This window comes from Vulpes lagopus, chromosome 20 (genome assembly GCF_018345385.1).
Source record: "Vulpes lagopus strain Blue_001 chromosome 20, ASM1834538v1, whole genome shotgun sequence".
NCBI classification, from domain to species: Eukaryota; Metazoa; Chordata; class Mammalia; order Carnivora; family Canidae; genus Vulpes; species Vulpes lagopus.
In genome coordinates, this window is record NC_054843.1 from 3,109,726 (window position 1) to 3,249,827 (window position 140,102).

Consider the following 140,102-nt stretch of genomic DNA (forward strand, 5'->3'; position numbering starts at 1 on the left):
ACCAATAGCAGCCCTCCCGGGAGATGAGGTTACGGGTCTTCTTCACCTTTTTCTTTATACTTCACTGCGTTTTACCAATTTTGCCAAAAGCACTTAGTAATGTTTACTAACCTGAGCCTTAACTTGGGGCCAGGCTCTGTGCTGGGCCGCGGGGCCAAGGCCCTGGGTCACGTGGGGACACAGAAGCACAAGTCACAAGTGCGCCAGGAGTGCAGCAGAAGCAGAGGGAAGGGGACGTACCAGGGGCTCGAAGCACGTAGGAAAGCATCCCCCTAGGGGGTTACATCGGGTGAGGTGTGCAAGGAGAACTGTGCACCAGGTAGAGAAACCGAGAGTCACGTTTCAGAAAGACAATGGCATTCGCTGAGCTAGGACGGTGTCCTGAGGAAAAATGATCTAAGTAATTATATATGGTTAACGTAGGGGAAGAATAAGACATGGGGAAAAGTGCTCATCCTCACAAACGATCCGGGAAATACAAAGCAAAGGCACCACGAGATGCTGTTTGCCCATTGAATTAGACAAGAAAAACAACTTACAGCAGGCGAGAGATTGGGGGCATCAGTCACTCGGCTGGAGAGCGGCGTGGGCCGGCCATCCTAGGGGGCAACACGGGGAAGCACACATTTAGTCTCCCTGCTTCTCCTGCTGGCCCAGTAACCCTCCACCCCCACGAGGCTGAGTGCTGCACAGTGGATGTGAGGTGGGGACAGAGCTCTTTGCACTCAGGTGTGCCCAGTGATGCTGGTCATCCCTTCATTCGCTTCTTGGTTTCGGGGAGCGGGCTCACGGGTGTTCATCGTGGGTCTCTGCTGCGTCACAGACACAGGGGAACATGCATTTCTGTGCAGATCCAGCGCTATGGGGTCAAGGATTTAAAACCCCGAGGTAAGTGTACATGTTCCATTTCTACAGCATGTGGCTTTTCCAGAGCAGCTCATTCTCGTGAACTCATTTGATCCTTATGACTTTTCTGCAAGGTGCACAGGGCGAGCCTTACCCTGGGAAACGTCACTCGGCTGGCAGGCTCCTGCCCTGCAGCTGCCTCAGAGAACCTGATGCGTCCTCAGGCGCTGGAAGGTGCAGGCCCTTGTACTGCTTGGGAGGCATCTCCCTCCACCACTACCGACCCTGCAAGGTCTTCTGTACCAGCAGGAGATCCAGCCTCACATCCCCACTAGTAGGGAAGAACGACGTCCCATCTAGAGTAAGGGAGCCACAGGGGATCAGGATTTAGGTATTTTTAATAGTGTGGACTAATGCTGACTTTGTCCCAAACGGGTCTGTAAATTTTTCTCATTTCCTCAGAGTCCCTAGTATACAACCCAGGGGTTCAGCACACGGTCAGTGACAACTACTTAACCCGGGTATTCACAGAACCTCCGGAAAATCCAATCTGACTTAAGAAGAATAAAGAAAGGAAGACCCTAAAGCAGATGAAAAAGGAATTAAAAAATGGACACGCTTGGGATCCCTGGGTGGCGCAGCGGTTTGGCGCCTGCCTTTGGCCCAGGGCGCGATCCTGGAGACCCGGGATCGAATCCCGCATCGGGCTCCCGGTGCATGGAGCCTGCTTCTCCCTCTGCCTGTGTCTCTGCCTCTCTCTCTCTCGGTGACTATCATAAATAAATAAAAATTAAAAAAAAAAAAATGGACACGCTCTACTCTTTTGTCTTTCCCAAGCGTCGCCTAAAATCACTGTGCTGCGGCAAAGTGATCCGTGGTGTGCAACGTGAGCAGCGTGTGTTGACCGGACGCTTCCTCTGTGCGGTGCGGGGAGGGGCTGCAGGCTCTCCCCTTGAGCTGCCCGGCTGCGGGCCAACATCAAACGGAGCCGCCGGATTCCCAGGCACCCAGTCCCCGCGGGGCCGACTGCCACTGGCCTCCCCGCCTGGCTGGTTGTGCCATAGTACAGGACGGTTTCACGTCCGGGGCGGACGAGGACTGGTGGCATCCTCCCGTGTACCTCCCGTGCACCTTGCATGCAGCTCGCGTCCACCTCCTGTGCAGCTCGCGTCCATCTCGCGTGCACCTCGTGTCCACCTCTCGTGCACCTCACATGCACCTCGTGTCCACCTCACGTGCACCTCGCGTCCACCTGCCGTGCACCTCGCATCCACCTCCCGTCCACCTGCCGTGCACCTCGCATCCACCTCCCGTCCACCTCGCATGTACCTCGCATCCACCTCCCATGCACCTCGCGTCCCCCTCTGATGCACTTCGCGGCCACCTCACGTCCACCTGCCGTGCACCTCGCATCCACCTCCTGTGCACCTCACATCCACCTCGCATCCACCTCGCGTGCACCTGGCGTACACCTCCCGTCCACCTCGCGTGCACCTCCCGTCCACCTCGCGTGCACCCCCCGTGTACCTGGCGTACACCCCCCGTGCACCTGGCGTACACCTCCTGTGCACCTCCTGTGCACCTCGCATCCACCTCCCGTCTACCTCCTGTGCACGTCGCATGTACCTCGCGTCCACCTCCCATGCACTTTGCGTCCACCTCGCGTCCACCTCACGTGCACCTCCCGTCAACCTCTCATGCACCTCCCGTCCACCTCCCGTGCACCTCGCATCCACCTCCCGTCCACCTCCTGTGCACCTCACGTCCACCTCCCGTCCACCTCGTGTGCACCTCGCATCCACCTCCCTTGCACCTCGCATACACCTCCCGTCCACCTTCCATCCACCTCGCATGCACCTTGCGTCCACCTCCTGTCCACCTCGCGTGCACCTCGCATGCACCTCCCGTCCACCTCCCGTGCACCTCGCGTCCACCTCACGTCCACCTCCCGTCCACCTCGTGTGCACCTCGCATCCACCTCCCGCCCACCTTGCGTACACCTCCCGTCCACCTCACGTCCATCTTCCATCCACCTCGCATGCACCTTGCGTCCACCTCCCGTCCACCTCGAGTGCACCTTGCATGCACCTGGCATACACCTCGTGTCCACCTTCCATGCACCTTGCGTCCACCTCCCGTGCACCTCCCATGCACCTCCCATCCACCTCTCATGCACCTCGCGCCCACCTTCAGTGCATCTCACATGCACCTCATGTCCACCTCCTGTGCACCTCGTGTCCACCTCCCGTGCACCTCGTGTCCACCTCCCGTGCACCTCGCGTTCACCTCCTGTGCACCTCGTGTCCACCTTCTGTCCACCTCGCGTGCACCTCCTGTGCACCTGGCGTACACCTCCCGTGCACCTCCTGTGCACCTCGCATGTACCTCGCGTCCACCTCCCATGCACCTCGCGTCCACCTCCCATGCACTTTGCGTCCATGTCGCGTCCACCTCCCGTGCACCTCCCGTCAACCTCTCATGCACCTCCCATCCACCTCCCGTCCACCTCCTGTCCACCTCCCATGCACTTCGTGTCCACCTCCCGCCCACCTTGAGTGCACCTCGCATGCACCTGGTGTACACCTCCCATCCACCTCGCGTGCACCTCGTGTCCACCTCCCGTGCACCTCGCATGCACCTCGCATGCACCTCGGGTTCACCTCCCGTCCACCTCCCATGCACCTCGCGTCCACCTCGCATCCACCTTCCGTCCAACTCCCGTGCACCTTGTGTCCACCTCCCATCCACCTCGAGTGCACCTGGCGTACACCTTCCGTCCACCTCGCGTCAACCTCCCGTGCACTTTGCGTCTACTTTGCGTGCACCTGCCATGCACCTCGCGTCCACCTCGCGCGCACCTCCCGTCCACCTCCCGTTCACCTCAGGTCCACCTCCCGTGCACCTCGCGTGCACCTCGCATGCACCTCCTGTCCACCTCCCGTGCACCTCCCGCGCACCTCCCGCGCACCTCCCGTCCACCTCGAGTCCACTGCCCGTGCACATTGCGTCCACCTCCTGTGCACCTCCCGTGCACCTCGCGTCCACCTCCCGTGCACCTCGCGTCCACCTCCTGTCCAGCTCCCGTGCCCCCCCGCCCCCCGTGCACCTCCCGTCCACCGCAGGACAGGCGTGTGCGTGGCCGGCGACTTCCTGTGTTGGCCGCCTCGAGCGCGGGAGGCGCAGCTTCACACTGGTCCCGCGCAGGCTGCCCGCCCGCGTCCGTGGCGCCGAGCAGCCCGAGTCTTCACCGCACGGACGTTCACAAGCGGCCGCCTGGCCGAAGCACGTCTGCAGCCGGAGCGCCTTCAGGAAACCCGGCGACTGAAGGGGCGGAGGATCCCTGAGTCCACAGCGCCCCCGAGGCCTGGCGGAAGGCGCACCGGGGAGCGGCCCCGGCGAGGGCTCCACCGCCGTCCGCACGCCGCAGCCCCGCGGGGCGGCCCCTCTCCCTCCACCGTAAACACGCGCCCTCGGATCCCGGGGAGGAAAGCCGCCCGGAGCCAGCCCGCCCGGCCCGCAGCGCCCGCCGCCCTCACAGCTCCACCCAAGGAGGCCGCAGCGCTGCCTCGAAGCGTCCACCCGCTCGGCCCCCTGCACGTGCGGCGGCGCCGGCGCTCGCGTCCCTCACCCGCTGCTGAGCCGAGCCGTCGCCGTCGCCATCGCCGCCGCCCCAACGAGGCACATCAGGCCCCGGCGCCCTCTCCGGGGCTCCCCAGGGACAGGCCGCTGGTCGCCATGGCAACTGCCACCCCCCAGCCCCCTGCGGCAGGCGGTCAGGGAGGGGGGCAGTGGGGGCAGGCCCGCCCCCCCCCCCAGCCATCCCGAGCTGCAGCCCGGCCCGGGCTCCCTCCACTCAGCCTCCTTCTCGCAGGAGGGCGGCGGGTCTCCGTCACTCACACTCGGGGAAGGCGCGACGATAGGTTCTTTCTGGGGACACGAACCGGCGGAACCGTAGGCCCCCGCCCGCGCTCACCCGACGCCCCGCTGCCTCGGTGCTCCCGCCTTCTCCGAGGGCTGCCTCTGCGCAGGCGTGCCCTGGGGGCGGATGGGAAATCCCTCCTGGGGGCGGATGGGAAGGGCCGCTGGGCGTGATGGGAGGGCTCGCTGGTGGATGATGGGAGAGCTCCCTGGTGGATTATGGGAGGGCTCACTGGTGGATGATGGGAGGGCTCGCTGGGGGTGATGGGAAGGCTCATTGGGGGTGATGGGAAGGGCTCACTGGGGGTGATGGGAGGGCTCGCTGGGGGTGATGGGAAGGACTCGCTGGGGGTGATGGGAAGGGCTCGCTGGGGGTGATGGGAAGGGCCCGCTGGGCATGATGGGAGACCTTGCAGGTGAATGATGGGCATCGTGTCCCTCTAGAGGCCCTTGGGGGTGAAGAGGGTTTCCTCCCTCTTCGCGGGGAAGAAAAGCCTTTGTGGTCGAGGGGAGGGCGCCGACGCTTGGCCCCTCAAGCCTCCAAGGAGAGGAGGAGGAACCTTCGGAGTTTGAGAGGCGGCTGTGCCCCCGACGCTCCGTCCTGCTGTCCCGGGAGTGAGGGCCCAGGTGCGTCGGGCTGCAGGTCTGTGCTGCTGCGAGGGCCGGGGCCGCCCGTTGTCCCCGTGCTTGTCTTATCCGGTCAGTGGAGATGGGAGGGGAGACCAGCCTGCGTGGGGCAGCGGTCAGGTAGGGCTCGGTGGGGCCGGGCACCCGGCCGCCGGCTAGCGTGGGGTCCACGCCAGGCTTTGCTTGAGCCGCTTCTGGCTCCCTCAGCCTAGAGCTCGAGGGGCGCGGGGGGCTCAGCCGTGGTGCACCTGCCCTCGGCCCAGGGCGTGGCCCGGAGTCCTGGGATCGGGCCCCCCATCCGGCTCCCCGCAGGGACCCTGCTCCTCCCTCTGCCTGTATCTCTGCCTCTCTCTCTGTGTCTCTCATGAATAAGCAAAATCTTAAAAAAGAAAAAAAAATAGAGCTCACTGAGCCAGTGGTTCTCCGCTTGGTAGGTGCTTTTAAGGCCACCCCCTGGACACCGCAGCTGCTCCTTGGAATCAGAGATTTGGAAGGCAGTGGGGTGTCACGAGGAACAGCAATGGCTTTGACCCCGCTGATTCTATGAACCTGAGCAATGACCTCACCCCCCCCTGGGGCTTCTCTCCCTTACCTGTACAGTGTGTGTGTGTGTGTGGGGGTGACGGGATGCAACAACACGATCCATATGAAGCTCTTAAAACACTGCGGCACACAGAACTTAGCAAACCTTAGTTACTGTCATTGATAGACCAAATCATTCTCACGTGCAAAAAAAAAAAAAAAAAGCTAAAACATACTTGAATTATCATCACCGTTCCAGGTTTCTGATCTCTACAATATTCTTGACATTTTATTATTATAAAGACATGTTTAGTTGTAGTGAATGTGGCGACATTTATAGAGAAGTATAAGGAAGATCATGATCACCCGTGTCCCAAAGACCTCACTCTTCCCCACAAGAAAAACTGTTAAGTTTTGTGACTTATGATCTTTTTTCTTTGCATCTAATGAATAATGCTAGTTGTAGGTTCTTGGGTGTTAATTTGCTTGTATTTTCTTTCTTTTCTTTTCTTTTTCTTTTCTTTTCTTTTCTTTTCTTTTCTTTTCTTTTCTTTTTTTTCTTTTCTTTCTTTGTAAGTGATGCCTAAGATTTGGGCCTGAGATTTGGTTAAGATCATTACTGCCCACTACGTCATTGTTTCCGAGGGAAAGGTTGCAGAGTATGAGTGCTCAGGAAGATCTGGGGGGCTTCCTCTCACGGGTTTGGCATCTGTAAGGTGGTTGGCAAGATCAAACTCTTATTTCCTCGGCTACTCCTCCCCTTACCTCCAGGGCAACAACAAACAACACACCTTGGGATGGGTATGGGAGGAGCTTTCTATTAATGATACATGATTTCTTTGTAATGTTTTTATTGTTAATATTAGGTAGCTATCATAATAATGCATTGATAAAATATTATCTTTGATTCCTATGGCAGCTCTTTGAGATCGGAAGAGCTTATTCTCCCCAATTTACAAAATAGGAATCCAAAAAAAAAAAAAACCCACAAAACAAAAACAAACAAAAAACAAAATAGGAATCCGAAGCTCAGAGGGCAGATGAATTGCCAGAGGTCACCAAACCCATGGGGCCCAGAATTAGAACTTAGGCCTTCTGGCTCTAGGAGAGTAATGTTTTCATTGAACAATGATGACTTTAAGACCTGTTTCCCTCCCATTTACGTCATTTTTTGAATACTTAAATATTACATTTAAAGAAATAAGATGATTGGGTTATTGTTATTGTTCAAGGTTTTAAAATTCAAAAACCAACAATATGTAGATTTGAGAAGACACAGTTATTTGCGTGATTTTCAAAAACACATTAGAAATCAGGTATACAAATGTACAATGGCCAAACCATATAGAAAAACAGAACTCTGACCCACAAGCCACAGCCTAGGAAACCAACCCATTATCTATAGGAACCAGCCCAAGGAGCCGGTGTGCTGTATATCAGACTTGTAGGAAGTCTGTCTGATCCAGGATCAAACAACTGCCCTAGGAGCAAACAATAACCCCCATGACAACTGGCCAGGACTTGATTAATAGCTGAGTGGTCTCCACTTCCAGCTTAAGACCAACCAGAGAAGGTTCAGTCTGCTAGCCAATCACCTAGCATGTCCCGCTTCTAGTTAGCTGGGCCAACAGCCCCCAGGTGGGGCACACCTGGCGCCTCCCCTCTCTTCCACTGCAAGCTCTGCCCACCTGTGAATCTCTGCCAAAATGCAAGTGATGGCAGCTGACTCCCCGGCTATAGCAAGCTCTGAATAAATGGCCTTTGCTTGTTCATTTGAGTGGTCTTTATTGACACGAACAAAATAGAGATTTTTTAAGTACCATTGATGAAGACCTCGACCATGTTTTCATCTCACCGAGATCTAGAGGCCCAGATGGACTGGATCTCATTGGCTTGGCTGAGCATCTACTGTGTGAAAAACCCTTTTCTAGGTGCTGTGGGGGCTGATGGCTCGCTGGATGGATGGTGGGTGGATGACAAGCAGGTGGATGATGCGTGGAGTTCAAGTCCTTTCCTCCTTGAGACATAGAGGAGACTGGACTCCTCATGTTTGAGGTGGAGGAGGGGTGTCAAACCCTGAAGCGAATCAGTGTGGACGCGCCTCTGCTAAGAGGTTAGAGCTGACTCCCTGCGTCAGGAGGGGATGTTTATAAACAAGAGGAAGGCTGTCAGCGGACACGTTTCTCTGGACTGTCAGCACTGGTCAGGAGAGCCCAGAAAGGCGAGGAGGAGAGGGCAGGGCCCGCGGAGGGACCCAAGAGGCCAAGGGAGGGGTCGAGAGGGGCAGCACTCAGCGGCAGGCAGAGGGGAGGCCCTGTCCAGAGCTGGCCTCTGTGCGTCTTCTGTGCACCCCGTCTTTACGGCCCTGACCCAAAGGTGCCTCCTCGTTACAGCATCACCCAGCAGCCGACGGCGGGATCCCGGCCAGCCCAGGGCGTCCAGGTCAGAGAGCTGGTGGGTACCAAGTCCGCCCCGAGCCCCGCCCCCTCCCTGTCCCCTGGCGGCGATTGCTGGAGCCCCTCCCGTTGCCTATGGCAGCACCCGGACGCGGCCAGTGGCTCCGCCCCGCGCCGGAGGAGGGGGCGGGGCAGGCCGCGTCTCCATGGCGACGGCGGACGCGGCGGTGCAGGCGGCGGGGACCTACCGAGACGCGCTGGTGGCGGCGAGGACCCAGACCCGGGCGAGGCCATGTCGGACCTGGGCTCGGAGGAGCTGGAGGAGGAGGGAGAGAATGATATTGGGGTGAGGCCTGGGTGAGGGGTGGGGGCTCCCCGGGCGCACCCCCGGAGGCCAGTGCGGCCAAAGCAGCGCCCAGTCCTGGAAGCTGGCGGTGAAAGGAGAACAGCTGACGTCTTCTCGCCGCATCCCTTGTCGCCGCTGCCTCCCCTCCTGTCTCCTCCCATCCGCCCTCCCGTGTTCCGAGGCAGCCTCTGGAGCGGCCTCCGCCTGCCACGCCCGCCAGGTGGAGCATCCTCTGCTGCCGCTCCATGCCCGCGGTGTCCGTGGCTGGCCGCCACCTCTCCTGCTGGGCGGCGATGAACAGTCATTCCTGCAGTGGAGCTCAGCTCCTCGGGATCAGGGTGGACGGAGGACAGCTGCTTGGCCAGCCTTCTAGAGAGGCTGAGAAGGTCTCAGCGAACGCTTCCCCAAGGCATGCCCTAGAGGCCTGGAAAGACTAATGCTTCTCTGGGAGCTGAGCCAAGTCGTAGGACTCATCCCTGGTGTAGACAGTGGCGAGGCGGTGCCGGGTGCACCTTATCCAGTGGTGTGAGCTGGGCGCCGTGTGCACATAAACATGTAATCACAGATGAATCACTCTAGCCCAGAGGGTGCCATTTCGTGGCTGACAGTTGGGAACCCCAGCCATGGTGTGTGTGTGTTCAGGGTACAGAGTTGAGATGGTTTCCGAATTATTATTATTATTATTATTATTATTATTATTATTTTATGGTTTCCGAATTAACTGAAAAAATCTGTCACCTCTTGCTGTGACCGATGGGTCGGTGCCTTCTGGGACCTTCTTGGCAGCTCTGTGCGCCCGTCTCCCAGCTTCTGCCCTAGTTACTGCTCAAGACTAGCACCTCTACGAAGCAGAGCCGCCCGGCCGGTGGGCAGAGCCAGAAGCCCGGGATCTGCGTGCTCTCAGGACAGCCAGCCGCTCGTGCTTAAAAAGCAGGACAAACTGCAGTGATTTACACCCCAGAATCCCCTGTGCAACGAGGCCGAGTCTGGGACGTCTCCAGACATTCTCATGCTCCTCTTCCATATCTGTTTCCCCCTCCCGTTTATTGATTTCCCGGGGAGCACTTAAAAAAAAAATCACTTGCTCAGGGTTTGCTTCCGGGGGAACCCGACCTACAACATCTGCCCAGGAAGACTTCAAGTTTGTCTCCTAGGATGGCCCTAGCGATTCGTAACTTTTTTCTTGACCATAAATCCACAGCTGGGGTCATTTTAAAGGGTTCCCCTCTATTCAGTCACCCCAGTGGCTCAAGACTGGGTGCACTGGGAGGGCTTCTGAGCGAGGGCGGGGGGAAGCTTTCATACATTGTGATTTAGTTCTGTAAGGCCACACGTTTTTACCTTCTGCTCCGAGCAAGGATTTCTGGGCTAGATTGTGCGAGGCAAGGGCAGACCCCAGAAGCGTTTGTTTCCAAAGTCCTAGTGGCGTGTTTGAGCCTATGTTGCAATAAGTCTTTACAGATCCAACTCCACGTGAAATCATTACTCTGTGCCCGGGCCCTTTTATTATTTATTCTGTGCACTCTGCGCTCACGACGAGGTGCTTGAGGAATGTTTGCTTTGTGAAGGGTAAGGAGAAAACAGGTGAATTACAAGCTTGTGTTAGGTTCTTTTTTTTTTTTTATTGACTTACTTTTAAGATATGTAATTATTTCTGTCTTACCGTATTAGTCCATGAGTGTTTGAAACTCTCTTGATAAAGAGTTTAAACTTGATAAGGAGATGAGCTAAGTGGAGTTGGGGACTCTTGAGACAACTGAGCCCCGGTTACTCCTCAGTTCCCCCATGTGGCTTCCCCTCCCCCTGACACCTCCTGAGGCTGAAAGCTGTCCTGACATCTCAGGCACCCAGGAATCCAGGAATCCTTGAAGGAAGAGTTGGGTGTTTTTTGTTTTTTTTTTGTTTTTTTTTGTTTTTTTTTTTTTTTCATTTGAAGTCCTGGATTACTGGCAGCAGCAACAGGGAGGTATTTGTGTGGCTTGAGCCCTATTCCCCCTGCATGTATTACTTCACATCCGTCCCCATAAAGGACACAATTTGGAATGCCTCTCGTTTTCCACAATTTGTTGGCTTCGTTTACAATGTGAAGGATTATCATGATAAATTACCAGCTCAGATACCGGAGACAGCGAGTGAGGCTCCCACCAGTGACAGGCACTAGGTGTGTCCCCTTGGACCAATGCTTCATGTCGCCCAGGTGTGGTTGCCTACCTCACCTGTAAGATGGGGCTGGGGATTGGGAGGGATTCAATGAAATACTCTTTTATGTAAAGATGCTTAAGACATCCTTAGCGACGAATACACAGTAGCTGTAATTATCCCTGTCTCCTCTGCCCAGGAATACGACGGGGAACGGAATGAGGCAGGCGAACGACATGGACACGGGAAGGCAAGACTGCCCAACGGGGACACGTATGAAGGGAACTACGAGCACGGTAAAAGACACGGCCAGGTCAGAACTGGTGCCGCCGGGAGGTAGCCTATTCCAGTCAGTGCGCCAGCGGCGAGCACCGCAGGGCTGAGCACGTATCAGGAATGATATGAATCGTATATAATCAATGTGTTTCAGGGGATCTACAAATTTAAAAGCGGCGCTCGGTACATCGGAGAGTACGTTAAAAATAAAAAGCATGGTCACGGCACTTTTATATACCCAGATGGATCAAGATACGAAGGTAAAACGTGCTCACAGAGCAGATTTCTGGGCCATAGAGCTCTTGTTTGGGGACGGAGCTTGTCTGTGGATGCTGGGCCGTACGAGGGGGCTCCAAGTTCTCCAGGTCGGCCAGTCACTCTGCAAACACGGGCTGTGCTCCTGTGTTCTCAGGGCTGACGCAGAAACCAGAAAGCCCTGAGACTCATGAATTGGCCCCTGGTGGGGGGGGAGGGGAATATGACTCTCCCTCGTGAGCCCATGTGCTGAGCAGCAAAAGCAAGGGATGCCCTGGGTGAGTGAAGACCCTTGTGGGGTCCGGAAACAGGTGCTCTGTGGTGTCCTGCCCTTGAAGCTGATTTTGCTTTTTCTCTGACCCACCCCTCTCTTCATGAACATGCGTGGTTTCTTTAGACTTGGGGGTTCCTTCGTTGAAGACTTCTGGTTGGGGGAGATGTTTGGCCTCGTTAAGCTGGGATTCCTTTGCCTGCCATGATTTCTTGCCTGCCAGTGTCATGTCTCAGGAGGATCCTTGTTCCCTGATTTCCGAGAACGCCCCCTGCTGTCCCCGCACACCGTCATCACCCGGTGTGACTGCCCATGCTGGTCTGATCCCCATGAGGGGTGAACCTGGGAGGAGAGACAAGTGGGAAGTGGGTGTGAGGCCTGAGAAACCATGCAGGGTTCTGTGTTCTGGACTTTTCCTGGGAAGAATTTATCCAGTTTGGGTCAGATTTCCCAGGAGATCTGTGACTGCAACCCTGGAGCTGTGGTGACAAGAGCTCCTCCTGCAGGGAGCTTCCCCGCTTGCTGGCCTGGCTCTCCGGCCTGCAGATGAGGATGGTACCCTGGGCACCGTGTCTGGCAGGTGGCGAGCACTCAGGACAGGCTGCCCGGGCAGCGCCGTGGTAGCGTGGCTTCCTGATGAGGACGTGTCCTTTGGGTGCAAGGCGGAGCTGCCTCTCTGGTTGCTAAATGGAAGTGGAACCAAGGAATTGCAAACCAGATGTACTGCCAGGGTCCAAGGCCCCGGGGGAGGGTGCCAATGCCGTTCCTGTTAAGAGAGGGAGTTGCAGCTCCATTTCATAGTTCTCAGAGCAATTATTCCAGAAGGAGCACCATCTGCTTTTTAAATGAACTTCAGACAATTTAATTTAGAGTTTGATTTAATGCTGTTATGACCCTAATCTCATTGTTGCCATGTTTTATCTTAGTCTAGATGTCAATACAAGCCGAACAACATGTGCATATATATAAAGGATGCAGGGGCAGCCCGGGTGGCTCAGCGGTTTAGCACCTGCCTTCCGCCCAGGGTGTGACCCTGGAGTCCCGGGATCGAGTCCCATGTCAGGCTCCTTGCATGGAGCCTGCTGCTCCCTCTGCCTGTGTCTCTGCCTCTCTCTCTCTCTCTCTCTCTCTCTTTCTCTGTGTCTCTCATGAATGAATAAATAAAATCTCAAAAAATAAAAAATAAAAAGGATGCTCAGAACAAGGGGTGGAAGGAGTTTTTAACGTGCAGGTTAGCCAACACACAGAACTTTGGAAACAGCCAAAAGTCTCCGAGTCTTTTCGCGTCTCCGAGTGGCTCTGTATCTTAAAGGGTGCAGGGTGTGGTCACTACTCAGAGGTTTCTTCTCCCGGGTCAGAAGCCACAATGTTAATTTTAGCTCCAGAGGTGAACCGGAGCTAAAGCTCTAAGTTGACATGTGGCCTGGTCTTCAAAGCCCTGTGTTGCCCGGCTGCCATCCTAAGGGACGTGCAGAGTGGTTTCCTGCAGGGTAGCTAGTGCGCTCGGCCCCAGCCCGAGGTGTGGGGCGCATTGGTGATCTCCCAGACAGGAGGCGGGCCCGGTGGGGGAGCCCAGGGATGAGCGGACACCCCTGCTGTGAGGGCCCCTTGGGCAGAGGCAGGGAGGCAGGGGTGCTTGGCGGAGCAGGATGAGGTTGGAGGGGAGCGGAGGGGGCCAGGCTTCGGAGGGGCGTGTGGACCACCTCTGCAGATGGCGAGGTGTGGGGACGGAGGGCCGATGAGGCCTGGGAAAGGAGAGGGAGCACCCCTCTCCAGCACCCCTCTTCCACGTTGGCCCTGTTGCTAGCTGCAAGGGGTGAATGGAGATGAAGATGTTAAGTAAGGAAATTGTGGAGAAATAAGATAATGGGATGGCTTGCAGCTGGCTATTCTGGAAGCTCTCGAGGGCAGGAGCCAAAAGAAGGCATGAACACTTGGCCCTTGGGGGTGCTTGTGAAGAGGGCATGAAGTTGGAGCCAGAGAAACCCAGATTTTTGTTTTGGTCCTGCTGTGCAGTCTTGGGCAATGTGCGTGGATCCCTCTGGTTTTGGGTGTTGTCTCCATAAAAATGTGTTGCGGTTATTACGTGTCCCAGCAGAGGCGGCCAGTGCAAAGCCCGTCGCTGTTGGGAAGCAGCACCGGGGTGATTCCCCACCAGTGCCAGCTCCTGTCTCTCCACGTCTATAGCTGACCCAGCAGCGGAGGGAGCCAGCAGGGCAGACAGTGACTAACCTGCATTTTAGTGGAAGAGAGCTTCTCGAAAGAGCATTTTATTTTATTTTTATTTTTTATTTTTAAAAGATTTTATTTATTTACTTACTTATTCATTTGAGAAAGAGAGAGAGAGCCCATGTGCATGAGTGGGGGTGAGAGGGCAGAGGGAGAGGGAGAGAGAGTCCCTCTGCCTTCGGCTCAGGGCGTGACCCTGGGGTCCTGGGATCGAGTCCCGCATCGGGCTCCCTGCAGGGACCCTGCTTATCCCTCTGCCTGTGTCTCTGCTTCTCTCTCTGTGTCTCTCATGAATGAATAAATAAAATCTTTAAAAAAGAAAAAGTCAGATGCTTAACTGACGGAGCCACCCAGATGCCGCAGAGCATTTCATTTTACATGGTCTTTCATCCCCAGAGCTCCAGACCGGAGAGCCCTGGAAGCCCTGGGGACCATGGTGGGGTGAACACCCGTGGGGAGCTTTGTAAGGGGACCGTGTGCCCCTGGAGGAAAACCAACCCGGACCACAGCCAACCGACCTGAACAGAAGTGTATGAGGATTTCTCCTGAACAGAAGCGTTAAAAATCCACGTCTGACGTGCCTGCAGCACGCCTCTTCCTTACCTTTCTAGCTCGTAATGGAGTGTCTATCTGACAATTTTGCGATGTCCCTTTCTACGGAGAAAATAGAGAATCCTGTCTTCTGTCTTTGACCAAAGACATATCAAAATTAGTTTTTAAAAATTATTCACAGTCTAGAAAAGTGTGATTCAGGGTAATAACTTGTTCTTAGCAGTGCCATGTGATTTTTTAAGGATAGTCGTCAACTTTGGAAACCTCTATCAAGTTTCTTTCACTTGGGAGCTTAAGATTGGAGGACGCCCTAAGTCTCCTGGTACAGGGATCAACCTTCAAGAATTGACAACATTCACTAACCAGATTGCTGTTGTCATTACGGTAGAGGTGTTAGGAATTTTATGGTACCTTTGCCAATTCCAGTGTTTTTTAGGAAGCTGGCAGGAGATTAGCAGGACCCTGTGTGGAGGTGCGTAGGCAGGGACAGTCAGGGAGGAGTCCAAGCAGAGGCCGTGGTTGGGAACCGTGCGGCGTCCACGTGCGTGGAGCTGGTGTGCAGGTGGGACACACGGGGCGCCCAGGCCGGAAAGGTGTGCGGGAGCCCCGTGATGAAGTAGGAAATAGTGTGAGCTGTCGGCAAGAGGCTGAGGAGGGATCGTCAAGCTTCGAAGTTGTTACTGGATCGCTAAACACATGCAAGCAGCAGGGGTGTGGGGTAGGGAGACAAAAGCCTGATCTGAATCCTAGCTCTGCCCGTGGCCAACTGTGATGCCCGCTGGTGGCACACACAGGTGACTATGGCCCACCTGCATACACCTGCCCGGACCTGCGCCCGGTGAGCTCCTGACTCAGCTTCCCTTAACCAGCCCTCCCCCACCAATGCCATGCCATTGAGGCAGAGGGGCAGGGGGACAGCGGGGTGTCACAGAGGGAGGAGGCAGCAGATGAAGGCCATCCCGTGCCTCTCACCCGGGCCTGCTTTTGTGTTGTCCCTTCCAGGCGAGTGGGCCGATGACCTAAGGCACGGCTATGGTGTGTACTACTACGTCAATAATGATACCTACACTGGAGAGTGGTTTGCTCACCAAAGGTTTGCGTTCTCTCTTCCATTCTGTAGACCTATTTATGTAATGGGAATAGGATGATGCCTTAGCATGAAGCACAATCATGACAAAAGCCCACTAGCCAGCTTTGCCAGGCAGCTGCACCCCTTCATGGCTTGAAGGTGAGCATGCCAGAGGTGACATTGCCAGGCAGGTGCAGACCTGCTGGGACAATACGTGGTCCTTAGTTCAAGAGCCCCCATGGCAACGAGCCCACCGAAGAACCCTCCTGGGGACAGGGCTACAGCTCCCAGGAGCACCGCCTCTGACCCCCCCCCACCCCCGTGGCCTGGCTGATGTGCAAAGAGGCAGTCACTGTCCTGTGGGCTGTGCCCCTCCCGTGTGTGGGCACACAGAGCAGGAGCATGCTCTTGTGGGGCAAAGACAGAGAAGCCAAGTGTAGACACCCTCCATTTAAATAGCTGTCTTACAGAGCCGGAAGGTTTTCCACTGTGTCGGAACAAAATGCACTCTCCTCTCTGTCTTAACCAGGCATGGGCAAGGCACCTATTTCTACGCAGAGACGGGCAGCAAGTATGTAGGTACCTGGGTGAACGGGCAGCAAGAGGGAGCAGCCGAGCTCATTCACTTGAACCACAGGTACCAGGGCAAGTTCTTGAACAAAAACGTAAGTCAGCGGGAAACAGTATGTGCCAATGAAATGCACAATAGCCTCTCCCCCCAGTCTATGTAAATATGGAATGAGGAATACCAAAAATCCAGAGAACCGCCCCCCCAAATACAGAGGGTGGGCAGCCATGCGTCTCCCCAGGCCTCTGATACTGGCAAAGGGCGGGGTGTAGGGCACTTGCTTCTCTTCTCTGCATGTCAGCGACATCCCCACCCTCCCTGGGCTGCCATCCATCCCGTTGCTATAACGTGGGGGCATCCTGCCTCTCATATGTGCTCCTCGTCGTAGGTAGATTGGCCGTGAAACATCTGCGGTTGAGCATGTGTGTGTTTGGACTTTCTTTGCCCTGGGAGGCATGGGGCTAGGGCCCTGGGGAGGCCGACCCACGAGCTTCTTGCTGCAGGCCTGCCCACCCACCCTGGGCTTGGGCTTGGGTGTCACGGTGTCCAGTCCGCGGTGCCCACGTTTGGTCATTTCTGTGTGGCGGGCTCTATGGCTGTGCCAAGCCCTGCCGGGATGCAGAGAAGCCCTCATAACTCGGCCCCACCACGCTGGCACTCCTCGTGGCTTCGAGCTGGGGTTGGGCAGAAACTTCCCCTGAAGAGTTTGCCGAGCAAATTAGAAGTTTTAGGAGGTGACATGGAGGGGGGTGCCTGGGTAGCTCAGTGGGTTAAGCCTCTGACTCCTGGTTTTGGCTCAGGTTGTGACCTCAGGGTCATGTGCTCAGCCGTCTCTCCCTCTGCCCCTCCTCTGCTCTCACTCTCTCTCTCTCTCTCTCTTAAATAAATAAATAAATAAATAAATAAATAAATATTAAAAAAAAAAAACAAGTTGGCATAGCGAATTTTGAACTGATTTAATGAAGTCGCCTCAGACTCTCTTAAAACTCAGTTTCCATTTATGTAGAATTCATGCCCCAATTAACAGATTCTACTCTCAAGTCTTTGTAAAGCAGCACATCTCCCCCCCCCCCCAAAATCTATAAATTGCATGTGTAATTCCCAGCAAAATTCTCCTGGGGAGCTGTGTGGAGGGAAAGAGAATTTGGCAAAAGTGAATCTGGAAGCATCGATGAAGGCGGCGAGCCTACACTAACCTAGTTCTGCGAGCTAGTGAAAGCTAAGCACATGACACGCAGGTACAGTTGACCCCTGAAGAAGGCGGGGGTCGAGGCGCTGACCCCTGGGCAAAGATCCACATGGGATTTTGACTCCCCTGAAACTTAACTGCTGACGGCGTGCCGTCGACTGGAGGCCTTACCGATCACGTAAAGAGTCGATTCACACATGCTCTGTATGTTATGGGTATTACACACGTTATTCTTACAATAAAATAAGCCACATACTTTGTATATGTATTATATGCTGAACTCTTATAATAAAGTAAGCTAGAGGAAAGGAAATGTCACTAAGAAAATCATAAGGAAGCCGAGCACCTGGGAGCTCAGGGGTTTAGGCATCTGCCTTTGGCTCAGTTCATGATCCCAGGGTCCTGGGATCGAGTCCTGCATCGAGCTCCCTGCTCAGCGGGGAGCCTACTTCTCCCTCTCTGTCTGCCCCCAGCTCATGCTCTCTCTCTGTCAAATAAATTAATAAAATCTTTTAAAAATTATGAAAAAAAGAGAAGATCATAAGGAAGAGAAAATAAATTCACAGCACTGGTCTGTATTTATTGAAAAAAAAAATCTGCCTATAAGTGGACTCGTGCAGTGTAGACCGGCGCTGTTGAAGGGTCAGCTGTCTCCAGGCACCCGGCCCTCCACCGCCCACCTGAGCTCCAGCCTTCCCTTCTCCCCCTGCTGTGGTGTGTGACCCTGCCACGTTCTTCTGTGCAGCACGTCTGCGCACACTTACATGCAGCTCGGGGCTTGTCACTATGTAAATAGGATCACGTTACATCAGGACATGAAAACACAGATACACCTATCTTTTTGCGCATTTGGAATATTTACATAGGTTAGATATCACAATTGCTGAGTCTACAAATATTGACATTTTGAATCATGATTGCTATTGCCAACTGCCCTAAGAAGCGGTGCCAGTTCACATTCTGGCCAATAGACTCCAAGAGCCTCTGTCATACATTCTGCAACGTTGAACATCACCAGTCTTTAATGTTTTTGCGAATCCAATGGATAAAAAAAAAAAAAGGCCTGGTTTTAGTGTGCATTTCCTGATTCCTAGTGAAGTCCAGCATCTTTACACACTTGTGCTACTGGTTTGACTTTCTTCCTCAGAGAATTGCCTTTTCAAATCCTTGCCGTCAAGTTGTTAAAAGACATTTTAAATAAAGCTTGATAATTAAAACTGAGATACCAGGGTGGAGAAATACAGATCAGTGAAGCAGATTAGAAAGTTTAGGGACAGATTCATGTGCATACGGTGACTCAGCTCCTTAAAAGGGGAGAAGTCGAGGAGTGATGTATAGGACAACTTGATAGCCATTTTGGGAGAAAAACGAAGCCAGAATTCATTATCCATCATTAGATGAAGACACACACTAGAGGGAGTAAAAGTTTAGATGTAAAAAAAAAAAATTACAGATAAAATGCTCATTAACTTTAAAATGAGGAAAGAGAACTTTCTTTTTTTTTTTCAATGTTATTTATATATTTATTTATTATTTGAAGGAGGACTTTCTAAACAGAAGCGTAAAGGAAAACCCAATAGATTTGGGTTGTTTTTTTTTAGATAAAAAATATCTAGGGATCCCTGGGTGGCGCAGTGGTTTGGCGCCTGCCTTTGGCCCAGGGCGTGATCCTGGAGACTCGGGATCGAATCCCACGTTGGGCTCCCGGTGCATGGAGCCTGCTTCTCCCTCTGCCTATGTCTCTGCCTCTCTCTCTCTCACTGTGTGCCTATCATAAATAAATAAAATAATTAAAAAAAATATCTAAAAAAAATCTATAATTTTTTATCTAAAATATCATATTGGGTTATCTGGGTTATTATTTTTAGGTAAAAATAATCCCTTGTAGATTAGAACACGTTATAAAGAAAATTTAAGACATAGATGACCAATGGGGTTAGGATATTTGTAACATTACATATAAATGTATAAAGCACTTGTGTCAATCAATGATTTAATAGCTTAAAGATGTGACTTCATGATGAGATCGTGTTTTTCATATTTTTAAAAAAATGTAAAGATAGGACAAAATGTTAATGCCCAGGAAAGACAAGGGTTTGAATGCAAGGGGCTCTTAAGTGATGTTGTGGGAAGGAGAATTATTAGAGCCTCATTGTCATCAATACATAAAAAAATAGTGTGTCTATATATTTTGTGAGTATATATGTACACATTGTGTGTCTGTGTATGTGCCAGAAATTCCACTTGTGAAAACTTCCCCGAGGAAAATCTCACAAGTGTACGTAAGAGGTGACTCCGAATGTGTCTCCTGCAGGGGTCTTGGTGAAAGAATAACACCAGCACACCGAATATTAATGATAGTAAATAGGTAAAATAGATTATAACTCTTAAATGAGAGAAAATACCAGGCTGACAGATTGGTATCATGTATGACGATTTGCAAATATGGGAATTCATTTATGCCACGTTTCTAAGTAAAAATAGAGTGTGTGAGTCAGTGTACGTAATTATGGTCCAACCTTTTTTTTTTTTTAAAGATTTTATTTGTTTACTCATGAGAGACACAGAGAGAGGCAGAGACACAGGCAGAGGGAGAAGCAGGCTCCCTGCAGGGAGCCCGATGTGGGACCTCAGGGTCATGGCCCTGAAGGCAGATGCCCAACCGCTGAGCCACCCAGGTGTCCCATGGTCCCATGGTCAAACTTTTATTTAGAAAAATCTATATACTAGAAATAAGGAATAAGGTTTTAGAGAATATGTCACAATATATATTTTTTAAAATATTTTACTTCTTTGTGTATTTATTTAGAGTGTGATGTGAGGGGCAGAGGGAGAAAGAGAGAATCTCAAGCAGACTTCCCGTGAGCAAGGAGCCGGGGGGGTGGGGCCCGATCCCATGACCCCAAGATCACGACCTGAGCCAGAATCATGAGTCGGACACTTAACCGACCGAGCCATCCGGGCACCCCAAGACCATGTCACAGTGTTATTAGCACTCCTGTCTCTAGCTTGTTAGCCTGTGGGTGACATTTTTGTAATGAACGCTTCCTTTTTATTGAGATAAAACTAAAGCTTAAATAACAAACCAAACAGGCCCCATACTTGGCAATTCCATCCGCCGTTGGTTCCTAAAAGCTTTCTTTAACACACATGGGATGTCCCCCTCCCTGACCCTGGGCAGGTGTTTCTGGAGGTGACATCTCCGCAGCATTTTGCGCGCTCCGTTGGGGTGGGGAACGCAAGGAGTGACGCGCTGCTTGGCTTCTCTTTGCTCGTAGCCTGTCGGCCCTGGAAAGTACGTGTTTGACGTCGGATGCGAACAGCATGGGGAGTACCGCCTAACGGATGTGGTGAGTGGCGGGGCGACAGGCCGTTCCCTGTATCCATGGGTCGGAGGGCTGCCTGGGATGTCGAGCCCCGTGTGATCCGAGGTCACACGGCTCTCGGCAGCCTTCCTGCTGTCCTCCTGTGTGCGCGTGCCGTGGTTTAGACCTGGATTTCCAGAACTAAACGGTATCGTTCACGGTTGCTGCTGGAGCCTACACGTAGCTTTGGCCAAGAGCAGCCAGCTGGCCCCGAGTCGGAGGGCTCTGGGCGGCGTCCAGCTCCGGAATCGGCGGCCGTGGTGCCACCAGGTTTGTCCGGCGACAGCACTGTAGGTGTGCGGCTTGCGCTGTGCATGGTATTTTTTGCCTTTTTGTTCCAGCATGTGACGTCAACGTGAATACTCGCTCGATGCTTCCCGGTTAGTATGAAGGGATCCCGATCTGCAGGCGATGGAGTGAAATAGCTCAGCACCCTCTGCCTCCCCGGGCCTCCCCGGGCACCTCCCAGGACACCCCCAGGCCCAGGCCTGCCCTCTGCCCCTCTTTTCCTGCTCCCCGTCCTCTTGCATTCCTTTGGTCGCTCTGCCAGGGGCCCTCTGTTCCCCGAAACAGCCTGTGATTCCCCGAGGTCCTCCTCCTCTGCCATGGCCAGAATGCCCCGTGGGCTCCCGGTGGCCTGCCCCCCGGCCTTATGCCGCCCGCTTGTCTGCACCGTCCCTTCGGACCAGCTGCCGTGGATTGTGGCGAGGGTCGGTTCTTAGCTAGCTACCCAATGTGAAGTGGCCAAACGCTTGACTCTGTCGCTAAAAATAGGCCCACCCCACCCCCCAGGATCGTTTCTGCTCGGATCCCGGGACGTGTAGTCTTGAGTGAGAGGGGCTCCCAGAGGCCATGCATCTGGAGGAATTTGATGGGTCTCCCCCGCTCGGGTGACTGCTCCCCGCATTCCCCCTCGGGAGGGCTCCGCACACATAGTTGGGAACCGCAAACACAGTCGACTGCTGCGTTGTTAGATTGTGACAGCGCCTAGGGAGTCCTTGCTGGGCTCTCCCTGGGGCTGGCACGCCCCCACTGGGCCCTGAAGCAACATGCTGACTAAACTTACTACACTTCCCCCACCCCACCCCCCAAATCTGGCCATTAGGGTCTCGTTAGAGATTGAGCTGCTATTGTGATTTGTGAAGTGACAAGAGCTAAAACAGCAGAGTAGTGGGCAGTTTTAGTCTGACCTGGGCCAAGTTCTTAGAAGTGAGTGTTTCGGGATGCAGGGGAGAGAGTAGAAAGAACATCCTGACACCTAAGGGGGGAATATGGCCATAAGCCCCCAGCACTGCTCCCGTTCAGGAATGAGCCTGTGAAGCACCAAACACCCTGAGGATCTAGGTCTGAGGCCGCACTGGTGCTTTCTGGGAGGACAACTGGGGTCGTGCTATGCAGATAAACCGAGGGTCACACGCACAGAGAACGTGAGATAGCAGGTGGTCAGGGGGCGGTTCTCCACGTGTGGTCCTGGGCTTGTGGCTTCAGCAGCACCGTGGCCCTGGCTAGAAGCGCGGGTGATAGGGCCCCCCCCCCCATATCCCAATGCAGGCGCTCAGACCTGTGTTTCCACAAGCCCACTGGGGGCTCTGCTGCGGTCCTAGGGCACTGGTGTCCCCTCGTGGGGGACAGAGCTCAGAAACTTTGAAACCGAGTCATCTATTTCTAAGTGACTCAGTGGAAGTAATAGGTGGGTCTCTGTCACTGTCGGACATATGATCCTCGATGTGACAGTGACATCTTCCTTATTTGTGGGATTGATGTTCAGATCTTTGGAATTTTGGGATAGTTATGAGATTGGGGATTAGGCCCCTACGCTGGGCCAAATGGGCACATGCCGGCTGCGGGCCGTTGCCGAAGTTAGACTCTTACGAAAGATCCCCCAGTTAGAGGTGATTGACTCTCACTCTGCTTTCGTGGGATCTCGTCTTCCCCCCATAATCATTGATTCTAGGGCATTAGTTTTCAGGCCCTTCCATGCTATATGGCCATCCTAGGATGCTTTCAGCCCTTTCTTCAGACCTGGAAAACGTGACTGAGCAACTGAAAGCCACACGCAGCCTTGGTCACTGCTTAATGGCTCCAGAAGGCTGGGGATGTCAAGCCTGGAAGCCGTTCACGGCGTGAGCGAGAGCGCGTGGGTGCCGCGCGGCGATGCCCGTCCGCACCTCCTCTTGGTGCTCCCAAGATGCACCTTCAAGCCCAGATCACACCAGGGACAGCTGACAACTGGGCTGTCACAGTGCCCGAATGTCCCCTCGCTGTGAACATCCCGTGCTGAGTCTACACACATGTTGGTAATTTGACATTTTTAAACTTAAAATAGGAAAGAGGAGAAGAGGAGGAGGAGGAAGAGACGACGATGATGACTCTGGTTCCAAAATGGAAAGCCACCAAAATCACGGAACTGGCTCTGTGGACCCCGACCCTCCCTGAGGAGCATCCACCTGCAGAGGCGCCTGGCCCAGAAGAGGCTCTAGGAGCCGAGGGTATGGGCGCTTCTGGGGTACGGGGCACTTCTGGGGTGGGGTGCTGGGCATCTTCTCTTTGTGGGCCGCTAGTAGGTAGGGCTCTGGGAATTAGACTCTGGGCCTGTTTTGTGTGCAGGATATTGTCAGGGTCGGTGGCGGGGGGCGCCCTAGGGAGGGAGTCGGAGCCTCCGGGAAGCGGGGTGGAAGGAGGGGTGGGCAGTGGGACTGACTGGTTGATGGACAACCTTATTGGTCCCATGGGAAGCCCTGCAGCTAAAAGCCTGCCCATCTTGGTCAGTGATGGGCTGTGGGCGTAAGTTGGGGCCAGGGCTGAGAGCAGCCTGGTGACAAGTCCTTCCTAAGACGTGGCGGTGGCTCTCCATCCCCATCCCACTGGGCCTCCTGAGACGTAGCCCAGGCTCCATGGGATGTTGAAGAAGGTTACACTGGGCAGGAGTCCTTGCATTGTGAGTGATTGAAAACCAACTCAAACTGGCTCAAGTGAAATAATGCTAACTTATTGGGGTTCCTCCAGCTGGAGAGGTCGGGGTGGAGACAGCCCCAGGCAGGGCAGGGTCAGGCCTCCGCTCTCCGGTCTCTGCGTGTGGGCATTCCTTCCCTTTGGAGAGCAGTGCTCTTCGACTTTATGCAGCAGAGCTGCCCCACCTGAACCCGTCGCCGAGCCAGGGGACAGCTCTCCAGATCTGGGCTGGACTGGGTGACTTCAAGCAGGGAAGGTGGTCCCCGGAGGGAGGCCTATCAGCAGGCGGGAGGGGCGCTGGCAGTGAGGAAGCAGCTGCCGGAGACACAGGCCTGCGGGCTTCCCGTGGCTTCATCGCAGGTGACGGGGAGCTCATGGAGGAGGGCCAGGCTCTGGCGGACATTTCCGAAGGGGAGACTGACTCCTTGAGGCCTGGGGAGGATGACGGAGATTCCACCAGGGAGGACAGCCGGGAGTACGGCCGGGACGATTACCGATATGACACCACCGACCAGGGTGAGCACGCACAGCCGGGGCAGGAGGCAGGTGCACACTGGGAAGGGCTCTTGGATTCTCCTGCCTTTGTCCTCGGCTTCCTTGGACCGCCCCAGGGACTGGGACGAGATCTCAGGGGCTGGCTGAGGACTTGCATGGGGCTGTGGGGATGTTGCTGTCTCAGGCCCTCCGACAAACCCCTTGACTGTAGCGGGACAGCTTGCTGCCCCGCGTGGCCTCTCTCTTCCTGTCATGTGCTAATTATTTCCATTTTTATCAAAAGAACAGCCTCAGGCTGCAGAGTCTCACTAGAGATTTATAACATGCCTTTTTTTTTTTTTTACCTGATTTTACCATGGTCAGATCACAGGAGTATGATTAGAGGTTAGAGGCCAGTGGTTCTGGGAATCAGCCCTCGTTAAGTGGGCTTGAATGTACCATTAATCTAGAAGCCTCTGCATCTGCAGGTCACAGGCCAGGGATTGACCTTCTGTCTGCTTGGGGCTTCAGGTTCCTAGAATCTTCTAAAACCTTCCAAGTGCTGTGGGCACCACAAGGAAGTTCATAGAGGGCTTTCTTATTGAAACCCAGTTTCTTACGTCTGGTTTAAGGCTGGTATCTTGGTGGTGAGGGAACCAGCGGTCTGGGAACAGCTGGCTCCAGACAGTGGTTTCTGGGTCAGGGACCCCATGCCACTTGGTTTGTCTCTATTGCAAATTAAGAGCAAATCTCTTGTTTGAAGGTTCGTACTCAGCATTGTTTTGAAGATAATATCTGAAATAATTAACTCCTGTAAAACAGGTTTCAATCTAAATACTTTAGGTGCACATAGAATTAGGGTTTTGTTGGCCAGTGGTTCTGACTACCCTAGTGGTGCAGCGCAGAAACTCGTGCCGGGAGCTGGGTGGCCTGTGGCTGAGAGCACAGGGGCCAGACACCAGGCTTTCCCGTTAGCACCCGGATGGCCTCTTTCTCATACTCCCTGCATCCTGCTTCTGTATCATGTGCCCTGAGATCCGTGAGGATGTTGGATGCCTGCGTCTGAAGAGCATTTAAATGGCACACGAATGCTCCATACGTGGAGGCGTTGGCTGAGGCGGAGCACTTCCGACAGGTGGAGCTGTGCTTGCCTGGCTGGGGGGAATTGGGAGGCACCAAGGGCCTGATGGGAAGTGAGTGGAGAATCAGTGACTTGACTGCCGTGTGCCTGCTCTGTGCCCACTGTGTTCCTGCTGTGTGACCACTATGTGCCTGCTGTGTGCCTGCTGTGTGAGTACAGTGTGCCTGCTGTGTGCCCACTACGTGCGTGCCTGGTGACCACCATGTACCCACTGTGTACCTGCTGTGTGAGCGCTATGTGCCTGCTGTGTGCCTGCTGTGTGCCCACTACGTGCGTGCCTGGTGACCACCATGTACCCACTGTGTACCTGCTGTGTGAGTGCTATGTGCCTGCTGTGTGCCTGCTGTGTGCCTGCTGTGTGCCTACTGTGTACCAGCTGTGTGAGTGCTATGTGCCTGCTGTGTGCCTGCTGTGTGCCTGCTGTGTGCCTACTGTGTACCTGCTGTGTGCCCACTACGTGTGTGCCTGGTGACCACCATGTACCCACTGTGTACCTGCTGTGTGAGCGCTATGTGCCTGCTGTGTGCCTGCTGTGTGCCTGCTGTGTGCCCACTACGTGCGTGCCTGGTGACCACCATGTACCCACTGTGTACCTGCTGTGTGAGTGCTATGTGCCTGCTGTGTGCCTGCTGTGTGCCTACTGTGTACCTGCTGTGTGCCCACTACGTGTGTGCCTGGTGACCACCATGTACCCACTGTGTACCTGCTGTGTGACCACTATGTGCCTGCTGTGTGCCTGTTGTGTGAGTACAGTGTGCCTGCTGTGTGCTCACTACGTGTGTGCCTGGTGACCACTATGTGCCCACTGTGTACCTACTGTGTGGCCACTGTGTGCCTGCTGTGTGCTCACTACGTGTGTGCCTGGTGACCACTATGTGTCCACTGTGTACCTGCTGTGTGACCACTATGTGCCTGCTGTGTGAGTACAGTGTGCCTGCTGTGTGCTCACTACGTGTGTGCCTGGTGACCACTATGTGCCCACTGTGTACCTACTGTGTGGCCACTGTGTGCCTGCTGTGTGCTCACTACATGTGTGCCTGGTGACCACTATGTGTCCACTGTGTACCTGCTGTGTGACCACTATGTGCCTGCTGTGTGAGTACAGTGTGCCTGCTGTGTGCCCACTACGTGTGTGCCTGGTGACCACCATGTACCCCCTGTGTACCTGCTGTGTGGCCACTATGTGACCGCTGTGTGCCTGTTGTGTGACTGTTGCTGACTGCTGTGTACAGGAAGGTGCAAGGAGCAACTGCGGCAGCATCAGAGGTATTTCTGAGAGGACATACCTCAGGCGAGTTGCAAGGCTGGAGTGGTGAGAAGGGAGCAACCAGAGGGAAATGCCCCCAGGGAGAGTGCAAGTCTGAGGACAGGGTGGGTATGGGGAGCAGGGCAGGTCACTTGGCCAAGAAAGTGAGGAGATAAATCTTTCTGATGGACTTTTCTTTGAGGGCTCACCATGGCATTGGACTTGACCCTGAGGGCAGTGAGGGGGGACGGTGGGGATGGGTGCCCTGGGGCCAGGCAGGCAGGAGGCAGGGGCTCCCTCAGGAGGTGAGGCCTTACCCACCCAGAAGCCATAGGGGTGGGAGCAGAAGGAGGGGACAGGCAGGAGCAGTACTGAGGATGAGAGTCTCTGGGGCCTGGCTGGGAAATTGGGCCGAGTCCACGCCCTCAGGACGAGCTGGCACCTGAGCTGCAGACTCGTGATTCAGCCCTGGGCAAAGGGGCGTTTCCTTTAGCTCCCAGGGTGTGTCCTTGGGGGACACTTGGCTCTGTCTGGAGACTTGGGGGCTGGGCAGGGCAGTGGGCAGAGGGGAGGGACAGTGCTACTGGCACCTTCCGGGTAGGCGCCAACATGTCAGAGTGCCTTAAATGAAAAACGGGCCTAAGTAAACAGTGGGCCTGGGTAGCAAACATCGCATGAGAATCACAAAAACTCAAGATTTAACGGGATTCCTATATTATGTCTGAAGTTCACCCTACTGATCTCTTTTCATCGCCAGCAGTGAGAGCTACAGACTTTGCTTCACAAGAAAAAAATAACTCTGAATTTCATGATACTTCTGAGATAGCGTCTTATCAGAACGTAGCCAGTCCCTGCCTTTCTTTTCGTTGACGCAAGGGCCGCACGGTAACGCCTCGCGTTTGTAAAGCTGGTCCTATTTGGACGGCGCGTGCAGGCAAAGGTGCTTACTGAGCTCACTCGCGCGCGAATGTCCTCAGCAGTTTCTTCGGAGAAAGCTTCTGCTTAGTTTGTTGCTGGTGTCGCAGGATTTGTGACCCCTTAGCACCGGGGTCCTTGGTCACGTCACTTCAGAGAATGAAGGGGTAGACGAGACGAAGAGTGCTGGGCAGCAAAGCAAAGTTTATTGAGCAAGAGTATAAAGCTCCCGGAGAGGGAAGGGGACCCGAGAGAGCTGCCCTTGGAGTTCCTAAGTTGAGGGGTGTTCATGAGCTCTTCTGAGGAGCTGTCTCAAATCTCAGGGTGTGCTGAGTCGTACCTACCTAAGCTAATGTCCGTGTGCTTATGGGTTTTTTTTTAATTTTTATTATTATTATTATTATTATTATTATTATTATTATTATTTTTGCTACATTTGGGGGCTTAGGTCTTAATTGCCCCTTACCTGTGATATTGACAAATGATTTGTGGTTAATTGTCTTATTTTAGGACTTTTGCAGAAGTCACTTCTGCAAAGGCTACAGAGCAGAATGCTAGTCTGGTCCCGTCTAAGCTACAAAATAGGATGTCGGTGCCGTTTTATCTTAGCTGTCCTGACTCCGTATTTTCTTGTTGGGGACCCTGGCCCTGACTCCCTGACTGTCAGCCCAACGAACTCCTAACTCTGGTACCAAAGAAAAACTATGAAAGTCTGTATAAGATAAAATTTAACGTTGTATTTTTTGGCCCCATAAGTGCTTAGTATTTATAATATTATTCATTGCAAAAGATTTGTTAGCACACAGAATTTCCAAAGAGAAAATTCTGGAATATACTCATGTTTCTTTTCTCCCCTTAGGCATTGTTAGTTTTGAAGAAGAGGAAAGTAAACAATCAGAGCTGCCAGAGTGAGGCGAAGGAAGCGGGAATAATAGGAGACCGTATCACGAAAACGCTCTGTTATTTGGCTAGTTTATGCTAGTCCATTATTACTCTTTCTTTTTAGTTAAGTAGTGTATGATATGAATAAATTTCTTCCTCATCCTTTGTTTATGGATGAGCCTCTGTGGGTTCCTTAAGCTGGAAGTCTCCAGGTTATTCGGCTGTGGTTGTGCAGCCCTGTTTTCTCCTGGGATAAAGAAAGAGGTCACGTACCCCCGTACCCCCAACTCTGCAGGAGGTGGCTCATGGGAGTGGCCTTCTGGCTGCTCTGGTAGAGTAACTACTCACTAAAGCTTCTCTCAAATCTGCCTCGAGAGAGCTACAAAGACACCCAGAAAGTAATTCTGTCTTTAACGTGCACAGAACACAGCAAGGTAGGTAGACTTTGGGTGGGGCACCTGGGGGGGCTCAGTTGGTTGAGTGACTCTTGATTTCAGTTCAGGTCATGATCTCGGGGTTGTGGAACGGAACCTCACATAAGGCTCTATGCTCAGTGTGGAGTCTGCTTATTCCTCTGCTCCTCTCTCCCCAGCTCTCTCTCTTTCTCTCTCTCTCTCTCTCTCTCGAAGGAAGGAAGGAAGGAAGGAAGGAAGGAAGGAAGGAAGGGAAGAAGAAAGGAAGTCTTAAAAAAATAAACTTTAGGCTTGGGCAAGAAACCATCAGCTGCCATTGGAGGGGGCGCTCCTGCCCATTCCTTTGGCTTCAACATCCTAGCGTGGATTTCAGGGGTCCCTGCAGATGGTTGAGGGACAGGGCTACCCAAGGCATGGCTCTGCTCTGGGGTGCACACCCTTCAGGTCCCCCGATGGGTGGGGGGCTGATGCCTAGTCCACACCCACACTGTCTGGGTCCCTCCTGGCTCTCCCAGCACCACTGTGAAGCCACACACTTCTGGAAGAGCCCCTTTCCACGTCTCCCATCTCCCCAGCTTCACATCACCCATCCTCCTCCATCCCCAGAGTCACTTGGAGGGCGGTGTCTTCAGTTCACGCAGAATGCTCTCTGTAGTTGACGTGCCCAGCGCCATACTCTGCATCTGGTCATTAGGTCCCAAAACATGGACCCCCTTTAAGAACAATGCGTTATGATCCAGGCCTCCGTACAAAAATGCACAGAGCATTATGAATATAAAATTGCATTAAGACACTGTTTTAGAATAAGAAATTCCAAAAAAAAATTCACACTAAAAAAAAGCTGGCAAATCCACAGATAGCACATGTAGAAAACTATTAGAATATTGATATTCTAACACTTGTACTTTTTTTTTGTCAGCATACTCTTGCCTCTTCCTATGACAATAATTTTGCAAGATTTCCCATAGGGAGGGGATCCCTGGGTGGCTCAGTGGTTTAGTGCTGCCTTCAGCCCGGGGCATGATCCTGGAGACCCGGGATCGAGTCCCACATCAGGCTCCCTGCGTGGAGCCTGCTTCTCCCTCTGCCTGTGTCTCTGCCTCTCTCTCTCTCTCTCTCTCTGTGTCTCTCATGAATAAATAAATAACATCTTTAAAAAAAGATTTCCCATAGGGAGATTAGTGAGGTCATCACAGCTGTTCCTTTAGTGTGGATTATAATTACTGACCATCAAGGGGGATAAAGCATTGACCTTCACATCCCACATCTCGCGGCTCATGAAACTTCCTCAGGATTGTGCACCACCAACATACAGTCTGATAAAATCCTATTGTGTGTGATTTGCACCAATATTGTACATGCTGCATCATCACGTTCTGGACAGGAGAGAGTCCAACTTTATGTGTCTGATGACTGAAGTACTATGCTCAGAATAGAGCCTGGTGCTGTGCTCCTCAAACCTCGTTCCTCCACTCTCACAGATGTGGGGCTAACCCCACGGGACAAAGGGAGATGGAGGTCTGACCATACTTACTCACTTCACCATACTTACGTGTCGGAAGGCCGGGCAAGTCACCAAAATGGGTGGCAGGAGTATTTCTGGGAGCTATTCCAGAGCAGGTGGCAAGAACTGAGTTACATGTGGAAGTTACTACGAACCAGGAACATACATATATTCTGGAAACCCACACGGTCAAACCCATCCCCAACTCAACTGACAAGGCACGGCCTTGGCGTGTTCCAAAAGTACCATCTCAGGACCCTTGGTGAAGACTAGAGCTCTGTCTAGACTCTGTTCTATACATACATACACGTAAGAAAGTTTAACTTATAACTCAGGCACCATAAGAGATTAGCAATAGTAACTAATAACCACGTGGAACAATTATAACAACACAGCATGAGGAAAGTTGCGTGAATGTGGTCTCTGTCGCACGTAATATCTTGCTGCACTGAGCTCACCCTTCTTGTGACGGCGGGAGAGAATAAGATGCCCGTGCGACGGGGCGAAGTGAGGTGAATGAGGTGCATCCTGTGACCTGGGGTGAGGCTACTTTTGACCTTCCAATGACACGCCATCTGCTTCTGGATGGTGTTTGGCTGTGTCGACACAAGGTGAGCAAACCTTTTAGAATCTCTAAAAGAAAGAAAGAAGAGTTTTCTTCGAGCCCAGGTTAGGACAGCTGCCTAGGAAACACGCTCTTTGCACAGAAGAAATGAGAATGGACAGTTTTTACAGGGTTATATGCTTTTTTTGTTTTTTTCATCCTGTAAACTCTCAAAATTCATAGTTTAGCATACAGGCAGGAATCACGAGTTTTATCGTAAAGGAATGCGGGAGCAGGAGCTTCGATAGGTATCTCAAGGACAGGATGGTTTTCCTTTAGCTTATTCACAGAGCAAGTGCACGATGCGTGGGCGGCGGGCCGTAAGTCAGGCTTTTAGTTTGAGCAAAATGTACGTACGGTCATGCTGACTTCGAAAGAAATCTAAGGGACGCCTGGGTGGCTCAGTGGTTGAGCGTCTGCCTTTGGCTCAGGGCATGACCCGGGGGTCCTGGGATCGAGTCCTGCATCGGGCTCCCTGCATGGAGCCTGCTTCTCCCTCTGCCTGTGTCTCTGCCTCTCTCTCTCTCTCTCTCTGTGTCTCTCATGAATAAGTAAATAAAATCTTTAAAAAAAGAAAGAGAAATCTAAGCTGGTGTTACAGCTCAGGCTTCAGAGGGTTTTTCTCTCAACTGCAGTAACTGCTGCAGAACTGGGCAGAACCACGGGGAGGTGGGCTACGGTAGATGGTACGTTCTTCAGAATCATTTGAGGGTAGGATACGCCCAAGTGTTTCAGGGTGTATTTTATGAAAATAGGAACATCCTCGTACGAGACCACCGTGTAAGCAAAATCGGGAAATCCCACATTGATATGATTTGATGGAATTCCCTCACTCCACACATCTTTATTCAGACTTTGTCAGTCGCGTCCCCCCTGCCCTTCCGAGCTAACGCGAGTGATACTGAGCGTTCAAGCACGGGCTTTTGGGGTGTTTACATGTCATGCTTTGTGAAACGTCTGTTCAAATACTGTTCCGGTTTTTAAATGGCTTGTCTTACGTTTTGGATTGTAAAGATCGTTATTCTGGAAATAGGTCCCCCGCCAGAGGCGTGTTTTCAGTCATTCACTGGCTCGCCTCGGTTTTCTTGGTCCGAGTCCTTGATGAGCAGAACCTCGAAGTCTGGTCCATCGAATCGGGCAGATGTATCCATAGGATTTGAGTGTCTTCCTTTCTGGGTTTTTCTGCTCCTCAGATTCTGTGCTCATTTTCCGGGGCTGCTGCTGCCCCTCACCCAGTCCTCTGACGCTTCGGGCCGGGCGGGGGCCGTGGAGGCTGGGATCGCTCTGTGCGGCTGCAGGCTGCGTTCGCATGAATGGAAGTCCCGCTTACCAGCTTTTCCAGCAGCTCTCTTCTAGAAGCTGGCTGCCCTTTGTTCCCTCTCCACTGGCATCAGGGCCTTGTTTTGTAACTTCTGCGGACTGCATAGCTGTTCCCCAGGAGGGCTGGGTCCTGAAGGAGCTTACCAGGTGCGGAGCCTGCCGTGTGTGATGTTGGGGACAGCAGACTTCTGTTCGCCAAATGTCTTTGTCTCAAATGAAATGATTATGACGTTCCTCTTGACCCCAATGTGGAAATGGTTCATATTCCAGGATTTCCAAGGCCGAGGCAGTCCCCTGGCCTCCGCCAGCCCCGTGGCTTTGTCTCCTTGGCCTCTGTTTCCTCAGAGCTGTTCCCTCCGCTGGAGCCGTCCTGGCAGCTACATCCTGCCCTGCGTGATTGCCTTCCTGGGTGAGGAGGCTTTTGGGGCCCCATCTCAGACAAGCTCTTCCACCCGCCCATTCTTCTCCCCACCAACCCAGAGGGATGGCCTGGAGCCTGTCTAAGCACCCTTCTTTCTAACCAGGGATCCGGCCTCTCAGGGCTCTCCTGCCAGGTGCCCAGATGCCAGTTCTTGCTTGCTGATTTGGTTTGGTCTCAGTTCTGGGCAGGCAGGTAAGGCCATCCGGGGGCCATCGTATCACCCAGGAACCCCCAGGAGATCTAGGAGCTTTGTGCCAGGAACCAGGGTCATACACCAAATATCTCCTATCACCTACGACATCACAAGGATTTTAGGATGATAAAAGAACAAAAAGTCAACCGAGTGAATTTGAAGGTCTAATTGGCTTTGTTGGAGGATTCACGATCGGGGCTGCATCCCACCTGACAAATGCAAGGGAGCTCCGAGGAGTTGTACAGAATGGAAGGCTTTTGTCGGCAGAAACGGACGGGACAAGGAAGTTATTGGCGAAAGATGAAGAGTCGTTTCAGGCAAGGTCACCTTCCCGCGCGAGGGCCGTGGGTCTCGTCATGCCGGCCGCCCACTAGCGCCGATCAGGGAGTTCCAGGCTGAGGCGGGAAAGCCCACCACTGGGGAAGGCGGCAACTCTAATCAGCTTGGTATGAAATCTTGGCCGGGCACAGCTATGATTTTGCATAATTTACCTCTTGGTAAGTACAAGGTAAAGGTGACCTATGCTCATCATTTTTATTTTATCAAGACAGAGTCTATAATCAAGCTGAAGCTTTCACTGTGTACTTTGAATTTGGGTTTCTGTTTTACCTGGACTGTCTTGGGGTGGCTTTTCTTTGTCCCCTTGTCCTCGGGTAAGGAGAGCTTCCTAATGTATTTATTGTTATGGCCTGTGGAACGGCCACTGTCCCCATGGGAATGGAAGGCCCCTGAAGGCATTGTCCTCAGACTGGGATCCGAGCAGGACACAGATGACACTCCCAACACAGGGCAACTCCTGGTGAAGTGTCTCCCTATGAGAGGTGTGAACAGCGTGTAGGAAACTGGCTTAGGTCTGGGATCTGGGAAGGAGTCACCGGTCGGGTTCCTTGTTGGCCGACCAGGGCTTCTCACACCTCAACAGGTCACATGGCGCTTTGCAGGCATCTCCTTCGTGTTCGGGGACCCTGTGAGCAAGGAGCCAGCAGCACATGTGCCAGTGCGTCAAGATGCTGTTGCCTTGCTCTCCATGCACCTTCTCCAGGGGTTCGGCTGGCCTGGTCCCTGGTGGCTGGTGGGGCGGGGGCGCTGCTCCCCCTCTGGGATCCCATTATTCCTGCTGAGATCAGAATTTGGTGCCAGCCCTGTGCCCCCCAGCATCCCCTCCGGGCTGCAGAAGACAACCTCCCAGGGCTCTGTAAGGACTCCCCTGCAATCTTCTTGTTCTCTGGGCCCCCGCAGGGGTGAAGCTATGAGTCACTCCCAAAGAACAGATCCATTTCCATACTTCTGTGTCCCCGAGCCTTTGACTTCTGTCCCAAACGGCAGGCCAGCGCCTCAAAGAGCTTGACCTCATTGACTCTACACAGTCCTGTTCAGGCCTCAAGTAGTCAACCTGGTAACTTATTACCTGCACCTTCAGGTCTGTAAATCCCAACATGGGAATCCCAGGCCAAGGCACCTGTGTCAGACGCTTCAGCAAATCTCAGCTCCTTCCATCCCATCTGGTCTGGCACTTGCTGCCGGGTTTCTGCCGGTGGGTGTCCTGAGAACTGGCACCAGATCTGAGGCAACCTCCCCAGGAGCAGGTGTGGGAAGGCTTTTGGGGGAGGGCAGTGGAGGGAAGCAGAGGAGAGAGGGAGGAGGGAGAGGAGAGGAAAGGAAGAGAGAGGGGAGAGGGGAGGGGATGCCCCTCTGCAGACAGTAGGGCTTCAGGGAAATTTGCTTTTCCAAATCTTCAGCCTCCATTTCTGCTCAAATGTCTCCACTGTGTGTCCACACCTTTCACTTCCTCCAGTACCCTCCCCTGGAAGTACTCTGATGGGATGGAGCACCCCATTGGCCCTCGGCTCTGCCTCCTTTAAAATCAATCAGACCCATGCTTGGTCCTCAGCTCCTCTGCCGGGTGACCAGTGGAAGAGCACCGCTGACTCCCCACGCTTGGTCTTGTTTCTGTGTCCACAGTTTTGGGTTTCTCTCTCCCTGGGTGTGTGCCTCCATGACCCCAAGAGGCCCGGTGGCCACACAGTCTGGGTTATTACTAGTTGCTATGGTAACAGAGCCACAGACAGGGGTGCCCCCATCCCTTGCCACCACCAGTGCCGCTGTGAGCAAGAGGGGTGCTATGCACGCCGTGGGGGACCTACACCCTCCCCCAAGCAGCAGGGAGATGACCACGTACCCGTTGCACGTGTGAGTAATCCAGGATCTGATAATGGGAGGGACTGTTTCTTGAGCCTCTCTTGTCCGGATGACAAGGTCGCAGCAGGAAGGAGCACACCCAGGTGAGGGCAGTTTGGAAGGAACTATTTACAACGATGAGGGAAACCTCACAAGACGGGTCAGCCTGAGGGCAGAGAGGCGACTGGAAGGCATCCAGCTCGGCCACCGCATATGTAGCCCTTGGCACAGAGCCTGGCACAGTGTAGACGCTCCACAACTACAGCTAAAGGAACGTTTCTGGGAGGTAGAGTCTGGGGGGCACCTGCCAGGTTTGTGAGCCCACCCTGTGCCCGCTGCATCGCTCAGGCCCAGCCCGAGCCGCGCTGTGCGTGCACCCTTGGGGCGCCTCTCCGCTGCCTGAGCCCTGTCGCTGGATGCACGTCCGTCCAGCGGTCCTCTTCCCCGGCCGTCGGGAGGACGGAATGACCACCAGGTGAAACCGTATCCACGCCCCTAGCTTCCCCGTAGTTGGGATTTTACTGAGTGACAAACTGAAGGGAGGTAAGCGGTTTGTTTGGGATGCACCCAGGCAGCCCCACTTGCCAGGGCACCTCTGGGAGTCCCAGCCTAGACGTCCGCCGCCAGGACCTTGGCCCACCCCGTTCTAGTCCTGTGAGAGCGGAGCAGAGGCGCGCCCCCCACACCGCCTGCGGGGAAATGATGTGGTTTTTCCCCCACATCTGGATTGGGGCAGCAAGAGCTTGGGCCCAGAGCTCACGGTGCTAGAATGCAGCCTCTGGTCCAGCGGGCCGGTGAGAGGCCTGGGCCTCTGCATTCCTAACAAGCTCCCAGCTGATGCCCAACGGAGCACGAGTGTTTGAGAAGCAAGATAGTGAATGACTTATTTGGGGGTTTCCTCACCTTTCCCCAGGGCTGGTTATATATAGTTCCCCGGGCTCTCGGGCCTCTGCTGCTGAACCAGGTCACACGCTCAGGCCTTGCTCGCCGTGCCCAGATCAAGGACAGCAAAGCGGTCCAAGGACCCCTGAACCCCTGAGGGCAAATAAAACGCACATGTTCCAAAATCCGTCACTAACCTGGACTGCGCTGCCCTTCTGGGAGGTGTTTGGGGTGGGGGGCCCCCGGCAGCTGGCCGGCTCACGGGCATTTCTCCTTTGGGGTTTATGTTGGTTTTGTGCGGTAGCTTCTTTGGAAACTACTTTGGTTTATTGCACTGAGGAAGTTTTCACCTCCTTAGGGATGGCACGCCCGGAAAGATCAATGAGTTCAGGCGAAGAAACACACTTTTGGGGAGAGAAGGAGAAATCAGGCACTTGGAGATCGTTCATTTTCCGAATGTCTTCCTAGAGAGCTTCTTTGTTTGCAGCCTTCGCTAAGAAGATGGTGTGTGTGTGTGTGTGTGTGTGTGTGTGTGTGTGTGATTCTTAGCTTATTCTGGGGAGCTTAAGTTTTAGGAGCAAATGGTTCTCAACAGCTGGAAGTGGCATTTGCTTGGAAGCAAACTGGGCTGAAATGTTCTGCAGCAACTTGCGAGCACCTCTTGACACAGCTGGATCCCGGTTACACGTGCGATGGAGCGTCTGTAAAATCCCCCAAGTCTCTCATAATTCAGCCGGACGCCCACCTGCAAATTTGCTCCCAGTGTCCGGCGTGCTGGCTTCGTGGGGCTTCCTGGTGTGGCCGAGCCAAGGGGGCTAGTAGAGGCAGAGGCGTCCCGTTGAACAGAGAAGCTGGGGAGACCATCAGGGGGTGGGGGTCCCTCCCAGGCATGGTCCAGGTGCCAGAGGCGTGGGCCGGGCAGGGAGCTCAGAGGGACCCCAGGATTGAACCGTCTGCCCAGACCCCAGCCTTTCCCCTGTGACCCCTACCCCTGCCCCGGCTCTGCTTCCCTCCTGGCTCCAGTGTCCCCCATCGCCCCTCTCCTGACCCTGCCCGGGGCCCACATCTCGCTCCCTCTTCCCCCGCTTCGCCGGGGAGACTGTGGTTTCCTGGCAGGAGGCGAGCAGAGCCTGCAGTGCCCGCTGTGGGGGTCCCGGACCGGCCCGCCCCGGCGTCTCCTCCCCAAGGAACAACGCCCGTGCCTGCTGGCAGCCGTGGGCTCTACTAGCAGCTCACCAAGGCTGATTTCCACATTTCCAAGCATTTTGGGAATCAGTCGTTAAAACGTCGGCGGCGGGGAATCAGCCCTGGAAAGCAGCACACCCCACAAACGCGTTCACTGCTCGCTGCTTGGGCAACAACCCTTCCTCGGCTGTTGCCAGGCCTGCAGAGGTCCTGCCTAAGGTCACGGCGGGCAAGAGAAAGAATGGGGCCACACTCGGGGCTCCCGAGGCCCGACGCAGCTCCTTCGAACACTTCTCTCGTTGGTGTTCATATACGTTGACCGATGAATGTCTCCTTCGTTAGTGGAAACTACTTGTCGCGAGTCCACACACCCGCGTGCGTGCACCATGTGTGGGCCCGTGGGGCGCGTGGGGAGGCGCAGGACGGGGACGCCTCTGCGTAGTGTTCAGCTGTGCTGGGATCAGACCCCGGCCCGAGGACTCTGCAGCCTTCTGATGTTGGAGGCACACTTTCCAGATCTAGAAGCTGGGAGGTGGTATGTGTTGGGGGGGGGGTTGGTCACACGGACAAAAATGCCACCAATAAGGCTCGTCTGGCATCGGATGCCGCAGAACAGCACGCCCCGCAGACTCTCGCTGGGCTTGGCGCCCCGGCCCCCCCCGCGTCCCCACCCAGGCTCGCGTCTGCACTGGCAGCTTCCGAAGGCCGGGTTCGTGTGCCTGGATGTCTTGTGTCCTCATTTCACAGAGCCGGAGCACCACGCGCTCAAGATCGACCTACAGCGCGCACACTCAGCAAGGGTGTGAAGGAGTTAGGCCAGCTCCCCCCGCACCCCTGTGCTGTCACGTGCGCCCAAGAGCTGGGCCCAGGGCCCAGGGAACTCGTCAGGGGTTTTCGATGGGCACGATTTTGCTCCCCAGGGCGTGTTTGGCAAGATCTGGAGACATTTCTGGTTATTAGTGTTAACTGTCAAAGGGGCATCTTCCTGGGTCAAGGCCAGGGGTGCTGCTGAACACCCCACAGGGCACCCCCTCCCCCCACAGCACAGACTTACTGTCCCCAGACGTCCGCAGTGCTAAGGTCTTGAACCCCGGGACACACAGTTGTGCAACGAGTCACGGGCACCCAGGAGGCCTCGGTGAGCATTTTGTGGATTAATGTGGGGCCGTGTCCCCCTTACTGTGCTTGTCCAACCAGACCAGTCTCCCTCTCTGCCCCACAATGGCACGTTTCCGTTCTCAGGCGTCTTCCGTTCAAATGTCCTGGGCATTTCATGTCCTGATGTCGCTGCCGTGTACATGGGACGTCATCTGTCACCATGTCTCCTGATGATGCTGGTGTACATGAAACCCATCGACGTCTGAGCTTCATCTTGGAGCTCAGGCAGGTTACTGGATGCTCTTCTTGAGGTCCTAGGATTTCGGTTGATTTTCTTGGGGCTCCAGGTCTGTGGTCCCGGCATCTGCGGGTACTGATGGTTTGCTGTCAGTGTCCAAGCTGCAGGGAGGGGGCTCTGCTCTCTGTGCTCCCCACCTCTACCCTCCGTGGCTCCTTGGACTGAGCTGGGGGCCTGTAGGATGGAGGTGCCAGCTAGGGCTGTCCGTAGGGTTTTGTGAGCCCCTGAAACCAGGTGACAGAGTGGCTCAGGGTGGAGAAGAAGCCCTGCCCCCGCTCCGCCCAGCTTGGCCCTGCAGAGGAGACACAGCAGCTCTGGGAACACTGGGTGGTGACCCCAGGTGGGTACCTGGTCTTGCTCCCAATGGGCAGGTTGACAAAGCCCCTGTACTCGAGGGCTGAGAAGGGCAGTGGGCTCTCTTCCGTGAGGAAGCTTGGGGGCTGTGTGGCCCCTGAGCACCTGCAAGGCCCCGAGGCTCTCAGAACACCCAGTGGGGGGGCGGGCAGAGGAGCCCACAGAGCCCAGCAGTAAGGCTCCTCTCCAACGCCGGGAGCGGGAGGGCGCCCGGGGGACCGGCGTTCCTGCCTTTACTCCTCACACCGACCTAACTCGCCCACGGGAGGTCAGACTTTTATGTTTAATGCTTAAAAATAAGTCCAAAAAGGAAGAAAAGAAAATAAAGCTCAGGAGAGGAAGCGCGTGGAGGTGGGTATTTAACCTGTTGGGTGATGGAGCTGTTTGCCGCACACCTTAGAGGCTTGTATTTGTGGTGTTTATACCAACGTGTCTAATGCACTGTGTTGTCCTAGGGCTGCTGTGACGAAGGAGCACGACAGGAACGCGTCATCTCACAGTCCGGAGGCTGGAGGTCCGAGACCCAGGCGTGGGCTCCTCCCGAGGCCTCTCTCCCGGGCATGTGACGCCGTCTTCCCCGTGTCCTCACTGGTTGTCCCATGCGTGTGTCCTGATCTCTTCTCCTAGGGACACCGGTCAGATTGCGTCTGGCCACCCCCGCTTCCCCTTACTCACCTCTTAAGAGACCCAGTCTCCAAATAAGGCTACATTCTGAGGAGCTGGGGGTCTGGACTTCAACTTAGGGATTCTGGGGACACACAGTTTAACCCATGAAGGTCACCAACGTGACCAGACCCCCCCCCCCCCGAAAAAACCCCAAATCTCAAATTTGGTTCTAAAATAAGACTTGCTTCAGTGGGAAATTACGATGGCTGTTTCTCAGCCCAGAGAGAGGGTGTTTCCAGGCGACGGTGGCCCCAGACCTGCGACCACAGACGTGTCGCCTGGAGGCTCCAGATTCCCCATCAGCCCGGGCGCAGGCTCCCGAATCCTTGGCTGCCTGGCCCCAAGGGCATCCCCCATCCCTTCCATCTTCTGAAAGAGCCTGTGGGGAGTCCGGGAGAGGCACACAAATGAGGGGAGGCAAGCAGGCGCCAACCGAGGACAGGTCCTTTCCAGGCCTGGTTTTCAGCCCCAGGGGAGGGAAGCAGAGCCGCTGCGTGGCGGGGCGGCCCCGGGCGTGTCCAGGCCTGGCAGCAGGGGACAGGGCAGCCTCACCAGTCACGGGCCCTGCTTGCCCAGAGCTGCGACCTTTCTTTCCGGGCTTCCCACTTGCTGGAAAAATTGAAAGCTTGCACCAACCAGAGATGAACCCCAACCCTCCCTTTCCCCAGCACAGCTCTGATGCTCTGATCGCAGGGCCCCCTCCTTACAGGGAGGCCCATCCTGGGAGCTAAAAGGGACAGGCCCGGGCTTTCCCGCCCTTCCGTCAGAATGGAGGGGCTGGTCAGACCCAGAATCACAGAATATAAAGAAAGTGGAGCTTCTTGCTCTCCTGACCTTGGCATCTGAGATTCGAACCCATCTCGTCGTCTCTTGCAAGACCCCATCAGCAGCCCAGCAAGGAGGGTGGGCCCCCCTTCATTCCCCGGGGGGGCATGTGACCTCTGCAGCCTCACCCCCCCGGGGTGAACCAGGCACCTGGGGACCACCCCCCACGAAGGGGCCACTATCTAAACTCCACTTGCTTGAAAAAGTGAAGTTTTTATTCATCGTCCTGATTAGTAATGTAGCCTTGCTCCCGACCTTGCACCTGCTGCAGAAAAGGGGCAGCTGTCCAGGTGCTCGTGGGAGGGGCTGCCCTCCCTAGCCCCAGGGCCCGTTTGCTTCCTGGCAGCACCTGCTGGGAGGCAGGCAGGGTTATTTCCCTAAGCCTGCGACGTGATGGGGACCAGATGTGGGAGCCTGTGAGTGGGCTGTCCCCTGCTCTCATTCTGTGTCACCTGCAGACTCCTTTACATTCAGAGCCAGAAACATGACATCACGAGTGAAGTGAAATAAGGGACGGACACTCTGTCTTTCTCCCAGGGTGTGGGACTCCAAAGCCAAGAGCCCTTTGCGTGGCCTGTGTGTTCTTTGTAACGTGGCTGCTTCCCCGTCTGGATTCCGGGGTCCACCCTCTCTGCTCCTCATGAGCTCCGTGGACCCCGTGCCCCCAGCCTTGCCTGGGAGACAGCAGGGGGCAAGGCCCGCACTTCCCACCGGCCTCCATCCTTGCTCTGTGAGTGGCCCGGCGCAGGTCAGCCACGGTCCCAAACCATGACAATGCAGCCATAGGCCTAGAGCACGGCGGGAGGGGAGGAAGGCCAGTCGGGGGTTCACTGGGCCGTGGTGGGATTTTGTCTGGGACATATTGGTGGTGGGGACAGCTGTGACCAGTGGGGGGCAGCAGGGGGAGGACGCCACGGGAGAGACTCCCCCATCACCCACCTGGGCCAACTGTCCGAGAGTCACAGGCACCACTGGATTGACGGTATCCAGGCAGGTGTCCCCGTGCTGGTGGGTCTCTTCTGTGAGTCAGGGCAGGACATGCTCCCCCCATTTGCAAAGCCACCTCCCCCTCCACTGGACCAAAACGGGGAAAGGGTGAAGCTGGGGCAGGCCTGCACTGAGGGCGCGGGGGTGTCTCACATCCTTATACTGGGGCCCCGGTACAAGCAGCCCAACGTGTGGGGCAAGGGGGATAGAGTTGGCCCCAAAGCCATATCCATCCTTATCCCAGACCTGTGATCGTGTCCCTTACAGGGCAAAGGTGGGGGGGGGACTGTGCCGATGGGATTCAGCTGTGGATCTGGAGATGGAAGACTGGCCTCCTGTAATCCCAAGAGACCTTACAAAAGGGGGACGGGGTCGGAGGCAGAAGGCCACGTGGTGGTGGAAGCGAAGGGGGTTGGTGCTTGCAGGTGCTGCTGCTTCGGAAGGAGGCAGGAGGACAAGGGGCAAGGGGCCAGACGCCCCCACCTGCCAGGGCCTCTGGGAGGAAGGCAGCCCCCCGACCTGTCTTTTCCTGCCCCCCCTGCCCCCCCCCAGAGCTGTAACAGAACTAAGCTGTGCACGTGTTTTTAAAACTGTGTGTCGTCCCTAATGGCTGCTCCGTGGTGATTTGTCCCCGCAGCAGTGAGACACTAGTACCAAGGAGTGGACACCGAGCAGCGGTTCCCTGATTTCCAGCAGGGGGGTGGTTTCCTGCTGTATTTTATTGACTTCTATACCCCCTTGGGCCCCTGTGGAGGGAGCCAGAAGGTGATGGGAATAGAACAAGGACATCGATGGGGAACTCGGCTCATCAGAACACGTGAAATAAAGTGGGCACCTCCATCCGGTCCCCTGTGGTGGGTCACGGTGGCTCCTTCCCTCCAGGGCCACGCGGCAGGTCCCCAGGATACGAGGGCTGCACTCACAGGGTGACAGTCCACCAGTGGCAGCTGCAGCGGTGACCTCCGATGGCAAACATCCGGGGATCTAAAAGTGCATTTCGTGCGTCAACAAATCACATCGAGGGAGCGTCGGACACCGTCGGATGCCGGCACCGCCCTGGGCTCCGCCAAGAGCTTGGTGCGCTCACGGCGGCACCGAGCGGAGCGTGGACGCGGCGCCTAGCGGCCCACCAGCCAGTTCCGCCAGTTAAACGCCGAGTTCGAGCCGTGGGTCAGGGTCTTCACGGGAGGGTTCACCAATTCCCATTTGCCTTCCTCTTTATTTTCTTCACAGAAGCACATGCCCAGAGAAGGAATCTAGGACGGAGTTTGTAATCACTTGTTAATATTTCATGGCAGGTCAATCGATTTTACGGTCACTCTAAAGCCCAGCGGCAGGTCCTGCTGGGCCAGGAGGCGGGCGTCATGGGTCCACGCTGGCAGGGCTGCCTTAGCCACATGCCCGCGGCTCACGCAGCCGTCCTGGGGCGGCCCCCTCCCACGGACGGGGAAACGCCTGTGGACGTTATTGCTGGTCACACTGGGGTGCTGCTGGCAGGGGCAGAGGCCAGGGGTCCCGCTAACAGCCTGCAGCGCTCAGGGAGGCCGTGCCCCCCGACACGGAAGCACCTGCCGGAAGCTCAGCAGGGCCCAGGCTGAGAAGCCCAGGCCCGAGGACTGACTTGCTTTCTCAAATTTAGCATCACAGAAAGGTACCGGCATTACGTTCAGAGCCCGGAAAAAAACCAGTAAATGAAACTTCAGACCTCAACCTCTTCATCTGCAAAATGAAAGTGTTCGTGTAGATTTTTTTTTCTAAGGCCTTTTGTTTGCAGTTTGCATGTTTTGCTTTCTTTTTTGTCTTCTCTCTTTTGATGCCTGGAAATTCCTTGGTGAGAGAAAGTTTGCAGAAATTCCAGCAAGCAGGGCCGTCCATGGAGGCTGGTAGTGACTCAGGACGCTCTCTCCTGCTTAGAGAGACTGTGTGTGTGCGTGCACATGTGTATACATGTATGTGTGTATGCACGCACATGTATGTACGATTATGTGTGCATATGTGTATGTGCATACACGTGCTCAGGTGTGCATGCATGCACGTACATGTATGTATGGATGGCTGTGTGCACTTATATATGTGCACATGTGTGTATGTGTGCATGTGGGTATGTATGTGTGCAAATATGTATGTGCATGCATATGTGCACACGTGTGAATGTGTCTATGTGTGCACGTGTGTGTGCATGTGTACATGTGGGGGCAGCACCGTGTGGTAGGCAAGGGACAGTTGTGAACAGTCTGTTTCCACCTGCCCTTGATTTGAAGGTCGGTGGTGCCCAGGGCCCCTTGGTAAATTTCTGATACGTGCAGCAAGTCCAGCTTATTTGGAGGTGGGGGTGTGTGGACACCAAACCGTCAGGACAAGAAAGTCGTGGGAATTTGGAAGTTCAAGGCTGGCATCTTGAGAAGCCAGGCAGACACACGAGCGGCTCAGCCCCACCCCCTGCTCCTGCCCTGAGCATCTACTCAGGGCCAGATGGAGCCTACTGTCCTTGTCCTTTTTAAATCAATTGACTGATGATCTTGAGGCTGGGAGTGCAGCGGTACAGACAACAGCTGTGATGGGACATGGGTCCCTGAGCTGGTTCCTTGGGCAACATTGTCACGGATTGGCCAAGGATTGGGGGAGAGGGTGGAAATCTGGCCGCAAAGACTAATGGGGTTTTGCAATAGCACCAGATTTGCCATTCCGTCAGCAACTGGCACATGTGGGGTGGCCGTCATGCGGGTGACCTGAAGCCCCAGGGGACCCTGGGGAGGGGTGCAGGATCAGGAGCGTGCAGCGTGGGAACACACAGAGGGAGAGAGTTAGCTCCTGCAGGGGCAAGAGCAGCACTTGGGGAGCAGATGGTGCAGGGGCCACCAGGAGAACCCCCAGAAAAATCCATCGTCACCCAGCATGGCCTGGAGGCTCGAGCCCTATATTCAGTTGGTGGCCCAGGACCCCGAAGGGCTTGGGAATATCTGGGTCACAGTTGGGAAGCCCCACCTTGGAGATACTTTGGAGGGGACTCATGCTTCCACTCGGGGCCAGAGGAAGCTGAACGAGAAGAGGGAAAGTGCATGCAGGTAGGTAGGGTGCTCTGACTCACCCCCCACGTGAGGGGGGACCGGGCTTTCACCGGCAGGCAGGGCCGGGCTCCGAGAGCCAAGGACTTTGCACAGGCACAGAGCCGGTGCTGGCTGGCGGGGCCTGGGGTCTGTCCCTCTGCAAACAAGCGGTGGCCGCTCATGATCCTGTGACAATGTTGCCCAAGGAACCAGCTCAGGGACCCATGTCCCATCACAGCTGTTGTCTGTACCGCTGCACTCCCAGCCTCAAGATCATCAGTCAATTGATTTAAAAAGGACAAGGACAGTAGGCTCCGTCTGGCCCTGAGTAGATGCTCAGGGCAGGAGCAGGGGGTGGGGCTGAGCCGCTCGTGTGTCTGCCTTAATTCATCTCACCGACCTCTGGGCGATGGTCATCCGGCTGGTGCAAAGTTCCCACTGTCCTCTACATGCGGGTCACCCGTAAGCATCTGCGTAGCCCTGCCCGGCCCGGGGAACGCAGGCTCCTGCAAGGCCTGTGTGTTCCATGGTGGCCTGACTCCGAAGGCAAGAGGGTGTGGCTTCCTCTCTGTCCTCCAGCCCCCGGCCCTCGAGTCCCCAGAACAAGCCAGGCCAGCAGCTGTCCTTTCTCTTGGCGTCCACATGGCTTACTCCTCCCTGGACCATTTGTTCAACTACTTCCAGGGATCACCAGGTCTTATTTTATATATATATATATATATATTTTAAAATTTTTTATATTATGTGGGCAGCAAATGGCCAAAGTTGCCATAATAATGTTAAAGATGATAAACTGCTCCCGTCAGCCCCCGCTCAGGGCTGCCCTTTGCAGAAGAGCAGGTGTGCACATTCTCAGGAGACGGGGTGGGTGGGGTGGTCCCTGCTGCCCTGGGTGGGCCCGACTCCTGTTTTCACTCTGAGTAGGAAGCACGATGACCCTGTGTGCTCGGGGTGCCGGATTTCCTGGCCCAAAGAGGAAGGGGGCAGGCACGTACCTTTCTCACTAGCTGGGCGAAGTCTCCACTGTCCCGGGGCGGCAGCCCAAGGAGTGGGCGCGTGCAGGAGTCCAGTGCCGAGCCGTGGCTCACAATCAGGATGACGCCCACTGGAGAGAGAGAACACCTTGGGGTCACACGAGGCATGTGGAGTGCCTTTTTCTTTTCCTTTTCTTTCCTTTTTTTTTTTTTCTAAAAAACGAGGGTCCCCAGAGTTCTCGGGGGAAACACCTTGTGGCGCACAAAGCCTTGAGAGGCCCCGGGTAGGAGGCAGTGTGGCAGGCAGGTAACTGTGTGTGCGTAGTCTGGGGCGCATCACATCCTCGGACACGGTCTGGGGGTGTCGGCGCCTGCCGTGAGCTTCGGGTGGGACTGCACCGTGATCTAGGCCTCCACCTCTTGCAGGACGCAGTGGTGGCTGCCGGCCGGGCCGGGTCCCTTAGCTAGAGAGTGGGCAGCCAGGTGGCCACCATGAGCCTGCTGATGCCTCGCACTTGAGTCCATGGGTGGAGCGAGTCTCCGGCCGGGGGGACCCACTGGATCCACCTGGGGGACGGGGTCGGGGGCAGGCCTCCGCGGCAGGCGAGGGCGAATGCAGAACAATCCGTTCACGCTGCCTGCCTCCTAACTCGACTCCAAGTTCTCCAACGTGGCCGAAGCCCTGATGTGCTTTCCTGTTCATTCCTGTAGCCTCAGCCTCTGAAGTCACGGTGCAGCAGCCAGGATGCCGTCTGGGGCGGGGACGCGCAGCTTGGACCAGCTTGGACTCTCGGTGACTTGGGCAGGTGGGCTTCAGCCCTCCGGGCTTCCAAGTCACGAGGGTCACTGTCTGCTCAGGGCGGTGGGCAGTTAGCAGGTGACGCCTGGGAAGGGCCCCCTGCGCGGGGACCCGTAGGTGTTGGCTTTCACCCTCCAGCCCACCTGAGTTTTCCATTCCCCCTCTGCTGCCTGCCACACCAGTCCCCCTCCCGCCTTGCTCACGCGCTCCCCTCTGGGTCGCTGTTTGCTTCCAAATCCTGCTCGTCCTCCGCGTCGGGCACGGGGGCCAGAGGGGCCGTGTTCCCCGCGCAGGTGAGCAGAACCCACACGGGGCCCCGTGGGCGCTGGAGTTGCTAGAGCAGATCCCCACGCGTGTTCCGGAAGGCTCGCCCCTCTATGGGGTCCTCAGGGGGGCAGAGCATCCCAGGGGACACCAAATCTCAGCTCAGGACAGGCTTGGAGTCATCAGCTGGAGGGTGTTGGGTGGAGGCAGGGCCCCAGCCCGGCAGGGATGGCTCCGACGTCATCTTCGTCCTATGGTGCCTCGATGTGGTCTCGGGGACGAATGGGACTTCGGTAATCAACCAAATGCCACTGAGATGTGGTTTCCGATAGTAGGCTTCCCAGGGTGCCAGCCAGGCAAAATTGGGGGCACCGGCTACGGCGAGGTTCCGGTGCCTCCCCGCAGGGAGCCTGGGAGCGAGTCCCGCAGGGGCGCCAGCGGCTCTCCGGGGAGGCCAGGTGCTCTGCCGTCCCTGAGAGGCCAGATGGTCGCCCCCTGCCAATGACACCTCCGCCCACATCTTGGGGTGAGGGGTGGGCAGGACCCAGGGCAGGGGAGGCGGGCCCGGCGGCCTCTCACCGCCTACCAGACGCCTCTTCACGTTCTTCAAAATTCCTAATATTCCAGATGTCGTGCTCCTTTCCCCAACAATAAATATCCGGACTCCCCGAGGGGAGCGCGTGCGCCTCCTCCACGTAGGTTTTCCCCGCGGCGTTCCACTGCTGTCCGACTCAGCGCTGACCAACCAGACACGCTCGCCAACTTACATTTTTTTAAGGGTTAGTTTTCAACTTTTTTTTTTTTTTTTTACTATGGACACTTCCGAAGATCCCCAGAGAGGCCCGAAGGTGGGCCCGAGGCATCCTGGAGCCGCACCCTGTGACATTCGCACGTCGCCCACCGTCCGGGCACGCCCCTGCCCTGGCCCTTCCACGTGAGGACTCCCCCCACCCCCGTCACACCTAACAGGATCCACTCGGTTTCTTGGGTATTCCCACACTCAGATTCCACATTGAAATTTTTCTGATGGTCCCAACCATCTGTGCGTACGGACGCCCCGTGCCAAGCGGCATTCAAACGCGACCTGACACCTGGCTCTTCCGTCCTTAGGCTCTCGTTCCCTAGGAAGCAGATGTGCGTGGTTTGTGCTGACCCGCTGTCCCGGGTCCCGTCGGCTCTCAGTCTTGGAATCGGGTCCCCGGGGTGGCAGGGGACATGTGCCTACACGCTCCGCTGCTGCAGAGGCCGCCACGCAACAGGGTTGGGGCGGGGGTCAGGAGGAGGTGGGGGGCATTCCTAGGTGCGTAAAATGGGCCAGTGCCTGGGGGGGGGGGTTGCTAGCCCTGCCGGGGATGGGGAGGCACTTACCGTCCCGTGGGCAGGTGCTGATGATGTGCTGTACGCTCACCGCACACCTGTCCACATACTCGTCGTAGCTCTCGGCTGGCAGGAGGGAGGCGAGAGGAAACGCAGGCCTGAGGAGGACAGAGAGGAGCCTGCCATGCCGTGGCCCGCGTGCCGGCGGCCCCTGGAGAAGGAGAAGCCCAGCCCGTGGGCCCCTCCTCGAGGGGCCCCCAACCCGCAAAGCGCAGGCGTCCGATCTCCAGCAGCGCCCTCCCCGAGTACCAGGAGGGTTTTGTGATGGCAAAGAGTCGGCCATGGGCAGAGGATGAGGGAAATTGGCTCCCCAACCGCACCCCAGCCAGGCTCCTGGAGCCCCTGTCTCCCGGGCCCGCGGCTGGGCTTCCGTGTCCAACTGTGTAGACTCAGTAGCAAGACTCCGGCGAACACCGTGAAACCAGAGCCCCCTCCCCGTGGTATGGGCTCCCCCTCCATACCTGAGCAACCCCCCTCTCCCGTGCCCCGCCACCCCCAGGTGATGTCCCGGCACTCTGGCCTGCCTTCCGCAAGCTGCTGCTGGGGCAGTTTATGGAGCGTTCCCCCCACAATAGATTTGCACCCCCACCCTGCTCTACTGCTAACACCCCCACTCGTCCTCGTTATGCTGCAGCCGGTCCCATTCTGCTCCCCCGTGCAGCGCCCTCCCCTCCAATGCAGGCTTCCTCACCATCTTTAACAAGTGGTGTGGATATGCCTTCTTGAACGAGACCCAGAGAAGCACCCCCGCCCCGGGCAGACAGCGAGGGGACGGCATACCTATAATCCGTGCTCACGTTGAAATCCGCCTCTTTCAGCTCATCCAGGGTCATGAGGGTCGGGGTGGTTTTGCCGGACTCCCACTTTGTCCACTCAAAGATTCCGGGTTCCACTCTTATCTTAATTTTTTTCTCCAGTTTGAGCTCTGTAGCCAACAGAATACGAGTGTTTGTCACCTTCCAAGTTCAGTTTGCTTTTCATGTAAGTGAGTCTCTTCTTATACCCATTTAAAAAAAAAGTGGGTTTTTTGGGGGTGAGGGGGCACCTGGGTGGGTCAGTCAGTTAAGCATCTGACTCTTTTTTTAAAAAAAAATTATTTATTTATTCATGACAGACACAGAGAGAGGCAGAGGCACAGGCAGAGGGAGAAGCAGGCTCCATGCGGGGAGCCCGATGCGGAACTCGATCCCCGGACTCCAGGATCACGCCCTGAACCAAAGGGAGATGCTCAACCATGGAGCCACCCAGGTATCCCAAGCATCTCACTCTTGATTTTGGCTCAGGTCATGGTCTCAGGGTCATGAGACTGAACCCCACATTGTGCTCCACACTCGGGGGTGGGGGTCCGCTTGAGATTTTCTCTCTCTGCCCCTCCCTCTCCCCAAATAAATAAATAAATCTTTTTTAAAAAGTGGCACTTTTTTTCTTTCTTGGCAAGTATTGTTCTGTGATTACTCACAGCCATGCTATTTTTTTTTTTTAATTTTTAAATTTTATTTATTTATTTATTTTTAGCCATGCTATTTCTGAGTCAAAACCCACCGGGCTGTTGGGAGGTATCCGAGGAGCGGTGATGCCTGTCCGTCAGGAAGGGACCAGGACTGCGAGCCACCACCAGCGCTGGGCTCACCCTGGCGCTCACCTTGATGGTCCAATACAACTCTACAGCCAGACCAGCACCGGGTCCGGTCCTCGGCCAAGAGCGAGAGCACACCACATTGGCCAACCCAATAATCCATGGAAAGGATTGGGGAGCACATTAGTCACATTGAGGCACCACTTTGACAAACAGCCCAGACTGCGCAGAAGGCGAAGGTCCCTCGGGACACCTGACTTCTCCCAGCTACCCCTCCCGAGCATTTCGTACCTCGACTAGAAGACCTGTGATGTAAGGCCAGCTCTGTGAGCAGGGCCTATGAGGAATGTTTTCATTTGAAGTGGAGCAAATGTCATTAAGCTCAACTGTTGGGAATAAAATCTGTTCCCAAATTGCATCCCAGGTCCGTGGAGCAGGTTCCTTTGCCAGACAGAGCACGCTTAGGTAGGGAGCTCCATGGTCTAACCAGACTCCTGAGCTCTCTCTAGCCTGTGGAGCACCCGTGTCCACCGTGAATAGGTCACGTGAAGGAACAGTGGGAGAAGTTCCCAGATGGATGTGGCCACCCCTTCTGGGGAGCCACCTTGCAGCCAGAGTGGGTCACGCTTTGGGAAACGGCCCATCTGGATGGCCACTGACACAGCGTTGAAATTAAGGGTAGCAGGTTAGCATCTCACACGTCCTGATGCTTCCAGGACCCGGGAAGAAGGCTGAGCGCCCTCCTCTTTCTGCTCGTGACTTCCTCGGGCATCATGATAACAACAAGGACTCAAAGTCCATCGGGGATCCTATTAGAGGCGTTGACGTCATCCCCACCAGGGAATATTTCTGGGAGCTTTTCATCGCACTTCTCAAGCCCGCCCGTCGTGAGATCCAGCTGTCCACCTGCCCCCCACATCCGTGCCCGCAGGAAAGCCCCAGGCCCAGCTGGTGGGCGGGTCTCCATGTAAAGTCGTGCTCGCTGACCTCGGTGGGCCCTTCGTCGGGCCGCCCGGTGGCCATCCTCCATCTCCCCACCGTGACCTGACAGGTATGTCATAGCACCTCGGCGCCCCAAACCTCCAGAAGGCCTTCCCGTCCTCACTTCCGGCTGCGGGCCCGACTCCCTCTGTCTCTGAGGAAGTGGAGGCAAGCCCCCTCCCCACGTTTGCACACCTGCTGCGTCTGTGTCCACTTGCTTTGCCTTCCGTCCCTCCGTTGTGGAGCAGCGGCCTGTGCTACTGCCCTGTGAACTACATCACGCCCCCCCTTCCCCACACAAGAGGGCAGGGCAGGGGTCCAGCGGGAGGTGCAGAACCAAGGCCCCCAGAACAGGCTGCCCTTCTCTGGCAAGAAATTTCTTTTTTCCTGCAGGCCGAAGCTGCAGGAGGCCTGCCGGTGGCTTCCCAATGGACACCAGCCTTTGATGGTGCTGGGCAGCTCCCAGTAGCCGATCCCCTTGCCCTGGCAAGAGCCACGGGCTTTGGGCTCAAAAGGCACCATAGCCATTCCCAGAACTCTGGGTTCTGACTGCCCCTCCTCAGATTTTTTTTTTTTTAACACATATGGCAGATGCAGGCCCAAGGTGGACAGCGTGATGACAGGCTCCTGGCACTCAGTTACAATCCTGGCATTCCAGAAAGGTTGACAGGCTCAGTGCCTGCCAACGGCTCCTGGAGGGCTGCTTCGTGACCCTCTTGTGCCCTACTTGGCCACGTGTCGCCACTCGTCCAAATCTTACCCCATTCACTCCCCTCTGCCCGTGGAGAATAACCACAAGGTCAAGGCTACGTGAGAGCTCACTGCGGTTCTCACCGACCTTCCAGGATGTGCTTGGCTGTCTGCACACAGCGGAGGGCTGGGGAGGTGAAGACGGAGGTGACTCTGATGCCACTGTCCAGTAGTGCTTCCCCTGGAAAACAGCAGGTGGGGAAACACCTCTTCGTAACTGTAGCTTCCCATGGGTGGCTCATACCTGCGGTAGGCAGGACCTTAAGTGGCCCCAGGAGTCCCACCCCCTGGTGTGCACAACCCCGTCAGCCCCTTGAGTGTGGCTGGAAGCTGTGAATGAGATGAAGTGGCACTGCTGGGTCTGCATTGTGTCATTTGGCAGGAGGGGGTTGTCACCATTCAGGTGAGCTCATTAAAAGCAGAGATTTTCCTCAAGCTGTCACAGAAGAGAAGCCAGAGAGATTCAGAAGTACAGGGATTTGAGGGGTGCCTGGGTGGCTCAGTCAGTTAGGAATCTGACTCTTGATTTCGGCTCAAGTCATGATGTCAGGGTCATGAGATCGAGCCGTGTCAGGGGCTCCATACTCAGCAGGGAGTCTGCTTAAGATTCTCTCTCTCCCTCTCCTTCTCCAAAGGAAAAAAACACGGGTATCCGACATGCAAGAGATTCCCTATTGCTGGCCTCAGAGATGGAGGGGGCCATGCGGCAGGGAACGTGGAGGGTGCCGGGTGCTGAGTGCTGCCCTTTGCTGACAGCCGGCAGGGGAATGAGGCCTTCAGTCCTACAGCCCCACGGAACAGGATCCCCCCCGACAACCTTTTGGAAGAAACTGGAAGTGCTTCCAGGAGCCTCCAGATGGGAGCTCAGCCCAGCTGACAGCTGGCTCTCAGGCTGGGAGATCCCGAGTGGACAACCCAGCCACACCGTGCCCAGGCTCCCACCCTACGGAGCAGGTTTAAGGTTGTGGCAATCGGTGCTGCAGCAACGGGGAACTCAGACTACTCGAGGCTCATGGAAGGACAAGCTTGGAGGCCACATTCCATGTCACAAAATTAGAGGGCCCTATTCTTGGGAAAGAAGGGGATCTTCTCAGTAGGATATATGCACGGAGCCAAGGGCAGTGTGGCTGTAGAGGAAGCTGTCACGGGCTGGCCTGTGTTGCCACAAGTTCACATGCTGGGGTCCTCCCCGTGTGACCTTCTTCGGTGTCTTCCTAATGGTGGTCAAGCTGCAGTGAGGTCCCTACGGGGACTCTAATCCACTCTGTCCTTGTAAAAGAGGGGGTTTGGACATAGAGACAGCAGGTGCACAGGGAGGTGTCCACACACCAAGGTGAGGGGCCTGGAGCGGACGCCCTCACGGCCTTGGGAGAACTTGGACTTCCAGAACCTCGAGAGAATAAATCTCTGCTGGTGAAGCCGCTCCCCTTTGGCACTTTGTTACGGAACCAAGGAGAGGCCGACCACTGCCTGCAGGGACGCGGGAGCGCAGGTCCTGGGCTCCATCAGCAGGCCCGCGCAGGCCCACACACCTTCCTCTCTTCCTCATTCATTAAAGGAAGCCTGGATGAATTCATTGGCTTCTTTGGCCCAAAAAGCCGCTCATGTGGAACCAGAACCCCAGACATAAAGCACAAGCCCAAACTGACAGATTTTGAAATAAAATCAAAGAGAGGATGTGCTTTTTAAATTTTTAAACTGACATCCGCAGTGTACGCAGTGGTCGTTGGTTTTTCTCCCCACTCTCGTTCCTTCCATACCTGTCCTTTGTTCCTCCTGACTTCCCTTGGGTCCAATCCCTGCACTTCCACTCGCTGGCTACGTGACCTTGGGCAACCGACTTAACCTCTCTGTGCCTCAGTGTCCTCATCAGCAGAGTGGGGATGAAGCTAACACTGGCCTCCGTGGGCCTGTCGCCAGGGCCCGGTAGGCATCGGTGATGATCGTCGCTGTGATCACTGTTACCACCTCCCCGCTAGCATGACCCCCACACATACCCGCCATCCTGGACTGGAAAATCCCACACGATGATAACGGAGGGTCATTTTCAAAATCTTTGATACCGTTGCTCCTTCTGGGCAGACTGTAGGGGAAGTTCAGGTCTGGTCGGTAGTACTTCCCTGCAGCATAAATAAACACCCGGCGTTCAGATCCGCGCATCAACCTAGGGCACATTTAAACCCCCATAAGATCCAGACCCATATCGGAAGCAGGACTATCGCTTTCACTTAAATTGTTGTCAACTGTGTGTGTGTGTGTGTGTGTGTTTTAAAGGTTTTATTTATTTATTCATGAGACACACGGAGAGAGAGGCAGAGACACAGGCAGAGGGAGAAGCAGGCTCCACGCAGGGAGCCCGACGTGGGACTCGATCCCAGGACCCTGGGATCACGCCCTGAGCCCAAGGCAGATGCTCAACCGCTGAGCCACTCAGGCGTCCCTCAGCTGTGTTTTTTCTCGCATGTGCTCTGTGAGGTGGATTCAACTGGTGAGATATTGGTGCTTTCCTGAGCACACGTTTCTTCAAATACAGAAAACACAGGTTTTAGCCTCCGGAAACACGACGCCCTCTTTGTCCCCTGGTGACGCCTCCCAAAGATTCACTCAATACAAGTCTTCCTGATTAAGAATGGAGTGTCTCCATTACTGATTTAGCTTAACTTGACAGGAATCCCAAGTTGCCATTAATTGCGGAGGCGAAATTCTAAAGACCCCCAGAGCTGACAGTGGGTCATATTGTCTCCGGGGACCGAGTACACAGGGCCGGGATGCTCCTGCGTTGTGTGTTGTTGAGCCGATTGCTGAGGCACACCTGGAAATGAGGAGCCTCCGCGGGGACTCCCCCCACCCTCCATCTAGAGGCTGCAGAGGTTCACTCTGCGTTTGACCTTGAGCTCCACGACCTGACAGGCTGGTGCAAATCCTGGCACCATCAGTTACTAGTTGTGTGATTAGAGGCAACTGACTGAATCTCCCTTATCAGTGAAGAGGGGAAATGATAAGGCTGTTACAATGAATCACTGTGATAATGCCCGGACCCCAGGGCCTGGCTCAGGGGAAGTGGTCAACAAGTGGTAAGCCTGAGCTCGCCGTAATTATCCATCACCCCTGCAGAGGACGCTATACTATGTCCAGCTCCCACGTCCTCCCAAGCAATCCCAAGCCTCCTGGCGGCCAGCAGATTCTAGCAACCGAGTCATCTTTGTCTGAGACCTGCTGTATATCCGGGGAAGGCCCTGTCGCATGCCCTGCCTGGAGCATGCAGGCCCAGCCCTTCACGAACACAGGGAGGCAGCCTGCTACTTTGAACGCCTTGGTTTTTCTAGTCCATGCACGATTTTCCTGAAAGCTCCCTCCCTGGAACTTCCATTGGCAGAGACGTTGTTCGAAGAAAGGCCTTCATTAAATGCCAAAATATACATCGTGTTGGCTGGGAAAAGTGAATTTTTTTTTTTTTCCCAAGAGAAGGTCAGTCAACTGTGTTATATTCTCAAAGGCATCTATGATCCACAAAAGGTGAACCAGCGCCATGTGGGTATCTTGTTCTCATTGACTCTATCCATGAGAGGCAGAGAAAGCCCAGAAGAAAACAAGGACCTGAAGCAACGTTAGATTCTGATGGTGTAGAGCTTACAGGTGCGGGGGGTGACCTGGCCATGCAAGGTGTGGATACGTGGCCCAGAAGTGAGCAGAAATGAGGAGACTCAGAGGAGAGGCTGGAAGCACCCCCAAACATCCCATTGTAATGGATTAAACATGTGATATGTAGGATTCGGACAAATTAGGCTGTCAGTATTCACTGCATCAAGGGCGGCTTTGACTGGTACAAAGAGCCACCAGGAGCCTCTTTCAAGCTGGGATTCTCTGTTACCTTAAAATATCTCCCCTGGAGGTGACTCAGTCTTTTGTCTGGAGGACCAATATTCTTCCTCTTTCCATGACGTCCCATAACTGCTTCGGGGGCTGGTTGTTTCATGTGGGTTCTCACCCCACCACCACACGCACGCTGACGTGGGGTGCCATTTCAGTCTGCGGTTCCAACCATTGTCCTACAAGAAAGTTTCTTCTAACTGCACGTGTGAATGCCAGTTCACCTCCTATCCACCTCTTGTCCTATTGTTTCTATCCTGAGCCTTTGTGTCTCTGATCGATCTTGTTTTACAGAGACAACCTGAGCATCTCTTCATGGGTCCTTGCAGATACGTTTGGTCATGATGTAATCTTTTTTAAAAAAATATTTTTATTTATTTATTTGTCTCCAACAACTATGCTTTATATTTTATTTTATTTTATTTATTTCTATTTTATTATTGAGGCATTGACATACAATGTTATATTACTTTCAGGTGAACAACATAATGATCTAACAATTAGCTACATTACTCAGTGCTCACTAAGATAAGTATAGTCACCATTAGTCATTCTACAACATAAGTATAATATTGTTGGCTATATTTTCTATGCTGCAGCATTTATCTCCATGACGTATTTTTTTTATACCTGGAAGTTTATGCCTCTTAATCCCCTTCCTATGGTATTTGTCTTTGTCTGACTGGCTTATTTCATTTAGCATTATACTTTCTAGCTCCATCCATGTTGCTGTGAATGGCAAGAATTCATTCCTTTTTATGGCTGAATTCATAGGTATATGTGCACCCCAATGTTTATAGCTGTGTTATCTACAATAGCCAAATTATGCAAGGAGACAAGGGTTCAATGACTGGTGAATGGATAAGGAAGTGGGATATATATAAAACATGGGGTATTACTCAGCCCTCAAAAAGAATGAAATCTTGCCATTTGCAGTGACACGGATGGAGCTAAAGAGTATTGTGTTGTGTGAACTAAGTTAGAGAAAGATCTACCATATGACTTCACTCTCACATTTAATTTAAGAAACAAAACAAAGGAGCAAAGGGAAGAAAACAGAGAGATGCAAACCAACCAACAGGCTCTTTACTATAGAGAACAATCTGTTTGTTACACAACCTGTTTCCACAGGGAGACACCACCAAAAGGAAACTATTAGGACTACATCATGGTGAAATTTTCTGCACAGCAAAGGAAACAACCAACAGAATTAAAGGCATCCTACTGAGTGAGAGAAGGGATTTGCAAATGATATATCCAATAGAGTAGGTATCCAAATATCTAAGAACTTCTAGAACTCAACACAAAAAGACCCAAGTTAAAAAATGGGCAAAAGACATGAACAGACATTTATCCAAAGAAGACATCCAGATGGCCAACAGACACACGAAAAGATGCTCCACATCACTCATCATCAGGGATATGCAAAGTAAAATCACAATGAGATACCACCTCACACCTGTCAGAACAGCTAACGTCAAAAACTCAACAATCGTTGGCAAGGATGCCTAGAAATAGGAACCCTCATGCACTCTTGTTGGGAACGCAAACTGGTGAAAGTTTCACTGCTACTGTGAAAGACAGTATGGATGTTCCTCACGAAATTAAAAATAGAGCTACCTATGATCCAGTAATTGCTCTACTGAGTATTTATCTCCAAAACACAAAAAACACTAAGTTGAGGGGATACATGCACCCTAATGTTTATTGCAGCATTATTTACAACAACCAAATTATGGCAGCAGCCTACCTATCCATTGATAGGTGAGTGGATAAAGATGAAGTGGTATCATACATATTTTTATTTATTTATTCATGAGAGACACAGCAAGAGAGAGAGGCAGAGACATAGGCTGAGGGAGAAGCGGGCTCCATGCAGGGAGCCCGACGTGGGACTCGATCCCGGGTCTCCAGGATCACGCCCTGGGCCAAAGGTAGACACTCAACCTCTGAGCCACCCAGGCGTCCCGGTCATGATGTAATCTGCTCAGAATTTTCCTGCTGTGGGCTGAGCACCTGCCAATGGTTTTGCCTAAGCATTTCCCCTTCTTCTCGGCCTGCTGGGCTCTGGGAGGAATTCCAAAAGAGCTGAGCTAGCCCAGCTACTGCGAATCTCACTATGCTCATTCAGTATCTTCATTTATACAGTTAGCTATGGCTTAGAAATAGTGGTGCTGGGCTTTCCATTAAGGGACGTGCATTGGCACAGATGTGGAGAGACGGCTTGTGGGTTTGCTGTATTCACAAGCATGGTCCCTACTTAGTTCTCCACATCAGGGGGGTGAAGTTGCATGTTCAGAATATGTCCGTGAGTTGAGTGGGACAGTTAAATATTGTAGACAAGTGACCACGGCAGTGCAGCAATGAGCCTGGGAGATAGGGTCATGCCAGCAGGTGAGTTCAGAGACTGCAGGGCACAGTGACATGCTCTCAATGCTGCTCTCACGAACCACTACCACTATGTGTGCATCCAGAGTAAAGGTGACCGTCCGTGCGTCACACCAGCAGGCTGCTTCCTATCGGTAACCATTCCTCCATCTTCCACAAAGCATTTGCAGCAAGGTGCTTACAGACGGCGTATGCACTCAGCGCACCTGGACAATGCCCGTGGCGAAAGATGGAGCACGTGCCCCTGCCACATACATTAGCTCTGCGGAGTCGCTCTCAAGAATGGGGCCATGGGAAATACAAATCAAAACCACAATGAGATCCCACCTCACACCAGTGAGAATGGGGAAAATTAACAAGTCAGGAAACCACAAATGTTGGAGAGGATGTGGAGGAAGGGGAACACTCTTGCACTGTTGGTGGGAATGTGAACTGGTGCAGCCACTCTGGAAAACTGTGTGGAGGTTCCTCAAAGAGTTAAAAATAGACCTGCCCTACGACCCAGCAACTGCACTGCTGGGGATTTACCCCAAAGACTCAGATGCAATGAAACGCCGGGACACCTGCACCCCGATGTTTCTTTTTTTTTTTTTTTCACCCCGATGTTTCTAGCAGCAATGTCCACAATAGCCAAACTGTGGAAGGAGCCTCGGTGTCCATCGAAAGATGATGGATGGGGATCCCCGGGTGGCGCAGCGGTTTGGCGCCTGCCTTTGGCCCAGGGCGCGATCCTGGAGACCCGGGATCGAATCCCACATCAGGCTCCCGGTGCATGGAGCCTGCTTCTCCCTCCGCCTGTGTCTCTGCCTCTCTCTCTCTCTCTGTGACTATCATAAATAAATAAAAAATTAAAAAAATTAAAAAAAAATTAAAAAAAAAAAAAAGAAAGATGATGGATAAGAAGATGTGGTTTATGTATACAATGGAATATTCCTCAGCCATTAGAAATGACAAATACCCACCATTTGCTTCAACGTGGATGGAACTGGAGGGTGTTATGCTGAGTGAATTAAGTCAATTGGAGAAGGACAAACATTGTATGGTCTCATTCATTTGGGGAATATAAATAATAGTGAAAGGGAATATAGGGGAAGGGAGAAGAAATGTGTGGGAAATATCAGAAAGGGAGACAGAACATGAAGACTCCTAACTCTGGGAAACGAACTAGGGGTGGTGGAAGGGGAGGAGGGCGGGGGGTGGGGGTGAATGGGTGACGGGCACTGAGGGGGACACTTGACGGGATGAGCACTGGGTGTTATTCTGTATGTTGGCAAATTGAACACCAATAAAAATTAATTTATTAAAAAAAAAAAGAATGGTGCCATGGGAGATCTGGCTCAGGAAGCCGAGAAGGGGTGCCATTTGTTAGATCCATTTACTTCCTGGGTTTAGACTCTTCCAGGACGTTACCTACCGTCAGGAGTGGAGCACTGCTGTAGCCACGACTTCCCGAAGATTTGATCCACTCTCTCCCCGTGGCGCACCACCAGAACGCTCCTCCTCGCTATCGTGGCCTGAGGTGGTGGAAGGAAAGACACGTGCAATTTTACATCTGCATTCTTCGACTTAATTCAGTGGGCACCTCCCCCTCACCATCCGACAGGTGGCCTACAAACGGGATCTCTTCCTTCCTTCCTCAGTGGCTACAGCCCATTTCACCAAAGGACACCGTCTTGCAATGAAAGAAGATTAGGAATTGCAGGTGGAACTCTCTTTCATTTCTAGCAACTTTGTATTTCCTGGGCATCATGACACTACCAAGGAAATGACAGGCAATAGGAACATCCCATAGCATGCGGAGTCCATCAACTCTTCTACCTTTCTGTTTCTTCCAAGTCCTTACCGCTGTCCTAGTCCCTCCATGCTGCCGTAACAGAACACCACATACTGGGTCTCGTAAACGACAGACATTATTTCTTACTGTTCTGAAGACTGGAAATCTGAGATTAGGGTGTTGACACGATTGGGCGAGGGCCCTCTTCTGGGTCAACTTCTTGCTGGGTCCTTACGGGGTGGAAGGGGCAAGGGACCTCTGTGGGGTCCCTGTATAAGGGCACTAACCCCATCATGGGGGCTCTACCCTCCTGACCTAACCACCCCCCAGGGTCCCCACCTCCTAATGCTAGTACACTGCTGGTTAGGATCTCAAAATATGAATTTTGAGGGGACACAAACATTCATCCCTCCATAGTGATGTCTTGGAACATTTTCTATTTCTATACACATTTATTATTGTATAATAGATATTACATATTTTCTCTCTCTATAGATACTGCTGTTCGTATCCTGGGGCCCAGAGTACTGGGAGCAAGCATATCAGAGGCTGGGGCACAAGCTTCAGCTCACAGACTCCCCACTTAGGGAGCTTCAGGGCTCACCGGGACCAAAGGACAAACATGGAAAGATGAGTCATAGAGGAGGATGAGAGACAGCTGACGGTACCTGTCACAGGAGGTGGGCTGGGAGGACCTCAGGTGGGACGTGGAACTTGGTCATGCCTGGAGCCAAGGTCACCAGGGAAGGACAGACCAAGGTCACCGAGATGGACAGGCCAAGGTCAGTGGGATGGATGGTTACATACAGTAAGCAGGGGTGGGCTGGCCGAGCTCACCAAGGAGGGCCGGAATGGGAAGGGCGTCTGGGCAGGAGGGAGCTCTAGCTGGTGCTCTGCTTGTCCTTGCCCAGCTCCTTTTCTTCAGGTGGACCCTTTTCTCCCGCTCCCCACCCCTGGCCTCACAGCTCTTTAAGGCCAGGCTTAGGGTGAAAATGAAGGAGCTGATATTTTGTCTGTCTTTGCTGCTGAGCGAGGTAAGAAAGGGAGGTGGCAAGACATGGCCCTCCTCAGCATGGAGCCCCATCTGCCTGCTTTTCTCCCGCACATCCCCGAGTTTGTTGGCAGGATAAGGTGGGACATCACCTGCCTCACGGTGTTCGTGGGGCCAGCATCCCCCGTAGCTCCACGGCCATCTGGGTGAGTCAGTCTCCAGCGGCTTAACCCACTCGTCGTTCTTGGTGGGTCTGACCACATGCCGACGTGTGCCTGAAATGTGCTTCTGAGCCTGTGGGAACTTCCAAGTCCCCGTGCACAGTTTCTCGGGGCCTTGGGGCCGATTCTCCAAAATGGACATACGGTCAAGGCAAAGCAAATCTTCTGATGGTCCCTTAATATGGTGTGCAGATGCTTGGTTCCGGAGGCAAACACACACCTTCTAGGGCAGAGCTCCAAAGGGAAGCTTGTCTTGTTGTCTTCTAATAGCGAAGTATGGTCGATGCTTATGGGCACCAGGATGCCTTTCCCCAGGAGAACGAACATTAAAATATCTCATCCCCTGCCCCTGTCAAGGGCCGATCTGCAAGCAGATTGCAGGGCACGCATGGGCTCCCAGGCCTAGTCTGCTTACTGACGGTCTCCATGTACCGTCGATGCTTTGGGCTGAGGTTTTGAATTTAGAGCATTTTCTTCCCTGGAGGAGCTGAGAGCATTTGAATTTTGAAATGCAAAGCCCTCTTTGCAACAGGAATATTCAGATAAAGTGCAAGGTCCACGGGGAGTGGAATGGCCTAGCTCCTGGGGTCTAGGGGGCACCAGGTCTGCATTGCCTCTTAGCACATGAGGTGCCCGGGGCTGCTGTAGCAAAGCAGAAGGCATGGGTTCCTTCGCAGATTGGAGGCCAGTATTCCAAAGTCACGGTGTCAGCAGGGCCGTCCCCCCTAAGGTTCTAGGGAGCGATCCCTCCTGGCTTCCTCAGCTCCTGGAGCCTCAGCAGTCCTTGGCCTTGGGGGAGACACTGAGGTCTGTGCCCCGACGCTCACAAGGCCTCCTCCTCTGTGTATCTGTGTGCTCGGTTCTTCCGTCTGGATCAGACACCCTGTTTGTCTCTCCAAGTGGCAGCTGTGATTGGATTTAGGGCCCGTGGGATACTCCCCATCAGGACCCTTAGCTCAGCCCCACAGGCAAAGACACTTCTTCCTGCTAAGAGAACACGCGCAGGTTCCAGGGACTGGGTAGGACTTCATGTTTGGGGCCACTCTTCAGCCTGCTAGCGCCCGTGTCTCAAAGCGGATGCCAGCTTTATTTTCCTAGCACATGGAGGAGGGGGCTCACACCAGGCGAGGAGGGTCCGGCTCGCAGGGAGATGTCTGCTAGGCTTTCACCCACTTAAAGCTGCAGCAAGTTCAGACTCTGGTCGAGCTATGACCCTTCCCTTCCAGCTTCCTGTCCTCCGTCTGGAAAGGGGCGGGGGGGCACAGCCTCAGGGAGCCCCACCCCAGTCTATGCCTGCTCTCCTGAACCCCACTACGGGGGGCAAGCCCAGCCTCCGCCGTGCCTTCCAGAGTCTGGGCAGTCCGCGTAGGGGAGCCCCGTTTTTGTCTGTCTTGGGCTCCTGGCCAGCAGCTGCTGTGCCCAGGCTGTTCCCTCCAACTGAAGGCCTGTCTAATGGGGATGCTCCGTGGCCTTCCCAACACCCAGTATCCTATGCTTAGTGCTCTTCTGGACCAAGTCCCCCCCCCCCCCGCAGGGGCTGGTGGCTTCTTGGGGTGAGCTCTGGATTTAGGGCGATTCGCTCATGAGCCCCCGTCAGGGCCTTCATTAGGTCATTCTGTGATTCGTCCAGTGAGATTTACCAACCAGGCCCGGAGCCAGGTGCTGGGGACACAGGGGGGCGTCCGACATCACGGCCCTGCCCTCCGCGCAGGAACAGACCCTCAGCACCGGGGGCCAGGCCTGCTGTGGGCGCCTTGTCCCATGGAATCCTCCAACAGCCAAGTTCGGGGGTGCTTAGGTGTCTGAGCGCCCTGCACAAGCTTCTCGTCTCCTCCATAAGTCTCAGTCTCCAGATCTGTAAAATGGGGAGTGACATCTCCCATGCAGCTGGGGGTGGCAAGGATGAAGTCCTAACTCAATGTGGGGGCAGAGGAGGCAAGATGTGGAGGTGCCGCTGGGGAAACTACGCAGGTCCAAGAGGCATCTTCCCTGAAGTGGCGGGTGGCCAGGGGCTAGTTGCAGGAGCTGCCCTGCCCCCTGGGGTTCCTGGGTAAGCAGCCCGAGGGCCAGCCTGCCCACCACCCTGACAGCGCCAGGGATTCCGTGTCACCTGTTCGCCTCTGGGGAGGGACCGTCTTCTCCGTGGAGGCCCTGCGGGGAGGCTTCACTCCTGGACGTGCCCCTCGCAGGTGGCGGGGTTCACGTGTCCCCGCTGGGCCCCTGAGCCTGGCCCTGTGGCGGCTGGCCCTCCGGGTTACCAAGTACCAGCCCCTTCCTCTCTCCGAGCACTGGCTTGAGAGGCCCCCATCTTTCGGGGCCCTGGGGGAGGCGACCCCCTCAGGGTCACACAGCTGGCCCATGAGAGAATTGGTGCAGGAGTCTAGGATTCTGGGCAGGGCTGTGTCCCCGCATCTTCCCTGCCCCTGTCCTGGCACCATGACCCCCCGAGTTACAGGCACATGCTGCATGTTCTTGCGATGCCCAGGAGGCTGCCTGCAGAGGCTCACAGCGTGGGGCGGCTGCCCCTCTGCCCAGGGTGGATGGAGCAGCGCGGCCAGGCCCTCAGCACTGCAGGGCACGGCTCTTGCCGAGCCACCCGGGGCTAGGGCTGTACCCGAGGGGCCAAGTCTATCACGGAGTTAACATAAAGTGTGGTTTCCCTTTGTTCATCTTGCAAAACAGAGAATTCCATCACCTGTAAGGCCTGGATGCTGCTAATGCCCCTTGGCATCTGTGAAGCGTGGAGTTCCCCGTTTCGCCGGCCGCTGGCCTCACCGTCCTTTCTGGAGATCAGGTCCATGGCCAGGCTGAAGGTGTATGTCCTGTGGGAGAAGAAACGAGTGTGCTGTTGTCTTCAAGACATTGGGAAGCAACCGTCTGCATCTGGTCATGCGTGTGCGTGGGAATGCACATGACGAGACGGGCAGGGAAGGTCACTGTTGGGGACAAAACGCAGCAGTGTGCTCGAAGAGCCCAGTGCTCAGCACATAACAACTCCTGAGTAAATCTCGTTATGGGCTGAACCATGGCCCCTCGACATCTAGAGTCTTGGCCCCAGGGACCTCAGAGTATGACTATTGGAAACAGGGTCTTTAAAGAGGTAATTAAGGTAAGATGAGGCTGGCAGCGTGGCCCAATTCAATCTTATAAGAAGAGAGTAGGAGGCGCAGAGAAAACACCAAGGATCCTGGCCCCAAGGAAAGACCATGAAAAGGCACCAGGAAGGTGTCCGTCTACACACCAAGGAGAGGCCTCTGGAGAAACTAGCCCTGCCCACACCCCGATCTTGGACTTGCAGCCTGAGACCTTGAGAGAAGAGATGTCTGTTGTTTAAGCCCCCGGCTGGGGTACATGGTCCAGTAACCCAGGCAAACCAGTGCACCATCCTTGTAGGTTCACCTTCTAAGATAGCAAAGGCGTGAAGATGGATGTGGCTGGGATACAAGAGTGAAGGAGCCGTGAAAAGAGACATTAAGATGTAGGGAAACACACAGGAAGGGGGGTGCCTTTCGTGCATGCTGGGGAAAACAGTACCCAAGGAGTTGCAGGTGGTGAGGTAACTGCCACCTGTCCAATGAACCAAGAATGATGCCACGAGGTGGGCACAGAATCAGGGGACCTGGAGAGGATGGAGGGGAAAGATCATAGCTAACTAGAGTAGTATGAACTCCAGGACAGGAGGGCGGTCACGGCAGGTGCTCCAAGTGAGTGTGTCTGGAAGGAACAGGGAGAGGGGCCAGAGGAGGAGAGGGAACAGTCACTTACATCCTCCAGGAACAAGCAAATGGCTAAGTATCCCAGGGGAAATTCATTTCATGAAAGGGGAGATCATCTTTATAAGTTCTACTTCAAAATGATCTGTAACCAACACCCAAAAAACAAATAATCCAGTTAAAAATGGGCAGAAGACGTGAACGGACGTTTCTCCAAAGAAGACATCCAGATGGCCAACAGACACATGAAGAGTTGCTCAGCATCACTCATCATCTGGGAAACGCAAGTCAAAACCACCGTGAGATCCCACGTCCCACCTGTCAGACTGGCTAAAATCCACACCACAAGAAACAAGTGTTGATGAGGGTGTAGAGAAAGGGGAGCCCTCGTGCACCGTGGATGGGGACGCAAGCTGGTGCAGCCGCTCTGGAAAACAGTAGGGAGGTTCTTCAGAAGCTTAAAAATAGAACTACCCAACGACCCAACAATTGCATTGCTCGGTATTTACCCAAAGGATACAAAAATTCGGATTCAAAGGGGCCCGGTGCACCCCAATGGTTATAGCAGCATTATTTACAACAGCCGAGACATGGAAGCGGCCCAAGTGTCCATCGATGGATGAGTAGATAAAGAAGATGTGGTCTATATATACAAGGGACTATTATCCAGGCATAAAAAAGACCAAAATATTGCCAACGACATGGATGGAGCTACAGAGTATTATTCTGAACGAAATAAGTCAGTCAGAGAAAGATAAATACCGTATGGCCTCACTCATGTGGGGAATTTTAGAAAACAAACAAGCAAAGAGAAAAAGAGAGAAACAAATCAAGAAACAGACTCTTAACAGCAGAAAACAAACTGCTGGTCACCAGAGGGAAGGTGGGTGAGGGATGGGTTAAATGGGGGTTTTTTGTTTTTTCTAATGGCTGAGGAATGTTCCACCGTATACAGAGACCACATCTTCTTTATCCATCATCTGTCGATGGACACCGAGGCTCCTTCCACAGTTTGGCTATTGTGGCCATTGCTGCTATAAACATCAGGGTGCAGGTGTCCCGACGTTTCATTGCATCTGAATCTTTGGGGTAAATCCCCAGCAGTGCAATTGCTGGGTCGTAGGGCAGGTCTATTTTTAACTCTTTGAGGAACCTCCACACAGTTTTCCAGAGTGGCTGCACCAGTTCACATTCCCACCAACAGTGCAGGAGGGTTCCCCTTTCTCCACATCCTCTCCAACATTTGTGGTTTCCTGCCTTGTTAATGTTCCCCATTCTCACTGGTGTGAGGTGGGATCTCATTGTGGTTTTGATTTGTATTTCCCTGATGGCAAGTGATGCAGAGCATTTTCTCATGTGCGTGTTGGCCATGTCCATGTCTTCCTCTGTGAGATTTCTCTTCATGTCTTTTGCCCATTTCATGATTGGATTGTTTGTTTCTTTGCTGCTGAGTTTAAGAAGTTCTTTACAGATCTTGGAGACTAGCCCTTTATCTGATATGTCATTTGCAAATCTCTTCTCCCATTCTGTAGGTTGTCTTTGAGTTTTGTTGACTGTATCCTTTGCTGTGCAGAAGCTTCTTATCTTGATGAAGTCCCAATAGTTCATTTTTGCTCTTGTTTCCCTTGCCTTCGTGGATGTATCTTGCAAGAAGTTACTGTGGCCAAGTTCAAAAAGGGTGTTGCCTGTGTTCTCCTCTAGGATTTTGATGGCATCTTGTCTCACATTTAGATCTTTCATCCATTTTGAGTTTATCTTTGTGTCTGGTGAAAGAGAGTGGTCCAGTTTCATTCTTCTGCATGTGGATGTCCAATTTTCCCAGCACCATTTATTGAAGAGACTGTCTTTCTTCCAGTGGATAGTCTTTCCTGCTTTGTCGGATATTAGTTGACCATAGAGTTGAGGGTCCACTTCTGGGTTCTCTATTCTGTTCCATTGATCTATGTGTCTGTTTTTGTGCCAGTACCACACTGTCTTGATGACCACAGCTTTGTAGTACAACCTGAAATCTGGCATTGTGATGCCCCCAGCTATGGTTTTCTTTTTTAATACCCCCCTGGCTATTCGGGGTCTTTTCTGATTCCACACAAATCTTACGATGATTTGTTCCAACTCTCTGAAGAAAGTCCATGGTATTTTGATAGGGATTGCATTAAATGTGTAAATTGCCCTGGGTAACATTGACATTTTCACAATATTAATTTTCCCAATCCATGAGCATGGAACTGGAGGGTATTATGCTGAGTGAAATAAGTCAGTCGGAGAAGGACAAACATTATATGGTCTCATTCATTTGAGGAATATAAAAAATAGTGAAAGGGAATAAAGGGGGAAGGAGAGAAAATGGGTGGGAAATATCAGAAAGGGAGACAGAACATGAGAGACTCCTAACTCTGGGAAACGAACAAGAGGTGGTGGAAAGGGAGGTGGGCGGGGGGTGGGGGTGACTGGGTGACAGGCACTGAGGTGGGCACTTGATGGGATGAGCACTGGGAGTTATGCTATATGTTGGCAAATTGAACTCCAATTAAAAAAAAAGGGAAAAAGGGATCCCTGGGTGGCGCAGCGGTTTGGCGCCTGCCTTTGGCCCAGGGCGCGATCCTGGAGACCCGGGATCGAATCCCACGTCGGGCTCCCGGTGCATGGAGCCTGCTTCTCCCTCTGCCTGTGTCTCTGCCTCTCTCTCTCTCTCTCTCTCTCTGTATGACTGTCATGGATAAATAAAAATTGAAAAAAAAAAAAAAAAAAGGGAAAAAATAAATGTTTTTTTTTTTAACTTATGATGAAAAAATTTAAAAATACATAAAAATCTTTAAAAATCTACCATCGGAGCAGAGAAAAGGAGCAGTAGCCAGACAGGGAAATAAAGGGTTTGTGATTGATTCTGTTTTTAAGATAACTGTTGTTGCCAGTGGGAACGATGGGGGAAAGTCTCAGGAATGGCAGATGGTGCTGGCACGGAGCCCTTGGAGGGCATGGGATGCCCGGGGGCTGGGCTGTGAGGTACTGTGGGCCCGTGGCCCTGGGCAGGAGCTCAGACCACGCGGCACAGTCTGATGGGGGAGAGGGGCACGTGGCCCGAGGCTGCAGGTGGGCGGCCTGGTGGCCGGAGCTGGTTGGACAACCTTCTGACTTCACCTGCCACAGTGGACGGGACTGATGAATCCGGTAGGTGGCGTCTTGGTGAAGTGCAAACATCTCACAAATCCACCGTTGCACAGAAGCTCCCAGGCCGTAGCTGGTGGGAGGATCGGACGGGGAGGTAATGCGCTCACACTCACCGGGGTGACTGGTAAGGGCACACTGCCCTCACTCCTGCATTTTGTTTTGTCTTTAAAGATTTTATTTATTTATTCCTGAGAAACCCAGAGAGAGAGGCAGAGACACAGGCAGAGGGAGAAGCAGGCTCCCTGCGGGGACCCTGATGCGGGACTCGATCCCAGGACCCCAGGATCACGACCTGAGCCAAAGGCAGGTGCTCAACCGCTGAGCCACCCAGGCGTCCGTCACTCTGTGTTCTGAAGAGCATGATTCTCCTCTTGCTCTTCCAATAGTAGGCTACTTTGTGGTTTTCAACACCCAGAAACCTTAAATTCTAAGCATTTGATAGTCACTATTAAAGACCGATCTGTCAAGTGTCTGAAGAAGACTCCTTCCGTCACTTCTATGCTTTCAAAGCTCTCGTCCGTCCAGAAATCAGAAATAAATTCACTTCAAGTGCCTTCCACTTTATATGATTTTCTGTTTCCATTTAATTCCTGGGTTGAGTTCCATATATGAGGTGAGGCCACCCCCAGTACCCCTCATTGATACCCTTTCCTCTCCCTCTGATGCGTCGGCAGGTGTGAAGAGGCCAGGCCTCCCGCTCTCGTATCCGATCTGCTTTCCCTCCTTCTCCCAAGCCAGGACCGTATCATCGGTTTACAACAGCTTTTTAGTATGTGTAGGGTAACCAGCTCCTCTCGTTACTTTTTTTACTTTTCAAGGTTTCTTGAGTTTCTCTCCCATTCATTCTTCCAGATACACTTTTTGATCATCCAATACAGTTTCAGCAAATGATCCTATTGAGATTTTTCTGGAATTTCATTAAACCTGAAGGCTCATGAGGAATTGATACCATTCATGATTCGTCTTCCTCTATCATAAATGCGGTGTGTTTCTGCGCCCTCGGCCCGTGTGTGAATGTTTGCATTTCCCCCCAGGGACCTCATGTCCTCCATTCCCCCACAACTACCACTAGCCCCCACGTGTTCACCCTGAGACCTGACCAGAGCCAGAGCGGGGTGGGGGGGCGCGCGGAGCTCATTGGGAGCGTTTCCCCTGCACCCCAGCTCCGGCCACCAGCCTTCCACCACCACCGCCCCGGACCGTTTGTGCCCATGTGGTGTTTCAATTGGCAAACGCACTTCTCAAAATTGTGCAGTTCTGCAAGTTGTACCTTCTATTTTCAGGTTGTTGCCCTCCTGTTTTGTTCTGGAAACTCCCATTGGCGGGATCTAGCTCATGTAGAGCTAGATCCTTTGCTCGCATACTCTCAGGGTCAGAGGCGAGCTCCCCAGAGGTGAGGGCTGAAGTTGGCCGTAAGTGGACGGAGAGCACAGGTATCCATGCCCAAACCATTGACAGCTCCCTCCTCCCATCGCAGAGGCCCCATTTACGGTCTCCAATTGACAAAGGAAACGTCGGTGGGTTTCCTCTTCCTGAGGATGAGGCGGGGCCTGCACCCTGCTCGTGCCTCCCCACGTGTGCACAGCAGAGCCTCCTTATCTATAAATAACATCTGTGAAGACTGCAGTTGGAGAGAAAACCAAATTGTTTTTTTGCTTGTCTTTCGAATGAAATATAATCAAGATTACAATGAGAGGTGAAAGGAAGGAACTTGGCATTTAAATATTTCTGATCTTCTCTTGGGAGAACTACTTAATGGTCAACCCAGACCACAGAAGTAGATGGGTTGACACTCTCCCTGGCTTTTAAAAGGGGCATAGCTGCAGCCTATGGGGCTGTATGGACCACATTCCCTATTAGATTCCTGGGGCAGCCGTAACAGGGCACTGCAGACTGGGCGCTGAAACGACAGACATTTATTGTCCCCGTCCTGGGGTCCAAGTTCTGGGATCCAGGCGTGGACAGGGTTGGTTCTTCCCGAGGTCCTGCTGGGCCCGGGAATGCCGTCCTCTCCCCCTGTCCTCATGCCATCCCCCTCTGTGTGCATCTGTGTCTTGATCTCATAGAGACACGGGTCAGATTGCATCAGGTCCACCCTAGTGACCTCCTCCTCCCTTAATCACCTCTGTAAAGACCCCATCTCTACTGTCCCATTCTGGGGCGCTGGGAGCCAGGACTTCAACACAGGAATCTGAGGCAGATAGAATTCAGCCCACAATAGCACCTTTATTACATCCGAGGTACTTGCCACCAACATGCTCTGTGGTTTTGGAAATTACTGGGTGGATATGGCTTCAGGTGCTGAAAATCCTCTCATCTTGGCCAGAAGACAAACTGTTCTCCAAGCTCTAACACTCCCGGCCTCTCCGCTCTTTGTTCTGGGTTATGTGACGTACATTTTCTATGTGGAGCGTTGAGAGCCACTTTGATTCCTGAAGACACTCCCCCTTCGTATCAAGCTGGTCACCTCTCGTCTCCTTCAAGGTCACCAACAGGTTTCGGGGTGTGATTCTGTCGTGCAGTGATTCCAAAGACTCCCAGGACCACAGCAAGAAGGCTGAAGTTGAATTGGTGACGGGCGGTGGATGTTTCAGTGGCCAAGCAGAACCGCATGGCTGCAAACTCATACCTAGAAAGGTGTGCCCTCTGGCAGGTAGGGGCTGCTCCAGGGTAAGTGCACATCTGTTCTTGGGCACATCCGTAAGGCCAGCAGGTGACACATGCCAAGTACCAGTCCTGCAGCCCACGCAGGGGGAGGTATGTACCTGTGTGTCCACAAGTTAGCCTTTGGACGGTGCCACCAGACCACATTTCCCTCTACTCAACAGATTAGTGATGGTGCCACCAGACCACATTTCCCTCTACTCAACAGATTAGTGATGTGTCCAGTCATTCAAGGATCATCTTCTAATTTAAATAGACTTCGGTGTTTAATCAGGTATACTTTTGGCAGTTCTAAGCGACTTTGCCAGGGTGACGGAGTCTGACAGCAGTGCTGGGGATCTGCCATCGGGCCTGTAATCACACGTCACAGTGTGTCAGCATGTCTTGTCCTCCTCCAGAGAGGATGGGGGTGCTTCCAAAACATGGCCAGTCAGACACCCCACGGGGGAGCCCACTACTTAGTTTTCTCTCTTTTTGTTGCAATTTTTCTTGGTGTTTATTAATTCATAAGGAAAACTTGTCTTTAGGAAAAACAGTCCCAGAAATGTCAGGCTTAATTGGTTATGTTGGTCACAGGTGGTTGACTGATTGCAAAGCAAAACATATAATGGCCACACACTTGTCTTCTACAGAGTCTTCACTGGGTAGTTCTAGAAACATCTGGGTTTGCCAATTGGCCCATGGCAGTGAGGCTCTCCCATCCTGAGCGGGGAGTGGAAGACCTGTCCCGCTCCTCCTGGAACTCAGACAGCGGTGGGGGCGTGACCAGCATTTCCCAATTTGCTTAAAGCATTGATGAGACCTGGTGATGGACAGAGTTGGTTCTCAAGGAAAACAGGTGCTTCCTTAGTTGTGTGACACCATCCGGCCTCCCCACTTTCCCAGGCCAGAGTGTTCTCCGCTCTCCAGGACGGGGGCTGTATTGGATTAGCTCTGCAGTCCCGCGGGGCTCCAGTGTGACTTCGAGGTAGCCCACAGGGCCCATGGCCATGTCCACCCTGGCAAAATAGTGCTTCTCCCAAATGACTGGTCTACTGCATCTGGAATGGCTGAGATCGTTTGGTGGAAACCGTATCCCTTTCTGCATCGGGTGTGGGAGGGCGGGGATCTCCTGGCATGCATGGCGTGTGCAACCCCAGCCCTGGATTTGTCTGACTTCTCCCATTTACTCTCTCTCTGACCCAATGTCTTTCTTTTCTTTAAATTTAAAATGGGGTGAATTTATATTTTGAATAAGTAATGCACACATATGGTTCAAATATTTACAAATCACGGGAGGTAGAGAGCAAAGTCTCCTTCCCAAGTCTTCTTCCTTCTCCCGGCCCTTCCCCCAACCCCCAGGCGACCTCTGTTAGAAGTTTCTAGAGATGCTCCTTTCCAGGGAACTTTTAGGCACAGGCATGCGTAGAAATACATATCACACACATACATGTGCAGACAGTTGTGTTCTGCTTCACCCTTCCCTGCAAATAGTTCTGTGCTACACACAGTTCAGCAACCTGTCTTGGATTTTTTCAAATCAGCACATAAAATACTTCCTCTTGACCATTTTTAAGCACTGCGAGTATTCTATACGGATGTATCACAACTTATTTCACTAATACCTTATTTCATAATTTCATGATCCCTTTTACAGACAGTTTAAGTCACGGTGGAAAGCACACGCGCACCTTTTCCCAGTTATCCCATCAAACGCTAAGCTGCGTGCTGCTGTGCAGAGATTTTGTAGATGCTCTTAAAGACCCTGGTCCGCTGGCTTTAAGTTAATCAAAAGGGAGATTATCTTGTGTGGGCCTGACTTATTCCGCTGGAAGGTCTTTAAAGAAAGGCTTAGGGCTTCTCTGACCCTAAGAGGTTCCAAGTAGCATCTGTGTCTGCAACTGCTCCCTGTCTGCCTGGGGAGTCCGTCCTGATTGTCACACCGAGACAAGCACTTCGATCACCATGGTTTCCAGAGGTTATGTGGTTTCCATGGTTTCCTTCACTCCCTCCCTTCTTGCCTGCCTGCCCCTGTGGAGCTAACTCCAAGAGTCACACACGGCACTGCCTTGTAATAAATCCTTTAATGGATGTGTATATACGTGGTGCGTAACATATACATGTATCGTAACATAAATAATATGACATAAATAGAAACTATTATATTATCAATACATAATTTTCATGTATTAACTATAAAATATATATGTATAAATATATATTATATATGTACAAAACATATACAATAATACATGTACATTTATACATATATATATATATATAAATTACTATTCTGTTCTACTTCTCTGGCTACACCTTAACTGAATTTGGGGGACCTTTAGCATGTAGTGGTGAAAAGTTGAGTGAAATTGTTGGTGGAAAGCAGAAGCTAGAAGCAGTGAAGTTGGTCGTGTAGCACAGAATATCTCTAAGCACAGTGTTAAAAGCGTGGCCCGTTTTCTTCTCGTTGCTCATAGTGACGCATGTCAGGAGAGAGATTAATTGAGGGAAGAGAATTGGACAAAAGGAACCAATACCTGATGGTTCCAATCAACCTCAGCCTCTCCAGATGATGCTAAAAATGCTCAAGTGAAGAGATTCTCCAGTTGAACGTGAAGAAGCAAGCCACCAGGAGGCCTATAGCTTCTAGGAAATGAGTTTTGCCAACACCATGTGAGCTCAGGAGAGGACCCCGAGCTTCAGATGAGACCCTAGCCCTGGCCCAAATCTGGGAGACCCCAAGCTGAGGCATGCTCAGACTCCCGATGCATGAAAACTAGGAGATATTGAATGTGCGTTGCTTTAGCTGATAAGCTCATGGTCGTCTGCGTAAAGCAATAGACTTCACAGTTGACACACTGAGCAGGAGGAAAATAAAGCCAAGTTTAGGATCTCTGAGTATGATCTCTTATGTCCATAATGAGGAAGTTGTTTTTGTAGTCATTTTAGGATTATGATGTCAAAAGACAAAGAGAGTAATTCATGTTTTCTGAACACCATCCTCAGAAAACCATGAATTGACCAAGATATGTACTGTATACCTGCAGGGATAATGTCGCCAGCATGGAGAAAGCAATTTTTACCAACGAAGGAATGATCTAGAAGCATACAAATATGGCAACCCCTGTTTTCAGAAGGACATTCTTGGGCATTAACTCAGGGAATGATGTCTGGGGTGTCGCTGGAGGCAGCACTCACCTGTGCTTAACCCAGGTGTCAGACTCGCTGGCTTGCTCTGTGTAGTTCTCGGGTAGGAAGCCCCGGCAGCCCGTCCGCTGGGAGATCCCAATCACCCAGCCCTTGCTGGCTTCCTCCTGCTGAGTGGGGTCCACGAAGATGTAGTCACCGGGACTTAGTGTCAGCTCGTCCACGTTCTGAGGTTTGTACTGGAAGAGGGCCCTGAGGGTCTGGAAAAGAGGCAAGTGTCTTCCTGTCTCAAGCAAGGACTTGTGCAGAGAAAGATGGTATCAGGAGAAGGATGACAGGGGCCTCTTGCTTCTAGGCCCCCGTGATGAGTTCTAAGACTCCAAGGCACTGTCCCGGCCTTTGGTGATAAATGGTGACAGAGGGTACCAGAACGTGGCTCAGGATTCTTGGGATAGGTTTGGAAATGAATTCTGGTGTCTACCTATCTGTTATCTATCTCTTATCACTATTTACTTATCTCTTATATGAAAGATCTTAGAGCATAATTAGACTTTCACATCCACCTTCCTTGGCATGAGTTTATTCGTGATTTCTCATACAACATGGAACACGGTGGATTCATTCATGCTAATTCCGTGGGCCTGAAAGGAGCCCGGCACACTTTCTATTTAAGCCAATCAATGTAGGACGTCCTGCAATAAGGCTTCATTGAAATCATCATTTAAACGAATTAATCAGCGATACAATATATTTGTAGATTTTTGCAGTAGTCTGTTTTTTATCGCCAGAATTGCTACCATTCTTTTTTCAATTTTTTTTGTGTGTGTCCGCACTCATATGTAAAAGAACGAGAGTTCCAAATTGCACAGAAGAGAAAATGATTTTAAAAACCCAACCACGGGATCCCTGTGTGGCGCCTGCCTTTGGCCCAGGGCACGATCCTGGAGACCCGAGATCGAATCCCACGTCGGGCTCCCGGTGCATGGAGCCTGCTTCTCCCTCTGCCTGTGTCTCTGCCTCTCTCTCTCTCTCTGTGTGTGACTATCATAAATAAATAAAAATTAAAAAAAAAAACCAACCATAAATGGTCTTCGTTTTCCTGAAATGCCTCCAGAGGAGGGCTCCTGGGGGTAAGCTCTCTGTCGGGTGGGCAACCATTGGTTCCCATGGGGAGGCGGCTCTAGCTGAGGCTCCCAGGCCCGGGTTTGCTCACCTGGTAGTGCACGAAGCGCATGTCTCGGGAGTAAAGTGCGGCAGTCCACTGGCAGCTGTGGCTCGGGTGGATGGCTCTGGCCAGCTGCTCCAGGGTCCTCTGGTGGTGGGGGTAGAACTTGTGGGCCAGGGTCAGGTGCAGCTGCTTGGTGCAAGGCTTCACGGTGCAGTCTGTGAAGTCCGGGGAACACAGGGTTGAAGGGGGCTCTTACCCACACCCCTAGCACTGCTCCTAGGACAGCCCCACAGCCCGGAGTGGTGGGGCAAGGCCTTTCTGCATGGTGCCTCCTGCCTCTGCCCTCTCCTTCCCCCTGGGCACCGGGGCTTTGTTGGTAAGGCCAGGACGCCCTCCAGACTGCACCATCTCCTGAGTTCAGCTTATAAGGGAGATGGTGGGGTACTGCAGATTTTACAAGGAGTAGGGAAGAGGAGGGGTAGAGATATGGGTTGGGGTGTTTGGAGCCTATCGATTGGCAAGCTAGTTGCCCAAACAGTTGGTTAAAGTGGACGCAGTGGACAGCTTCTCCTTCATTCCCCGGGGTGTGCACATCTCTCAGCCCTCAGAGTCAGCCACGCAGAGTCAGGCCCTCTCCATCAGTGGGTTTGGGTTCAGCCACAATCTCAGGAAGAAAGCACCAGAGGCCGCTCAACTGTGTCAAACATGACAGGATCGCTAGTATTTTGCTCACTTTGGTGAAGCAGGAAGCCCTCGGAGTGGCCAACCCTGGTCTTTTTGGGTGGCCTCTGCCCTGGTGGCCCCGGCCCTCCCAGTCCTCATTCCAGGGCCCTGGCGTCAGCCAGGATCTGCTTTCAACTGGGCCACAAAGGAGTTTATGTTCCGGGGAGGTGGCGATGGACAGGAGCACCCAGACTGTGGTATCACATAGGCCTCCTCTGCTCCTTCTGGAACGGTGACCTTGGGAGCATCTCAATCTGACTCAGCTTTCGTTTTGACAGTAACAGCTTGGAGACAGTGACAGCCACCTGCTGGGGCTGCATCGAAGCCATTCCCTTAATTCGCGTCGTTTAGTCAATACTAGCTACCTGCCACCTCTCCCGGGGGCAGCACACACCAGCAGGTAGGATGTGTTCTCCCCTGGAAAACATCACGATGTTGCCATTGCTTCCTGGACCCACCTGGTGTCTCCCCTACACGAGCCTTTTAGCAGCAACTAAGAAACTGTAGAGGGGAGAAGGCGAAGTTGCGATGGTGTGTGGGTGGTGCGGAAATTCCTTTCTTAGGTGTTTCAGCACCGCGGGGGGGAGGACGGCCTTGCCACGTGAGTCAGCGTGGCCTGGGAAAGACCCATGCTAATTGTCATCGGTGTGATCAGTGAACCACACACCACTTCTGAATGGGCCCTCGTCTGCCCTCCGCAGCCCCTGTCTACGGGGGCGTTCCACTGGGTGGGGACAGAGGGGGACACACTTTGTCCTGAGAGGGGCCCAGGACACGCTGAAGCCCATGGGCCCCTCCCCAACCCTCGGGGTCGGGCCCAGGGCAAGGCAAGGCACCCCACATCTCAGCCACTCTGTTGGAGCGCAGGGCTGGTCGGCCAGGACCCCAGGGGGACCGAATGAGACAGGACTGGACCCCTGTTCCAGCTCCGACCACTGCTTAGGGGACACTGTCTCTTTTCTGGGTCTCTTTTCACAAATGGCCACGGACAAGGGGGACTTGAACCAGCAGAAATGCATTCTCTCTCAGCCTGGAGGCCAGACCTCTGAAATCCAGGGGTGGGCTGGGCCGGCCTCCCTCTGAAGCCTCTGGGCAGGGTCCTTCCTGCCGTGTCGGGCTCCCAGGGCTCCTGGTGCTCCTTGCCTCGTGGCCACATCCCCACATCTCTGCTGCCCTCCTCCCATGGCCTCCTCCCCGTGCCTCTGGGTGTCCTCTCCTCTCTCAGAGGGACCCCAGTCACTGAATGTAGCGCCCGCCCAACTCCCATCTGGCCACATTTTAACTAATCATGTCTTTTAACTAATCATGTCTGGAAGAGACTCTTTTCCCAAATAAAGTCTTTTTCTAAGGTTCTGGGTGGACAGGAATTTCAGGGGACTCTTCCACCCCATGACAGTGACCTCTGGCCGGCATGCTACTTACTCTTCGCTGGCCTCAGTGTCTTCATTTTAAGAATAGGGCATGCGAGACCCATTTTTATTTTGGGGGGGTTGCAAAGCATGAGAGAGGTGCTGTGCCTGTTCTGGGGCCACAGGGCAGGGCTGGATGAGACCGCGCTGTCCTCTGGAGGCAAGGAGGTCAAAGAACCATCACTTGACTCTTGTTTCTATAAAGGACGCCAATCTGCAAAGGCTCAGGGTAAGCTGATAATCATGCAGCAAATAGGACCCCAGAGTCCAGAGGCCAGGCTCCAAGTGGAAATCCAGGACGCGGAGACCTCATCACGTGGCCAGATCTGCGTCCAGGCACATCTGAAACCAGGGGTCAGGACACTGAGCACCTCCGTGTGCCAGGACCGACGGGGAGCTCCACAGAAGCAGGCGGTGTTGTTTGAAGGCCCAGAGCCCTCGCCACCGTGCAGAGAGACAGGAGCGACTCCAGGGGCCGATGCGGCCGGAGGAAGCCCTAGAGCTGACCAGAGACTCGGGAGGAGCGCTCGTCCTCTGAGGTCCCTCCTGTGGGCCCCGCCGGAGCCCGACTCCCCACCAGTGCAGGTCCAGGGGGGATGGGAGGGATGCAGATGCTCCCAGTGAATCTAGACCGTCCTTCCCCAAGAGGTGAAGGAGAAAAGACTCGCTCCTCCCTAAACATTAGCAACAACCACCTAGGACTTGCGTTTTCCACACAGCGCTGGCCCCGGGAGGGGATCTGCCCAAGGTGGGCGTGGGGCTGGGGGCGGCCCCGATCCCCCAACATGGGCACCAGCCTGCAATCCACCGTCTTCATGTGGCCGCTCGAAGCCTCTGGAGGGACAGTTGCCCAGGCAGCTGGAACGTGCCAAATGTTTGCAAAAACCACACTGATGGAGACAAAGGTATTCCCACTTAGGGAAAAGGTGTCCACGGGGTCTCAGGGGGTCTCAGAGTCTGCGTTCCTTTTGAGGGCCGTCCCGGCTCATTAGGTTTAGCTCCGGCTGAACTGTTCAGCCTCAGACTAAGGCCACGTCCGAGGAGCTGGCTGCAAAGGGAGCGGTGGGGGTGGAATCGTCCCCGACCGTGGCGCGTGTGTGCAAGCGAGGAGCAGCTTGCACCCCTTCCCTGCAGCTGGCCTTCTGCCCCAGGAGCAAGCACGGCCCCGGACAGAGTGATCGGTCCCTATTAACCGTGCTCCTCGTGTACACCTGGCCAGGGCCGCCACCCACCTGCTAAGACAGATGCTTCCGTGGCGAACATCATGGCGAATTCCCGGATGACGTCCGCAGGGCTGTCGCTCACGAAGAAGCCTAGATAGCTGATGGAAGAGTAGAGGACCAGAGGGACCGTCGGGGGGAAGGAACCCAGGATCCTGTCCCCAGCTTTCTTTAGGGCCTCATACAGACATTCCACCTTGTGGTCTTCACACTGAGGGAGAAGAGAGACAGAGGACGTGTGACGGTTAGCGTAGTTGGTAAGAAACCAGGCAGCCAACTAGGCCTGTTTTGGGTCACGATGCTGGAATATGACTTATCTCATCCAACTGTTTGGGGTCATGGAGATTTGTTCCACACCCGGTGCTCAGTTTCTTTCTTTCTTTTTCTTTTTTTTTATTTTTAAGATTTTATTTATTTATTCATGATAGACACAGAGAGAGAGAGAGAGAGAGAGGCAGAGACACAGGCAGAGGGAGAAGCAGGCTCCATGCAGGGAGCCCGATGCGGGACTCGATCCCGGGACCCCGGGGTCACTCCCTGGGCCAAAGGCAGGCGCCAAACCTCTGAGCCACCCAGGGATCCCGTGGTGCTCAGTTTCTTAGACATTCACGTCAAATTCCTTTTGGAATGGAATATCCTTTAAGTGTCTAGGCTGGAAGTCTCTTGTCACCCTCGCTAGCTCCCGTCCCTCTGTGTCATGTCGAGTCAACCCACAGCTGTCGTCAACCCACATGTGGCATCATGTGGCCTCTGGAGGTTTCCCTGAACCACGGGCATGCAGTGCTCAGAGCTCACGGCGAGAGGGGCAGTGGCCGAAGCCCCCCACGTCCGGCCACACTCCCACAGTGGCCAAGCCCGTCACGGCCCCTGATGCTGGTTTCCATGGAGGTGACTCGGTGCCCCCAGGCTCCCTGTCCTTCTCCATCCTTCACAGGTGCTTCTCCCCAAATAAATCTCTTGCGATTGCACCTGGGGTCACATGTCTAACTCCACCTCGGGGTCTGCTCCTTGGGAGAGCGTGAACCACCAATGTAGGCTCCCACCTGGTCTCCCCGCTGCCCCCCAATTCACTGCACACATTTCGGCCTGACCACTCTACCTAACGCTGTGTCCCTGCCATGCCACCCCCCATCCCAAAGCGGCAGGTGTGCCCCCGGTCACCTGCAGAGTTCTGTCTACACCCGCTCAGCCTCAGTGCCAGCTCTGTCCAAGCCACTTCCTGGGCTTGGAGACCTTCCTCCATGTGGAAGACTCACATGAAGCCACAGTGAACCCCAGCCCCGTCCCCTCCCACCCCCCACCCCCACCCTGGCAGGAAATCAGCCCCAGCCCTGCTCCCGGACGTTGGCTCCCTCTGAATTTCCCACGGCTCCTTTCATCCTCTGAGGAGTCAACCGTCTTCTAGTTTTCATATGCAGTTTTACATTCCTTCATCCGCCTATTGCATCTCTGAGGCCCTTGCGGGGCCTGGGAAAGTGCATGATGCGTGGAGGGTATAACCTTGAACCTGAGTGTCCACGCTGTGATCTCGCGGCCGCAGGTACGTGGTCTGGAAGCACCGAGTCGGACTGAAGCAGAGCTGCGGTGGGACGTCCGCCCGTGGAGGCTGAACGTTTTCCTTCTGCAGCATCAAGGGCAGAGACCCAGTCCCTCTGGCACCCACCTGCCAGGAAGGGCGCCCGGCCAGGCGAGGCGGCGTTGGACGTGGGCAGGGGGTTAGTGGGACGGCCGACGTGGGAAGGGGAGGGTGTGTGTGCACGTATCTAAGTCGTGTCTGTGTGGACATGTGGGTGCCGGGTGCTGGGTGCAGCCCCGGGGGCGTGAGAAGAGGAGCTGGAGGCCCGGGTGCCCCCCCCCCCCCCGCCCCCGGCTGCCGCAATGAAGCACGCCCGTTTCTGAGGCTGTTTTCATCGCAGGCTTTGGCTGCCTTCTTCCCCTGATGAGCTCCCAGGACAAGCCAGAAAGGAGTCTGACCAGCACAAGTGCTGTTGCTGGACAGTGACCAGCTCACCCCAGTTTGCTCGGGATTTTCCTGGTTTTGGCACCGAAAAGCTCTGTGCCTTGGGACCGCGTCCCCCCAGCTCCCGGGGGGGGGGGTTGTGTCTGCTGGGAACAGCCTGTGCAGAGGCTTGCGGCCCCTTCCCATGCACGCTGTGGAGCCTGGGACTGACTCGTCCTTGGGCCCCGTGGGATTCCTGAATCGGGCGGAACCCTAAGAGCCTGGGGACAGCAGAGGGGGGCAGGCCAGGGTGTGTCCTCCCCTGGTTCCTCTGGTGGGGAGCCACAGAGGAAGTGGCAGCCCGTCCCTCCCCGCCTCCCTCCCTCTTGTGCCTGTGTCTTCTCCTCTGAGCCAGGCCCAGGTCCCTCTTGCCCTCCTAGGACCCCCGTGAGGCTGCCTGTTGGACCGTTTTCTGAGTCAGGGCCGGTTCCTGAAGCAGGGAAAGTCCTGCATCCGAGACGGGCCAGCAGTGAAAGTTCTCCGGCTCATCCAGCCCACGGTTCCAAGATACCTGCTCTGAGGCCCTGTGCTAGTCTGAGGGTACGGAAGCGAGGGAAGCATCTACCTTCTCGGGAGGGATTCAGTCTCGTGAGGGGCGCAGGGCGGCACCAGACACACAGGCGGAGCCATGGACAGTGCCACCAGAGATACTAGCAAACAGGTGGGTGGTGGGAGCGCAGAGGGCAGCGGGGGAGACAACCGGAGGGGGGGGATAAGTGAGCGGGGCTCTGAGGGATGCATAGGAGTCGCCCAGCTGAGGACGAGGAGAAACGTGAAGGGTGTCCCACACCAGGAGGCCCGCTGGTGTGACAACTGCAGCCCCCACCTCCCACCCCGGTGACAACCGATCACGTGGCTCCCCTGGGTCACATCCAGCGTCGCTGGACATCACAGGGAAGTGCCTCCGGCGGCGTGTCGGTGAGCACTAGGGGCTCGCGGGCCCGACTCACCGTGAAGAAGTCACAGAGCGTGATGTGCGGGAAGACCTCGTGAGCCCGGTTCTTGGCGCACTGGCGCTTGCTGTCTCTCCAGAACTCTTCGAGTTTCTCCAGCAGGGGCCCCGTGGGGCAGAGGAAAAGAGCGTACTCCTGGGGGATGGGATCGTCCAGAGAAGGGTCATTGCGATGACAGCGCAGCCTGCAAGAGAACAGGCCGCTTTCAGCCGGTGCCCCGACGGCAGGGCCGTCCCGCGTGGAGAGGGCAGCGAGCAGAAGAGGCCGCGCTGTGCACGGGCGGGGGCCACGCTGCACAAAGTCACTGCCGGCCCCTCTCGGCAACGCTCAGCGGGCTGGGGCCAGTGTGGCCGTGGAGCAGCGCTGGGTCCCCCTCCACCCCGTCCTCCCGAGGCTCTGCCCCACGTTAGTGTGATTCCGGGCCAAAGACAAAGACAGTGAGAGAAGGTGACCTGGTCTTCAGACCATCTCTGGGGAGCCACCTATCTCAGTAGTGGTGGAAAAAAATTTTTTTAAAAGATTTTATTTATTCATTTGAAAGAGAGAGACAGAAAGAGCCCAAGCAGGGGGAGAAGCAGACAGAGAAGGAGCAGCAGACTCCCCGCCGAGCTGGGAGCCCAATGTGGGGCTCGAGCCTAGGACCCTGAGATCACGACCTGAACCGAAGGCAGACGCTTACCCATCTGGGCCACCCAGGCGCCCCAAAGTTGAAAAAAATGTGTAGAAAACACTCACACTTCATTTTATCTGACTTCAAACTGAGCGTAAAAGTCAAAACTCAAAAAAAAAAAAACCCTAAAAACCCAAAACGTAGACAAAACATAGGTAGCTATTACATATTTTCCTCTGTTTTCAGAAGGTTATTTTAAGGGCAAGGAGTAATGTTACACGACCTCAAATTCAAGCTCATTCTCACTGATGGAAGAAACAAGAATGAAGACAACCACAAGGCGTCATTTTCTCGCCCGTCAGATAAAAACGATGTGTTTGAAACGAAAAAAAAAAAAAAAAAAGGTTATGCTCAACCGTGTCAAAGGTGCAGCGGGTTCATGCAATGTCTGTATAAAAGCAAATTGCCAGGAGGCGCCAAGAGCTTTCGGATACCCTTCCCATCGGAACCGACAATTCCGCTTCCAGAAATTTCTCCAAAGGCGAAAACAAGTAACGCGGCACATCTGACGTGCTTTATGGCAGGGTTATTTGTAACAGGTGAAAGATGCAGAGACGAGATAAGTGACAGTAGGTTTATTTATCATCTGTTCACCGGGAGTCATGGTTTTTTAATTTTTTAATATTTTAAATTTTTTTGAAGGGAGTCATGGTTTTGAAGAATTTCTGGGATTGCAGGGAAGTGTCCGAGTTATTTTTTGGTTTGTTTTTTTGTTTGTTTGATTTTTAACAGATTTAATAGGTGCCAGTAAACCGTAATGACCAATGGCATTGTACACATTCTTTTTTTTATGTATTTTTTTAAATTGGAGTTTGATTTGCCAGCGCGGATGGAACTGGAGGGTACCCACCCACCCACCCGAGTTGTAATCCTGAGTTTAGCGTGTTCCGCAGCCCCTGAGGTAGGAGCTGTGCTGGAGGCAGTCGCTCTAAGAGCGAAACACCATCAGAGGGCGCTCTGACCCTTCATCCCGAGCACTCCCTCCCCGTAGATGCATCCTTCCCCATCCTTCCTCTTCCTTCCCCATCCTTCCCCTCCTTCCCCATCCTTCCTCTTCCTTCCCCATCCTTCCCCATCCTTCCCCATCCTTCCCCTTCCTTCCCCATCCTTCCCCTTCCTTCCCCATCCTTCCCCATCCTTCCCCAGCCTTCCCCATCCTTCCCCTTCCTTCCCCATCCTTCCCCATCCTTCCCCTTCCTTCCCCATCCTTCCCCATCCTTCCCCTTCCTTCCCCATCCTTCCCCTTCCTTCCCCATCCTTCCCCATCCTTCCCCATCCTTCCCCAACCTTCCCCAACCTTCCCCATCCTTCCCCGATGAGCCCCGACAAGCCAGAAAGGAATCTCTGACTGTCACAAATGCTGTTGCTGGAGGGTGACCGGTTTCTCCCAGAAACTTAAGCAACTGACCCATAGATGACACTTGGCGCGTGTTTTATATAAACCATTAGCCATTGCTTAAATCATGCTGCAGATTGCTGGGGCCACGCCAGGGTCCTGCAGATTTATCCATGCTGATGGGTGGGCACCCGGCTAAGGGAGTCCGAGTGACCCTTCCAAGGGCCCTGCGAGCTCCTCCCCCGTGTGCGAGGTATCTTACTCATCCATTCCACTGTCAGACACTTAAATTGGTTTCTTTTTGCCCGATTTCATAGCACGGGAATCGCGATCTTTGTCTAGGTCCCCAAGGCACGGACCTGGCCGTGGAAGTGCCGGCTGGGCGGCCGCGTGGATCACACCGGGACCTGCAGCCAGGGCAGGCAGAGACCGCCCCTTGTCTTCACCCACGTGGACGCTTGAAGTTGCCTTTGGGTTCTACTGGCATCTTACTTGCACTTCCCCTGATTGGCTAGGGTCGGCCCACTCCAGGTGGAGCCTAGGGGACCCCACTGTCTCCCCGGTGCCTCAGTGGGACTTGTGGTCTGCGCAGCTGAGTTGGAACTAGAAGGAAGCCACCACGGCCCTTGAGGCTGTGGGTTTCGTTTGAAATTCAAATTTGGCAACTGACTTTAGACTTAGCCCAGCCCGGAGGATTCTGGGCATTTCCCTTTGTCTGGTAGAGGGATTGCCTATCCTGCCATTGGCCTAGCGTTTTGGGGTGAAGAAGGGGGTTCCCAGGGAGGACACGCCGGCCACTCAGAGCCCCACGATCAGTGGTTGCCATCCTGCTCCGGGTGGGCGCCCCTGTGGGTCAAGGCCTGGGTTTTATTGTTTGATTTTTACTGCGGTTTTCCAGAGCAGAGCGTGAGGGGACTTCCCACCTAGGGACAGAGTGACGGCAGCATGGCACTTTCAGGCGGGCCCGGGGGTTCAGGAGTGGGGTGATCGCAGAGCACAAAGCCGAGGCCCGCAGGAGTGGGCGGCTTGCAGGGTGCCTGGCTGACGGATAGCAGAGCCCCCTGGAGCCCCGAGTTCCACCCCTGGCCCCCCCCCACCTGGCACCCGAGGCCTCAGAGGGCATCCAGGACCAACCAGTAAACTCTCTCCCCATCAGAGGTAGCTTGAGACAGTGGCAACCTCTATTTTCTATCTTTCCTATTTACTCAACAGATCGCGTGGATTTCTTTCTTCCTTGATAGTCATGTTTGGATAAACTCAGATTTTTAAGTGAAGAAAGGCTTGTTCACAGTCCGATCTCTCTCCTCTGTCTCCCATTTTAAATGCGGGTTCTTTTCCGTCCTTCCCTTTGGTGCCTGGCCGCCCGGCGTGTGTGGGGTGCTGCCCGTGGCCACCCCGCCGAGCTCTCAGAGCCAAGTACTCAGCACCCCTGCGGAGACGGCCCTACTCACCAATCTGATGCCTCTTCCGCTGTCTTTCTTCCAGTGGCTGCCAACGCCTTCAGCCTGCAGGAGAGCAGAACGAGAGGAGCGTTCAGGGGCGCCCGGGGGGCTCAGCGGTGGAGCGGCTGCCTTTGGCCCAGGGTGTGATCCCCAGAGTCCAGGATTGGGTCCCACATCGGGCTCCCTGTGTGGAGCCTGCTTCTCCCTCTGCCTGTGTCTCTGCTTCTCTCTCTCTCTCTCATTAATAAATAATTAAAAATCTTAAAAAAAAAAAAAAAAAGAAAGAAAGAAAAAGAGAGAGAGGAGCATTCTAGAGCCCTGGCTTCCATTCTCCGGGGAAGCAGAGGAGAGGCAGGGGCAGCCCTGCAGCACAGGACACCTCTGTGTGTGTGTGTGTGTGCGTGTAGGGGGTGCCCATGAGGGCCTGGACTGCTACACTTTGCAGCTGGGTGCACTGCCCAGGCCTCAGTCTCCATGTGGCATCACTGTGATTTCTGAAAACGCCAACCTGCTCCCACCTCCTCTGCTCATTCTCCTTCAGGGGCTCCCACTCCCGTCCTGGTCACTGGCTCCCACCACACCTGCCATCTTGCCAGCCCCTCCACCCTGCGCTAAAGCCAGGGGACCCCACTCTTGCATCCTCAGGTTGGCTGTGAAGGGCCAAATCCCTGGCTTGCACACGCACCCTCCTACCAAAATGCAGCCCCATGCCAACACGCCCTCGGAGGAATGACCCTGATCCTTCCAAGCATGGCTCACACGCCCTTCCTCCAGGGAAACGTCCCCAACCACACGTTCAGTCACTGGGCTTCATCTCTATAAACCTGCGTCTGTTTGCCTCCTCTACCAGCCTGCAAGGTCCCTGAGGTCCAACGGTGTCGTACTCGCCATTATAACCCAGGATGTATAGACACTGAATTAAATTTAGCTGAATGGGACCAAATTGGACGGGATGGAATAGGGCTAAGGTAACTCGCTCAGGAATTCAGCCTGGAAGTAGCTGGAGTTGAAGAGCAAACCGACAGGGCGCTGCCCCGTGCTGCTGTTGGCGAATGCCGACGGGGATGATACTAGAGCACAAGGAATTCTGAGCCCGAGTCCCCATCCAACGTCAGTAGCGTAATAAGGGATGGGCTTTAGTGGGGCCAAGAGTGGGGTCCTGCCCTGCCACTGCCTGTGCTCTCTGGCTTCCGTGTCCCTGGCTGGGGACTGGCACATGGTTCCACTGCTGATTTCAACCAGTGTCTTATCAACATAAAGGTGACAACGTTCTGAGTTGGGTTAGAAAAGAAAAGAGTGCAGCTTCCAAGCGATTTCAGCCAATTTCAGGGTTTTGTTATAATATTTAGGGAATCTTTGGTCTCTTCTCCAATCCAAAGTTACTTAAAGGGACTTCTGATGCATTTTCCCACGTGAATCAGCCTGAGAAAAATTAGGACCACATGTCCCTATCATAGCTTGTTTTTTTTTGGGGGGGGGACTTCTCTCTCTGACATAGTGGCTCCTAAGGTTAACATTTTCTATATGGGAACCTTTGCCTTGGGTAAGCAGGACTGGGTCAACGCAGTTCTGGCACCTTCTTAACCATCTCTTTCAATGATCAGACAATGAAGAGATTTCCCCTACAGATAAATGGTTTCTCGGCATCATTTAGAAATACATTCCTGTTGGTAGTTCTTTCAACAGCTCCCCTCCACTTAGAGTTTGAAGTACCCCGGGTGTCATCTCAGTCACTGAACTGCAGAGAGGATACAACCCAGGCCCAAGCTCCTCCAAATCCTAAATATGGGGGTGCCCCAGTAGCACACGGCTCCCAAGTTTTACAAATTTCAGGATCCCTCTACCAACCAACCAGCCAGCCAGCTAGCCCAGTTTGTCTTTAAAGAGCAAAGAACATGTCATTTATAAAAAGTAGAAAAGGGCCTTATTTTGCTACAGTATCTAACACTGCGAGATGCCCCTCTCCGGCAGGAAGTAAGTGCTCTGAGCTGCCTGTAGTTCTGCAGCACAGGCCAGAGGGGTTGAGACACACACCCAGGGGCCAGCGGCGGGACAGTACTCACGCGGTGTGTGCCGGGAAGCCCATTCCCAGCAGGGGGTCCAGGAGTGAGGGGGTGCTGCGGCCCTTGTGCTTGTTGGAGACCTTTGCGTAGAGCTGAGTCTCCCCCGCTGCCATCTCTTCCTGCCTCTGTGGACAGAAATGAATAGATAAAACCAGAGAGAGAGAAAGAGACAGGCGAGGCTGACTGAGGGTGTCAAGAAAAACCTCAAGCCCTTTTGATCTTTCTGACAAAAGCTAATATCCTGTTTGCATGAGATGTTGGTTTTCAGAATTCTTTTTTTGCGGGGTGCTGGGGGTGTATAGCATCCACTAGCCCTGTTTCCACATGGGGTTTAGAGTCCAGAGGTCCAACACACTTACCAGAAGAGCAAAGATTGGAAAGACCGACAATACTAAATTTTGACAAGGCTGTGGAATAATTGGAACTCTTATTCGTTGCTCAGCCATTTTGGATAACATTTGGACAGTTTCTTATATAGTTCAGCATAAATTTACTATATGACTGATTTATTCTTAGCTGTCTCCCAAGGAGAAATGAAAATGTGTGACCATGATTTGTATATGAATGTCCGTAATGGCTTTATTCACAGGAGACCAAAACCAGAAAGAATCCAAATAAATGTCCATCCACTGGTGAATGCAGACATAAATTATGGTGTATTTGATCAATGATTTAGCCCTCATTGATGACAAAAACACATACTGTTTCATGAGACAGAATGGATGAATTCAAGCAGCATTATTTTGATTAAAAGAAGCCAGAATCAAGATCATACACACTGTATGTTTCTATTTCAATGAAATTCTATTTTTAAAAAGATTTTATTTGTTTACTCATGAGAGAGAAGGCAGAGGGAGAAGCAGGCTCCAGGCAGGGATCCTAATGTGGGACTTGATCCCAGGACCCCAGGATCATGCCTTGAGCTGAAGGCAGACGCTCAACCTCTGAGCCATCCAGAGGTCCCTTACAAGAAATTCTAAAATGAGGTAAAACTAAACTATAGAGATAGAAAACAGATAAGTTGCTGCCTGAGGCCAAGTTCTGAGGGAGTTTTGGGGGTGGTGGAAATGTTCTATATCCTGATATGGGTGTACAGTTCTTCAAAATTGACTAAATCAAACACTCATATTGGGTGCATTTTAAAGTGTGTAAACTAAGCTTCAATAAAATTTATTTTTAGAAAGGAAAGGGAAGGAATACTTAGAACAATCATAACAGTGTGCTAATTTTCAACAAAAACAGGTCTGCTGGGATTTTGTTGGGGATTATATTGAATCTATAGGTCAGTTATAATAATATCAAGTCTTCGGAGCACCTGAGTGGCTCAGTGGTTGAGCGTCTGCTTCTGCGTTCAGATCAGGTCCTAATCCCAGGGTCCTGGGATCGAGTCCCACATCAGGCTCCCTACGTGGAGCCTGCTTCTCCCTCTGCCTCTCTCTCTGTGTCTCTTATGAATAAATAAATACAATCTAAAAACAAAACCAAAAAAACAATATCAAGTCTTCCATTCCATGAACATGGTATATCTCTCTATTTACTTTCTCTCAGTACTGTTTTGTAGTTTCACAGTCTTGTATTTCTCTCATTAAGTTTATTTCTATGTGTTGCTATAGCCTAAAAATAATTTCTATTTCCATTTGTTGCCGATATGTAGAAATGCAATTGATTCTTGTATATTGACATCATGGCCCTCTTGGCGCAGTGGGCAGCGCGTCAGTCTCATATATATTGACATCACACCCAATAATCGGGCCGAGATCACTTATTAACTCTATTATTTTGTAGATTCTTTTTGATTTTCTATGTACATCATCATGTGCTCTTCAAATAAATAGTGCTCTTCTCCTTTCCTTTCCAATATTTGTGAGCTTTATTTCCTCTCCTTGCCGTATCATTGTGACAAAGGCCTCCAGTGCCATGTTGGATAAAAGTTTATGATAGGTACCCTTTATCAGATTGAATAATTTTTTTCACTACTAATTCACTGAAGTGTTTTAAAAAATTAATGGATATTGAATTTTATCAAAAGCCTTTTCTGCATCTATTGAGATGACCATAGTGTTTTCCTTCTTATTCAGTGAATGAGGTAGCTTATGCCAGTGGGCTTTTGAATGTTAAATCAACCTTGTGTTTCTAAGATAAAACCTTGGTAATTATATGTTATGTTTTATATATATTAATGTGTTAATACTTTGTTTAGAATTTTTTGCTCTGCGTTTGTGAATTAGCTTGGCCTGTTGTTTTCCTTTCTTATAATTTCCTTCTCAGGTTTTGGTGTCAGTAGAATGATCAGCTCATTTTGGTATTCCTGAGACTTCCTGGTCACAGCATGGTAAGATCCCCTTCCAGGACACCCCTCAGCCTTTGGCAAATGAGAATAGTTGGTCTCCCTAAGAGTCAAGTGTTATTCTGGCCTCAGAAATGAATTGGGAAATATTTCCTCTTCCCTGATTCTCTGAGTTTTTGTAAGATTGGTATAACTTCTTGCTTTAATATTCAAAAAAGATTTGTCAGTAAAGTCTCCTGGGCCTAGAATTTTCTTGGAAAGTTTTAAACTATGGATTTAATTAATTTAACAACTACAGGAGTATTCTTCTTGTGTCGGTTTCATTGAGTTGTTTTTCAAGGAACTTGATCATTTTATCTAAGTTGCTAAATTTCCTGGCATAGAGTTGCCAGATTTTGTTTCAATTCTGTTGCATAATTTTCTGTGTAGAAGTCTTGCATATTAGTTCTTAGGTATTTGATAATTTTTGATGCCACTGTAAGTTATCTTTTTAAAATTTCATATTCATACTCTTTGTTGCTGGCAATTCAAATGCTATTGATTCACATTATTTTACATTTGAACTTATATCTAAATGTCTTGTTTGACTTGCCTATTAATTCTAATAATTAATCTCTAGAGTTTAAAAGATAATTCTAGGTACAAAGAGAATTGTGTCAATAAATAATATTTTTATTTCTTTTTTACAAGTACATATTCTTTATTTTAAAATTTTTTCTTTCTCTTTTTTCTTTCTCTTCTTTTTTCTCCTCTTCTTCTTCTTTCTTCTTCCTTTTTTCTCCTTCTTCTTCCTCTTCCTTTTCCTCTTCTTCTTTTATTGCACTGGCTTGGACTCCAAATGTTGAACAGAAATGGTATATATCAAAAAAAAAAAAAAAAAAAAGAAATGGTATATATCTATATAGTGCATCTCCTTGTGGTGTTCTCCATTTCAGAGTAAAATGTTTCAATATTTCATCTTTAAATGTAAGTTTATTGTGTTTTTAAATATCTTTTTCTTTGAGGAATTCAAAAAATGAAATAATTTCATAACCAAATGAATTAAATATCTTAAATTTGAAAGCCTCAAAGTAGAAAAAGCCTGTTACCTAGAAGAAAAAAAGTTAGATTTGGGGTCTGAGATACAGCCTCTACTCAAATACATCTTTCTTTTCTCAATAGTAAAACACTTTTGGAGCAATTGTGCTTATAAGATATTAAAATATGAATGTTTTTTTTTAAAAATCTTATTTAGTAAACCAGAAAATGCCAAATCATCTCTTTTCCTTAGTTTGAAAAGTTATCTCCCAAGACCATCAGTGACAGATGAAAGTTTCTTAAGCTGCACGTTTTCCTGTGGGTGATGCCCAAAGCTTCCTGCTCTCACTAATGGGATCAAGGTGGAGACTGAGACCATGCTTGGAACTCAATCTGTGTGCAAATAGTTATGAAAACTTCACAGCTCCTAGAGGACCCATCAGGGTAAGGTGCCCCTCAGGTCTCCAAACCAAGACCATGCAAGACACTGCCTTGGTGAATATCAGATGCCAGCCCTAGATATGCTGATTTCTGTTTCTTTAGAGTTTTATTTTGAGATTGTTGGAACTGATGTGTAGGTAAATTTCCTGAGAGGCTACTATATGGTGGTGGAAGTTTAACCACCATCATCGATTATCTGCTACAACCTGGAAAATTGACCTCATTTGATACACAAGCCAAGATACTAACATGGTAATATATTAATATGACATATGTGAATTCATGATTGCTTCTGGTCTTCTACATGTCTACTCAATATTGTTCCACCACCTTAGTTTATGATCAGCTCATCTATATACCTAGAGCCTCATGACACACTCATCACAGTGCCAGGTGCTTTGAGAATACATTCTAGACTGCCCTCTGAGATTGGTAATCCACCAGAGCACCACCTACAGCACTCTGGTGCAAACAAAGAAAGAATTAAGTTCTAAGTTTCCTATCCCTGTCTTTGAGGGCAAATGTTTGTTCCAGAACTAGAGAGAGTAGTTAGGAAACATGTAAAGGAAGGGTGTAGGAGCTTGAAGGATTCCTGGTCCTAAATCCCAAAACATTGAGAGGTGTGTGGGCAGGTGCTGGGAAGCAGGAAAACGAGACTGAGTTAAATCACAATTGGCTGAATATATCTCTCTGGCTATTGTTGTCATTGGCAAATCCTGCCAACTCTATCTTTAAAATCATTCACAAATCCAGCTTTTGCTCTCTATTTGTACCACCAGCATCTTGGTCTAAGTCACCGCCATTATGGCCCAGGTTTTCAGTAGCGTCCTCCTGCCTTTCTGTGAATTCACCTCTGTCCCTACATAGATCCAACTTTGCCCTACTCAGCCCTTTGGTGGCTTTCCATCACATAGAAACCAAACCAGCGTCCTTCCAGTGGCACAGGTCTTCCATGATCTGCCGATCTCCAAGCACATAGGCTTTCCGGGGCTCCTCAAACATCCCCAACTCATGTTCTCCAGGCCTTTGGAGTCTATGGTCTTGTGCTTGGAACAATCTCTCCTCTTAGCTCATAAGACCTACTTTATCCCACCACTGAGGTCTCCACTAAAATACCACTCTTTCCTAGAAGTCTTCCTCCATCACCCTGTCTGATCACTTGCTGATCCCTCTCCTTCATCTCTTCCCAGCATTTGTCATCAGCTGAGACCACAGGTGAGTGCTTTGTCCCTTCTGCCATCCGCTCTGAGTCTAGATGCCTGGCTCATGGCAGATGGCCCATAAATATTTGGTGAATAAATGAATGCATGATTCACATCTAGCTCTACTCCACTAGACTTCCAAAGGGGCTCAGTCCCCTGCCCACGGCAGCAGGGCTATGTTCTCTCCTGATAAAACATCTTAAAGCTGTATTGTGTGCAGAAACCCCTTGGGACGTAGAGGCCCCTCACCAAATGGAGTGTGAAGTGTCTCTATAGAGGGCTCACTGTGAGAACACCTTCAGGTTCCCTCCCTTTTGTCTGCAGAGCAGCTGTGAGTCTAAACTCAGACTCAGTCACATGGAAGGGTAGAAACCCCTGCCAAAGCGTTTTGCCTGCCCCTCTTGATGTGCTCAGCACCGGGCAGGACCTATCTGTTCTTTTATAAAAGGAGCGTCTGTGTTCCGAAAACTCTCTTATGCGAAGTTTCTGAAAAGGTTTGCTTACCTTACTTACTAATTAAAGGCAAGTCACATTTTTCCCCTCCCTGGTCTCTGCAGTCATACAACCGATGGCCACTTGATAGCCACATCCAGATCGAGTTACAAAGATAACCTGCGATAATGCCATTTGCTGTGATGATTGAGTCGACAAGGCTGAGTGACTTGGTGCAAGTATTTCCCGATTGGACGAACCTGTTGGCAGCCTGCTTACCATCACGCTTGTTTTTATAATGAAAAAGGAAATTATTTCTTCTTTTAATGATGGCGGCCCCAGAAATGGTGAGTAAAGTGGGTGGGGGAGACACAACGCTTCTGAAAGAGAATTTCTCAACGTTGCTCAGTGTTGTGAAACGGCCAACGATGGCTTGTTTGGGAAGGGACTTCCGTGTCTAGGTTCAAGGTTTCAGAAAGCATTTTACCACTTGTTCTTATTCTGATCATAAAGTTAAGCTGTGTAATTTGCCACCTGCTGATAGTACGAGGCAGGTATCAGCAAGAATCAAAAGCAAAAATGCCTGATGTGAATTTATTAGTTTTCTAAGATGCTCTCCAAAGCCACTCCTGAGATGGAAACGAAATAAATATTTTTAGTGTAGAGTTCCTGCTTCGACTTTCCTAAGGCCACATGAAAAAGCATGAAGACAGAGTTTGCGTTAAATGGCTTAATAGTTTCTTTTTGAATCTCAAACACCACAGCCAGTGAGCAGAAATCTAAAATGGTTGATTTAAGTATCTATGTTTATGTGCCTGTTGGAACCACCTGTGAGACTGATGCCTGGGAAGGTGAGCCGGGATTGAGTTGGGAACATTCCGCCATTTCCTCGCTCACTCCGCCCCTCATAGGGTTGCAGGAATGACTTCCAGAGGCTTCTGACCTCTCTGGCTTTGTGATAGGTGGAATTCTCTTGGAGGAAACAGAGCCCTAGTGTAGCTGCTGCAAGCCAGCGGTCCCCAGCCGCTCCTCCCTTTGCCATGTGGGGGACCGGGCACCCAGAGGGCAGGGATACTTTCATCCTTAACTAGGTCATGCCCGGCCGAGCCAGGGAAGCACGGTGTTTACGGGAAACTACAAATACTGTGGGTGAGTGTCCCCTCCCTGGTGCCATCTACATTTTGGGGGCATGGACATTATGTGAGTATAAAAAACTTTTATGGTTATGATAGGTGTCCCACAGGTGTAGGCAAAGGATTGAGTTTACGTAGAACAAAGAACAATGACAAAAAAGAGAAGGAAAGTGCTCTGAAAGGGATTTATCTTCTGAAAAACAATGATGTAGTAATTTCTAATCATAAAAGGGCACGTCTCTAAAGATGGCTCGTCAATTGATTTTAAGATTGATAGAATACAGAGTGAAGAAGTCATTATTTTAAGCAGAATTAAGTTTGTAGTTTTTCATTAACTCTGAAAGTTTCTCTGTTACTGGCTGCGGCTCACAAAAAAAATTGTGTCTCATTGGATGAATAGTTTTACTGAATGCGCTTGATGTGGATGGTCAGATGTCAAAGATTTAACACGACAAAGATGCATTTGACGCTAAAATTGTAAATAGAGAAGCAAGTGCTTCTTTCTGTTCTTCCTGGTGAAGGAGGTGGAGGTGGAGGTGGAGCCGAATCTCAGAGGTCCTGAAATAGTCACCATGGGGGAAAATGACCCGCCTGCGGCTGAGGCCCCTTTCTCCTTCAGATCGCTTTTTGGACTTGATGATTTGAAAATAAGTCCTGTCGTACCAGGTAGGTGGAACCAGGTGTGATTTCTGGGGAAGTACCTCGCCAGGATTTCTCACACCCAAAAGCTGGATGCTTGCACTTCCTTGGGTTTATAGAACCCTGGAGAGGAGGGGACATTAGAGAGGGCATCACCTCGGTCAGGCCCTTGCCAACACCCGGAGACAGAAGTTTGCATTCTCCGGATGGATGTTTTCAGAAATTGAGGCTCCAGTTGTCCCGCCAGAAAAATCTCTGAGCCCCCCAGCAAATCCTGAGAACCAGTGCCCATCAGCTCTTCCAGGAAACTAAAAGTGTTCGGGCATTGCTGGGCATTGCTGGGTGTTGCCGAAGGTATTTGCTGCCTAGATTAAAACCCAACAGCAGGAGCCAGGAACTGCTCTGAGCGACAAGGAGAGTTAGTTTTATAAATAGGTCTCAAATACAGAACTTGCCACGGTGAGCTGTGGCTCGCTGGTCCCGGGTGCAGTCAGGAATGCTGACCTCTGGGGCCGGGAAGGGAGACACCTGGGGGCTCTGGCTGAGGTTCCAGAAAGCATGGAGTGGGGGCTGTCCTGTGATTCCTTTTAAACCCTCTGGACAATTGAGGTTGGATGGTAATGGAGAAGATAGGAGGTGGGGGGAACAGGTTTCAAGTAAGGGTAAGGATACATAATTCAAAAATACAGCTCAAAAAATGAGCATAAATGTTAATTTTAAAAGCACCTTGCTATCACCTGACCCCCAAGATTTACCTGGCTTTATGTTGGCCTTCATTCTCTTCCTGTTGTTGCCCGCAAGTGCGCATTCACGTACAGTGTAGGTATAGACAGGTGTTTCCCCATGTGCTACTTCGTTTTTATAAATGCTCTTTGTTTATAACATCATGACATCCTATCAAATAGATGTTCAATTTACATAGTTCTTTAAATCATCATTTGACAAATAATTATTTCTAATATTTCTGTAGTACAAATAAGATGAGCATGAGTAATGCTATGCATATTTGCCTCTGCTAATTTTGCTTATTTTTTCATAATTGATTTCTAGTAGTGAGAATTTAGTAGTGCCTTAAGTAAATAAGCAATTGTATTGTTCATCATAAAAAATTAGAAAATGCAGTTAATCAAAAAGATTTTTTAAAGTCACCCACGATTTTACCATTATTCAGAGGTAGCCCTCTTTGTGCTTTAGTATTGGATTTCTGGTCTTTTTCTGATATACATATCTGCATTTTCCTTTGGAAGTGGCATATACTATGTTGAAGCTTTTTTTTTTCCAAGTGAAATGATATCATGTTCTTCTTTCCATGGTGTTAAATGATTAAATATTCTTTAAGGATTGGCAAACTATGGCCATGGACCAAATATGGCCCACAACTTGGTTTTATAAATAAAGTTTTATTGGGACACAGACACATTCATTTATTCACCTATTGTCTACAGCTGCCTTCATGGCATAGTAAAGTTGAGCAGTTGCAACAGAGACCATAAGGCCCATAAAATTTAAAATATTTACTATCCGATCCTTTACAGAGGAGGTTTGCCCACCCCCTTTCCCTATCATGGAACCAACTCTATTCATTTGTTCTGTTACCTCTTCCTTCTGATGCGCATTCGGGCTGTTTCCTGTGCATCAGTATTATCCATGTCACCTCTCCAAGTGTCCATGTAGGTAGAAATGCATGTGCATCAATGAAGACATCTTAAGATAAATGCCTGAGAAGTGGTTTTATTAGGTCAAAAGAAAAATTCCACCCATGTTTAAGGCTTTTGGTTTGTATTTCCAGTCTGACTCTCAAAAAGTTTATATAATGTGTATATTGACTGCAAGTGGAAATCCATTTCCCTTCGCTCTGGACTGCAGTGAGGGTGCTATAATAGCAATCATAATAAATATTGCGAGGTCGGTATGTAGTTACATTTGATTTGCAGTTTTTCAAATTTCCAGAGAGGTTGAAGCTTTTTCTTCATGCTTGTTGATCATTTGCATTTATTTTTGGGGGAGGTGCTATGCATTTTGCTTTGTACTCCAGGCACGCCCTCAAAGACAGGACAAGGAGGTGGAGTGGGGCCACGGTAGCGTCCACAGGGCACCGTGGTGGAGGAGCTGTAAAGGGGCAACTGTGAACAGATACAAAGCTTCTAACTGAGCAGTAATCTTTGAGTCTATAATTAGGATGAATTTTCTAAATCTAACTCTTAGACCCAGAGCAACTAGAATGATAAGAGGTCATTCTTGGGGTTCCTACTGATTTTTAAAGTGTAAGTGGAGAGTGGGCTCTCCTAAGGGGAAGTTATTAATTTGGTGCAGGTTTCTGGGGGTGGGGAAGGCTGAGGAGAAGTCTGCTCTGCTAACTCAAGACCACGAACTGGTTGTCCTAAAAGGAATTGGTCTCCTAGGCTGAGATAATACAACCTCCATTATCGTGATGTCATTCATCCATCCATTCATCCATCCATTCACCCACTCAATTTACTGATACAGTGGACCCTTGAGTAACACAGAGGTAGAATTGAGTTGATGACTCCCCACCTAGCCAAAAATCCACTTATAACCTTTGGCTCCCCCAAAACTTAACTACTAATAGTCTACCATTGACCAGAAGCCTTGATGATCACAGCAACTCACTTAAGAAGTATGTAGTATGGTACATGTATTATATACACTGTGTTGGTGCAATAAAGTAAACTAGAGAAAAGAAAATGTTAATTGAGAAGATCCTAAGGAAGAGATAATACATTTGAGGTACCATACTATAAAAAAATCCACCTGTAAGTGGACCCGCACAGTTCAAACTTGTGTTGTTCAAGGGTCAGCTATACTCATCAAGGAACCCTGCACGCCGGGTGTTGGTCTAGGCCCTGAGAACACAGCTGCAGAGCAAACCACCTGCTCATCAAGTCAGCGACCTTGCCCTCTGCCTCCCCCTCCTTGTTCTGTACCCTTCAGGCCATGGAGTGTGTGCCCTTCCTTGTTCCCCTTAACCGCTTCCTTCTCCCTCTTCCCCATTCCTTCTCTTACTCTTCTCCTATCCCATCTCTTCCACTCCCATTTTTGTCTTCAAATTCCCTCTCTTTTTTTTTTTATTTTTAAGATTTTATTTATTCATGAGAGACACACAGAGAGAGGCAGAGACATAGGCAGAGGGAGAAGCAGGCTCCCTGAGGGGAGCTCAATGTGGGACTCGATCCCGGGACCCCAAGATCACACCCTGAGCTGAAGGCAGATGCTCAACCACGGAGCCACCCGGGTGCCCACATTCTCTCTCTTTTTAAAGGATGCTTGAATGATGTTGACCATTTTATAAGCACACTCTGTAGTGCCAGAGGGTGAAGCTCTGGGTTTCCAAAGACACGCAGGAGAGATCTTTGTGGCCTTTCCATGGGAAACCTCTCAGCTCAACATCTCTAGGACTGGGGTGTGAGAGGACCGGACAGCCTTGTCTTGAGTAACCGTGCGCCATGCAGAAAGCTGTCTCCCCTTCCCGCGTTCCCACCCTCCTCAGTGTGAGTGGGGACAACTTCGGCTCAGATGTATTTTCAGGATCACTGAGGTAATGTGCATGGAGTGGCCTGTTCTCCTCGGAATCAAGGTGCCGATGGAGATTCTCCTGGTTGCCCAGAGAGGCTTGTCCTTCTGGGCATCATACCACTGGGGTAGCACATCCTCTTTTCCATCCAATCTACCTGGCTCTTTAGGCAAGAACTGGGACAGGTCTGGGGTTTACCCTACTTGCAAACTAACAAGTCAGTCTGCCCAGTGTGCTGGACGCTCCTAGAAGACAGGAGACTCTCAGGTCGGACCCAGAGGACGTTGTTACCCGTGGCACAAGGGGCGCATATATCCTGCTCCAGTCAGTCACCCATGCCCGCCAAGTCCCACAACGGCGATGTCAACAGCCCAGGGATACACCACGTGCCCAGAGCGTCTGTATCACACTAAGGAACCCAGGACCAAGGCAACTCGAATCCTTCATAATGCACTGCAGGCGGATCTGCACACGCTTTGTCCCCGAGGAAGACGTAGTATTTGTTAAGCCAGACACTGAGTAAACCTGCTCCTTGGTCTGGAGGGAGACCTCGTCTCTATCTTCTCAGGCTGCTCGCTCTGCCAGCCTCCTCAGAGAGACGGTCTGGGACAAGGCTGGAGGTGTCGCCGTGCACGAGGCTCTGGAACAAGGGGCTGCTACATCATCTGGTGACCCTCTCAGAGGTCCCAGCTCTCCCTCTCCTCAGAGCGTCCTGTGTGGCTTTTCCACGTCACCGTCCTCCATGGGGGAAGCGTTTCTGGGGACATGGGCTCCACCTGCCTTCTGTCCTGAGTTGCTTAGGGCTGCGGAGACAAAGTGCGACAAACTAGGTGGCTTAGAACGACACAGGTCTATTGTCTCATGGTTTTGGAAGTCTGAAGCCCAGGAGCCAGCAGGCCCATGTTCTCTCCAAAACCCACGAGGAAGCTTTCCTTGCCTCTTCCCAGCTTCCGGTGTTTGACTTCGAGGTTCGTCACCCAAATCTCTGGCTGCATCTTCGCCTGCTGTCCTGCCTGTGTCCCTTGGCACCATTCCCTTCTATGCACGTCTGTTTCTGTGTTCACGTGCCCCCTTTTCAAAGGACACCAGTCAGATTAGATTAGACCCACATCATTACTTTATTTTATTATTTTTTTTTAAGATTTTATTTATTTATTCCTGAGAGACAGAGAGAGAGAGAGAGATAGAGACACAGGCAGAGGGAGAAGCAGGCTCCATGCAGGGACTCGATCCCAGGACCCCTGGGTCACAACCAGAGCCAAAGGCAGAGACGCTCGACCCCTGAGCCACCCAGGCGCCCCGATGACTTTGTTTTAACTTGATGGCCTCTGTAAAAACTCTATTTCCAGATATGACAATCGTCTGGGGTGCTAGGGTCCAAATGCCCGCATACTGCAGGGGGGGCGGGGACACAGTTCGGTCAGTAACACCATCCCTTAACCCGGGATGGACACAACGGGGTCCGGAGTGGAGACCATGGGGCCGGGCCTCTGGAGAATGTGTCCCCAGATCAGTGGCCTTTGTTCTAAGCTAAGGACTTTCTTTGGGCCAGAACATTCTCTGCTTTGAGGGGAGGGGGAACGGATAGCTGCATTTTAAGTTTTATTTTCGTTCGGATCGGCTGCTCTGTGGCTTTTTGCTCTTTTCCCCACCTTTGGGTTTTCAGACGCGGACGCGGTTGCGGCACAGATACTGTCTCTGCTGCCTCTGAAGTTCTTCGCCATCATCGTCATTGGGATCATCGCCTTGATATTAGCGCTGGCCATTGGTCTGGGCAGTGAGTATGATGCATTATTCAGCGGGCTCTCGAAAGCCTATTCGGGCCTTGAAACTTTGATGAGCCCCCGGCTTGCGCGGGTGGGGCGCTGCCACCCAGCCTTGAAGACTGGGGGCGACAGGCCTTGGGGGCTTGCTGGCTCCGAGTGCTCGGCCCGCACGAGCTCGAGCCAGCCCGGGGCCCAGGAGGGGCTGCTGGCCACGCTCGGGGCTTTGTCACCAAGGAACCTGCCCAGTTAGAAGTGTCGAGAGGCAGCTGATGAAATAGGATTCCGCGGGCGGGAGGGGGCGAGGGGCCCGGAGGAGAAGACAAGGAGGCCATTCATGCCAGGCCAGGCGAACCTGCTATTTTTAAAAATGAGGCTCATGCGGCTTTTGAGAAAGTGAGTCATTTGGACGCGCTCTGATAGGGAACAGCATCTCAGCCTCTCCAAATACGCGCCCACCTGCTCGGCTGTGCGGTCCGCGGTCCCCTCTCTTCTCGCCCAGAGTCGGAGACAACAGGGGGGACGTGGGGGCCCCCGAGTCGTCCTCACGGAGCTCCTTGCTCAGCTGGCTCAGCCAGTCGGCCTGCAGCCATGCGCTTTCTCTCTTGACCTCGAGTCCTGTGGTTCAAGGCCGCAGGGCGAGACAAAGTGGGGGAGCCGCAGCCCCCACGCTCTGGAATTCGGAACAGAAACTAGGCTGAGGCAGACGGGCTGCAATTTCGAAGCGGGTTTCATTACTGATGGCCAAGCTCAGGGCCACGTGGCCAGCGGATGGTTGTTGGTGCTGTGCCCTGAAGAAGCCAGCCCTTCCTTGACACGTGTCCTCCTCTCTCCTCAGTCCACTTCGATTGCTCCGGAAAGTACAGGTGTCGCACGTCTTTTAAGTGCATTGAACTGACGGCTCGATGTGACGGGGTCTCAGACTGCAGGGACGGGGAGGACGAGTACCGGTGCGGTAAGGCCACGCTCCTCGCTGCAGAGGGACGGCCCCACCCTGACCTTGCCCATCTGCAGAGTGGGTCCAGATCCACTGGGTGCCAGCGGCAGGTCACGTCCTTAACTGGGATCCACGTGACATGCGTCCCTGGGGGTTGTGGAGCCGGGAGCAAAGGGAGGGCTATCTCTTGGGGCCCAGATGCGGTTCGGGGAGATCACAAGAGCCGTAAGAAGAGGGTGTGGGGGGCACGGGGTGGGGGGTCCAGGCAGGAAGAGCTGCCTCCGGGTGGGGGTGCTGGGGGCGAGGTCTCGGGGTCCCCTGGCCGCTAACAGGCTGCTCTTCCCATGCGCCGGCCAGTCCGCGTGAGCGGCCAAAACGCGGTGCTCCAGGTGTTCACAGCTGCCGCCTGGAGGACCGTGTGCTCTGACGACTGGAGAGGCCACCACGCCAACGTCGCCTGTGCCCAGCTGGGGTTTCCGAGGTAATTTACAGAACATTGACGCTGATGGGTGAAGTGTCCGGTGGGGGGTGACCACGGGGACGGGGAGCTTCCTTTCAGCCACCTCGCTCCACAGGGGCGCCCACCAGGCCCCCAGGCCCTGCTGATGCTGAGTGGTTTGACCCAGGCCACACGGGACAGGGCACGTTTGGGGACAGGGCCCCAGATGCACACATGAAGCACGGAACTTCTGAGCTGAGACCAGGCCCCCAGCTCCTCAGGCACCTGCCCCCCACCCCCCGCCCCCCGCCTGGTGTTGGGGCCACGCAGACGTGCCCGCACACTCCTTAGGAGCCCGAAGAGCCAAGTCTGGAAAGTCAGGCGTTTAGTGAAAACACAGTCACTTCCAACGGCTGTTTGGCGACATGCAGAAGGGCCAGCTCCTGTGGCGGGCGCCTCGCTTTTCCACGTTTGGTTTTGTCTGCATGACGTTTGCGCTGAGGGGACGCGTTTCTCTCCTTGTCTCTCCGAGCCCTCCTCCGACCCTGGCACCGCCGTCCTCTGTGGCCGCCCCACAGGGCACCCCAACCCCCTCTGCCCTTGCCCCCGGGGTTGGAAGCAGGCCGGCCGTCTGAGTTCCCACACTCCTGCGTGCTGGCCCCCGAGTTCCCGCGTCTTGGGCCCACTTCCCCGGCTCGGGCATTGCAGCCTAAAGCCCTGGAGCCCAAGGAGCCTGGTCCATGTGTGGTGCTCCTCAGCTGCCATCTGCACCCCAGTGTCCCAGCCTGTGTCCCCCAGACCGGGACCTTCTCGCCTTGTGACAACCCGGGTGCCAGAGCCAGCTGCAGCTCAGCTCTGTGACAACAGCCACGCCACCCCACAAGTGCCTCCCAGGACGATGCAGCCTTCACCCCTCACGGACAGGGGGGCGGTCACACTGCTCACGTGTGAGCACACATACCACAGTGCACACATACCGCATGTGCACACACACCACACGTGTCCACTGATACCACATACACACCACACGCACACACACCATAAATGTGCACAGGTACCAGGCCCACACCACAGTACACACACATACTGCACACTTCGCACACATGCACGCCAAATTTGCACACATACAACACACATTCCCACACACCACATGCACACACACCTCACACACATGCCATATGCACATGCACACACACACCATGTGTGCCACACAGCACACCCACACCATACACACCCCACCCCCCATGCACATCCACACACATACACTGTGCATAACCACACACAGACATGCACATACACTGCATCACATAGCACACTGCACACACACATCACCCGTACACCCCATCACACAATGCACACACATTCACACAGTGCACACATGTGCACACGCTCATGCACACACCACCACCACTGCAGACAGCAGAAAGCTTCCCCAGGCAGGTCTGTTCCCTATGGAGGTGCTTCCGTGGCCTCCCAGGGGCGTCCCTCCCGCCTCCCGGCCCCCCTCCCTCCCCTCCTGGAGTGCCTCTGCCGGCCCCCGAACCCCAAGGCCCCCCTCTACTGTGCAGAAGGGCCCAGAGACCCCTTTCCCTCAGCTCCCCGGCCAGCCAGCCATGGTGAGATGGTCCTTCCTACCCATAGCGAGGGCCGTCAGGGGAAGGGAGCCCAGCCAATGCTACTTTCCCAGACTGCCCCTCGGCACGGCCCGTCTCCTTCGCTGTGCACCTGTTCTGCCCTCAGTTCCCAGATTCGCTTCCGCATCTTTCTGCCTTTCCTTCCTGCTTCGGTCCCTAGAGCCCGTCTTTGTTCTTCTCTGCTCAGCCGTGTCCCACGTCAGCCATCTGTGATGACAGAGAGAGGGGAGGCTGTCAAGCCGGACGGCCTGGGTTCGAATCTCCGTGTCGGCACCCCAGTTCCTTGACTCAGGCCTCAGAAACGGAGATAATAGTCGCGCCCACATTTAGGGGTGGCGTGAGGTTCTCGTGAACACAGGCATGCCCTGGGAGAGTTGGCGGTCATGCTGGGTCCTGCCACCTGGACGCTGGGTGCTTGACGGGGATCCCGGGGTGGCTCTTGGGGGCCCCTTACATCTCACAGACCGGCTGCGGCCAGCCCGCCTGCATCAGCCTCTCTGTGTCATGTCGGGAGCTTGCCCCCCGGTGCCCGCCCCGTCGGCCGCGGGGCCTCCTCGGGAGGCCTGGGAGCTCATTGCCCTCCAAACTCAAACCCGACTCACCTTCGCATTCCACACATAGTCCTGGCAGCCCGCAGCGCTTGCATCACCGGGTGCAATGCTGTTTGATCAACCGATGAGTGAAGCAGGCCGGCTGCTTCGGGTTTTGTCCGCTCCGTGGGAAAAGGTGGGGATGGCCCTTCATTTACTACCCTCCACCTCACAACCCTGCAAACATTTGATTTTTTTTAAAAAAAAGATCACGCCTTCTTTACCATGCTTCTCCAGAAGACCTGCTTCCCGGCACTTTAAACGTTTGCAGGCACCTGGGGCGCCCTGAGCCTCTTCCCTCCGTGCTCATCTCTCTCCGATGGGAGGCCGCGCCGGCTCTCGCTTTCGATCTCCCGACCCGTGGCTCTCTTGGGTGCTCGGCATACCCACTCGGGTCCCACCCGAAAATACTCCACCTGCTTCTGTGTTCTGCTGTCTCTGGGGCTGGCTGCGTCAAGGGGTCTACTTGGCTACCCCAGGAAGTGGTCCTCCCCGGCACAAGGCCAGAGCCTGGGGGGGGGTGCAGGGGCCGTGGGGCGGGGGTCCCAGACATTGCGAGACTTGGAATGCCTTCCTAAGCTAGCGAAGCTGTGGATGGTTTTGCGGGGGTTGGGGTGGGAAGTGACCCCCCCCCAGTATGATCCATGCGGTACCCTGACTGGAGCACTGGTTGATTTGAACCGGGCCTCGTTTCCCATGTGCTTGCAGCTACGTGAGCTCAGACACCCTCAGGGTGGACTTGGTCGAGCAGCAGCTCCAGGAGGACTTTGCCTCCGTCAATCACCTCTTGCCTGATGACAAAGTGACTGCTCTGCACCACTCGGTGTATGTGAGGTACGTGCGGCCAGGTGGCGCTGCCGTCTGCGCTGTGTCAAGTCACCGGCTGGCTCCCCTGAGCTGTGAGCGGCCCCGTGAAGACACAGGAGACATGAGAGTGTTTCTCCAAGGGCAAGGTGGGGCCTGGCAGCCTCGGGGAGACTGGCTGGAGCCCCGGCTGGGGTGCAGGACCCCACCCCAAAGCAGGCAAATAGGGCCCGACGGGGAGGGGTGTAAGGAGGACCATCGTGGGCCAGCGCTCTGGTCACAGGCACCAGGTGTGTGCGGAGTAGCGCAGGGGGACAGGGAACGAGGCAGAGGAGGCTCAGAAGCTCGAGTATTCTGTCTGCCATTCGGATTCCACATTTCCCCGCAACTCCTGAGAAAGGTTAAAAAGTGAGATGACTATACCTGCAGCCTAGCGGGTCCCCTTGCCTGGTCCCCTGCCTGGTCCCCTGCCTGGTCCCCTCCCTGGTCCCTCCCTGGTCCCTTCCTTGTCCCCTCCCTGGTCCTCTCCCTGGTCCCTCCCTGGTCCCCACCCTGGTCCCCACCCTGGTCCTTCACTGGTCCCTCCCTAGCTCCCTCCCTGGTCCCTTCCTTGTCCCCTGCCTGGTCCCCTCCCTCTTCCTTCCCTTGTCCCTCCCTGGGCCCTCCCTGGCCCCCTCCCTGGCCCCCTCCCTGGTCCCTCCCTGGTCCCCTTCCTGGTCCCTCCCTGGTTCCATCCTTGTCCCCTGCCTGGTCCTCTCCCTGGTCCCTCCCTGGTCCCCACCCTGGTCCATCGCTGGTCCCTCCCTAGCCCCCTCCCTGGTCCCTTCCTTGTCCCCTGCCTGGTCCCCTCCCTTGTCCTTCCCTTGTCCCTCCCTGGGCCCTCCCTGGCCCTCTCCCTGGTCCCTTCCTTGTCCCCTCCCTGGTCCCCTCCCTGGTCCCTCCCCAGCCCCCTCTCTGGTCCCTTCCTTGGTCCCTCCCTGGTCCCCTCCCTGGTCCCTCCCTGGTCCCCTACCTCTACAGCCAGGCGACTCCATACGCTCTTGCTGGTACTCTGGACCAAATCCCAGGAGCGTGTTCTCCGCTCTGGGAAACATCAGCTCGTCAGCCTGTCCATCACATAACTGACAGTCACCCTGGGACCCACAGGCAATTCGTGGGGACAGCTCATCTCTTAGGTCCTTAAACCTCAGTCTGGTGACATCCCCTTTTCCTTGCACGATTGCATGAGCAGACTGCAGCTCAGGAGGTAGGGAAAGTCACCAGGGGACACGGGTGGATGGTGAGGAAGGCACGTGCCCTGGCTCCCACCCACGCAAGGGCGAGCACGTGTCATCTCTGGAGCAATCACAGCTCCACTCTGGAGAGGGGGGTGACCCAGGCTGCAAGGACCTGGTGCCAGGAGAGGCTGCCTCGCTGTCCTCGAGGGGCCAGCGGAGAACACCGGGCTGAAGCCGACCTGCAAACGACAGCAGCGGGTGCTCGTGTGAGAGAGCTCCTCCCGCGTCTCCTCTCATTAGCCGTCCAAAGCGTAGGGACGCTCACCACCTGTCACACGCACAATACTTCCTGTCGCCAAATGGTTCGGTATCAATGTGTCACCTCATACGCATGTTTGTTTGTTTGCTTTAATATGGACTAAAATTGCAATCTGTAATCAAGAGCAGGGGAACAGGGTTCTTTTTTCCCCTTTTACCCCAAGATTAAGTTTTTAAAAAGGGCTCGTTTCGCAGGCCTCTGGCATTTACACAAGCCTCCTCTTTTCGTCCCTAGGGAGGGATGTGCCTCCGGTCGGGTGGTTACCTTGAAGTGCACAGGTAAGAGACCTACACGGCAGGCATAAATGGAAACACGCGCTCGCTCACAGACTCCTGTCTCCCCCCACCCCCCACCCTCCTGAGACCGCTCTGGGTCCCCGCCTCCTGGGCACCAGGTGGGAACTCTGCGGACCCCACCTGGAGGAGAGGAGGGCGGTGCCCATCCGCCTCAGCTGGTGGGTGGGGAGAGGCAGCCCAGAGCCACTTCTCAGCAGCGGATGGGACCGCGGGCACGATGCCCCTTCACCCACGGCTGCTCCAGCAGCCCGACTCACGCCCTCTCCTCCCCGCCGCCCCCTTCCCACCCACCTGCACAGGCTGGTCGGTGCCCCAGGCTCCCCGCCCCGCGGCAGGTGCCCCCAGCGTCGGGGAGGGTTCTTGCCGCAATGTTTGGGTCTGGAGAAGTCAGGCAGGTGCATGCCAGCCCCGAGATTGCTCAGGAGAGGGCTGCAGAAGGCTCCCGTGCTCCTGGAAGAGCCGGGGTCACCGCGGGGTCCTGGGCGTCATCGGGAGGGGCGCTGCCAGCACCAGCTCTTCCCACCGCACCCCCTCGTCTCGGTGGCCTGTTCCCCGCTCTCGCCCTGTGGGCCCCTCCTGCCCCTCTTTCGGGGCTGGGAGCTCCGTGGGGGCAGCGGGATGGCAGGGAGAGGGGAGGAGGCCTGTGGCTGTGACAGCAGCTTCCCCAGAAAGGTCTGTGGGATTCAAGCCCCAGCCCTGCTCCCCTCTCTCTGCAGCCTGCGGTCTGCGAATGGGCTACAGCTCGCGCATCGTGGGTGGAAACGCGTCCTCGCTCACGCAGTGGCCCTGGCAGGCCAGCCTGCAGTTCCAGGGCTACCACTTGTGCGGGGGCTCCGTCATCACACCCGTGTGGGTCGTCACGGCCGCCCACTGCGTCTACGAGTGAGTGCTCCTCGCCCGCACGCCCCGGTCTCACTGAGCCACCATAGGATGAGGGGATTTCAGGGCTCGGCAGCAGGTCCAGGAAGCAGGCAAGCCGACCGGGTTGTCACAACGCAGTGTCCAGTGGACGGGACCCGCCCCAGCCCTCACCGTGGCCCCTCACTGTCCCTGCTGGCTGTGCCTGGGGACCCTGAGCTCATTCTAAGGATTTCAGACCTGCAGCTCTTACGGAGAGAGTAGAAAGCTTTGGAAGGAAACCCTCGTGCCGGAGGAAAACCGCCAACCTCTGTGTCGCTGAGCACGTTGCGGCCAAGAGGGCGAGAGGAACGCAGGCTGGCGGGGGGTGGGGTGGTGCCCGATGTGTCGCAGGGGAGGTGAGCACAGGAAAGAAACCACAGAAAGTCTTCCAAACACAGAGAATTCTCCTGGTTTTGTTTTCCGGTTTGGTTGCTGTGTGTTGGAGGACGGGCCGACAGACGCTGAGTCCCGGGGGTGCAGGCGTCGAGGCTTCCCTGGGGGATGGACACACGGGGTGGGCCTGAGCTTCGGGGCCGAGCGTGAGCAAGCAGGGAGCACTATCGCCTCCCCCACCTGCGGGCCTCGGGTCTCCGGACCTCACGTCCCCGGCCCAGGTCCGTGGGTTAAAGCATTCGGGGTGGTCCTACTTGTTCTCTCCGACTTCTCATTTCAGCCTGTATGTCCCCAAGTCGTGGACCGTCCAGGTGGGGCTGGTTTCCCTGCTGGACAGCCCAGCCCCTTCCCATCTGGTGGAAAAAATCATCTACCACAGCAAGTATAAGCCCAAGAGGCTGGGCAACGACATTGCCCTCATGAAGCTGGCCGGGCCCGTCCCCTTCAACGGTACGTCTGCGGTCTTGGCTGCGCCGTTGCTTTCAGTTGTTTCGAGGGAGTTTGTAATCGCCTGTGGAGCCTTTCTATGACGCCGCCTTGTGGTCCTCGGCAGGTCGTTCCAGGAGTTCATTCATTTTCCCCGCTGGCCACTGTTGATGATCTTTTCTCATGAAACTTGTGATTTTCCTGGTTCTTGATCTAATGGGCAATTTTCAACAGCGTCCTGGACTGGGGGCTATCACAGCGTTGGGGATGCGGGGTCCACACACCTCTTCAACTTCGGCAGGTGGTCACCCCGGCCAGGTTCACTGCACGTGACTGGCCTACTCCCGTGGGCTGTGCCGAAGGTGTCGTTTGATTTTAGAGACTTCGCGGTTCTACTTTGGCCAACTGGTCTGGTGCCCCTGGGGCTCCCACTCGTGCCACTTGCTTCCTGCTGGAGCCGCCTGGAGATGAGAGGGACTTCCCAGGCCAGGCCACGGGTGCCTCAAGGTGGCGGAAGGGGGTGTCTGAGCTCTTCCCCGCCGTCCCGGAGCCTGTTGAGATGAGGCCCCCAGCAAGGGCTGTCCACCAGCCCCGCGTCTCAGTCTTGGCCCGGAGAGAGGGCACTTCCCCGGTCAGCCAGCTGGTTGTAGTGGGGTCGTCCTCGTGGCCACTTCCTTACCGGGCATCGTCAGCTCCCTGAAGCACTCCCGAAGTCTCTCCGCGGCGGCTGCTGAGTTCGGCAGGCCACGTTTCCAGGCGGGGAATACCTAGTCCTAACCTCTGAAAGTCACAGAAATACCCGAACACACAGGGTAGAACTTTGGAACGTCTTGCAGACGCCAACCAAGGATTAGGGACCCACTCTTACATACGTTAGAGCCCCTCCTCCTTCCCCAGCGCTCAGCCTGGGCCCGGGCCCACCGTGTTGTTCATCACACCGCACATCTCATCCTCTACGCGTAATGCTCCGAAACAAATATTCCTGGAGACGCAAAGAGAAATTGTAACGTCGGTGTTCTTGTATCTTTATTGATGATACTTAAGAAAAACGAGATGCTGACACCTGCACTTTGAGAAAAATTAGCGAGTGCTCTTACTAGCTCTCTGCCTTTCCATTACTGTCCTGGGCGGAAAAGCTTAGCGCATCTCGAGTGTATTCACGGGACAGCCCCACGGCAGCCGTGATGCTGTCTCTGCTGGGGGTGATGGGACGCATGTGACACAGCCTGCAGGGACAGGCAAGCTTCTTGCCCCTAGATGCACCGGGAGGGACCGTAATAGTCACGGAGGGATGTTTCCCAAGCCAACGTACCCGCAGTCCAGACCAGGAGTGGGCAGGTTAGGGCCCCGGGTCAGATCTGGCCCTTTGACTGTTTTTGTACATAAAGTTTCAGTGGGAACAGCTAGATCCGTTTGGGTACCGCCGCCTGTGGCTGGCAGCTTTCACGCCACTGAGGCGGTTGGTCTACACGGCCCATAAAGCCTCAGGTGTTAGCTATTCTGCGTGTCATGGAGGAAATGCCGCTCCCTGGCCCAGACCCAGTCACATTGCCACCGGCTAGGGTCGTTTAAAGGTTGACGGCTCTGCCCTGAGCTAGGAGGTTTCAGACCGACCAAGGCCTTGACCTTCCTTTGGGAGATGGCCTGAGCTCCTCAGAGAGGCGGACGCTGGGGAGACTCATGGTCTTCGTGGGCTGGGGCTGGCACTGAATTTAGGGTTGCTGTCTCCCCTTGCGACAGAGAGGATCCAGCCCGTCTGCCTACCCAACTCCGAAGAAAACTTTCCTGATGGAAAAATGTGCTGGACGTCCGGCTGGGGGGCCACGGAGGACGGAGGTCAGTCAATCATCTGAAATCAAGGTTCTGGGTCCGGGGAGCCCAGAGCCGAGAGGCCGGGATGGACGCCCACGTGGCACGCTCCCGCCATCTCCGGGTCGTGGCGTCTCCCGTGCTCTCAGCAGTCTAGTTGTGGGTCAGGGTCACGGTTCCATTTGTCTTGGGACGTGAAAATGGCAGACTCTGTCGGGAGAGAAATGAATTGAAAAGGAGGACCAGGGCAGCCCGGGTGGTTCAGCCCGGGACGGGATCCTGGAGACCCGGGATCGAGTCCTGTGTCTCGCTCCCTGCAAGGAGCCTGCTTCTCCCTCTGCCTGTGTCTCTGCCTCTCTCTCTCTCTAATAAATGAACAAATAATGTTTTTTTATTTAAAAAATTTTATTTAAAAAAATTGAAAAGGAGGACCAGGAACACCCCTTGTTCGGGAGACCATCCCCAAGTCATCAGGTGGTTCCCCTCCCTGCTCCCCACCACACTCATAAAGCACGCGGGGAGCCCGTGGAGAACCCCTCCCAGGGCTTATCCAGAAGGGAGACATCTGTCGCTGGTGAGGGATTTTCCTCTTGTGCGACTTTGGAAGACGTGTGATTTCATCAGAGGGCAGATGCATGGAAACTCACTGCTCTAGTCGTATCAGACATAGTCACCGTCGTGAGGACAGCGCATGTCCTTCCGTCGGGGTGGCACACACATGTGCTCACACTCATAGGTTTTCCACCAATTGCTCTCGTTCTGGCAGGAGTTTCTTGGGGTCGGCGGTGGGGGGTGGGGGCTGTTATAACAAAGCTCCGTAAACAGAGAGGCTTGGACAGCAGAGACTCATCGCCTCCCAGCTCTGGAGGCCGAAGTCTGAGATCGAGGTGTCGTGGGGCCGGTTGAGGCTCTGAGGGTGAAGAACCTGCCCCGGCCTCTCTTCCAGCCTCTCTTCCAGCCCCTGCTGGCTGCAGCCATCCTTGGCGTCCTTGGCTGGTAGATTAATCACACTGCTCCAGTCTCTGCCCCATCTTCCTGCGCCTGCCGCCAACCCCGTGTCTCAAATCTCTCCCCCCTTTCTCTTAGACGGACGCCAGTCTTTGGACCTAAAGCCCACCCTAAATCCAGGACGATCTCACCTTGAGATTCTTACCCTATTACATCTACAAAGACCCTACTCCAAAGAAGGGCACATTCTTCTTCTTCTTCTTCTTCTTTTTTTTTTTTTAAAGATTTTATTTATTTATTCATGAGTGATACAGAGAGAGGCAGAGATGCAGGCAGAGGGAGGAGCAAGATTTTTGCAAGGGAGCCCGATGGGGGACTGGATCCCGGGACCCCGGGGTCGCAACTTGAGCCCAAGGCAGATGTTCAACCGCTGAGCCGCTCAGGTGTCCCAGAAGGGCACATTCTAAGGTTGCAAGTGAACATGGCTTTTGGGGGTGCAATTCACCCCCAATTCACAGGAAGTTCAGTATTTTCCGCCTGAGGTTTATTAGTTGAGTCTGCCCCTCCCAGAGCGTCCAAGGCCCCCAGGGCCTACCCAGATCCCAAGGGTCCGTCCTCTTCCCCAGCGCGGGGTCTCATCCCCGTGGCTTGCCACGTCCTCCTGCCCATATTGGAAGCCTCCTCCGCAGACACGTCGAGCTGCGTTTCACCAGGTACCAGGTGCCGAGCCGGACGTCTCCAGGCCACCCTGTCTGCTCCTCGCAGCAGCCCCCCGGCGAGGAGGAGACTGGGGCTGAGGGCAGCTCACACGACCGGCTGGTGGGAGGTCTGGGATGCCGTGTCCACGCTCCCCCCACAGCCCTACTCATGCTGTTTCTCACGACGTGTGGCCTCAGAAGCCTATTTCATTACTTTGCTAGAGCCTGGGGTTACATTTAGCGCCCCCCCCCCCCCGGGTAGCCCAGGATCATGTGTCCCCGTCTCAGGGCCCTTCTGCCGTGGGAGGTGACATAGACACAGGGATTGAGAAGTGGACGCCTTTGGGAGGACACTTTTGTGCTGACCACACGACGGTTCTCCCCGACAGCTGTGTGTGTGTGATCTTCACAGGACTCAGTTTCCCTTCTGTAACCTGGACTGTTCTGAGGATCGAGCAGGCCCGTGTGGGTCTAGTGCTCCCCCAGGATCACCCGGGGGAGGTCCCTGCTGGCTACCGCTGCCCCACCTCCTCCTGCACCGGCCACTTTAGGGAAGACCGTGCCCGGTGCACGCCCCTGGGTTCCCAGCAGGGCCCCTCACTGTCGTTGCTCTGACACAGGCGACGCCTCCCCCGACCTCAACCATGCAGCTGTGCCTTTAATCTCCAACAAGATCTGCAACCACAGAGATGTGTACGGCGGCATCATCTCGCCCTCCATGCTCTGCGCCGGCTACCTGAAGGGCGGTGTGGACAGCTGTCAGGTAGGGGCCCTTGGTGACCTCTGGGGGCCACAGCAGCGGGCGAGGCTCGGGAACGGTGACCCAGCCTGTGGGATAGGCCGCTGCCAGCATTTCCCTGTGACTGACTGAAAAGCAAATTTACAGGGTGTGGGGAAGACGTTTGCTCAAGATATCACTCCCTTCCCTGGCCATCGGCCAAGTTTACCCGGCGCTCCCATTCTGCCGGGTGCCGGTGGCAGGAGGGGTCCCCAGGGTGCTCCTTGCCCCAGCCCTGGCTCTCGGGGCTTGCAGGGGGGCAGCAGGGGCAGCAGGCAGGTGGGAACCTGTGAACCAGGGCCTCCAGAGCCACAGCGAGCCAGGCTCCAGCCCCGGCCAGGCAGGCCCTCCCCTGGAGCTCTCCGCAGGCTGTGTCCAGCTGCCGTGACCTTCGCGGCTTCAGTGCATCTAGAATCTGGCAGGGGATGCCCCTCTGACAGCTGGGGGAGACCATCCCGGGGGGACCAAGGACCCCACCATTGGGAGTGCCAGTGTCAGTTCTTGGAGGCCCGGGGTGTGAGCATCCCCGCTCTGCGTTTTGTGATACAAGGGGGGGGGGGATCCTGGCTCTAAGACAAGGACACCCCCCCACCTCAGTGCCTCTGTCTTTGCCATCCAGGGAGACAGCGGGGGGCCGCTGGTGTGCCAGGAGAGGAGGGTGTGGAAGTTGGTGGGAGCCACGAGCTTTGGCATCGGCTGTGCCGACGTGAACAAGCCCGGAGTCTACACGCGCATCACCTCCTTCCTGGACTGGATTCATGAGCAGATGGAGGTGGGTGCGGCTCACGCTGGTTCCCGTCCTCTGCCAGGTGGGGGAGGGAATGACCCCCCTCCAGCATCCTTTTCCACAGCCCCAGTGCTGCTGGGCAGAGCCAGGGGTCGGTGCAGCAGGCAGTGCCCTGTGGCCTCTGGGCGTCAGACGTGAGCGTGGCTAGCCCCACAGGCGAGGCCCTGCGTGGGCGTGGTCCTGGGATGGGTGCACACATGGGCGGTGGCCATGGCCCGGGTGTGAAGGACAAACTTCTTCCACAGAGCGAAGAACAGAAGAGGGGTGGCCGAGGATGAGCCCCTGGGGACGGATGAGTCCAGTGGGCATGTGTGGACAAGGTGCAGACAGTGGGTGAGGGGCTGAACCTACAGGCCCCCGACAGCCACTGGAGAATTGGGACCTGCTGAGAGTCAGGGATGGGCTGGAGAGTCTCTGACCTCGGGGGGCCTGGGCAGCTCTGTGCTTTGGGGGAGCCTCCCTGCAGGGCCGACTTGGCAGGAGAGGGGAGTGCCACAGGCAGACAGGAGGGACGTCCGCCCCTGGGGAGCAGGCCCGAGGGGCTGGGGGGCCCGACGCACGGGAGTCTCAGCAGCACAGCTTCTACCTTGTGGACACCCCGCAACTGTTTGCTGATGTCATCTCTGACTCTGTGCCCACATCACACCTCGGGCTAGTTTCAAAGAACTTGAGTTTTTCCTTTTATTTTTAAAATTAAGGGCAAATATATGCACCATGAAATTAAGCATTTTAAAGCGGACAATCCAGGGGCTTAACATCTTCACCTCGATGCTGGATGTTTGGTGTTCTGGAAGTTTCCGGGCTTGCACTGCAGCCTCATTGAGCAGTGGAGTGTCTCCCCCTCCCCTCCATCCCCGCTCCTCCCTCCCCCCCACCCCCTCCCCCACCGTCTCCAGCAACCTGTTTCTGTCCCTAGATGAGAGGCCTTTCACAAAGCTCCTTGAATTAGAAACAATTGGCTAAGAAAGGCAGCCAACGCCTAATGTGCCCTGGGCGGTCATTTCCACTTCCTCTGGGAGTTATTGCTTTGGAAGCAAGAGAACAGAGGTTTGCAAGAGCAGCCCCCCTGATCGCAGTGGCCTTGATGGCTTGGTGAGGGGGACCCCAGGGTGCCGATGGGGCTGCGCATGGGTGTGGGGGATGGAGAATGGGGAGGGAGGGGTCACCCACAGAGCCACAGAGATGCTCCCTCCAGGGAGCCACACTCAGGCACCAACGGTCCATGCCACCAAGCTAGTTGTCACCAAAGTCAAGCTTGAAACAGGTGCCGATCCAAGAAGCCAACTCCCAGTCTTCAGGCTACAGAGGAGGGCTGGGGCCTGGCGGGGTCAGGCTTCCAAAATCCCTCTGGGACCCTCCAGCAATGGAGCTGGGTGACATCTCGGCCCATTTCCCTGGGCACCGGCCTGGGTGGCAGGTCCCGGGACTGTCCCCATATTACGGGCGAGGACTCCTACGCAAGGCCCCCCGCAGCTAGTGACAGCAGAGTGCGACTCGGGCCCCACACCCATCGTGGGCGTGCACAGGACTGTCCCTGGCTGGCCGTGCACAGTGACTGTTCCCGGGACCCTTCTCTATAGTCCGATCAGGGGCTGTGGGGTGAGGGCCCTGGCACGTGGTCTCCAAGGGAAGACACTTCCAGACATCGTGCTGGCCCCGTGGCTCCCGGGGAGGGCCTTGCAAAGGGCTTCCGCCCTCCTCTGCCCCGACGAGCACGTTCACGAGTGATGCATGGAAGGCGCTGGACGGCCCCGCGGAGGCCTGAGACACCTTTGTCACCAGCTGCCTTGGGCCCACGGGGTTAGTCTCGCCCTTCTGTACGTCTCCTCAGGTGTCCCGGAGACGGGGCGGGGGATATCCAGAAGAAGCTTCCCTCCCCACGGGAGGTTTTCCAGAGGGGCTGCAGTTTCAGCTGTGTCTTTGAATATGCCCACGGGCCCTCCAAGGGCCCACACAGGCCGAGGGGAATGGGCCCGGTCGTCATCTCTGCTCTCCTCCCCGTCATCTGTACGGGGGCGTGAAACAGATCTGTTCTTTATTTTTTTAATTTTTTTTAAATTTAAATTCAGTTTGCCATCCTGTAACGCCGTGCTCCTTACATCCCGGGCCCTCCCAGTGCCGTCACACCTGTTCGGACTCAGAACTGGGACTCAGAGGCGCGACCCTAGGGCCGGGAGGGTCACGGGGGAGCTGGGGAAAGCGCCTGGGGTCAGGGACATGCGGCTTGGGGAGCTGTCTCACCGCAGTGACCAGCCCACAGTCACTCGGGGCAAAATGCAGGCGCCGGCTGGGCCTCAGCGCTGGAGGCCGGCTTGACGTGCTGGAGAAGGTAACGCTGCGTTTCCATTTCTAGAGGGACCTGAAAACCTGAGGAGAAGGCGTCCGGCCGCCGCCTTGAGTTCCTGCTGCGATGGAGACACCCGGTCCTTCCACGGGCGGGTCCCCGGGCGGGAACTTGCAACAGGAGCCAGGGCCTCGGTGCTCTTCCTTCTGGCACCCCCCGCAGAGCCAAAAGAAGGAGCACCGGCTCTGTCCTTGCGACCCGAACACCCTGCCTCAGCACCCCCACGAGCCGCTGGGGGGCGGGCGAAAACGGCCTGCTGCACCAGAACGGAAGCACGAGCACACCTCCGGGGTGCTACGTCGTCCCGCGTGTCCATTCAGTTTTCTCTGCACGGGGCATTTGCCACTACGGACGGGACAGGCGAATCCCATACAAACACCCCAGGTGCTCAGTGGGGCCGCCCCCGCCTGGAGCCGCAGGGCGGGGCGGGGGGGGCATGCGGGGGAGGATGTCACCAGGTCCCAAAGCAACCCAGAACTTTCTACTTCCAAGATCCGCTTCCCCCCGTGGGAGCTCAGTCTACAAGTGCTTAGCCATGAGGTTTATTTCTCTTCTTTCTTCGTAGCATGTGGTGCTTGGTGCATTATTTGTCGTTGCTTCCAAAGGACACGGGCTCTCTTGACGCGTCCGTCGATCAGAGCTTGTCTGACTGCATCGTGCGCCTTGATTGCTTGTTGGAACAGGTTTCTCAGCTGAGCAGAGTTGTATCAAAAGCCTCAGAAGCAGAGTTAGATGAGAAGGTACTAGAAGAAGACAGGGCCACCTGGTCCCACCCAAGGGGTGCCGAAGGCGGCGTGGACAGTCAGGTGTCCTCCAGAGGCTTCCCTGCCTCTCTGCGTGGCCCTGTGAACCTGGCCATGCGCCTGAGGCGTTAGAGACCCCTCCCGGTGACCCCCACACCCTCTGTGGCCCCCAAGCGCACACACAACAGGGGAAGAGTTAGCCTGCAGGCAGTCACTGCCCAGGGCACTTAGCACAAATGAAGTTGCTTAGTTGGGCCGGTCGAAGGGACGATGGTGAGTTTCAAAGAGCGAGCAGGTGCCTGGGGAGGGAGAGGCTGCGGGGAGCCCCCGGGATGCGCAGGGAGAGAGGGGAGACCCAAGGCACGGTGGCTGCTTGGCAATGACGTCACCCCCCACACAGACGGCTCGGACTCGCCACGCGGATGTCCACGTGTCAGAAAGTGACGAGACCGTTTTGATCCTAGGTGGTTGTGCCCAGGCCTCCTCGGAAGCAGAGGTAGCTCATGCGTGGGCGATCTAAGTGGTGAGCAAATGAAGGCTTCTGTGCGTGACACTTGGCAGTTGGGAGCACTTGGCCGTGGGGCCGGCACACGAGCATTGCTGGCTGTCGTGAACGCGTTCTTCCTTAATTACTATTGAATGTGTTAGGAAATATTTGCTGTCGTATAATCTCTCAGAACGTCTTGAGTAATGCTAATGGCAGGCAATTAATCAGCGTGGACCGTGTGCCTGGCACCACTCTACCACATTTCCTGTGTGCACTGTTTTATCGTCGCCACGACCCTGTGAGACAGGAATTCTCATTAGTCCCGTCCCACAGATACAGACACTCGGGTGTGAGCGGGATTGACGCTCCTAGGCCCACAGGTCAGGCCGGCGGGCATCGGGGTTTGTCCCGGGCACATCGTATCAGCAGGAATTAATGCAATTAACTATCTGCAAAGCCCCGCTCACAGGCATCTGAATCTAAAGAGACTTCGCCCCGCCAGTGTGAACCCATTGGAAACGTATCAATCATTCAAAGTCAACTGCTCCCTCCCCTGGAAATGTTTGGTCTTATTGGAGGCCTTCGGTGGCTCCAGCTGCGGGTTCATGGGTGGAGCTCTTTGCCATTTTGTTCCTTTTCTTCCTTGGATATGGCTTCGCATCTATGTCATGCCCCACAGCCAGGCTAGACTGGGAGCCAGGAGAGAAAGTCCTGGCTGGAGCCTTGCTAACCTGCAGCCAGAGAAACAGCCCGGGGGACATGCCACGGGTGAGGTGTGGACCCACAGAAGCAAGTGTGGGGCATGTGTGTCATGGGTTAGCGATGAGGAGAGCCCTCACCTGCACCCGGACGTCCGGGACGGTGCCACAGGGATGGCTCCTTCTCTCTTAGGTCCTTCAGGTTTGATATGACTAGATTTTAACATTTCAAAAAGCATTACAGAAGACCTAACAACATTCAGAATGTTTCGAAAAATGAGCATTATAAACCGGTCAGCCACCTAAACGCCAAGTTGGCCACAAAAACGGTGAACACGTGCCTCCCTCTTCCAAGAGGAGGGGTTCTGGATCCCAGGTTGCTCCCGGAAGTCTGATTTCTCCATCTCGCATGTGCAGAATTTGTCCCCAGTGGGGCAGGAAACACAAATGAGGGGTGGGTGTGCAAACCTTTGCCCGGGACCCTGTGCTGCGCAAGGAGGTTCCAGGTGTGGGTGCAGTTGCCAGGGCCTCCAAGCCCAAGAGCCGGCTCAGCTGCAAGATGCCCAGAAGGGCAACCCCAGGCGTTGGCATGCGGGTGTGAGGACTCCCTCCAGGTGGGCAGATGCCGATTCCCAGTCGGGCCACCAGCAGCGGAGAGGCACAGGGTCTCCCCAGTGACACAGAGATGGAGTAATGACCAACCAAACAGACTTGCTACTGTGAAATCTTAAGCACAGGCTTCAAATCAATCTCTTTAGACAAATCTACTCATTGGGCCACCTCCCTCTTTCCCCCCTGACCCAGGGTGAGAGAAAGAGAAACCCTCCCTAAGTGTGCTGCCACCGTGATGGCGATGGCTTGGGGCATGAGGTCCCGTGTCTGTGCAGGCCGCCGGTCGAGCTCAGCGCTAAGATCCGTGGCTAAGTGGCTAGCCACTTCTGGGGACACCTACGTTCCAGGTCACTTGCCCCTTCTGGGGTGCCTAGACGCTCTGGATTTTCCCCCAAAGTCAGAGACCTACAGAGAGGTCATTCTTTGGGCTCCCATACTGCGTGGTGTGTGCATGCGTGCGTGTGTATTAGTTTGTGTGTGATTACACATGTATGGTGACACAGGCACGGCAATCACTTGTTTCTGAGTCCAACTCTCTTTTCTAACTGGGGGCAGGGTCGTCTGTCCCCAGTGCATGCCCAGCACCCCCCTCCCCATCGTCATGCGCACAGGCCACGCGAACAGACGGGTAACAGTCCTGAATGGACTTCATCTGAACCCCACCGCGCCACACACCAGCACATCCCCGGCTTGGGGGGCGACGAGAACCAACCTGAAGAGGCATTCATGCTCCAAAATAGTGATTTACCCAAAAGATCCTCACAGTCTGTCCCTTGAAAGTACAAACACCGCTCCTTGGTGTGTGAAACTTGAAACCCGCCACGTCGCGGTTCCTACCCCGTGCTCCGCTCTGCCTTCGGGGGATCAACGTCGTAAAAACTACGTCTTAAAAAGTCTTGTTCACAGAAGAAAGGTCAACGTGATGTCAGTAAGGGACGAGAAATCACAAAACGGAGGATTTTGGTAAAGAAGGAGGGAGCGATAGCGCCCGTCTTTAAATCTACCCACGCAGCACTGACTTCACGGACACACTGATGGAGACATCAGGGTCTTTCTGACTCTCCCCCTCCTTTCCTTTCATCCTATGTGCCTGCTGCAAGCTTCCACCTCCCCTGCTTTCTCTGGGACGCGGGAGAGCTGAGGGGTGCTGTCCCCCTGTGCATGCGCCTGCACCTGCCGCCCCTCCCCACGCGGCACCTGCACCTGTGCCTGCACCTGCCGAGCTCCCTCACTGTACCGCACACACCCCGCCCCGCCGTGGTCCCCAACACAGAATCTCAACTTCGTGCCCACTTCCTGGGAAGCAGAGGGAAAATCAAGGAAGGGGAAGGGACAGAAGCCGGGCACCGTCCCCGGGTCCAGGTGGCAACTGGTTAATCACTCTCCCCTTCAGAGAGCCTTCTTCTAGGGAGACCTGGAAACTCCCCAGGCCTGGCCGCCAGGTGGGGCTCTGGGGAAGGCAGCCCTCCCGCATACTCCTTCTGGGCACTGGAAAATTCTAGAATCTTTCCCAGGCCCCAGGGCGGCTGCCTCCTGGCCTGACCTCGGTGACACATCTCACCTGCCTCCTGCCGGGTTGGAGGGCTGCTTGCGGCCAGACCAGAGCCAGAGCTGCTTCCTGCAACCACACCTGCGGGCTGTGTGTGACTCAGAGCCAGCCCCAGGGGAGGCGTGCCCCAGCCCCCAGGCAAGATCCCAGGGTCTGAACCCCTTTCATCCCCGTGGGAGTCAGACCTGCAGCTGTGAGGCTGTGGGGGCACGTCCACGGCTCCAGCGCGCCCGCAGCCTTGGGCAGAGCCCCTCCGTGGGCCCCCCTGTGAGTGCACTGGGGAGGCCCCACTATCTCCCTGGCACCTCATGTCCTGGTGGGGGCAGGGCTGGGCACCCTCCCACACCCCCAGGAGAGGAGCCATTGCCCATCACTGGGGGGGGGGCAGGGGGGCTTGACAAAAATAACCTTCAGAATGACTCTTAAAGTTTGGTTTGGTTACGAGGCCACAAAAACCATGATTTCAGAAACATTCTCACTGGACGATGCTTTTTTAATTGAAGATTTTATTGAGTTTAAGATGGAATCACATGCAGTCGTGGGAACCGTACAGAGGGGTCTCCTGCAAACTGCCCAGTTTTCACATTTTGTGAAACCACAGGACAGCAGCACGAGCAGGGTATGGACAGTGAGGAGGTGCGGTGATCTCACCCAGATTTCTTCAGTCTCATTTGTACCCTGTGTGTCTGTATGTGTGTGGTTGTGTAAGTGTGTATATGTGTGTGGTATGTGTAAGTGTGTATATATGTGGGGTGGGTGTGTTGTGGTGTGTGTATATGTGCGTTGTGTGTACAAGTGTGTATGTGTGTGGTGTGTGTGTGTAAATGTTTATGTGTATGTGGTATGGTGTGTGTTGTATGTGGGTGTGGTATGATGTGTGTCTGTGTGTATGCAGTGTATACGTGAGTGTCTGTGGTATGTGTGCAGTTGTGTATATGTGTGTGGTATGGTGTGTGTTGTATGTGTAAGTGTGCATGTGTGTGTCTATATGGGGTGTGTGTGTGTGTAACTATGTACCTACGTGCGGTGTGCCCGTCTTACTATATGCCTGTGTGCGTGTGGGTCATGGTGCATACACGCGTGTGTGTGTGCATCTTGCTGTGTGCACTGTGTACAACCTGTGGGGGTTCGTGTGCCCACCGCCTCAGGGGAGATGCTGAGAGCTCCACTGCCGCAAGGACCCTCCACCCCGTTACCCTTCAAAACCCCACCTCCCTCCCTCTTGCTGCTCCCCCCCCATCCTAAGCCCAGGGGGCCCTGATCTCCCTTTTAGGGACACCTTCTGTGATACCGAGTCCTGGGGCCGCGGGGTGAGCCCGTCCATGGAGAGGCGCTGGGGTGCTCTTTCCCACGCTGCTCCCCCCATTTTGCACCCCCACCAGAACCGCGGGAGGACCCCGGCTTTCCCAGCCGTTGTCAGCATCTGGGGCTGTCACAGCTTCCCATTTCAGCCATTCTGATGGGTGAGCGCTGATAGCTCACTGTGGCCTTGACCCGCGTTTCCCTAGTGGCTGACGATGCCCCACGTCCTCTCCGCGCTCATCTGCTGCCCGCAGAGCCTCCTGGAGGAAGGTCTGTTCTTGTGTCTCGCCTGTTTTCTAATTGGATTGTTTTATTCTGTTGAGTTTTTTTTTTTTTTTTAAAGATTTTTTTTTTTAATTTTTTTTTTTATTTATTTATGATAGTCACAGAGAGAGAGAGAGAGGCAGAGACACAGGCAGAGGGAGAAGCAGGCTCCATGCACCGGGAGCCTGACGTGGGATTCGATCCCGGGTCTCCAGGATCGCGCCCTGGGCCAAAGGCAGGCGCCAAACCGCTGCGCCACCCAGGGATCCCTATTCTGTTGAGTTTTGAGAGTTCTTTATATATTTTGGAGACAAGCCCTTTGCTGGATATGTAACCTGCAAACGTTTCCTCCCAGAGGTTAATTTGGGGGAGGTCCAGTTTTTCCATTTTTCTCTTTGGTGTAGTGTCCGTGGTGCCGACTTGAAGAACTCCTAGCCTAGTTCTAGGTCCAAAGATCTGCATGGTTTTTTTTTTTTCCCCTAAAAGATTGATAGTTTTGTGTTTTACATTTAATTGTAGGATGAGGGATCCCTGGGTGGCGCAGCGGTTTGGCGCCTGCCTTTGGCCCAGGGCGTGATCCTGGAGACCCGGGATCGAGTCCCACGTCGGGCTCCCGGTGCATGGAGCCTGCTTCTCCCTCCGCCTGTGTCTCTGCCTCTCTCTCTCTCTCTGTGACTATCATAAATAAAAAAATTAAAAAAAAATAATAATAATTGTAGGATGAATTTTGAGTTAATTTGTGTGTGAAGATGTGAAGTTTGGGTCTAGGTTCATTTTTTCCCCCACCCTATGGACGTCTGATTCCTCCAGCACCATTTATTGAAAAGGTCATCTTTTCTCTGTTGAATTGCTTTTACACCTTTGCCAAAAATCAGTTGGGCACATTCACGTGGGTCTATTTCTCGAGTCTCTGCTCTGTTCCGTTGATATCTAGGACAACACCACGCTGTCTTGATCACTGCAGCTACATAACAGTCTACATAATAGACTTATTATTAGGTATTCCTCTCCCTTTATTGTTCTTTTCCAAGATTATTATAACTACACTAGGGCTTGTGCCTTCCATACAGATTGTATTTATTTCATTCATCTTTGTTTTCCGAATTTTTAATTAAATTCTGGTCAGTTAACATATAGCATAATAGTAGTTTCAGGAGTAGAATTCAGTGATTCATCACTTGCATATACTACCCAGTGCTCGTCACAAGTGCCCTCCTTAATGCCCATTACCCATCTAGCCCATCTCCCCACCTCCCTCCCTCCATCAACCCTCAGTTTGTTTTATCGTTAGGAGTCTCTTATGTGTTGTTCTCCATCTCTCTCTCTTTTCCCTTTTCTCCCATATGTTCATCTGTTTTGTTTATTTCTATAATACACTAGTACACTCTAGTTCCATCCATATCATGGCAAATGGCAAGATTTCACCCTTTCTGATGGCTGAGTAATATTCCATTGTGTATATAGACCACATCTTCTTTATCCATTCGTCAGTCGATGGACATCTAAACTCTTTCCACCATTTGGCTGTTGTTGATAATGCTGCTATAAACACTGGGGTGCATGCGTCCCTTCAAATATGTGTTTTGTTATCCTTTGGGTAAATACCTCATAGTGCAATTGCTGGGTCACAAGTCCTAGCTCTATTTTTAACCTTTTGAGGAACCTCCATACTCTTTTCCAGAGTGGCTGCACCAGCTTGTATTCCCACCAACAGCATAAGAGGGTTTTCCCTTATTTTTAAAAAATTTTTTAAAAATTTTTATTTATTTATTCATGAGAGACACAGAGACAGACACACACACACACACACACACACACACACACACACACAGGCAGAGGGAGAAGCAGGCTCCATGCAGGGAGCCTGATGTGGGACTTGATCCTAGGACTCCAGGATCACACCCTGGGCTGAAGGCAGGTGCTAAACCGCTGAGCCACCCAGGGAATCCCAGGGTTTTCCCTTCTTTAGAATCTCACCAAAATCTGTTGTTGTCTGAGTTGTGAATTTTAGACATTCTGACTGGTGAGGTGGTATCTCACAGTAGTTTTGATTTGCATTTCCCTGATGATGTTGAGCATTTTTTTCATGTGCCTGTTGGCCATCTGTACATCTTTTTTGGGAACATGTCTATTCCTTCCATACAAATTTTAAAATAAGCTTATCTATTACTACAGAAAAACTTACTGGGATTTTGATAGCAATCGCATAAACCTATAGATCATTTGGGGGAGAACTGACATCCTTACTACATTGAGTATTCCAATCCATGAACATAGTATGTCTATTTATGAGATCTTCTTTGATTTCTTTCATCAGAATATTGTCATTTCCAGCACACAGATCCTCAAAATGTTTTGTTAAGTGTATGTATATGTAAGTAGCCCATTTTTGAGTGATTGTAAATGGTTTTGTGTTTTTAATTTCAGTTTCTGCACATTTACTGAAAGTATATACAAATATAATTGATTTTTGTGGCAGGTCTTGTATCCCATGGCTTTGCTGAAGTCTTTTATTATTTCTAAGAGTTTAGTTTGTGAGTTCATGAGTGTGTGTAGATTCCTTGGGATTTTAAACCTAGGGGATCATGCCATCTGCAAACAGATAGTTTCATTTCTTCCCTTCTCATTTGTATGCAATTTATTTCTTTTTTCTTTCCTGTTTCAGTGACTAGAACACCTAGGACTATTTTGAATAAGAGTGGTGAGAGTAGTCACCCTTGCCTCTTCATGCTTAGGCGGAAAGCATTCAGTCTTTATTTTAAGTATGACATCAGCTGTAGGTGTTCTGTAGATGCTTTTTTTTTTTCAGGTTGAGGTAATTCCCCACAATTACTAACTTGCTAAGAATTTTTATCATGAATGGCTGTTGAATTTTTTCCAACAATTTGGATACTTTTTCCAAATCAAATGATATAATCATATGATTTTTTTTTTCTTCTTTAGCTTGTTGATATGATGGATTACACTGGTTTTCTAATGTTGAACCAAACTCACATAGCTGGAATACACCCTATTTGATTATGGTGCATAATTCTTTTTTATATCTTGTTGAGTTAGGTTTGCTATTATTTCACTCAAGAATTTTGCATCTAAGTTCATGAGAGATATTGGTCTGTGGTTTGTGTGTATGTATGTGTGTGTGTGTGTGTGTGTGTGTGCGTGTGTGTGTTGTCTTTAGCTTTGGTATCAGGGTAGTACTGTCCTCATAAAATGAGTGGAGAAATGTTTATCCCTCTTTCATTTTCTGGAAGAGATTATGTAAATTGGCATTAATTCTTTTAAAACTAGGTGGAGGGGATCCCTGGGTGGCTCAGCAGTTTAGTGCCTGCCTGCAGCCCAGGGCCTGATCCTGGAGACCCGGGATCGAGTTCCACATCAGGCTCCTGGCATGGAGCCTGCTTCTCCCTCTGCCTGTGTCTCTGCCTCTCTCTCTCCCTCTCTCTCTCTGTGTGTCTTTCATGAATAAATAAATAAAATCTTTAAAAATAAATAAATAAAACTAGGTGGAATTTTTTTTTCTTTTTAGAGATTTTAAACTGTGAATTCAAGCTCTCTGATTTCTTTTAAGATCTTACTTATTTACTCATGAGAGACACAGAGAGAGGCAGAGACACAGGCAGAGGGAGAAGCAGGCTCCCTCCAGGGAGCCCGATGTGGGACCAGATCCTAGGACCCCAGGATCATGCCCTGAGCTGAAGGCGCTTAACCCCTGAGCCACCCAGGTGTCCCAAGTTCTCCGATGTTTATAGGGCTATTCCAATTGTCTGTTTCATCTTGTTGAATTTAGTAGTTTGTGGTTCTTGAGAAACTAGTCCATTCTTCTGAGTGTTCACATTTATGAGCATAAAGTTTTACATGGTGTTCCTTTACTATCCTTTAGATGATCGTAGGGTCTGTAGTTATATCCATGTCATTTCTGAGGTTACTTGTGCCTTCCTGCTTTTAATTGTTGTCACTTTTGCTATGTTTGTCAGTTTCATTGATTTTCCCAAAGAACTAGACTTTTGTTTCATTGATTTTTTTTTTCTATTTTTCTACTTTTAAATCCATGGATTTCTGAACTTCCTTCCTTCCTTCTCATTGCTTTGGATTTATTTAGCTCTTATTTTTCTAATTGTTTGAAGTAGAAACTCAAGTTTTTGATTTGAAGACTTTTCTCATTTCTAGTGTAAGTTAAATGTAACAGATCTCTGTCTAAACACGGCCTTAGCTGAGTCCCACACATTTTAATATGTCATGTATTTATGTTCATTCAGTTCGATGTACTTTTGAATTTCTTCTGAAACTTCCTTGTTGACCTGTGGATTATTTAGGAGCGTGTGATTTTACTTCTATGTGTTTAGATATTTTCTTGTCTGCCGTGGATTTCTCATTTGATTCCATTACAGTCAGAGAACATACTTCTGTGATTTTTTTAAAAAATTATTTTAAATTTGTTGGGATTTATCTTATGGCCCAGTACATGGTCTATCTTAGTGAATATACATGGACCCTTAGAAAACAGTGTGCACCTGCTATTGTTGGGTAGCATGACCTGTAAATACCAGCTGGTCCTGTTGGTGGGGTGTGGCTTGATTCCCCCATCTCTGCTGATTCCCTGACCAGTAGTTCTATCAGTTGCCATGTCTCGGGGTCCTCGATGATAACTGTGGGTAATCCATTTCTCCTTTCAAGCTCTATTGATTTTTGTTTCATTTATTAAGGGTCTGTTTCTTGGTAAGAACTAAAACTTTTGAAATTTTAAAATGCCAAATAATATCTTAAAGCTACATAATTGCCATAAAAATTTAGAGAACACACACCGCATTTTAAAATCTGTGAAGCACTGTCAGCTTCCTCATCACACCGTCCTCAGTGCTGACTCTGGACGGGTCTCAGAAACCGACTTTCCTCTTTGACGTGTTTTTGAAATCTCTTTTCATTATGTCCTGATGTGGAATCATGAAGAAGGTGAAGGGTGGACCTGCAAGGCTACAGTCTAAACTTTCCATTGAAACACTTAAGAACCATTGATGTCTCCTTTTTGAAGCAAGGATTTAAAAATAGAACATCAGAGACAAGTGAGTGGATGTGAAGCCATCCCCTGCTTCCTGCGCAGGACTGAGTTTCACACGAGGGACTTGGGCTGAGTGTGACCCTGAGCCCCATAACTCCACCACCACCTTTCCTCGCTCATGAAGAAAGCAATCCAAGAATGTGGAGAAGAGACAAAAATATGGGGAGACCCTTGAATGGCTTCCCATTTATATTTTAAAAACGAAGTCGCTCATTTTGACATTGCTGGTGACACCATGGAGGAGGCCGAGCTGGCTCTCTCTTTATGTGGTTGTGTTTGGGAGTGTGACTGGCATCTGACGTCAGCTTCCGTGCTTCTGTGCGGCACCCCAGTGGTTGCCAGTGAGCATCGAGGCAGCACCCTCGAGGAGGGGTACAGACAGGGCATGAGGGAGGGCTCCATACCCTCCCCATCACTGCCCAACCAGGGGGCTCGGGTATTCTCTTCATCCCACCTCGACCCCCCAGAACCCTCCCTTACAACCTGCTTGGGTTAAATCTTGGGGTTGTCAGGAAAAGGAAACAGGATCCTTGCTGGTGGGGGGTGAGAGGCATCGCTCTGTGGTTTGGTTTTGCATAAACTTCCAGTAACAACTGTAATGTGATGAAAGTGGTAAAAAGTTTTTGGTTTGGTCTCCCACAGGTGTGAGGGGCTCACAGAAGATGGGACGCTGAGGACTAGCTCAGAGGGGTGGCCTACCCCACAAGCCCTCCGACAGGTGCCAGATTGGAGTCAGGGCCCCCAGGTGCCACAAGGTCGAGCCCAGCAGGGACACGAGGACCAGGTAAGGACAGAACTAATGGGGAAGGACTTAACTTGGTCCAAGAATCACAGTCCTTTATGCATCGCAATCCAACCATTCCCATGTGATCAGACCTGACTGAGTCATAGGGCCCAGCCCTCGGTAACCATACTTAAAAGAAGCAAATAACCAAGGGAAGACATAAATAAAAGGTATAAAATAGAAATAAATTTTACTGAGGATCTTCAGACCAACTCCAGGGACTTTGTCCAGTAAATGAGTCTCCCTATCAGTCAGTCATGACTGGTCTCTGACATATAGGACATTCTGGCCAATTCTTCATCCTGCTTTCATCTCTGAGAATTTTAAATAGTATAGGGCAGGAGCACCTGGGTAGCTCAGTGGTTGAGTGTCTGCCTTTGGCTCAGGGTGTGACCTGGGGTCCTGGGATCGAGTCCTGCATTGGGCTCCCCACAGGGAGCCTGCTTCTCCCTCTGCCTGTGTCTCTGCCTCTCTCTGTGCCTCTCAGGAATAAAACAATAAAATCTTAAAAAAATATATAAATAGCATAGAGCAATGGTCTCAGAGCAAAGCAGGGACCAGCCATCCTTGGGAAGCTCCACTAGCGTGAGTCACACGTAGCCCTCTCATTCCTTGCTCAGCAAGAGTGGACACTAGCAGTCCAGGCCACATAGAAAATCCTCACGTATGAAATAAAAAATGCGCCCACACACCTGAGTCTGGGGTAGGCATGGATTGGAACTGACGGGAAGGCTGTGTCACACAGGGCTCCGTCGGGGGCTGCTGGGAGGATGCAGGGCGTCACATGGTGGATGGCGGGAGTGGGACCAACCAGCACTCGTGGTCACAGAGACACCGAGGCCTGGAGAGGTGGAGTCCAGTGGGGCCTGCAGGAGGAAGGAAGGGGTGCAGTCAGCACCGCAGGAGGAGCTGGCCCCGTCTACTCACCAAAGGAACCGAGCTGCAGATGAATGGTGGAATGCCAGTGTGCCCACTTCCCCCCACGCTCCCTGGAACCTGGCAGAGGAACCACCAGATGAATTCCAGACTCACCTGCTGGGAGGAGCAGGGCTTTGTTCAGGTCTGATTGGTGCTGAGCTGCATGTGGGAGGTTCACGTGTAGCTTGGCTGCGTCGGGAGGCTGGAAGGGGTGGCTTGGATGTGACAGACCCTGCATCAGCTTCCCCATCTCTCACTGCTAGTTTTAAATTCCTAGGAGGCCGTGGTTGGGGCTGAATATTGGCGCTCGGAACCCTGATCTATGGAAGGGGGTGCTTCCTTCCCTGGCGCTTGGTCTCTGAGAGCAGGATGGAGACAGCGGGAGTGGGGCCTCAGCAGGGAGTGCCAGTGGTCAAGCCAGTCTCATTGTCAAAATTCAATTTTTAATCAGAAAATGCAATGCTGCTGGTGGTTGGGTGAATGGACACCTAGGTCCAGAGTGAGTGGAAATGGGCATCACTTTTGTGGAAGTCAACGTGGTACTTTGCATCAAGAACCTCAGAAAAAGGGGCACTGGGTGGCTCAGTGGTCTGGTGCCTGCCTTTAGCCCAGGGTGTGATCTTGGAGTCCTAGGATCGAGTCCCATGTCAGGTTCCCCGCGTGGAGCCTGCTTATCCCTCTGCCTCTCTCTCTCTCTCTCTCTCTCTCTCTATCTATCTCTCTCTCTCTCTCTCCCGTGTCTCTCATGAATACATAAAAATCTTAAAAAAAAAAACAACAACTCAGAAAGGGCACACTCTCAGACCTGGTAAATCTACCTTAGAGGACGCCCCAAAGAAAAAAATCCTTGGCACACGAAGGTCATTTTGCACAAAGATATTCATGAAAGAGATCCTAGTAAGCATGAAAAATTGTAAACAACCCAGATTACCCATGGCGTAAAAATCATTAACAAAGCGCGGATGTAATGTGCAACGTAGCTGCGTGATGTAACATGCGGCCGTCACTAGTTTATTTTATGGATTTTGGAACAACATGGAGAATCTTCATGCTGTAGTGCTAAACCAAAAAGAACAAGATAAAAAGGTTTATGACAACTCAACAGCAAAAAAGAAGAAAAAAGGAAAACGGCAGTGCGGATTATTGAGTGGTAAAAGGGTAAGTCTCATCATTTCCTGGGATTCTTTCCTAGCCATTGAACTTTAAAAATTTTTATTTATTTATTTATTCATGAGAGACAGAGAGAGGCAGAGACACAGGCAGAAGGAGAAAACAGGCTCCATGCTGGGAGCCCGACACGGAACTCGATCCCGGGACCCTCGGATCATGACCTGAGCCAAAGGCAGATGCTCAACCACGGAGCCACCCAGGCGACCCTGATTTTTTTTTAAATATATATTTTTTAATTTGAAAGAGAGAGAGAGAGCACGAGCAGAGGGAAGAGGGCAGAAGGAGAGGGAGCATCTCAAGCAGACTCTCCAAATTCAGGGAGGAGCCCGAGATCATGACCTGAGCCACAATGAAGAATCAGATGCTTAAACAACTGAGCCCCCGGGCGCCCCTGAAATGTGTCTATGAGTGTCACCAACTATAATAAAAAACACTGTATTTTTATTAGTAAGATGAAATGATTTTTGCTCTCCCCCAAAAGAAAGGGGAGTGCTCCTCTACCCCCCCAGTCATGCGGGGGTGGGGGTGGGTGGATGTTTGACCTTGGAGGGTTCCCTGCGGGCCACACCCCCACATGTTTGCCCTGACACCTACGTCCTCGCACCTTCCCTGAAGTCAAACACAGATCCGGGCTGGTGTGAGGTGTCTGTTATCTTGCAGATTTCGACGGCCTCACGGTGCGAAGCCACCCATTCCCGTCCACTGCGTCCTCGTCCCACCCCCCAGGGCCCAGGGGCTCATGCAGTGCATGCCAGGGAGACACAGGCCTGCCAGTGAAAGGAACGGAAAGGGTGAGAAGCACACGGGGAGCCTGTGCACGCTGTCCTCCCGGCCGTGGCCCCACTCCACCTGCCACCGCCCTGCTCTCAGAGACCAAGCGCCCCGGAGCAGCACCCCGTTCCCCGGATCAGGGCTCCCAACACCAGCATCCAGCCCCAACCGTGGCCTCCTGGGAATTAAAACATTACAGTCATTTTAAATTATTTCTTTGATTACTTACTATTTTTCGCATCTTTCCTATAATTTTTAGGCCCTTACATCTTGCCTGCTAAGAATTTTGTGTTTGTGTTCTTTGCTTCTTTATGTAGCGGAGCTCCAGGGTTTTAAAATTCAGCTTAGGCCGTGACGTCCCTAAGCCTTTGTTCATCCTTTATACCATAAACTCTGTGTTCTTAGAATATTTTTATATCCAAAGTTAAAAATACTTTCCATTGCCAAATTCGTTCTCAACCCACATACGTTATATACATTTAGATGATTTCTGGTTACGAGGTTTCGAGGCTTTGGAATACCTGAACTTTCCAGAAATTGGTTTAAGTATTTACCGACATTTTCTTTAATTTACACAAGAGGTAGCCGCTGCGTAGCTGCTTTGATTGTGGGTCAAGAGGTCAAGATTGGTGGTCATAGGTTCCTTTCCACTTCCTTTTCCTTTGTTACCGGCTCTCACTGCAGCTGGATATGGTTGTTCACCTGATATGGTGACTCACATCGTAAACATCTATAGGATACGGGTCCGAGTTCGAAAGCGGTCTTGCATGAACTGGGGTGCTTCCGTTTTCCCTTGAGGAAGCCTGGGGTGACAAAGTAGGAAGCCCCTGTGCCTACCCAGACCCCACTGTGTGGCAGAGGCACCATCTCCCTTGGCAATCAGGACCAGTCCCTCCTGTTGCTCCTCTTCTTCTGCCTGCTGGTTGCGGGGCGGGAAGAGGCCCAAGGCCAGCAGCCCCCACGGCCAGTCACGAGCACGTTTCCGAGTGGAAGCCAGCCTGTCACGGGCAGCGGCACACCCGCCCAAGAAGGCCACAGTCATGGGGATGGGAAGCAAAATTGCTTCCAGGATGACATCCTTTAGTCATAAGAAAAGCCACCCCTACTTCCATTGCTTGGAGGCTGGGCATGGGCACCTCAGTCTAGAAGGAGCCATGTAGGGGCACCCGGGTGGCCCAGTGGTTGAGCATCTGCCTTTGGCCCAGGGTGTGATCCTGGGGTCCTGGGATCGAGTCCTCGCAGGGAGCCTGCTTCTCCCTCTGCCTGTGTCTGTCCCTCTCTCTGTGTCTTTCTTGAATAAATAAATAAAATCTTGGCACTTGATGGGATGAGCACTGGGTGTTATGCTATACTTTGGCAAATTGAACTCCAATTAAAAAAATATGTAAAAAAAAATTAAATATACATCTGGGGAGAAACTAAAAAAAATAAAGGAACCACATACTGCTCTGGTTTAAGGCACTCGGCGAAGCGCAGGCCACCTGCTGGCTGCTGAGCACGTGATTCTACAATCTGTCAAGCCAACTGCTCCTGGCCATGTGGCAGCACCACTGAATTCCTTGCCCGTTGTTACATTTCCTCGCCCTAAAATGCATCGTGAGGTATCCTACGCGGTGGAGCATGCGTCTGTAACTTCGCAAGCCTGCGTGGCCAGTAGCTGCGGGCTCAGGGGGAAGGCATGTCCAGCCCCAGACCGTGTGAGTCTGTCCCTTCGTCACGGGTGGAATCAGCTTGGCATCAGGTTGCCGGGTGCCACCAGCCTCATGCGTAGGCAGGATGGGGACTCCGAAGCGGTGTCAGCTGCAGCGAGGGGAAGCTCGAGGTATGGATCCTGCACTTGTCACTGCTGTCCCCGGGCAGGGAAGGAAAAGCAAGGGTTCACATTCACGAGATTTTTTTTTTTAAGATTTTATTTTTATTCATGAGACACACACAGAGAGAGAGGCAGAGACACAGGCGGAGGGAGAAGCAGGCTCCATGCAAGGAGCCCGACGTGGGACTCGATCCGGGTCTCCAAGATCACGCCCTGGGCTGCAGGCAGCGCTAAACCACTGGGCCACCCGGGCTGCCCACATTCATGAGATTTTTGATTCCGCTGCCCAAATGGACCGTGGAGACCCCGAGCCCAAATATCTGACCCACAGAGACTGAGATAGTCAGTGTTTAGTTTCCAACCACTGAGCTTTGGGGTCATTTGTCACATGGCAACTGAGAACGAACACGGATCGGTGCCGTTTCTGTCACTAGGATTCCCCAAAGACGCCGTACAGTATCCGCACCCGCCATCCGGGTTCCTCCGGCCATCCGGCCTCTGGGCGCATGTGCCAGGGTCATAGCCCAGAACCCACTCCCGAGAGGCACTTGCTATTCTGAACACCCCTCGAAACTGCAGAGTGGCAGCCCCGCAAATGGGCCGGAACAGTGTGTTCAAAGCTAGTGTATTGTACCACGAGCATTTATTGGGGTGAGCGGTACGAGGCGCAGAGACGGCGCTCCCCCTTTGGAGAGAATATTTCCACAGCCCACGTCTCCTAAACACCTCACCAACTGGGCCGGGGGGCGCCCTGAACCCTCTGACACACGTGTGCATCTTACACCTATTTTCTTGCAGCCCATATTCCAGATCCGAGTACCCTAAGCTCGTGTCACGGGTGTAACCGGCCAGCAGGGTGTTGAACGACGTCCAAGGTCTCCCCGCAGCGTTGTGGGAGAGCAGGAGAGCCGCCAGGACCCCGCCCTCTGCACCGTGAAGGTATATTGCAGCCCCGTGCCATGCAACAGCAAACTCCTGCTGATGGTCTTATCTAGGGGGAATGGGGGACGAGCAGAGACCTTCCAGGCTGCTGGAACATTCCATAGCTACGCCAGGAACCATACCCCGTCTAGAAGTCTGTGGGCCAAATGGTGCGTGTACCTGCAAAGTAAGACTGGGTTCTGTAGGTTTAAAGGGTCGTGAACATAAAATAATAAAGATACGTGGCTGAGACCACAGGTGGCCCACGGAGCCTGATGTCTTTCCTGTCTGGCCCTTTACAAAGAAAGCTACAGGCCTTGCCCCAGTCATCCTCGAGGGCTTTAGCGCCGGCCGGAGAGGCCGGGTCAACAGGTGCAGGCGGTGACCACCCCCGGGTCTTCCAAGTCCTTGGGGGTGGCTCTGATTTCTGCAGTTCTCTCCTCCACTGCCACGCCGGAATTGGTTCAGTCTTGGCGAGGGATTCCTGCCATATTATCCTCACCCCAAGAGGCAATGTAGCTACGAAATCTATTCCTGCGTCGTGTGCGGGGCCGGGGGAGGTCCACACGGGACCCACAATGAGACACACTTGGACCAAGGCTCCATCTCGTACCTGGAGCCCACAGGCTCCCTCTTTGGTGGCCCACGTGGGCTTTGGGCCTCAGGATTAGTGTCAGTTCCGAGCTAATATTTAACGACCATCAGAAAGTCTAAATACATTCCTTTCCCCGGTACCCGGTCACCCTGGGCGTGTTTGTTTGTCCGGGGCAGCTGTAGTGAATAAAGTTCCACAAATTGAATTTACGACAGAAACTTATTGTTGCACCGTCTGGAGGCTAGCGGACTGGAGTCAAGGCGCCACCAGGGTTAGTTCCTTCCGAGAGTGACTCTGTCCCGGGTCCCTTACTTGGCTTCTGCAGCCTCAGGCACTCCGTGGCTTGTAGGTGGCATCTCCCCGTGTGTTTACATCATCTCCTCCTGGGCACGTCTGTGTCCAAGTGTCCCCTTTCATAGGACGCCAGTCATACCGGGTGAGGGTCCTCACTAATGGCCTCATGGTAACCTGGCCATCTGCGAAGATCTTATTTCCAGACAAGGTCCGCCTCATGGGTACAGGGGGTTTGGGTCTTCAACGTCTTTTGGTGGGGACACAGTTGAACCCATAGCACCGATCAGTGGCTCAGATGGCTCTGGGGAAGGCTCGGGGAAGGTTCGTCGTAGGCCATCATTTGTGGCCTGTGAGGTCCTTCCTCAAGGGAACCCGGCCTCCATCCTGTTGAGGGACTGCCTCCCCCATCAGGTCTGGCCTACAAGGCTGGGGGGCCATGGCTCTCGTGAAGGCTGCTGGTGGTCCCTCTCCGAGGCATTTCTGAACCCCTGAGTGACGGGAGCACACTCAGGACATTCCCGATGTGGCTGAGAAGGGCACACACGGTAGATCCACTGGGGCACCTGAAGCCTCCTCCAGCCTGAGACCCCATCCCCTGCCGGAGCACCGGGGTTCCCACACCTTCTGTGCACGTGAAGCACCTGGGAACTTTCTAGAATGCATTTTGACTTTGTGAAGTCTGTGAGGGAGCAGACCACCTTGAGTAGCAGGGCTGCCATGCGTTGGGACGCTCTGGCATGTCCACTGCGTGGGCTGTTGGCCACCACCAAGCACAGGGCTCCGTCCCACCCTTGAGATGGTCACAGCCTCCCGTGTGCTTGTACTGGTGCACCTGTCCCGCGTGCCGGGTAGAGGTGATGACCACAGTCTTCGGCGCTGGGCCCTTCATCCTCCAGGTGGTGACACTGCCTGACTCCACTCTCGACATCCCCCGATGCAGGTCTGGAGCTCCTCCGGGGCACAGGCTGTCCTCCCAGCAGGCCGGGGGCCGTGAGGGGTCTAACCCTGGTGCACCTGGGAGCGGCGTCAGGAGTGGAACGGTCCTGAGGACAGTGGCACCTTTGCTGCCCTCTGTGCTGAAGCTCCGTGGGGAGGAGAGCTGCCCGCCTCCCACAGAGGCCCAAGGGTCGCCTCTGCTCCTGGAGAAGGTCCGGGGCTCCCAGTCTCACGTTCCTGCCCCCGATGTCCCAGCCGCGTGTCCCGGGGTTTGACTCTGCTCTCGGCTGCCAGGGAGCTGGAGGGGCTGACGGGTAGCTGCTGCCACCAGGCCAGGAGAGGCCCCCGCCTGCCCCGTGGCTCCAGGAGCTGGGCACCCCCACCCCGTCCTCTCCTTTTCCATACCGTGCAGGGCTGACCCCAAATCTTTATCATGCGACCTCACTTCTCGTGTCACCTCTCTGTTAGGCTGAGACGCTGTGATACTGCCCCCTGCCGTGGCCACCAGCGCCTGATTCCCTGCCAGCAGATGCTCTCAAGGGGCCAAGGCAGGGGCTCATTTCGACGCTGTGTGAGCGGGGTCAGCGGGGTAGCGATTTCTGGGTCACGCAGAGGCCTGGCGGGAAGCAGGCCTGTCGCTCTCAGGCCAGGTAACTCCAGGAAGGTGGAAGGCGGAGACCGCAGAGTGCACCCCCAGCCTGGAGGAGCGTGGACAGGGGCCCTCACGGGCACAGGGATGTGGTCGTGGGCGGTGACCCCGCAGGGAGGGACCAGGATGTAAAACCGAGCTCCCCTCCTCCTGAGTACCACTCACAGCAGCCAGAGGCCAGAGAGCAGGCGGCGGGGGACAGGGCCCACGTGGCTCCCCCGCAGGGCACAGAGAGGGCGAAGGCCCATGGGGGCACCCAGCCCCTGCCTCGCACACTCACCCCTGCGCTGAGGACGGAGGTCCGCCAAAGGCACGGCGTGACGCTGGGGAGAGGGGCCCCACGAGGGTCCTGCCCTGGCTGTGGAGCCCGAGCAGAGAGCAGCGCGTTAGATCAGGGCCATCGTGGGGTCAGGCGCTTCATTTTTCAGATTCTTGCACGATGTGACGCGGGCGACTCGTTCGTGGGCCGGCTCTCAACCCGCTGCGCCTTCCGCTCCACTAAACTGTCATTTAAGACAAACAACCCGGGGGGCGCCTGGGTGGCTCAGGCGGTTAGGCCTCGGCCCCTTGATCTCAGCTCAGGTCTTGATCTCAGGGTCCTGAGTTCAAGCCCCGCGTTGGGCTCCCTGCTGGGCGTGGAGTCTACACAACAATGAAGCCGACCAGCCAGCCCGGGCGTGTAGGGTCATCCTGTGACCCGGTGTTATTCCCACCAGGAGTCCTGGCCTTACGCGGGGAGCACGGCCGCCACACCCCAGCGGTCACAGCACCCCGCCCTCAGCGCGGGGGGTGAGGCCACACACGCCCCCCACCCAGCTGTCCCCACGGAGCAGGAGGTCACTGCAAACACACACGACAACAGGATGGACACCCGCCAACCGTGTCTTCCTCCCTAGTGAGTGGACGCCCACCTTCCCACCTCACTTCCTTCAGATTTCCTTTCCCACGTTGGTGGCACTGATCCCATGTCGCTGTCCCCACGTCCCAGATGTGCCCTTACCCGGGGGCAGCAGCCTCCCCCTGCGCCACCAGGCAGCCTCAGCTCCCGAAACCGCGGCTGTGGGACGTCGGGCTGAGCGCCCTTCCCGCCCTTCCCTGCCAGCTTCCCTTCCTATGGTCATTCATTTCCGTTCCTTCACTCATTCACTCATTCATTCATTTCTTCATTTCCATCTTCCCCCCTCCCTCTTCACACGCACTGATGATCATTGTACTCCTTCCTTCCTTCCTTCCTCCCTCCCTCCTTCTTTCTTTCTTTCCTTCCTTCCTCCCTCCCTCCCTTCCTCCCTCCCTCCCTCCCTCCCTCCCTCCCTTCCTTCCTTCCTCCCTCCCTCCCTCCCTCCCTTCCTTCCTTCCTTCCTCCCTCCTTCCTTTCTTCTTTCCTCCCTCCTTTCTTCCTTTTCCCTCCTTTCTCTCCCTCCTTATTTTCTTTCTCTTTCTTCCTTTTTTCCCCAGCTTCTCCATTTCTTCTTCCTTTCTAAAAAAAGGTATTACAGGGACACCTGGGTAGCTCAGTGGTTTAGCTCCTGCCTTTGGCTCAGGGCATGATCCCAGTGTCCTGGGATCGAGTCCCACATCAGGCTCTCCACAGGGAGCCTGCTTCTCCCTCTGCCTGGGTCCTTCCTTCCTTCCTTCCTTCCTTCCTTCCTTCCTTCCTTCCTTCCTTCCTTCCTCCCTCCCTCCCTTCCTTCCTTCCTTCCTTCCTTCCTTCCTTCCTTCCTTCCTCCCTCCCTCCCTCCCTCCCTCCCTCCCTCCCTTCCTTCCTTCCTCCCTCCCTCCCTTCCTTCCTTCCTTCCTTCCTTCCTTCCTTCCTTCCTTCCTTCCTTCCTTCCTTCCTCCCTCCCTCCCTTCCTTCCTTCCTTCCTTCCTCCCTCCCTCCCTCCCTTCCTTCCTTCCTTCCTTCCTTCCTTCCTTCCTTCCTTCCTTCCTTCCTTCCTTCCTTCCTTCCTTCCTTCCTCCCTCCCTCCCTCCCTCCCTTCCTCCCTCCCTCCCTCCCTCCCTTCCTTCCTTCCTCCCTCCCTCCCTTCCTTCCTTCCTCCCTCCCTCCCTCCCTCCCTCCCTTCCTTCCTTCCTTCCTCCCTCCCTCCCTTCCTTCCTTCCTTCCTTCCTTCCTTCCTGCTCTGGCTGCCTAGGACCTGGCCCTGGGAATGCCCCACAGACAGAACTCCAGGGAAAGACGAAGTCTGCAGACCGAGGGCCCTGGGGGTGGGGGGCCGGGGGTGCAGGCCTCCTCCTTTCCTGCCGCTCGTGCAGCAGCCTCGGCTCCCCCCAGCCCTGGGGGTCGTTGGAGGTCACTGGCATGCCGACCTGGAGGGGATGGCCTGGCGGGCTGGGCCCTTGCTCCTTCTGCTGCCCGCACCCCCTCCCCCAAGGTCGGACCGCCCCAGAGGCAACCCCCTGAGCCACCGTTGACATGACTGTGCCTCTCTGCGCCAGCTCTCACATGACTCACCCTTCCGTGAGTGTGGTGTTGACATTCGCAGGAGGGCCCCCACTGCGGTTAGGAGCGCGATGGGGTCAGGCCCAGGGGACAGGAGGGACGTTCTGAATCTCAGGTCCCTCGGCCAGGATGACGGCGCGCCTCGGCACTTGCCCGTATCAGCAAACCCGTTTTAATCAGTGGAGATTACCTGGAGCGGAGGACTGTGGGACCCTCCTTAGGCAAACGTTACCCCAACACACCACCATGGAGCACAGGGTGATCTACGTCCTGGTGTTGGTCTGTGTGCTGACCCTCAGCTCTCTGGCCCAGGGCCAGCAGGGTAAGTGGCCCTCCTCCCACCTCCCAGTGGTCACCAGGCCCTGGTCAGGCCCCCACCCCCGGGGGGCCCTGGGCCACCATCCATGCATTTGAGCCAAGCGCTGTTCTGGGCCCTGGGAGGATTTTAGGGGGTGAAGGTGGGTAGAGAGCACCAGCAGGGCGATGGACACCGGAGCTCCGAGCGCTGCTGTGGGGATGCGGGCACCGCCGACAACTGCGGCGGCTTGCTGTGTCCAGCACCCACCACTCCCAACACAGGACCTCGAAGGGAGGTCTTGGAGGGGGGGTGTGAGAACAACTACTCCCCCAGATGTCCAAACCAGACGCTGGTCAAAGCCACCCAGAATCCCAAGTGCACATTCCGTGGATGAATGTCCCCTGAGGACCCCTGCGGTCTCTAAATATTTTATTTTATTTTATTTCCTTCCTTCCTTCCTTCCTCCCTCCCTCCCTCCCTTCCTTCCTTCCTCCCTCCCTCCCTCCCTCCCTTCCTTCCTTCCTTCCTTCCTTCCTTCCTCCCTCCCTCCCTCCCTTCCTTCCTTCCTTCCTTCCTTCCTCCCTCCCTCCCTTCCTTCCTTCCTCCCTCCCTCCCTCCCTCCCTCCCTTCCTTCCTTCCTTCCTCCCTCCCTCCCTCCCTTCCTTCCTTCCTTCCTCCCTCCCTCCCTTCCTCCCTCCCTCCCTCCCTTCCTTCCTTCCTCCCTCCCTCCCTCCCTCCCTCCCTCCCTCCCTCCCTCCCTCCCTCCCTCCCTCCCTCCCTCCCTCCCTCCCTCCCTCCCTCCCTCCCTTCCTCCCTCCCTCCCTTCCTTCCTTCCTTCCTTCCTTCCTTCCTTCCTCCCTCCCTCCCTTCCTTCCTTCCTTCCTTCCTTCCTTCCTTCCTCCCTCCCTCCCTCCCTCCCTCCCTTCCTCCCTCCCTCCCTCCAAGCATACATGCACACACGTGCACATGCACACAGGCATACAGGCACACATGCACACACGTGCACATGCACACAGGCATACAGGCACACATGCACACACGTGCACATGCACACATACACAAGGCACACATGCACACACATGCGCATGCACATAGGCACACACATGCATAAGGCATACATGCACGTGCATGCACACGCATGCACATGCAACATACATAAGGCACACATGCATACATGCACACACAAATGCGCACACACGTATGTATGTATGCACACATGCATACAAGCACACACACAGCTCCTCCTGACTTCACAAGCGCCCTGGGGGTAGGTAATGCCACCTGCAGAGGCCACCCGCCAGTGAGAGGTGGCCCAGACCTTTCCCGCGAAGCCACAGACCCTTCCTTCAGAGACGGCTTGAGGCGGCCCGGGGATGAGAGCACAGAAGCCCTGGGGGCAGCTCCCTCGTGGGCTCGCCTTCTCCATTAGGCCTTGCTGGGTTTAACGGAGGAACGGATGTAGGTTCAGCCCCTTCAGTTCTCCTGGGTAGACCTCAGGGAGCCCTGCCTCCCCGGCGCGGCTGCCCCACGTGTCCTCCGCCCTGCTGGCCTCCACCATCCTCGGGGTCGAGGCTACAGAGCGCCTGCGGCACCCACACACCCTAGTCTCCGCGTCTTTCCTGCAAACGGACCTTCACCCGTGAAATACACCTTGCACACGCTCTCTCCTCTCTCCTCTCTCCTCTCTCTCTCTCTCTCTCTCTCTCTCTCTCTCTCGACTGCCTTTGAACACCTGTTCCCGCCGCAGGGTACACCCACTGCCCCATCCCCACCTGGTCAACCTCCCCACAGGAAGCCGTCCTTGCTTTGTCCAGCCTTGTCCTTGTCCCTTCCGTACTCGCCCTCAGCGCCCTGGGATGCCCGCCCTGCGCTGTTTCGGACATTTACTTGCTTTTCTCCTCCATTAGACGGTTAGCGTCTTAGCCACGACCTCTCTGTTTTTAATTTCTGGGTCCCCACCAGCTGGCGCAGGGCCCCGCAGGCGCTCGATCTTGCGCTGCGTGGATTTCTGTTCCGAGCCATTCGGTAGATATTTCCTGACTGAGTAAGGTCGGAGTATTGTTTGTGGAAGTAAATGAGCGCGTGGATACGTTACGTCGGGAGGGGGAAAGCCGACAAACCCCGGCACCTTGCATTTGCCCTGAGCTGAAGGGTTTTCATGTCCGGAGATGGGGACAGGACGCCCCCTGTCCTCTGAGCCCCGAGTCCCCATCCGTGGCACCAGCTGGCTGCCTGCTGGTTCAGTTGGAGAAGGAAGGTCCGGGTCAGCCGGTTCTCACCTGCCTCTTGCCTCCCCCTTCCAGAGACGTGCACGGTGGCCCCTCACCACAGAGACAACTGCGGCGCTCCGGGCATCACGCCTTCCCAGTGTAAGGACAAGGGCTGCTGTTTCGACAACACTGTTCGTGGGGTCCCGTGGTGCTACCACCCTGTGGCCGTGGACAACCCTCCCGAAGGTATGGCCTCGGTGGCTCTGTGGGGTACGAGGATGCAGAATCAGGGAGGAAACCCCATGGGGGCGCAGGGGTCCCCTTAGTCTGCATAGCCAGCCGAGCTGCACCCACGAGGGGGCCCCAGCGTGAGCGTGGTGGTGGGGGGTCCAGCCTGCATCAGGCTGACGTCGGGGTGGGGACCCAAAGACGAGGCTCAGAGAGCCGCTCTGCGAGGAGTCGTGTTTGTCCCCGTTCGTCTTCGCGCCGCTGAGCGCAAGCCCGTGGAGAGTCCTGCTGGCACTTTCCGCCCCCTTGGGCGGGAGCCCAGAAAGTCACAACAAAGACCCGAAGGGGGGGCACATTTTCTAAGAAATTTTCCCCCTGGGGCCTCCGAGGGGGGACCTCTGCGGTGATTTCGAGGTTCTCACTGCCTGTGTCTCCTCCCCACCCTCGCCCCTCAGAGGAGTGCCCCTTCTAGATGCCTGCGGCGGAGCGGCGCCAGGAGCTGGGCGGCCTCGCCGGGCGCCCGGGAGCCCCGCCACCCCGTCCCCGTCCCCGTCCCCGTCCCCGGCAGGCCCGCGGGGGGCCCTCGCGCATCCGCACCTCGGCTCGCTGCATCGCCGGACTGCGCACAGCCCTGGACTCAAAATTGGCTTAAAGATTAAAAGAGATGAATGTTGCTCGCGCTTTCTGTTCTTTTTAAAGATCGCACACGGCTGTCCTTTCCTTTCTTTGCAAGGGGGGTGCGCCGCTTCCGCCTGCGGCCTCCCGCCACGGGTCCCCCTGCCCCGGAGGGGGGAATGAGGCGCTCGCAGGGCCGCCCAGGCCGACCGGGTGTGGGCAGCGGGGGCAGCGCCCAAGGCCGCCAGACTGTCACGCGGCTGAGCATCCCGGGGGCAGCGCCTGCACCTGCCTCCCCACGCCGCGTGGTCTAGAGTGTGACGCGGCGCTTCGGGCAGCCATTCTGTGCTCATGAGGAAAAGCCACAGGCCTAGAGCCCTGATGCCCGTGACCTGACGCATGTGACTCACTCGCCTTGAGACCTCGTGTTGAGCAAACCCAACGGTCCTGATGGGTCAAAGCGCCACTACTGGGGTTTCTGTCGCTTGAGAACACATCACCAGGGCCCCGCGTGAAGGTGCTTCGGCTGAGTCCTCCAGGCTGGGCCGGTCCCTTCGTCCCCTCCTCCACGCCTGGCGTCTTAGCCCGACCACCCACCCCCTAACCCCCCCGTGGGGCTCTCAGCCGAACATCCGGCTACGCATGGGGCAAGAGCAGCAGCAGGGGGAGGTGTGTGGGGACGCTCTAGAGGCACATCTTCATGTTTTCAAAACCAACTCCCTTCCAAGTGATTCCTCATCCTGACCTTCGTGGCCCTGTAAGTGACGAGAAGGGGCCGCGTGGGCCGACACGCTCCCGACCGGCCCCGCCACCCTCCTGAATCACGGGCCTACTGAGGATCTCAAGGGTGCAAGGAGGGGACACAGGGGCGGGGAGGCTGGGACACCTGAGCAACCCCCCATGTTGTTCCTTCATGAGTCACACGCGCCCTCATGCACCGAATAGGTGAGGTCTCTAGTGGGGCTGACGCGGCGGGACATTAGGTCGGGAGGTGTCTTTCTCTAGCTCAGGCCCCAGGGAACCGTGTGGCTTTGGGGACACTTCCCATGACGCATAGACCAGGGGCCCCATGACTCGAGGTGCCCCTGTGACCTGGGGTGTCCAGCAGGGCCGGGTGACGGGGTGACTGACTACGTGGGTCCCCGCCGCGGGAGGGAGGGGGCCAAGGGCCGGCGAGCAGCTCAGCTCCACCTCCCAGCCTGGGACCTGGAG

At 53.8% G+C, this 140,102-nt stretch overlaps 4 protein-coding genes across 6 annotated transcripts; 3 read left to right on the forward strand and 1 right to left on the reverse strand.

The window, feature by feature from the left end:
- Window positions 1-8,542: 8,542 nt before the first annotated feature.
- On the forward strand, window positions 8,543-39,383 carry RSPH1 (radial spoke head component 1). Of its 2 annotated transcripts, none has more exons than XM_041735188.1 (9): window positions 8,543-8,655; window positions 10,994-11,107; window positions 11,225-11,330; window positions 15,380-15,470; window positions 15,976-16,111; window positions 20,482-20,553; window positions 22,895-23,057; window positions 23,881-24,036; window positions 39,084-39,383. In XM_041735188.1, the coding sequence occupies exons 1-9, from the start codon at window positions 8,602-8,604 to the stop codon at window positions 39,092-39,094; spliced, it is 903 nt and encodes a 300-aa protein (XP_041591122.1). In that variant the 5' UTR covers window positions 8,543-8,601; the 3' UTR covers window positions 39,095-39,383. The 2 variants fall into 2 exon arrangements, with proteins under 2 accessions (XP_041591122.1, XP_041591121.1); XM_041735187.1 differs by lacking the exon at window positions 39,084-39,383 and adding an exon at window positions 28,156-28,247.
- Window positions 39,384-41,962: 2,579 nt separating this feature from the next.
- On the reverse strand, window positions 41,963-85,886 carry UBASH3A (ubiquitin associated and SH3 domain containing A). 2 transcript variants are annotated; one of them, XM_041735083.1, is made up of 14 exons: window positions 85,773-85,886; window positions 83,719-83,772; window positions 80,259-80,445; window positions 77,322-77,520; window positions 74,003-74,172; window positions 72,841-73,049; window positions 62,814-62,940; window positions 58,547-58,646; window positions 52,872-52,994; window positions 50,963-51,055; window positions 48,348-48,492; window positions 47,559-47,665; window positions 45,149-45,258; window positions 41,963-42,362 (listed from the first exon to the last, which is right to left on the reverse strand). In XM_041735083.1, the coding sequence occupies exons 1-14, from the start codon at window positions 85,883-85,885 to the stop codon at window positions 42,225-42,227; spliced, it is 1,875 nt and encodes a 624-aa protein (XP_041591017.1). In that variant the 5' UTR covers window position 85,886; the 3' UTR covers window positions 41,963-42,224. The 2 variants fall into 2 exon arrangements, with proteins under 2 accessions (XP_041591017.1, XP_041591018.1); XM_041735084.1 differs by lacking the exons at window positions 45,149-45,258; window positions 47,559-47,665 and having other exon boundaries at window positions 42,299-42,362.
- A 6,955-nt stretch (window positions 85,887-92,841) lies between these two features.
- On the forward strand, window positions 92,842-113,671 carry TMPRSS3 (transmembrane serine protease 3). The gene is made up of 12 exons (XM_041735186.1): window positions 92,842-92,950; window positions 98,122-98,232; window positions 99,057-99,173; window positions 99,513-99,636; window positions 102,527-102,652; window positions 104,393-104,436; window positions 105,171-105,336; window positions 106,028-106,197; window positions 107,914-108,009; window positions 110,249-110,391; window positions 111,026-111,178; window positions 113,547-113,671. Exons 1-12 carry the CDS (start codon window positions 92,857-92,859, stop codon window positions 113,562-113,564), a joined length of 1,362 nt encoding a protein of 453 aa, XP_041591120.1. The 5' UTR covers window positions 92,842-92,856; the 3' UTR covers window positions 113,565-113,671.
- A 22,110-nt stretch (window positions 113,672-135,781) lies between these two features.
- On the forward strand, window positions 135,782-138,947 carry TFF1 (trefoil factor 1). The gene is made up of 3 exons (XM_041735247.1): window positions 135,782-135,861; window positions 138,141-138,293; window positions 138,731-138,947. Exons 1-3 carry the CDS (start codon window positions 135,786-135,788, stop codon window positions 138,745-138,747), a joined length of 246 nt encoding a protein of 81 aa, XP_041591181.1. The 5' UTR covers window positions 135,782-135,785; the 3' UTR covers window positions 138,748-138,947.
- The last annotated feature ends 1,155 nt before the right edge of the window (window positions 138,948-140,102 follow it).

Bases quoted from the DNA above. Each gene is read 5' to 3' on its own strand.
- TMPRSS3 (XM_041735186.1), top strand. From the start codon at position 92,857: ATGGGGGAAAATGACCCGCCTGCGGCTGAGGCCCCTTTCTCCTTCAGA. The intron at 98,233-99,056 runs GTGAGTATGATG...CTCTCTCCTCAG, and splicing joins GCTGGCCATTGGTCTGGGCA to TCCACTTCGATTGCTCCGGA. The intron at 105,337-106,027 runs GTGAGTGCTCCT...TTCTCATTTCAG, and splicing joins GCCGCCCACTGCGTCTACGA to CCTGTATGTCCCCAAGTCGT.
- TFF1 (XM_041735247.1), top strand. From the start codon at position 135,786: ATGGAGCACAGGGTGATCTACGTCCTGGTGTTGGTCTGTGTGCTGACC. The intron at 135,862-138,140 runs GTAAGTGGCCCT...TCCCCCTTCCAG, and splicing joins TCTGGCCCAGGGCCAGCAGG to AGACGTGCACGGTGGCCCCT.
- RSPH1 (XM_041735187.1), top strand. From the start codon at position 8,602: ATGTCGGACCTGGGCTCGGAGGAGCTGGAGGAGGAGGGAGAGAATGAT. The intron at 11,108-11,224 runs GTCAGAACTGGT...AATGTGTTTCAG, and splicing joins ACGGTAAAAGACACGGCCAG to GGGATCTACAAATTTAAAAG. The intron at 23,058-23,880 runs GTATGGGCGCTT...GCTTCATCGCAG, and splicing joins AGAGGCTCTAGGAGCCGAGG to GTGACGGGGAGCTCATGGAG.
- UBASH3A (XM_041735083.1), bottom strand. From the start codon at position 85,885: ATGGCAGCGGGGGAGACTCAGCTCTACGCAAAGGTCTCCAACAAGCAC. The intron at 80,446-83,718 runs GTGAGTAGGGCC...GTTCTCTTGCAG, and splicing joins GCGGAAGAGGCATCAGATTG to GCTGCGCTGTCATCGCAATG. The intron at 48,493-50,962 runs GTCGGTGAGAAC...TGTTGGCTACAG, and splicing joins AGCCAAGCACATCCTGGAAG to AGCTCAAACTGGAGAAAAAA.